Raw genomic sequence first — 127,893 nt, 5'->3', positions numbered from 1 at the left:
TTTGATCTCCAGCATGGAGGACTGCAATGTTCCTCAGAAAAGATGCTTATCAACCATTTAATGATGCTGCTGCTGCAACTCCGGGGCAAAAAAACCCTTCAAGATTCTTATTCTGAACAAAAGAAAAGATTATCAGGTCTGTGCTGACTTTAGGCAAACAATGATAAAAAGATTTTAAAGTAATAATATACACCACTCCAACAATGACAGACCAGTGAGATGATGTGGGTCTAGAAAAGGATTTGGGGACACAGTTTGTCAAAATTCTATATTCAGGTTAGCTTTCTTTGAGGCAAAAAAAAAAAAGGAAATTACTTACAGTTTCAGTATGTATTTTTTTATATATTCCTACAGCACGTCATTTTGTGCTTTGTAAACCAGAACTTTAGTTTTTCAGTGTCTTTTTAGTGTATGTGTTAGTCTATGCTAGCCAGGCTGGGAGGCTGACACCACCTCGGGTCTTCCAAGGTGGAAGAGGGTTTTAAAACATCTTAGCCTTAAAAGTGGCCTTCTGGTAGGAATCAAAGGAAAGAAACCCTTTGTTACTCAAAGTGCTGTTTAGGGGGGTAGGCAGATTGTTAAAACTGCTTAAGAAGCAGAACCACAAGCGAGTCATAAATCTTAACAAGCTGTCAGAATTGCACAAAACGAAGGGTTTACTCCATTTACGGTTTACTGCTATTTTTTTGGTCCCCGTCTGTGAAATTAGGGGACTTCCTCACGTATGGGCTCTGGGAGAACTGCAGCTCACCTTAACTTTTCTATACACTTATCTTTACTAGTTTAGAATTAGTCATATTCTGGGCATAGGTTGAATTTCCCAGTGGCATACAGCTCCCACTGGTTTCGTCCAAGCGATTTGTGAAAAATTGACCAATTAAGCCCTGTTGTAGGATACGTCAGGGTACTGACGCTCCAGCGCCAGGAATTAAAAACAGCTCTTTCATCTGAGCACAGCGCTGATCACCGAGGGGTACCCGCGGTAGCAAACCGGCGGGTAAGGCAAGGGATGCAGGGGAAATTTTACTTCATGAGTGTTAATGCCATATTCGACAAACTCTTTAGGGTGTACAACTACAGGAAGGATGAACCATGTGCCAAGTTTAACCCTCTGTTGTATTCATTGCCCAATATTCTTGCTTCCTTCTTATTTGAAACCACTGTTACTGAGGTTTTAGGTCCAATAGTTACACGCTGTAATTTCTCATCGCTTAAGACTTGCAGTAAAGGTACTCAAGACTAAGCAAAAAAACCCCAAAACCCCAAACCACCGCACCCCCAAAGCAGTCCAAGCATTCAATAATGTGCAAAATAAGCGATTTAGAAGTGTTTGAGCAATGAAAATGTCCTCCGGGGATGTGAAGCGGATAAGACCTCAACAACAGTGTGCCTGAGATTCAGTTTTAGAGCCCCTGTGTGCACAGCCAGAAATGCATACCAGAAAGAAGGTTCAGAATAAGACTTTACATTTAAAAAATAATAATAATAATAAAAAAAAAAGGGATATTTAAACCCCGCTCCCTCCATGCCATAGCTGTAGAAGAGGGACACATCAGTTTAAAACTAAAAAGGGAAAAAGCTTCATAAGTCTTTCAGGTCTTTATTTGAACTAATACATTTGGGAATAAATGAAGACTGAGAGAAACAGAAGCGTTCACCTGGGCTATACTTACTAGGTAACTCTCCCGGGATGAGGCTTATCTGTCATCTACAACAAAGTAACACTTTTGCTGTTAATGAAGACAGCCCCTAGCTCAGAAAGTAAAGGCAGTTAAAAGCAAAAAAGCAATTTTTATACATTACATCAACAAACCAGGGACAAGGAGTTTGCCAGTTCTGAGGTCAGCTCAGTTGCGGGTTTCGCAGGGCGACTTCGCCGGCTCAGCCTCTCCCTGCGGGTCCCCCCCATCCCCCTCCCCGCTTTGTGAAACCTGATCACCGGCCAAAAAAAGAACTTAAAAGCCAAGACAGAAGTAAAATTCTGGCTTATCTAAGCAGCTCTCCCGTTGTTCAGTTATATTACAAACTTACAGTCTAAGGTGACTACCAGCTAGCCCTTTAAACACTGCGGAACTATAAAAAGGGTTAATTCTTAACACACATACATACAAAACAAGTTATGCAATGCCTTTTTTTTTTTTTTTTTTTTTTTTTAAAGACCGGTTACAGTGTTAGTTTTCCCACATACAGTGGTGACTAATAACACAAGCATTAGTATTTTTCTGACAAAAAAATAAGATAAATGCTTATACTTCATGGGTATGAAAATATAGTGTGCCACACTGGATTTCATAAAACGTTTAAAGTCATCCAGAAACAAACCGCTTTGCTCTATTGTAAGGCAAGATGCTTTTTCTAAAGCCAACCCATCTATTTTGCATTAATACATCCGCTAGGACTAGCGCAGGAGCCCCAGTTTTGCAGGCATTTAAATATTTAGTTGCATGTTCCACTTGAAAACCAAAAAAAAAAACCAAAACCAACCCACACATGCTTAACTGTAGTCTGAGCGTAGAATATTAGCAGTTTTGCTGGCTTCAGCGAAATGACCCGTCACCTTACGTTAAGCATGTAAAACTTGGCAGGATGGGGGTGAGAGAAAAAGACAGCTGGCCCTGTACCACCGTAAAAAAAAAAAAAAAAAAAAAAGTGCAAGTCTGGATGGATAATACAATTCCTCAAAATATATACTCAGATTCAACTCTATTACTTAACAGTCAAATTTACCATAGTCTGAGAAACATGCGTACAGTTTTTACTATTTGAGCAGCTTGCACTTGACTGGCGAGGACTAATATCCACTGGAGAGGAAAATCTGTATTGAATTAACCATGTGCTAGAATACGGAATGTGGTGATGACCTCAGTAACGCTATCAGCCCTTCCTTTGCATATCTAAATTCAGCAAGGTAAGGGTGGGCCAAATATAGCTCTAGCGGGTGGCAGGCTGTCTGCTGCAGTCAAGTGATCTGATGTATTAATTTAGCAGGGAATATATTGGCACCCCTTCTTCTATTCTTCCAGTGCGAGACTTCGGATAAGGCTGCCAAAAAGTGACTTTAAGTTGTCATCCCATTCTGAAAAATGGGCTTTGACCCCTGAGAGTCCGGGCTGGAGGGCTCTCCAGGAGATTTCAAACCTTATCTTTGAGGCATTCTTAGCTACCCTTAGCATGCATAATGCCTACAGCTAAGCGACCATCAGAAAAATCAATTTTAACTGGGAAAGAATAAAGATATATATAACATTACTTAAAGGGAAGAAAAAGCCCCCAGACAAGCTTCATGCTGTGGATTTGTATCCACTTACACCCTTTGGCTATAGCGTAACGAATTAATTCTTGAGTAAGTAAGTAGCAGAGCTTGAGGGGGAAACAAAACACAAATTTTCAACCTACTACCAAAGTCGGTTGGAATTACAAAGGCAGGGAGAGGCGGCTTTAGCAGTTAGTGACGAGCAGCTGCAGAGAAGCAAGCTTAGAACAAAATTCAGTTAAACCTAAGATCGTATTTTCAAATACGACGTTGTTACTGCACTGATGAACTTGTAGTTTTTAGGCCAACGTTTGTCATGTTACTGGGTCGAACCATACATACATACAAAGAATTTTATTTGCACTTCTGAAGAGCTGGAGACTGCACACCTATAAACCGTGGCGGAGGAGGCTTGCTCCAACCTCTCCAGCACAGATTTATGCTCCTACAGGGTCTGGGGATCTTTTTTTTTTTTTATTTTCCCTCCCCTGCTCTTTGGAAAAAAACCTTCAAATTATCTACCCAGAGACAAAGGTATTTCATAATCAACCCACCTTAACAGTGTCAAATGGGTGTCCTACCAGCACTCCGGCAGCTCCTGAAACAAAACAAATGCCGTGGTTATGCCTCATCATTTTCTCCCTGGGTCTGTGGCTCCAGCAGCCCGAGCACCAGCCCGAGGTGTGAGTGCAGAGCCTTACTGGGAGGCAGCTACAGAGCATCCTCTCCAGTCAGAAGGTAAGGGAGCTACGGTTGGGTCCTTCAGGCCAGCACTGGGTGCCTTTATGCTCCCGTCGGGCTTCTGAGCCCCAGCTGGGGGTCGAGGCGTGTGACCATACTGCGTGTCATGTCATACAGGACGTTTGGCAGTCATTCCTGGCCTCAGCCCAAGGCAAGTCCAGTGGACAGAAACTGAGGATTTCCTCTGAAGCAAAATATTGCGGCCTTCCAGTATCTAAAGGGGGCCTACAGGAGAGCTGGGGAGGGACTTTTTACTAGGGCAGGTAGCGATAGGATCAGGGGGAACAGCTTTAAACTGGAAGAGGGCAGGTTCAGATTAAACATTAGGAAGAAGTTTTCACTGTGAGGGTGGCGAGGCACTGGCACAGGTTGCCCAGAGAGGTTGTGGAGGCCCCATCCCTGGAGGTGTTCAAGGCCAGGCTGGACGTGGCCTTGGGCAACCTGGTCTAGTGGGGGTTGGAACTCGATGATCTTTAAGGTCCTTTCCAACCTAAACGATTCTATGATTCTATGATTTCATGGATGTGCCACACTGGAGGCAGAGAAAACCTGGATGCTGCTCTCAAGGCAGGAGAAAATTCCTGCTCTCTGCCCACAGCCTTCCGAGATGTGATGGTAGCACCTGCAGAAGGACCATGCATTACCAGAAACCTTTGCTTTATTCTAGTGTCTAAGGACTTTTGAGAAGTTCCATGCAGGCCTGTTAGTTATAATAATCTGAACACACACATTTTGCACCGAAAGACACAAGTACTGGCTGAAGCAAGGGATCCTCTAGCTCCCTACTCCTGTGACTAGGACTAGAACTGGAAGTTCAATCCTTTTATGACCACTGCCAGCAAGAACTACCAGTGCTTCAGTGCACCCTCCCACAGTTGCAGGAAGAGAATATCTCTCCCTGAGAAGATGTAGCAGAAACATGGGGCCGCTCTAGGATGTTCAAGGCCGGCACAGCGGCAAGACAGTCCAAGTGACAAAAATATATAAAGACTATAGTAAATACTTAAAGGGAGGGTGCCAGGGGGATGGGAACCGTCTTTTTTCAGTGATGCCCGGTGATAGGACAAGAGGTAACGGGCACGAACTTGAGCATAGGAAGTTCCGTCTAAACAGGAGGAGGAACTTCTTTACTTTGAGGGCAGCAGAGCACTGGCACAGGCTGCCCAGAGCGGTGGTGGAGTCTCCCACTCCGGAGACATCCAGATGCCATCCTGCGCAACCTGCTGTAGGTGACCCTGCTCTGGCAGGGGGGTTGGACTAGGTGATCTCCAGAGGTCCCTTCCAACCCTGACCATTCTGTGATTCAGTGAAAAATAGCGATGTGCACTGTGTTCAGCGAGAAAAGCCCAGCGGCACCGCTGCCCGTGCGGGCTGCCTGGCAGGCAGGGGTCACTGGGATGAAGCCAGAGAAAAGCTGGAAAAAAAAATAATAATAAAATAAAATAATAAAAAAACGTCTTTGCCAGGTTGGCAGGGAGAACAGCAAACGCAAATAACTGAAAAGACGCGAGAATAAACCTCCCGAGCACAATTTAACGAGGGCTAAAAATAGAAGAGGGAAGGCCGTAAGCAGATGCACGGGGAAGAGCGCGGCGAGCGGCGCCGTTCTCCCCTCCCTCTCCGCGTTCACTCTCTCCGCTATAAATATTCGCAGCCGGGGGGGGGTCCCCGGGCCCGTTCCTGCCCCTCTGCTCACCCCGAGGGCGCCCCCCCCCCCCCCCCCTCCCCCGGAGCGAACCCCGCCGCTGCCGCGCCGCCGCGGGGAGGGACGCCCCGCACCTCCCCCCCCCCCCCCCGCCGCTAATTGCCACTGGGAAATCCCCGACACCTTCCGCCGCTCCGCACCGCCGCTGTCCCCAACACCACCCCCATTCCCCCCCCTCCCCGCCCCCCCGGCCCGGGCTCGGCCCCCACCTGCAACGCGGCGGCCGCTCTCATCGCCCCCCCCCTCCCCTTCCCCCCGCGCCTAAAGCAATTCTCCGCTCCCCCCCAAAAAAGCGCCGCGCCCTCCCCTCCCCCCTCCTTTTCCCCCTCCCCCCTTTTTCCGCTTTTTTCCCCCAATGTTGTTTTTACCCCCTTTTCCCCTCCCCCCCTTTTTTCCGCTTTTTTTTATTTTCTGTTTTTCCCCCTTTCATTTCCCTTTTCTTTGCATCTTTTTTTTTCCCCTTTTTCCTCCCGATTTTCCTTTCCCCATTCCCCCCCCCCCCTTTTTTTTTTTTTTTTTTTTTTTTTTTTTTTTTTTTTGCACCCCCCCCAGGCTCCTCACCGCCGACGCATCCCGCCAGGAAATCCAGAGCCATGCTGGCACCCTCCGTCCCCGGCGGGGCCCGGCCCTTGCGCGATGCCGCTCCGCGCACTACCGCCGCCCGCCGCGCCGCCCGCCCTTTCTACCGCTCCCCCCCCCCCCGCCGGAGAAGGGCCGGGCCGCGCCTCCGAAGGGGCGGGCAACGGGGACAACTCCCCCCCATCGCCCGCAGCCACTGGTAGCCGCGTCGGGGCGGCTCCGGGCAAAGGGCGGGACGGGGATGGGACTACCGGGGATGGCGGGGGGGGGATGGGGACAAGACACTGGAGCCGCGTAAGGACCCCCCCCCAAATCCATCCTTTTTTTTTTTTTTTTTTTTTTTTTTTTTTTTACAGCTACATTTGGAGGATTAACCAGAAAGAAATTTTGGAGGCTGGGGAGGTGGTGTCTGGGGGGGGGAAAGGGGGGTCAGAGCATCCCTCCTGCGGAGCACCAGTAGCCCCAGAGTGGTTTGGGGGACTCAGGGAGGCTGCCCGGGGGCATCTGGCTCTCTGGGTGAGGGGTGTCCCCCTCCAGGCACTGGTGGTTGGAAAGCCGGTGGGGCTGATGCAGTGAGGACTTTGGAGGGGTTGTCTCCTTTTAACAGGCGTGAAATGCCTGGAGCACCTCTCCTATGAGGACAGGCTGAGAGAGTTGGGGTTGTTCAGCCTGGGGAAGAGAAGATCCTGGTGACATCTTATAACCCCTTCCCGTACCTGAATGGGGCTTGTAAAGATGGAGAGAGACATTTACCAGGGCCTGTAGTGATGGAACAAGGGGTAACCATTTAAACTAGAGGGTCGGTTTGGACTAGATACAAGGAAGACATTCTTTATGATAAGAGTGATGAGATACTGGCACAGGCTGCCCAGAGAAGCTGTGGATACCCCATCCCTGGAAGTGTTCAAGACCAGGCTGGATGGGGTGTTGGGCAACCTGGTCTAGTGAAAGATGTCCCTGCCCATGGCAGGGGGCATCGACTAGGTGATCTTTAAAGATCCCTTCCAACCTAAACCGTTCTGTGATTCTACAGCCAGACTCCCCCTCCCAGTGTTGTCCCCAAAAGGTGAGGAAGGGATGCACCAGCAGATACGGGCTCTGTGCTAACTGCTGTCCCCATGGCTCAGCTGCAAGCGCGGGGATGAGACCCTACCTCTGATGGTCAGGTCCCCAAATCAGTAGCCTGCTGCCCATGGGGGCCTTGGCAGAGCCCTGGCTCTTCACCTTATGCATTGCTGCTGTGCTTCGTGCTGCAGAAGAGGCTTCTCCCCTCCCCACAGGCTTTTCTTGTTTTGTATTAACTCTGCTTTCCCACTAAGGTTACCTGGCTTCAAGGTGCCCTGATGCCAGACACTAATTGGGGAACTCGAGCTGTTGACAGTTTCAGAAGGTCGCCCTGCTTAAGCTGCTTGTTATTTCTGCGGGCAGTGTCTGAGGAAGGGGAATGCCAGTGGCCTAGAACAATAAGTTGCCTCTTTGAGCTCTGTTGAGAGTAACATGATCTCCTCTGGGCCTGCAAAGTCAGCTTTCCAGAGAGTAAGTTCCAGAAGCAGAATGGAAAAGAAGCTGCATTTTTTTTTCTTTTTTTTTTTTTTATGTTTTCTTTTTTTTAATTGCTTTCCATGGTATGGCAGAGTTTTTCTAGGTGTGGCAGTTCGATACAAAGCTGGTAAAATCTTGCAGTGGAAGAGCATATTAAAAATCAAGCCAGGTTTTACCTTCCGCATAAAGAAAACGGAAACGAACAAAGACAAGGAGGCTTCCAAGGAGGTCTGAAACTACTACTTAGAGAACAAATCCTGAGAACCTGGACCATCCAGGTCCAAGGACCATCCTTGGACCATCGTTACAATTAATAAGCAGCTAAGGTGGAAATGCAAAGCATTCAATGAATCCCTGACCTTTCCTATATCTTCTTCCAATCTTCAGGACACTCATTGGGGTTCCTTCTCATCTCTAGACACTGTGAAATCCAGTCAAGCCCCCTGGTGTCTCCAGGATGCTTTGGTTTTCCTGATGCACATACCGGTCCCACCTGGGGAGAAGCAGTTGGGATAAGAAAGCAGGTAGGTGGGCTGACCTGCCCTTTGCCACAACAGTGATGGCTTTGGGAGCTGCCCATCCTGCTGTATCACACACCGTTCCACCTCCTGACGGGGACCTTAGACCTTGCCAAACCCGTACACCTGCAGCCAGTCCTTGAAACCAGACAGGAGGCCCTGACCAGTCCTTTTTCCTTAAACATTTACTCCAAGTAGAGGTGGAAGTGGCTTTCTGCGAGTCTTGTGTGCTCTGGCATGTGCAGGAGGAACTGCAATCATGTGCACAGCTCTGGAGGTGAAAGTCCAGATGTTACATGCATCTGTCTTCCAGCAGAAGCCTTGGAAGGATCAGCTTGGCTTAAAACATTCCTGGCCAAAGTATTTTTAATCTGTTACTCAAACCCTCTGATCTCCCAGGCAATCTGCCTCAGAGGAATTGCCTTCTCCACCAGAAGTGTTTTGTAATTTTAATGTTTGTCCACAGTGGACAGGGAAAACAATTTATTACCTCTCTCTTTGCGGGCACCTTTTAGGTTATCTGAAGACAGTTTCAAATCTTAGTCTTCTGTTCTCTGAATAACACTGATTATTATCTTTTGATCTCTGATTCTTCTTACCCCGCTTCCTTCCGCCTCTCTGGAGTTCTTGAACTGACGCCTAAGGCCTGGCTGAGTGAGCGATGGGAGATTACCTTGGGTGTTTGCAGGCAGCGCTCTGGTTCATATGTCTGAGGATGAGGTCAGATATAGCCAAGAGTCCTTTCATGACATAATATAATGTGACATACCATGACATTGTTGGCTTACGGGCAGCCTGTGACGCGTGATGCGCCCCAGACCCTTTTCAGGAGACGGGCTGCGTGCCACAACGTTCCCTACCTTGTACTTGCCATTGCTTTCTGCATAGTTATTCCTGACTGTCCGTGCTAAATTGCTTTTTCCAGATTGTTTTTCCAGTTTGTCAAGATGTCTCGAAGTCTAATCTTGCTGTCGATGTTTGGGCAGCCCCTCCCAGGTTGCCGCAATCTCCGAAGGCCTCTCTTGTTCCTGCATGCTTGAGCTGCTCCTAATAAGCTGTATTCGGTGCGTGTTTTACTCAACGCTACTGAACCCCACGGCAGCAGGAGCATACTTCAAAGAGGGCTGGGGGACGCCTGACAAATGAGCCCAGAGAACATCAAGGACTCGGCGGTATAAGGCCTGAGATGTCGAGGGTTGGCTCACTAAGGAACGAGAGTGGCTTTGGTCCCACCGGGGAGTTTCCCCTTTGTTCATCTTTTCTTGCTTGGGGTTTTGTTTTGTTTTCGGTTCAAGTTACGGTTGGGAGGCAACGTTGTGTGAGTGTAGAGGAGTTTGTTAAGTGCGTACGTGGGGGGTACAGGGAGTCAATATAGGCGTTTATATTTGTGTGTGGCTTCCACAGGAGCTTTGTGATAAAGGGAAGGGAGTCGTACAGCTCTTACAATTCGGTAGTATTAATTAGGCCAGACATTTTGCCTGTTGATCCAGGGCCTTATGTGTGCGGTACAGATACGGTTTCGGAGAGGAGAGCTAACCCGACACTCAAGGAAACCCAGATTTAATGGCTCTCCTCTTCACTCAGGCTGTTTTTCTAGACAGTTCAGAAAGCTACATCTGATCTTGCGTCCGCTTTGTTGATGTGTGATGCCTCCGGCTCAGAGCGTGACTCAGGCGTCTGTTGGGAGCTCTTGTGCCCGTCAGGTTCCGTAGATTCAGCTCAGCTGTGACCGCCTTTCCTTTTATTCCACTGAGGCAGATCCAAACACAACTCACAGCTGGCTGGGATGCATCGGCCGGGATGCGCACAGCTGGAGCGAGGGGCTGTGCTTTCCCTGCTTTCTTCTTCTTTGGGAGCATTTAGCTTCCCTGCTGGATGGTGACATGTGGGCTCATCAAATAGAGAAAGCAGAAAAGAAAGAGCTGATGGTGGCTTGGGAAGTATATAGGACCTACCAGCATGTAGAGCAGCAAAGCTGCCACGTCTCAGAGAAACTGTTAAAGTCATATTTTAATGTCATCCTTCAAAGACCCCTTTCCCTTTGTCCCGTTGCCTTTTAGGTCTGAGTGGTGGCAGTTCAGGCGGAAGAGGCTTTGCAGGTGATGATGGAGGGGTGAGATTGGAGAGAAGGCTCCCCTTCTCGTGGCAAGTGACTCTGTTGGCCGCCTGCTGCTCTTGATGGCACCCAGGGATGATCTGGGACAAGGTGAGCCCGAATGGAAACCCAGGAAAGGGAACTGGGAGAGTACGGAGGGGAAAGAGAATAAGGAGGAGAGTAAAGCAGCAGCAGAGCAGAATTAACTCTGCAGGTAAACGAAACACAAAGAGAAACAGCAAAAGCAGAGTGAAGTAGGAAAGGAACAGAAATGTGGAGTGTTGGCAAACTTGTAGAAATGCGGTGGCAACAGCATGCAATAAAATACACATTGTTGACTCAGGTGTTTCAAAACCTTTCTGTTTGCTTGTGAATTTGGCATCGACAATTGGCTGTGTCCCAGTAGACATGTCCCACTAGAATGTGGAAGGTGGTAGATGGGGGGTCTCCCCTTTGGTCCCCAGAGCTTCGCTGGGGTGTGGCCAGCCCTGGGACTACCTGGGACTACCTGGCAGGAGAATTTCCTTTCATACAGCCTTCTGCCCTCAGCCCTGTCCTTATCTCCTAAGGTAATGCACTGCTGCATCGCCACAACTTTGGTACTCGTCACGTCACCCTGAAAAAAGCATCAGTTTTTCTTTTTATTTTGAGCCGGGACTGGATTTTGAGCTTCTCAAAGCACCTACCTGGGCTCCCCAAATGACTCTTCAAAGACTCTTCGGAGCAGCAGGTTTCTCTCTGTGCCCTGTTTATGGTGTGAACCTAGGTGGCATTTAGACCATGTGGATGCAGCTGCATGAATGTTACATTTACACCAGCAAAATGCTTGCAAGGAAGACCTTGCGTTTTCCAGAGTCTGCAGTCCGGCACAGGGAGGCTTGAAGATCAGTTAATGCTTCACCAAGCGGCTGACCGCATAAAGCAGCAAAAAATAAGTCCAAATGGTAAAATGAGAGAAATATTGGGACACAATGTTAAGTACATAAGAAGAACTTAGAAGCTGAGCTGCTCTGTGGAAACAGCCAGTGTTTGAAATAGAGTCTTCTCCAGGTGAATTCACCGAGTCCCTTTGTGTGGATTCGAGTCCATTTTCTTTGTCTTCCTAAACACTGTTGTATTTGTTGCCCCACTTGTTGTAGTCATTGCCCCACTCAATGTTATGTTATTGAGTCAGGTCATGAGGATACTCCAGACCCTCAGGATGCAGCTGTCTTTGAAGACAGAGCAGCTAAGGCGTTATTCACAGGAGACTGGATGCCTTTATTATCCATTAACTTTATGACCTTGGGTGGCTTTAGGGTATTCTCTGATGTCATTATCCCACTGGCTTCAAAGGTACTGTATATCAAATGTTGAAACTTCTGAGCCTGATAAAATCCCTTGATAAGGCTGGTGTTTCGAAGCACGAGATGTAACCGATGCATTTGTACAAGAGTCAAGTGCTGTTGAAACAGAGCTGCTTTGCCTGAAGAGCTGGTGATGGGCAGGGGCTTTGTGATCCCCCAAAACGTCCTGGTCAGGATCCCAGGATGTGAGATCCCCCTTCTATTGCCTTGGAAATCATGAACCCGGCTGATGAACAACCATCTTAGCTAACATCTGCAGCGTTGAGCTTGAGAGCGGCAGCGACGGAGAGGTGCTGCAGGAAGGGAGTGGCTTAGTATGCTGCAAACTGCAAAATGCCCTGAAAAGTTTGGTATAGCTCCAACTTTCCGTGCTTTATCCCGGTAAAGTGGAAACATTTTGATTACTGGGCGCACACATCTTCTGGAAATCCCGACCCTCACCGTTTTAAGCAGAAGTGGCCAAGTTCTGACACGCACCTTCTGTTCTTTGTCTCAGCCTCAGCTCCACGTGTATTGTGAATGCAGAGGGGCGTTTCAGTTGGAGTATTGATTTTAAATATACTGGCTTGTTGGAAAAGGCAAGAGGAAGAAGCATAACCTGCACTTACAACAGTCAACATCGTTTATGATCACTCTGAGGAAGAGTTCACAGTCAGTTGTCTTGTGCTTCGTTTGAAGTAGAAATCCATATCCAACCCCTGCTCCGGGCACTTCCCTGGAAGCAGACGAGAAATGAACAGAGTGAAAAATGGGAAAAAGCTGCCTACAGGCATTATTCCGCAGTCCTTTCCATGGGATTACCTTGAATTTCAAAGATCATATATACTTTGAGTTCTGTTAACTGAACTGCTGGGTCTTTTCCTCTTCTGTCGTGTTTGTTTTAAGCAGTCAGCAAGTAGGCGGGAGAGGGCAGACCTACAAAAACACACACCACCCCCGCCCCCCATTGGGTCTTTTCTTCGCTCTTCATAGGTCCCGTCTTTATTCTCTGTCCTGTGCTGGTACCGTGATGGCTAAGACATAATAATTATTTTATTATGTATATTTGGGGAAGGAGCTGAGTCCAATGTACTTGAAATATTATGAGGACTATGTCCTCTTATGTTTGCTGCAGGTGGAGTGTGTTTCTTTGCTGTTGGCCTCCCTTGGAGAAGACCAGACGACTTTGTGTGTGCATGCAGTCGGCCATATGGAGATCAGGTCTCCAGCAGAACCCAGTTGCTAAGCTATTTGGCAGCGCAGTTTTAGGATGCCAGAGAGCACGAAGAGGCACGCTGAGATAAGAGGGTGGGCACTGAGTCCAGATTCCTGAATTATGAATTATCTATCAGCCAAGCAGCTTTACCCATCTCTCCCTCTGCGTATTACTCAGTGACTCAACAAATACATTTGTGACTGGTGACAGTGAGCAAAAACTGTTGGGAAATCGTTCAGAAAAGGAAGATAAACACTCAGTAGTTGGTGTCTTTATAGCATTTTCCAGTCTGGATTTAGAGACAATATAACCTAATCCTCGGGCCATTTCTGTGAAGTAAAAATGTGCAGTTATACCCATCTCATAGATAAGGAAACTGATAGAAGTGATTTGTCCTAGGGGAACGGGAGGCAGAGCTAGGAGGAGAACCTCCTCTGCCTGCCTCCTGTCTTTGTTTTTAAGCCACCCTGTTCTTACAAGAACATTTCTGTGAGGCAAATGATTTTTCACTGCCAACAGCTTTACAAATATACTTTCAACACCGTGTACTTGAAATCCTCTGGCACGGTTTGTATCCACATGCAAAGCCAACGGGGGGGAGACCAGGTCTCCGGCAGAATCTAAATGCTAAGTTATTCAACAGCATAGACACAGTATGGTGCACCAATCGGTAATGAATAAGAAGAGATGATAGCCAAAAAAAAGCGGGAATAAGTTGTGAGGCAATGCCACTAAGGTTTATGTACAGACATATTTTTAATATCTTGGCCTGTCTTCAAGGCAGCTTCCTGCTGGATCATATGTGGGCTTCCAGCTGTCACGTGGAATATGTTTGTTGTTGCATTAGTCATACAGAAAAGGCAACCATTTCTCGGAAACTGAAAGAACAGGCTTAGCAGAATGACTAATGCGCCTCTGCAGAAAGTTCCCAAGTACTCTGCGAGATGGGCGCTCATACAGCTCCTGAACTAACTCCAGGGAAAAGACAAGAATGATAAGCGAGGCTGTGAACTTCATACAATATTCAGAGACCGGTACCGTTAGTGCTGGTGTCTGGGTATTCTTCCCTAATGCTGGAGGTGCTACTGGAAAAGCTATGGAAACTTCTGGCTTAGACCTCAATTTTTTCTTCAGCTCAAGCCCATGGAAAAGGTCGGGTTGATAATGAAGGCACGGAATTGAACGTTTGCTGCTGAAATGGGTGTGTATTTCTACTAGGACGGTGTACACTGCTTACAAAGATTTACTGCAGAGGTCCCTGAATCAGTATTGACCAAGCTAGAGTGGGTATCAGTAGCCCTTTGGCCCCAACAATATGGAGATCTTCACTGGAATTAAATTTGCTTTGTAGCAGAATTTTTAAGGGAGATGCTTTGGTTTTTTTCTTGAATGCATTAATTAATTCAGTGTAGTTTCACTTATTTTCCACTCCTGCAAGACAAAAAGATCTCAAATTCTTTTGTATATATCCCCTCTAAACATAAGCTAGTAACAATGCTGGTATTTTGAAAAAGTTCTTTTTTCTGAACTCACTGGTGCCAGGTTTGCCAGTTAAGTATCTTTATAACAATCTTTCCCACGTGATTTTAGCAGCTGGTATCAAAGTCCTAAATAATGCTTTATGGCTCTAGAGCTGAGTTCCCTTCCAAATTTCCAAGTAGCTCTGAGGTTGTTAAATCACATCAAGTCGGATAGTTCCAAAGGGAGGACAGACTGACGGCTAGCCAGAATGATGTAGCATCTCATGCATTTTTCACTGGTGTACAGCAGAGATCTGAGGGAGACACACTTTGAGAATATTGGAGAAAAAGATACAGAGCTATAGACTCTGGAGAAGGCGCTGATATTGCAACAGCATCATCAGTGGCTTTGGGGCTTGTTCCTACCACGACAGCTATGCTGACAAGGTTGGGGGTTGTACATTGATATGATCATGACGAATAAAGAGTACATTATTGCGTGATGGGGAACAGGAGGCCGAGAAGGTGAGTGCCTCCCTCTGCTCCTGCCTCTCCAAGCCTGCTGCCAGGTCACTGGCTACATCTTCTGTTCATTAAACTGCAGAAAATGTGCGAGAGTTTGGGGAGAGGCTTACAGCTCAATTGGAAAGTCAATAACAGTCCTGACATCCCCTCCCTCCATCCCGGCCAGGAGTGCTTCCACAGTGCTAGCGGTGTCGGCTGGCACCAAATCCTGTGCAGGAGTTGACTGAGGTGGTGCACTGTCACATTTCTTCTTTCTCATTGTAAAGATTAGGGTTTGGGGGGAAGAGTTACATAGCACTTAAAAAAAAAAAAGAACCACGAGAGCAATGCCATTTTTCATATATATGTATAATTTCACATGGGTGTTTGTGTAGGGTGGGTGCTAACGTTGTTACTTCCACCTTTTCCCAGGATTTACTCCTGAACAGAGACTTGTGGCTCTCTGAGAAGCGCCTGAATCCTTGCAGCAATCCTGGTTTCGTGGCAGGGGACATACAGCACACCGATGGCGCTAATGAGATTAGGTATAGGGGGATTGAGTGACTTGCCCAAAGCTAGAAAATCTGTGTCACTTCTTAAATTACTGCAATCGTCTTCAGTCCTCTTGGGAATGTGTTATTTTCCTTTCCCTTGGAAGTGCATGTAGAAACATTACGACCTTATATCAGCTTTCCAGAGGTGAAATCACTGATCCCTTCTACCTGGCTAAAAGCGAAGCAGTTGCCAATGCTCAGAGTGGTTTCCTTACCCGCTTTGTTTGTTTTGCTGTGAAATACCTGCTGCGAATGTTTGAGTCCTTGAAATTGTTGGGTTTGGTTTTTTTTTTTTCCCTTTTTTTTTTTTTTTTTTTTTCATTGGTAACTGAGGTAAAGGACAATGAGACACTTTTTGATTCGAAAATCTGTAACGCAGCTGGAGCCAGGAGGTTCCACCCCCCTTTCCACCCACCGCCACGGCAGCCAAGCGCCGGGCTCTGCCAGCTCAGGATTGCCGCTGTCACGCTTTCCCGTTCCGCAATGTGCAAACAGCCCGGTGACGTAGCGGGGTCACGCTGTTTGAACAGCCTCTTCAGTCAAGGATTTTTTCTAACGTGAATTGGACGGAGAGATAACGGGTATGCATATCGAGTGCGACATCGCATCGTGCGAGGGGAACAGCGAACGCAGCGCGCCACGGCAGGAAACGAGGCGGGAACATTTTCTCGGCAAGTCTGGCTCCATGAGCTCGCAGGTGGCTGCAGAGGCGAAAGAGGAGAGGCTTTGCAGGATGGGTGGAGTTGGTCATGTCCTGGGAGCGACCTGTGGAAGGAGAGGGGTAAAGGGATGCCCCCGCTTTTTAGTCTCACCTAAAAGTTGTTACTTAACATTGATTACCTACCTACGGTCTCCCTCTCCACCTTTCCCTTTGCTCCATAGACTTGTGCCAGTCCTCTCACCCCGCTGCCGCTTTATCTGTGGAGCAGTTCCCTCTGCCCGGGTGGGCAGACAGACATCTCCTCCTGTGAAGCAAATGGAGTGTTTCATCCATCACACCCTGTGCAGAATCAAGGCCTTCCTCGCTTTTCTATCACTTATCTCCATAATTTCCTGCAGATTGCTTCATATCATCAGGTCTGTCTTTTCATCAGACAGCACCTTCCACGCTCTGCTTTCTCACAGTCCCCGGTGAAATTCACCCATTTTGAACAAATCGCTCTTAAACCATTTGCAACTGGAGAAAAGGACTTGTGAGTTATTTCTAGTAGTCCTATCCCCTGTGGAGGCTCAAAGCGTGCGTTTCGCGTGCCGTTTGCTCGGGCATGCTTTGAGAAGACCACCTGGGTTGAGACCAGGCACTTTCGCTCATCCCTGCATAGCCGTGGACTGTGGCATTTCTTTGCAAGCTGGACTAGCAGTGATCTGGGTCGGTCCTCGGACATTGTGTCAACGGGTGACGGGAACGACTCGTATTTGATCTTGAAGTTCTTACTGATAATTCAAGATTTCTTCAGGCTGGATTTTTTGGGGTGTATCTGTTGACCTGTGGCACTGAAGAGCTGCATGCTGGGAAGTGTTTCTAAAGTGGCCGGTGGCTGAGAGCTGGGGTATCTCCAAAACCTGGGGAAGGGGGGATGAAGGAGGAAGCTCCTTCAGCAGGGCGTGAGGGACAGTGAGACCTCAGGGACTCTACGTCTCTAGGATGATTCGTGGTAAGGGAGGCTGAATCACTGCCTTGAGGCTCGCTCTCTTTCGGGGGGAGTTGGTCTGTACCGCTCGGGCCCTGCCAGCAAGTAACAGCAAACGCAGGTTTGATTTCTCAGACGGGGTTTCCTTCATGCTGAATTACACCTTCCTCTGTACTTGCCGGCGTGCGAACGCTTCAACACTTGCCCAGGGCTCCTCTTCCAGAAGGCTCTGCCCTCGTCGTCGTCGCATGGTGGCCGGGCTGAGCAGGTCACACACAGCTGACAAGCGTGGCAGTGGATGCTGTTGGCCTCTCAGTCCTGGCCAGACACCGGGAACGAAGGACTGGAGACTACAGTAGCGGCAACTGCGTTTGCCGGGGGCTCGTGTTACCCTGCTAAGCCCCCGTCGAGGCAAATGTCCCCGCAGCAGCTGTGAGCGTGCATTCCTCTGGAGCCGGCTGCCCCCCGCGACATCTTCATGGGACAAGGTGAAACGCCTCCAGCCCCAAAATATTCTTCTTTCAGATGGCCGCCTTCTGAACGGCCTCTGTTTGCAGAGCAATTCCAGTCAAGTGGAAAACGTGACTTATCCTGGTATACCTCATCGAAGTGACTGAAACCATTATCAGAAGGTTATCAAAATGCTTGGACCCGGAGTCAGCTTTGTGCTATATAAAACAAACTAACATTTTGATCGAAGCCCTGGTGTGAATGAAGGTCAAAATAATAAAAAAGGGTTATTTTTTTGCTGCAAAAGGAAGGTTTTGGGATTGGTGGTTGGTTTCTTTTTTACAATCTCAGAAGGTTTCATGAGGAACATTCTCTTCGAGCTGTTCAGCTCAGCTAAAGAAGGCAGAAATTTTGCTTGGTCTCATGATATTTCATCAGAAATACTTATTAGCCCCGACACTTTAGTCAGCCAGTGTGACATGTCTCTATTTTCTTGCTGATATTGCAGCAGTCACTGCAATACCTAGAAAAATCGCCACCACAGGACTGCCCCGGCCACCTGATGGGAGGGAACGCATGGCGACACTTTCATATTGGGAATATAACGAATTTCTTCACTTTGCCTGGAAGCAGCTCCCAGAAAAGCAGTATTAAACAGTGGTGCCTAAATGACGGCCCCGAAGGTGGCGGTGACTGCTGCAGCGTGGGCTCAGCAGGTTGCCCCATCTTGGTAGGTTACCCCATCCCGGCAGGAACCAGGAGGCCGTAGGCTCCCGGGCTGCCCCTCCACAGGGGACTGTGTCCTTGTCCCCACGTGTCACTGAGGTGCAGGTCCCACACCCGGTCCCGCTGCTGGAGGGGGCCCGCAAGGACAGCAGCCGGGAATGGCTGGTGGGAGAAGTGGGAACAGCACCTTTCCCCACACTTGGCACGTACGGGCTGTTGATGAACCGTTAATAACTCCTGTATGGTCACTGGGTGTAACACGGAAGGGCTACTGAATAACCCAGTGGGTTTTAGCGGCTGCATTGCAATCTCTCTAGGTAATCTTTTACTTCTGGTTTTAAGTTTTTGCTGTCCTTGCATGATGTTACACCGGAATAAACTGTTCTCTCCAGGGCAGAAAGTGTTTGGGGAAGGACGTGTAAGAAATGATAGGAAGCGAGTTGCTAAAAATCCTTTCACTTTCAGTTCCCAGAACCTCTGAGCCCTCACACTGAGCTGCGCTGTACGTCGCTGACTCATCAGCCCATCGAAAATATGCATTTCAGGGAGAAACAGGTTTTTCTGAAATGTGCGGGAGACAGCACTGGGGACTAAGGTCCTCAGCTCCACTGGCCAGGGGCAGCAGCCGTGAAATTTTCTTTTCCCTTTGCTGCCAACATGCCTTGGCTCTGACCCGGGGAAACCTCTTCAAGAGGAGTACAATTCAGGTCACGACTTGGCAAGCCCTTCACTACATCAGGACTTCGGTTTCCAGGTTCATTCCAGGCAAAATTTAACCTCTCCCGCGTAGACGTGGCAGTCCTCCGGTAGGGGGCTGTTGTGCAAAAATAGGCAATATGGCATTTTCTTGAGCTCTTGGTTCTCCTTGACCAGCAGGTCTCTCTCTGTGCTTTTCTCTTTCCCCCACTGAGATCACCACCCTGTGCTGGGTGTTGATTAGGAAGAAAATATTAGGTGGTGGACCAGTTTTCCGGCAAAATCCATCTCCTGTCTCCCCTGTGGGGCAAAACACTGGAATATGGCCAATGCTGATTCCCGCTCCACCACTGAACTCAGCAAGGAGCTGACATTGGAAAGGAGGTTGGGATGCTGAGCAAGAAGTGAAGAAGCCGAGGTCCTCCAAGGGCTGGGAAAACTACCCCGTGGTCTGACAGGGAAGCAAATGCTTTGCATGTGGTTGGATTTATTTATGGGCTTCACCACGTGTATATACAATGAGCAGATAATAATCTGTGGGGATCTGGGTAGAGGTTTAGGGTCATCTGTGTGTGTTAGGAAAGCCAAGGAAAATTCCTTGGGAAGGGCACAGGGAATTTTTCCTTGATGGGAAGAGGGTCTGCTCCGTCGGAAGGAGGAAGGGTGGGCTGGGATGGGGGGAGGAGGTGCCTCATACACAGCCACCCGTGCCACTTCTCTGCAGCGCAGGGCAAGGGTGACCTCTGGCAAACCAGCGTGCAAGGCTGTCTTCTGGGGTTAACGGGTATAACGGGGAATGGCCCCGTCACAGCCAGCGTTACCCTGCAAGGCACCACCCCTTGTGATTTTCCAAGCAGAGGGGCACTGGGAACAGCGGCTCTGGCGCAGCGTTGCAGGGCTTCACGGGATTACTTATTCACTGTGTTCCTGGAACAGCTCCAGGCTGCCCGTCTCTGCCTCCGGTGTACAAATTCATCAAGTATCCACAAGGCTCACAATCCCCAGAGGCAAGAGAAGACAGTAGGAAGGTGTTTCATATTGCGAATCACACTGTCTCCGAAGGACCTGCGGGGCTCTGGAAAGACGGAACCGGTATCCTCCCTTCTTCTACCTCTCTAACGCTTAATCAGGGTAATTAAGGCGGCAGACTCGGTCTGGATGGATTTCATTGCCGGGGCCATTGGAGGTAAATACGTAAAGTAGTGGTTGTCAATGAAAGCAGATCTCTTGTGTTTCCTTCTTGTTCAGCCAGCGGGCAGGTCCCAACGGTACTGCTGAGAGTCTTCCGACGGGGGCTGCTCCTTAAAAGTGCGTTCTTCTTTATTAAGCGGAAAATGTCATCAGAGCCGGCTCACGGAGGCACTGGAGAGGCAGCGCTGTAATTTGGTCAGCTGAGGTCATTGCCCTGCCATCTCCTCCTGCCTAATTGCAGCGGGACTGGGCAAAACTCTGATAGGAAGAGACAAAGCGGAATATGTTGCGTGCGGATACGAACTGGCGAGTGATGCCCGGACGGCAAAACCTCACGTGTCTGGTGCCTGGGGGTCCTGGCAGGCTGTCGGGGTGGTGGCTCTGGGGGGCTGGGGACAGGGTTTGTGGGACGGGAGGGGTGGAGGCATGGCTGAATGATTCAGGTCTGAATGAATGCCCTTTGCCTTATCTGAGGTTAAGATGTATTTGCAGCCGTGATGGTAGTTTCAGCGCAGGCGTGCTACGCCGCAGGCTTTGATCTGGCAGAAAGTAGGTTAGCCGGATATAAAAAAAGCAAAAGGGGAAAAGCGTGATTTCGTTCTAGATGTTTTTAGAGTGCGCGCTGCTCAAACCCAGCTTTGTTTTAAACAACAAATTGCAGCCACCGGTCCCATTTCTTTTCTGAAATCTTGTCAGATTTAGTGGAGTATCAAAAACCAAGACAAAAGCCTCGAGGTCGCTGCTGCCAGAAAGGCCAGGTAAACCTGAACCCGCCAGACGGCTGAGATGCCCAGCCCAAGCCTGCGTGTCAGATCTCACTTTGAGATCTGCTGAAATTTGGCAGTTTCCCTCACCGGGAGCAGCCCGTGGTCCTGGTGCAGATGTGCATTCCCTGGGAAGGACCACGATGAGTTTTACCCTGCAGCCCCTTATTGCTCATCACCCAAAATGTGCAAGAGGGGCAAGGTTTGGTGTTTCAGCAGCATCCAGCCCTGGAGGTACCTGTTGATCGGGGTTTGGCCTTCCCCTGAGTGCTGGGGGACCCTGCTCAGGAAGGACCTTTCATGGGAGAGAGGGATATAACCAACCCCTCCATGACAGCTTGCCTTTCTCCTCCTCTTTCCTTGCTGACTTTAAAGTACTCAGCGGAGATGGTAGCCCTGCGCTGAGGCTGGCCATGGGATGTCCATCCCTGGGAGGAGTCATTAAACCTCCTCTGAGACATCCCGTTAATGACTGGGCTCAGCTCAGCTCAGCAGGGCAGCGACCGTTGCGTTTGCTGCTCGGGCTCCTTTGCTTTTGTTGGCGCAGTTGTAGTTGAGCCACTTTAAGGATAAACTTCTTGCACAAGGGAATGCGGATAGTTGAAAGCACAGTTTCAGAGTGGCCATTCACCTCAGCATTCTGCCCCCGCTCCTGTGTGAGGCCATGATTTGGGTGAAGTCTCCCTGTCTGGGCACCAGCATCACGCTCAGCGAGCATCTCCCATGGGTGCCCTGGGAACGGGCTCAGCCTGGGAGGATGCAGGCTGGGGAGCTCCGGTTGGGATCAGAAATGTCTTTGGTTGTTTTAACATACTTCACTGACCTCGGGGTGTCAGGGAGCAAGATTTTTCCATTCTGTCAGCTGTGTCCAGCTTGGGGCTTTTCTAAGAGGGGTAATGCACTTTTCCCCGGCAGACAGGGGCGTTTTCTGGCACACTGTTCCCTGCAAGGAGCTTCCACATAGACATGCACAGGGTACCGGGGCAGGGCTTCAGGGCTGCGGACAGCTTTCCTGTGAGAACTGGGATGGTTTCGGTGCTGAGCTTGTTTCACGGCTTGTGTTTGTTACAGCTGAAGCAGTCTTCACGTTCTCAAGGAGGCTACAAACCCAGCTGAGTGCATCAAACAACTCAAGAGGCGACACGGATAATAACAGAGTTTGTGTTCAGTGAATTGCATTCTTGTGACCTTGATCTGTTTTCGGAGTGTTTTGGAGAAAGCATGGCTTTCTGAAAAGCATGGCTCTGAAAAACAGCAGAGATGCTGCCCTCTTGAATCCCATGTAATGATCCAGCCTGGCCCAGGCACCCGTGCGAGTATTGCGCGTCTCGTCTGAGCTATTGCTTCTGTGGCCATGGGACAAGCTCAGCATCTTCCGCCCAGGAAACAGTGACCTGCTGTGACTCCAGATGGAACGAAAGTGAGAGAAACATGCTTAAGACGTGGAAACTTTCAATAACCACCAAATGGGGCTGGATGTCCTCGAAAGCAACTCATCTATAAGGAAGTTCACCCCGGCCAATAAAGCTGAGCAGGAGGTTGTAGTAGAGACCTCCTGAGGTTCCTTCCAACTTGAATTTCCCTGTGATCCCATGTGTGTTTTCTAGCCCTGCTACGGCAGCAGCCTGGGCCACAGCAGGGGATGGGGATTGACGATTGGGGCTGTTGATAACTGGGGGATGACTTGACTCTTATGCCAGGTGTAAAGATTTGGGAAGGGGAAGCTGAGGTTCACCTAGTGGTGGGAGAGCAGCAGGGTCTGCAGCATGCCCAGGCCTCTCCACATCTTACCGCAAGGTTACACACCAGTCACATGCGGTCCAAGGTTAGATAAAATAGTCCACTTACGGCGGGAACATGCTGTCTCCTTGTCCTTATGGCTAAAGCAGCTCCTGCTGGCCACTGCCAGGGTCACGTTACTGGATGGAGTTCAGCTTGTTTAGGATGTGGGGCGCTTCTTATGTTCCCAGCTCTTCACAAAGTAAAGGTCTTTGGAAGTTGTTGTCTGCCCATCCAGTGCATGGACCACGATTCCTGCTTCTCCCTGGGTCTCTCAGCCAGGGGTTTGTCACCAGCTTGGAGCTGTTGCAGCCTGGTGGGCTCTGTATGGCCGCCGCTTGCTCTGTGCTAATTACCGTTGCAGTGGCCACCCTGCCAGGCTCCCTCCTCATTTGAATCGCCTGGTCGGAGTGACCTGACTCGTGAAGAGACTGCGAGTAATCCAGTTTTGGCCCTGCACTCTGTGTGTGTGTGTGTGTAGGGGATGCCGTAACCTCTGCGCAACACCTGAGAACATCTCAGATAAAAGTAGGCATGAAAAACGGCTGACTGCAACCCAATGAAGATCATTCACCTGGTTTTGCCATTGATTTTCACCAGAGCTGGCGCAGTGTTACTCAGCGGGAGTCCCACAGCATCCCTCTCCCGTATGCGCGCTATACATTGCTGGCCTTGTTCGATTCTGCTGTGCAAACAGGGCATGTGTGGGTCGTGCTATCTTTGTCCCAGGCTATTTATATTGCGTGACATTGTGCAGAGCCCATCTTCCTCAGCCTTTGATGGACTTGGCTGAGCTCCTCAGCTCTGACAACTTAACTGCTTTGAGTGCTTTGGCTCTTAAAGAGCACAGTTCACGGCAGGCTGTGGCTGTTCGGAGGTTTGGGGTGGGAGCAGTGAAAAATTTATGCTTATGGTCTCCTCCCAAGTGGAGACATTTGGTCCTTGCTGGACCCAAGGTGCGCAGGAGCCCTTAGGACTGAGAAGCAATGGGAAATAGGCTGGTTCGGGGCAAACCTGCTTTATTTTGTGTATATGTTGCTTCTGTCTCTGCATCTTCATGTGTGAACAGGGCAATTTCTCTGGAAGGGAGGCACCTCTTGCCGAACACTGACCCAAATCGGCCTTGGTACCTGACGTGCGTGAGACAGGGCTCCTACCTTCCTGAGCTGGTGGACCAAGCCAGGGCTTAGCTGTGCAAGGCACGTGTGCCCCCGAACCACCAGTGTCTGCTCAGCCCGCCCCCGCTGCCTCTGAGGCTCAGGAAACCTGAAACTGGTATGATGCCAAATCCTCCCGTCTGGGACAGGTTCTTGGGCCAGGGGACCGCGCCTCGGAGGTCAGCACAGCCACGCTGACGTTGACTTATGTGCTACTCTTCCCCGGCTGGCAGGGTCAGTGTTTGCAGTCTGCCGCTGGCCGGTGGCTGGGAATCTGGGACAGTACAGGTGGCCCCGGGTGACTTTTTGAGTTGCCGCTCTGCTCCGACCAGAGGCATTGCTCCTTTGAGCTGTATTACTCTGTCTGTGTGTTCCCCCGTAGCTGTCTCTCTTCCAGCCTGATCTCGTTTTAGTTTTGAAATACAGAAGGTGGCGTCTTGGCCCATTTGTCGTCTTCATTGCTATTCATCTGGTGGCAGATTTGATAGAGATTTTTGCAGAAAAAACCTCATTTTTCTACAAGCAAGATGCTGTTGCTTATTTTCTTCTGAGGAATGCACCTCGGGATTGTCTCCTGGTGACTCACACCAGCAGCTGCTGCTTTTTTCCAAAATGTAGTAGAGCTTTCCAGAGCTCCCAAGCAGCCACGTAACCACAGACGAACATGCCTAGTGAAATGCCCACAGTGATTAATACATTTTTAAGTATCTTTTTTTTTTGCTAAAGAAGGACTCAATGAGAGGCAGTTTGCAACTCATGAGCCACCAGACATATGCTGATGTCTATTTCTGCCTGGCTTCTGAAGGGTTCATCCAGCTTTTGTATGTACTTGATCTCTGCCTAAATAACTCACATGGATACAGCTCCGTTGTCCCCCTAGCCTCATTTCCTCTCGGATGACTTGGCAGTTGATGTCCTGGGAGGAAGTTAGCTGGTCAGCCCCTTCATCATCTGGTGTATCTGCCAACAGATGTTGGTGCTGGTCTCTTCTCACAGGTAATTAATGACAGAACAAGAGGGAATGGCTTCAAGCTCCAACAGGGTAGGTTTAGACTGAACTTTAGGAAAGAATTTTTCAGAGAAAGAGTGGTCGGGCATTGGAATAGACTGCCCAGGGAGGTGGTCGAGTCACCATCCCTGGATGTGTTTAAGAGACATTTAGATGTGGTGTTGGGGGATATGGTGTAGGGGAGAACTTTGTAGAGTAGGGTAGATGGTTGGACTCGATGATCCCAAGGGTCTCTTCCAACCTAGACAATTCTATGATTCTATGATTCGAACAGATGCATTTAGATCAGCGCTGAGAAATGCAGCGAGGTAAGGGCAGGGACGGTGGGTGGCTGTGACCAAGAGAAGCCCATGTTGGAGCTCTTTTGCTCTCCTGGTCTGCCATTAAGGCAGTAACTTTGTCTCACGGGATTAATACGTTTCCAACTCCAGCGGCAATTTTAAGGTCTTGCAATGAGCCTGGGTGTCAGTGGAGGATTGAAATCCCCGGCGCTAATCCCATGCTGCCCCTTCAATCCTGTGGAGCCCCCGGCGGCGGGGGGCAGGGGGGTCTCACCGCAGAGCAGCGCGGCCGGTTGTGCGGCGCCCCGGCCTCACGCCGTCCTGCCGGGGCTGCAGCAGCCCTGGCTTTTGCTCCTTGATCGGCTTTTGCAGCGGTGTTCGGTGCACGTAGGAGATGCACTTCAGAAGCTTAGTCCAGCTTGGTGCGGTGGATCCTAATGCCCCATGGATTCCTCAGCCGGGGCTTTAGATGTGCTTTGTAAGGTGCTGCCGGGACATAGAATCGTGGAATTATCTAGGTTGGAAGGGACCTTTAAAATCACTGAGTCCAACCATTAACCTGATACTACCAAAGCCACCACTAAGCCATGTTCCTCAGCACCACATCTACCCGTCTTTTAAATACCTCCAGAGATGGCGATTCCACTGCTTCCCTGGGCAGCCTGTTCCAATGCTTGATAACCCTTTCCATGAAGAAATTTTTCCTAATATCCAATCTAAACCTCCTCTGGCGCAACTTGAGACTGTTTCCTCTTGTCCTATCGCTTGTTACTTGGGAGAAGAGACCAACCCTCCCCCCACTCCTCAATACAACCTCCTTTCAGGTACTTGTAGATAGCGATAAGGTCTCCCCTGAGGCTCCTTTTCTCGGGTCCTTGGTGTGCAGGAGGCAGCAGCAAGTACCTCTCCTGTCTGCCAGAAGGAAGACAGATTGCTGAGAACCTGTAATGCCTGAGGACCAGCCCTCTTTTGTAGATATCTTTGTGACCGCTGCTTTTATTCCTTAGTGTTTCCAAGTCAAGCGTGGAGAACCAAAAATTGCTCCAGAGACCCTTCATGTGAGCGGGGACGCTTTGCACCTCAGTCAGGGGTGCTGGGTCATAGTCCAACGATGTGTTACTGCTTAACCTGAGAGGGGGAACAGAGACGGTCCGATATTGTACAGGTCATCCCTTCAACCTTCCTGCAGCAGTGCTTTCTGTGTTTCCCCCAGTCTGGCTTGCACCGTGGTGTTATTCCTCCTCGTAAGTATCCTGTGGCACTCGAATTCCTCAGCAGAGCACGCCGTGGTCAGGCAGAGAAATCTGCACATTTTGCTCTGTCATTCTTGGCTCGAATGACATCCCTGAGGCTCGGGAGAGGTCTGGTGCCGAGCACGGCAGGGCTCCGAAGCTGCATTTTTCTGCTGTTCCCCTAACGCCTTCCTGCGATGGGGGAAAACGGTCTGTCGTGACATGTGCTGTTAACCATCTCCAATACACTCTCTGTTTCAGGTGGTCTGAGCACAGCAGTGGGGTACCCGCTGGACACAGTGAAGGTATCTGTTGGAGCTTTATTTCTTGACTACAGACTGAAAACAAATGGGCCCTTCTGCATTCCCCCTCCTTTTTAGAAAACTAGTCCCATGACAATGCTGTCATTTCTGTTACATCAACATATTTCACTTTATTTGGTTGTGTTGTTTTTTTTTCTCTTTTTTTTTAAAAAAAAAGTAACTTTTCTGGCAATGCTATTTTATGGATAATTATCTGGTTTGCTGCTATGACACCTGTTGATTTTTTATTTTTATTTATCTTAACCTGATATCTGCATTTCAAAGTTGTCCCTGTATTCCTAGGTGAGAATTCAGACCGAGAGGCATTACAACGGGATTTGGCACTGCATTCAGGAAACATACAGGACAGAAAAAGTAGGTACCACTCATCAGAATTGCTGATACCGGCTACGGACCGCTCGTTCCAGAGAAGCAGAGCTGTCTCTGTCGGTCTGGGGAGGACGGGCAGCCGTGTGTTGGGAGAAGGGTCAGGATGAAATTTAGCTTTGCTGACGAGCTGTAAGATCTTACAGTAAGTTTTGGCTCAGCCGTGTACGGCCAGTGTTTTTGGGCAGAAGCTTTCCCACGCCATTCCCTCTTGAAAGCGTTCTTTTCTTTCTCTTCCCCACTAGGTTTGGGGATTTTACAAAGGTGCGTCTGCATCAGTCCTCGCAGTATCGGTGATTTCTTCCGTTTCCTTTGGCGCGTACAAGAACTTCCTTTGTACCATCTGCAAGCTGCGATACGGGGCCGCAGAGGCGAAGCCCTCCAAGCTGGATGTTTCTCTTGCCGGAGGTGCTGCCGGTGCTGCCCGGGTGGGTAAACAGCCGAAAGGGAAAGGACAACGAGAGATCTGGTTCATAAACATAGGAGGGTGGAAATGCAGTGAATGTTTTCTGGCTGGGGAGCCTGCGACAAGCCCGGTGGGTTTGCTTTCACAGGGAGGGTGTCACGCTCTGCCCACGCCACCCCCCTCGCTGGGCGGCTCCATCCTGGTTTAGAGCACCAAAACACTTAAGGACACGCTCTTAACAACGACCTTGGCAGCAAATGCAGAAAAGGGACGAAAACCAACCTGGGCGGCAAACTTTCCGAGTGGCTCTGACGGTGTGTTTATGGGAGAGAGACGTAACTCAAAATAGTCAGGACCCCAAACTCACTGGGGCGCCACTGAGAGAAGTGGTGCTGCCTGGCGAACGCGCGTGATCCCAGGACCGGGAGGTGAGCGAGGCTGAATCCGAGAGCCCTTTCCCAGAAGCAGGTGGATTTCTGCGAGCGCCCGCAGGCGCTGCGAACGGGGCAGAGCTCACCCCGGCGCCCCGATGACGTGCTGGGCAGAAGTACGTGCTCGGTCACAGGCAATCCTCTTACGGAGCAGTCCAGATGGTCGGGTTTCTAGGTGTTTCCTAGCAGGCAGCGACTCTACTTAACGCAGGCTAATTTTTTTTAAAGTCTTTAGCGCAGGCAGAGGGGAGAGGGCTGGAACTTGCCGGCTTCAGGCAGTATTATTGCCTGAAAAGGTGGGAGATGAGGGATTTGATCAGGATCTGCCTGATCAAAACACTCTTTAAGCGTGCAGGGTTAAAATACCGTCCTCTGATGTTACAGGTTGTGTTGATGACCCCCAGTGAAGTGGCTAAAGTTCGCATGCAGACTCAGAGGAACCCGCATCCTTCCACCGCATCTCCCCAGCCTCTCTCCAAGCCGAAGTACCGGGGGGCTCTGCACTGTCTGAAGGTGATCGCCAAGGAGGAAGGTCTTGGGGGTCTCTACAAGGGCTGCTCTGCATTACTTTGCAGGGATTGCGCTTCTTCTGCAATATACTTCCTTACCTATTCTGCTCTGTGCGACTGGCTCACACCAGCTGGGAAAAATAAACCAGGTAGGAATCAGAGGGCGTCTGGCATTACCTGCGAAAGCGGCTTATTTAGTGCCACGCTGAGGGACGTCAGGCTCTCGGCAAACATCACCCGCTACCTATAAAGCCTCCCCCGGCTCTGGCCCTCGCGCAGGGTCGCTGTGTGTTTGCTTCCCGGCGCCACGGGGCCATCTGTGCCCTCCCGGCGTTGGCGGCGGCAGCCTGCGAGTGAGGGCTTCGCCCGCACCACCCTGTCCCGCAGCAGCCACTCCTCTCCCTGCGGGATGGGGGTTTACGGTGCCCGGAGCGCGGGCGTGAAATCCTCTGGGTGCAGAAATAGGATGGGTAACTAGGAAATGAAACGTGGACCAACCTCCCAGGAGCCCTCAGGATCAGTCCAGAGCTGGAAAATAAAGCCCAGGTGCAGAACAGAAAGACGCTCAAGTTTCCTGGTTGTGGTTTGGCTCCAAAAAACAGCTATCCGCTTCGAGAAAAGATCAAACCGGTGGCGTTCAGCAAAGGGCATCTTCCTGAGAGTTATAAAAACAAGCAGACGCAGCTGAAGAGGGGGTGGGTGCTCTCAGGCTGCGTCACATCATGGCGCGGTGTTGAAATAGATGCTGCCCCTGCACGAGCCGGTACGATGGATGCAAAAATGAGTATGCTGTGAAATCGGCTTGTGTGAGATCACCGGAAACTCACAATTGCAAGAGCTGCGCAAAACAACTGCTGAAAAACGCGAAACTTAACCGAGTCGGTTCCCAAATTGCCAGCGCAAGGCTCGCGTTAACGGCTCCTCCCTTCGCTCCCGCAGGTTTCCTCGTTGTGCTGCTTTCTGGTGGTTTCGCTGGAGTCCTGGCCTGGGGTTTAGCGACTCCCATGGATGTCATCAAGTCCCGGATGCAAACAGACGAATCGGACCAGCACAAGTACAAAGGCCTCGTCCACTGTGCTCGGGAAAGCGTGCGGAAGGAGGGGGCAAAAGTGCTTTTCAAAGGACTGGGTTTAAACTGCCTTCGCGCCTTTCCTGTCAACATGGTGGTGTTTGTAACCTACGAAGCTGTCCTGAGATTTACAGATCATTATACAAACAAAAAATAGCTTGTGCCAATCAGTTCAGAGGTGTATTTTGTTTAGTTATTTTTTTTTTTTTTATATTGTTTTATTTTGTAACACGACATCTGCAACCAACGGCTGAACGCCACGTCCTTTGATGGCCAGCTGGGACGCACGGACACTTCAGCACAAAGCTGGACGACCGACGGCTTTGTTTTATTCTTATAGGATTACAAACTCATCCGGGAGTCTCGGACTGGTGTACAACCTCCCTTTTATCTCATCAGTGTATTTAGACTGTAGCCGCTGCTTAGGCCCTTGGAAGAGTTGCAAATATTTATGTTCTGGAAAGCTGCTTAGTCTGAGCAGAGTTTTGGGTAAAGGGTTAATTTTGGATTCCGCTGGCACAGAAAATGATCTTCGCAACCAAGGCAAGAGCTGGGGGAAACTTGTGAACGATTTACCACCACCCAGCGTGTGCCCTTTACACGTGATGCTGTTTCGCGTTCACCAGCTCACCCTTTTGTGCTTCAGGCTGCAACTTTTCCCTCCCCGCTGTAATTTAGCCCAGGTACTCTGCAATTACATCCCTTTGGCAGCAGCTGCAATATCAATCTCCTTGCTTTCTTCCCCGTCGTTATTTAATGAGTGGCAGCCACGGTCTGTTTACGTAATCGCTCTAATGGCCTCATTGAAAGTGAAACCAGGCACGGGTTCCCATGAGCCATGTGATTTTCTCCCTGAGCCCTACAGCATCCGCCGACGGGTGCCGCGGCTCTCCGGAGCTTGGCACAGCTTCGGGGGCAATCTGTTCTCCTCCTGGAAGGAGGGTAAGAATGGACGCAAAACCTCTTTGCCGTGTACTAGTGGGGTTAGGCGAGTTAAAGGAGAACTGCGACGTTGTAGAGTATAATTAAGATTTAGAACTTTTAAAAAGCGCATACTCTTCTGCCTTTAAACTATGCTGTTGGGAGCAGCCAAATAGTTTTGGTTTGTTTGTTTTTTTTGTTGTTGTTGTCAAAGGTACACTTTGAAAGACGCTCTGACTTTCCCAGCAATTATTTCTTTTTCACAAGGGTATGAAGTTTCATCAACACGTGAGTTGAAAAAAAAAACCCCAACCACCACACTATTGCTTCAGAAGGAAAAGCCCTAAACCCAGAAATCCTTTAATTTGCTCATCCTGCCTCATACGCAGCATAAATGTTTTCTGTCTGTCTTGTAATCCCTGGATGATGACAGCTGGAGCGGACTGGATCCAGCCCCTGTCAGATTCTGCTGAAAGTGCCTTTATTGGAGGGAAAGAGGAAGACTACATTTTTAAAGGAGTTCTCCTATTGAGGGCTGATGCCCTTCTGGTCCGCAGCCACTTTCACTAGTTGATAGCACGGCCTTGACTACACTGACAGTAATTTTGCAGCAGACAGGACTCGTCGGCTACTCTGGCCATATAAAAAAGGGTCTCGTAGCAGAACGACAAGTTTAAAAATTTCAGGTGCTGCTAGAAAAAAATAAAGGGGACTTCTTCCACTCCAGACAGAGACCAGTAAAAAGCTCCAGAACTGTCCTCCTGAAATCTAAGCCTCCAACTGGCTTTTTAAACACATTGGCAGCCATGCTACCAAATAATCATCGTAATTCTTCTCTCAAGAGTCTACCCAGCCCTTGCAGCTGATCCGAGAGCAAGGTGCTCTCAGGTCCTGCTCTCAGGTGCCTGAGTATGTCACCTTAAAGGGGAGTGAAATGAAAGACCCAACACTGAACCGGACCCCCTCCCAAAGCACTCCCGCAACCCACCACCCCCAGTGACATCTTGGGGCATCAGCACCAAACTTCCTTTAGTCAGAAAGTCCTTAGAAGCGATGATTTAATTAAGCCCTCAGGATTTGGAATTCCTCTCAAAATAGCTCCTAAGAGTCTACTACCCTCACCTCTTCCTACGAGGGACGCGTTTGACTGAGCGCTGTCCCACCTGGGTAGCGATCTATCCCGGCTCTGCCCGGATGTTTGCTGGAACGAAACTCCTTCACGCTGTATTATTCTCAGCCGACTTTCTTCTAAGGCATTACAGCCTCTGAGCAGAGAAAGTCATGAAAATGCCTGCAAATCAGACTAAACAACCATTTTGTTGTCAGGCAGTGTTGATACCATCCATGGTCAGCCCATGGTTCGAAAAGAAAGTAGCTCAGTTTTCCCAACGGGCTTACGCATTCTGATGACTGAAAATGTCCCCTCCCGTGGGCGTAACTGAAATACAGCTGGTTTCAAGGAACAGGAATTACAGATGAATTGTGAAAATGAGGGGCTGAGAACTGTAAGCCTCCGGGTATTCAGCACCATATAAAAACAGGTTCTCGTGGGGCCTGAACAAACGCTACACCAGAGGTAGGTTGTGTCTTCGGGCAGCTTGTTTCGGGAAGGCGACTGCTTTGCAATCCATCCTGTTCACAAGCCTTTACTGGAAAAAAAATATACACAGAGTGTATGGGTGATAACCTGCCCTAGAGCAAGAACTCCTGGCTAACTCACACTGGTACAAACCACCAACAGGTACAGGAATTGGCTGCCTAAGTGCTGCAAACACAGGCGCATAAATACGAACCGATTTTTGTTTAACGACATGACACAGTGTACATATTATGTACTCCACGAACACCAAGCTGGGTGTTTGGCTTCTGGATTTCAGAACCTGACTGCTTTAATTTCTGATCTCTTTGCATCACCTCGACCTTCAGTTACTCTGATAATCCCAGAACTACTTATTCTGATAAATGAGCTAGCTGAAGGCCAGCTCGCAGAACGAAGACACCACATTTGCTGTGCTGATATAGATGATTTCTTTCAGTAACAAAATTGGTGGCCTTGAAAAAAGCCCAAAATTTTCCTTAGAAGGCACATTCTACTTCATCTTTTCCTGTTGCTGAGGATTCCCGCTTTCCCTGACAATGGTTATGAATACCCAGGTAGGTTCCAGCACGCCACTGGTGACTGTGGAAGAGCCATGTGAAGGCATTCAGGGTCTGTGCTTTTCAGACAACAGCAATTGTGGACTATCATAATGCCACTTAAGTACCAGTCTTCACGCCAAACCTACTGACGTGTCATTGTAAACGGGTCACATTGACCTTCCCCTACTTCTGAGCCGGCGGCTGCGTGCAGGGAAATCCAGTCTTGCTGGCGACCAGTGAATCTTTGGAATACTGACCCTTATAAGCTTGCTCCGGGAGCAATCTGAAGTCCACCTGGTAGGACTGGATAGAGGGGGTTATAAGGCACCCTAATTCACTACTTGAAAGGCACGAGACATAAAACAAGCACCAGCTCCACCAGATGACTAAATTAACACCTAAAAGGGAAGGAAGAGAGGTCAAAAATAGAATAAGTGTAAATTAAGCCTTTTGAATATAAATAAAAAAAAAGAATAGAATCGAAGAAGTTTGATACATACTTTTATCTACATTTTTATTACAATGAAATGAACAAAATACAAACAAATTGAGGAAAATGTAATGAACATTGCCAGAGAATATTCTTAGACGTTTCACACATGCTTTTGAAGACTGCCTTGCTTTGCCTTTTAAATATCTCTGCGACATGAATTGTAATTACAACAGATTTAGGAATTTGCCAAGACTCTTGTGAGAAACTCTGCAATTTCAGAAGCGTGTTAGGAAGAATCCAACAGAGTACTTGAGTAAGGTGCTTGCTTAGTAAACAAATACTAAATGATTTTGCTATCACTTTCCTTTCTAGAAACTTCAAAACAGATTTTAATTGCTGGATTATAAAATGAATCCATATACTTAGTTGGAATAGAACACGCTACTGTTTCTCCTACAGCTTATTTCCCTTTCCTGAATAAATGAAACAAATCCTGCAGCACAGATCTGTATATAATATTTTAAAGAAGAAATTTGCGCTATGAGTTTGAAAAGCCCTTTAAAAAGTCAATTTAAGTCTTATCTTTTATGCATAGCTTAAAGATGACAAAGAGCGGACTGCAGGAACAGGAAAGTCATCATTAAAGTCTACAGTAACCAAGAATTAGTTTACTTCCTACTGGATTTAAGAAGCTATTTTTCATCTCTAAGAATCGCTCCACCACTTCTTAAAAACCAAACCAAACCAAACCTTCTCTACTGATTGTTAAACGCTTGTTAGCACTGAGATACTACACCTGTGGGTTATAGAGAGACAGTCGCTGGTAAACATTTACTTTAATACATTAAAGTCAATGGCATTAGATTAGTGATGCCAGCTCACGTAAACTGTAAAGAAAAAGAGAAAAGCTAAGCACCGCTGTTTTCAGCACAAATTTGAAAGGCATGCAACAGGACTAAACTTGCCTTGCACTTCAGTCTTTCCTCGGTTCCTTGCACAAACATAAACTAACAGGGGCACTCCATACACAACCCAGCACACCGGCATTTCCAGCTCGGAAAGGCAAGGCCACCGCCGGAGAGGACGTGCGCGCTGTGTTACAGAACTGCTGCTGGCGGGAAGGCAGCGGCACCAACAGCTCGGCACGTTCTCATGTCCTAACAGGCTGATCCAAGGTCTACTGAAGTCAGGGAGAAGTCTCACCCTTGAAACTTCTCCCTCAACCCAAGTGTAATCAGCTAACTTCAAAGGTTTACAGTCAGATTAAGAGAGTGCTTTTTTGATTTTTAATTTTTTTTTTTTTTTAAAGAATGCTACAGTCGATACATGACCACTAGGCCCCACAGTACAAAACCTGTTAAAGTTTAAATCTTTCGCATCTCATTCAAGTGCCTTCCTTATATTTGTTAATGATTTGCAAATACCACACATCAATACCCACCGGTGTTATCATCAAAGGTATATTTGTTTGTGGTAGGTAAGACTATGTCTGGGCTAGCAACTTTCTATTCTGTATAAATACAAGACAGATCTAACAGTTTGCATTCAGCACCGTACACATTAAAACAAATTAGCTAATAACAAATTCGCTAATAATTTGAATTTTTCTTCCATAAATCATAGCAGAGACACTGAACTTCTTTTTAAGAAAGGAGGTAATTAAATATTACACGAGGTATTTTAATAAAGTATACTTTCTCACTGGAATACATCTTAAAATAAGTACCCCTAGTTTAAATGACTTGGTGCAGTAAAACAGAACCGACAGTATCCTTGCGTCCAGCAGCGACTTCATTTTCACAGCGTGACTTAACATTTTACAACTAGAAACTAAAATTTGCATTTCTATACTATCTTCCACCTGAGAATATGAAGGAACTTTATAGCCTTGTGATAACCTCCTCTGTCCGGAGGCGGTCAGACCAGGTAAATAGCTGCAGAAACAAAAGTGCGGTGAGATTTCTGCGACTTGCCCCAGGTCAAAGAGGAAGACGATAGCAAAACCAGCCCGATATTCTTTCTCCCGTGTTCAGCTCACAGATCTCCATTCTTTCTGTGTTGACCCCAGGGCTGAGGCACTGTGCAATCTACTTTGTAACATTCCCTATCTTTTTGTGTGAAGAATGTTCCCAGTAGCCCAAAAGGAAATGCAGTCTAGTAAACCAAGGTACACAGGACAAAAACGGAGCTAGTTGTTAGTTTGAGATATGACCTCTTACCAACATATCTGAAACAATTTACAAGTTAGGCTTTATCATCAAAATGGAAGTTTTATTTATATTTTCAACATGAAATACAATAAAATACAGTGTTGTGCTGACAGACATGCTTTTCTGCAAGACTGGGCAATTCTGTCTTGTATATTCTGATTTTAAATAGATACGAGTCCTGTTTTAAACTTTTCCTGTACTCTGATGTTCATGGCAATTAACTCATTAAAAGCAGTATTTTTAAAGCACCGATTGCAGGCTGTACATAATTAGGGAGTGATGACATACAACAGAAGACAACAATTACTCAGTTTTGGTTTATCAAGTGGTAAGTTACATATGCATTTCTTCAAAATTCAAAAGCCAGCTTCCGTGGAGTCATGAATTGCTTCACCATTTCATCTGTAACCTGCTTCCGTCTCTCTTGATGAGCTGCTATCAAGGGCTGCAACGTTTCAATAAGAACCTTCTTCAGCTCCCCCGTGAGCAATTCCCCACTTGTGTATGCCTGTCAAGAAAGTGTTGATTGCTAAATATGGTGCTATATGGAAAAAGACTCAGTGACGAGCATTTCATTCAAAGCCTGGCCCTAGCGAATACAGATTTGGATGTCTTAAAAATCAGCCCACGCCTTAGAAGATCATGTGGTATCACTCTGAAAAATGTAACTTCCAAAATTGCTTGCTGCCTCTTAAAAGATGAAGGCAGCTGGGCAATTTCGTATGTGACAAGTTACAGGGACTGAATAAGCTACGTTCACACGAATTTAACTGGGAAATCCTGTAATTATTTGCAGGAAACTGCAAATTTTTCTCCCCAGAACCCCAGTTCAAATAAACAGTCACCCCGGGTTTTGCAACAAAAGCTACAAATTCTCATATTTTTCTCTAATTGCATTTGTTTGGGATTTGATGTGATTAAAGACAGCCAAAATCTGTGCTCATACTAGAAGTCATATTCACAGTTGGTAATTCACAGTGTGTATGGGGATTAGTAGCTATCCAACACTGCTCTTGGTGGGAAAGAGTAGAAGGTTGGAGAAGAGGTTGTAACTGTTCCCAGCAGGGGAAAGCTGATAAACCAGTGTGGCACAGGTACTATCAAATACAGACACTGCCTTCCAAAGACCGCATACTGCCTAGTATTGATGATGGTCATATATCGAAGGAAGTGAAATGTCACACTACCACCCCCAGGGACAGAAGTCTGCCAGACAGGCTTAACGAAAAGGCAACATATATAAAGGAGTTTTGGCTTGGGATCAGTGAATCAGTTCCTAATATTTCTTGTGATGATAAGAAAAACCAAAAAAACAGCAAGCTTTTGACATAAGCTTTTGCAGTTTTGCAGAGCATTTAGGTACCTTGCACACAGGGAACAGGCAGCGCATATTATACAATTAAAAACAACACTAATCCTAAGGTGGACTTATTTGAAAAGATACCGTCCTACGGTATTGGAGGTCCTTAGGAAAACACTAGGGAAATTATCATCATCATCATCATCATCATTATTTAAAGAAGATACAGAATGACCTGTGAGACAGAAGTCTTAATATTGAAACTTGTAAGGGATGGAGAATGCAAGAATAGCAACACACGTTCCTGGAGAAGGTTCATAGGAGGATTAGTTACAGCTTTGTCCTCACAGTGAGGAATGAATAATATTATCTTCAACGTGGCTACTTACCTGCTTCAGTTGTTCAAGCCTGTCATCATCTTCTAGGAAGAAAGTCAGGTACATAAAAGACACGTCAACGTCACAGTTACCTCCGTACTTCCTGTGCTCTTCAATAGTATCTCTGCCTCCCGAGAAGGCATGTTTGTTAATCTGAAACAACATAATGATTTTATGGTATAATTTCTACTAAATTCTGGATTACTAAATTCTGGATTACTATGTTGTAAACAGAGGTGTATCGTGATTCTCCAAATTCTATATTAAGGACTAGCTGAAGGGTGAGCGGGGCAAGTTAATGCAGAGCCTCAGCACTGAAGCAGGGAAGCAAAAAGAGGTCATTAGAAGCCAGCAGGGAAGAATGGCTATACACATACTCCCCAGACTGTATAACCAGAGCAAAAATGAAGCAAAATTTAAAAATAATCCACCCAAGATTCAGTCAAAAAAGGTTTAGGTCCCTTTTGCTGAAGCTGTTGTCTGTTGGATAGAATTTGTGCTTACGGGAAATGTACTTCATGTAAGAAAAAAAAATGAGATATTCACTCCATCAAGAAATTACTTTTGAAAGATATGAAGAAGGCATGGAGAATTTTGAAGAAATACTGGAGAACAAACTAGTCTCTTCCTCTTTCAGGGAAAAGGAAAAGAAGAGAAACCAGAGTTAAAGATTACAAAACTGGCTAGAATAGCTAAAATAAGACAAATGCCCGGTTGTTCAGTCTAAAAATGGAATACGCACTGAGTCTCCCCCCCTGCTCTTTTTAAGCACAGCATCCTGTGGGAAGATGAACTGCACTGCTGAACAGATCTACCTGCTAGTCCCATTCCCAGTAAATTCAGAAGCCACCGACCTATTTTAAAAATTTACACAGGTAGAATGCTCAGAGGATGCTAACCTTCCTACAAATTCAAAGTAAATAAATTTCCAGGAAAAAAAAATAATCTTTCTCAACCATAAGCTGAGGTTTCATATCTTTTCAGATAACATCATCAACCAGCCAAGAGACACATGTGCATATGAAGCAAATTTTATTTTTTTTTTAGTTCTGGTACCTAGGAACTGCTATATATTTACAATGTTGGAACATTCTTATTATCCGTATGACTGTCTAGTGCTTTTTTGAATCTTTCTAACCACCATGTTACAGATGATGTCTTGTGGCAACAAATTACATACAAAAATGATGCACTGACGAATATCTTTAGAAGATAAACTGCCATCTGTCACATTACATCTATTCTTACATTGTAGGACAGCCTGAATGGCTGTCTCAGTAACTGCAAAACTAAGGTTTTACATATTGTTTTGCACTTCCCCTTACCTGTCTCCTTACTAGATTTTGAAAGTCTTTGTATGAAACTTTCTCTATGATGTCCCTCATCCCTACAGTTTGCCTTCTTACTGAGGTGAGAGGGATTAAATACAATATGCCAGGTGAAGGCACATTACTGTTTTATACAAAATGTTTCCTATATTACTCTCAAATTTATTTTTCACATATTCTGCCACCTACTCACTGACTGAGGGTTACAATGCAATCTATAGCGATGCACTGGTATTTTCCCTGAATTAGTACAGACTTAGAATCTAAATAACAGTTTCTAGGAAAACAAGTAAATAATTGAGTTGTAATTTGGTACTGATAGGTGAAATAAGAATAGTTTATTATAACGTTGCCATTCACCTCCTTGGATTTCCCAGAAGCTTCCCAGCCTTTCCCAGAAGCTTCCCAGCCTTTCCCAGTATCTAGTAACTTTTCATCTTTTATTACCTGTAAGTTTTGAACCTCCTTACTGAGCAATGTACTAGTGATCTGAAAAATGCTGTAAGCAGTAATTTTTTTTTTTTTTTTTCTGCAGCAGTGGCACTCTCTTTTTAACCTTCATCCATCACCGGAAGTCACCTTTCCTACTCTAATTTTTTATTTATTGGCTATAATAATATTTGGTCTTTCACTTAAGCTATATTTCCATAAAGACTACTTTCTGATGGGCTTAATAAGCTGAAATAAATCTCAGTTTGTCCTCCATTACTCAATACTTTATATTATGTTCAGAATTTTCTCTTTATAACTTTATTTGCCAAGTAGCTAGAATTATTTTGTTATTTTTCCAACTAGTTCAAAGATAGCAGAAATAGGACTTATTAATCAGTCATAAGGCTTCTTTGATCTCTTTGCAGATTACTAGCTACTTGCCAAGAAAAAATGGAAGAATATTACCAGTATTACCACTAATCATGTATCTTCTATTCTGAAATTATAAGCTTCTTTAAAAAGCAACCGTGTAACTGTGCAAGAAAATTAGAATTATTATAATTCAAGCACATGAAGAATTCAAATTCTTCAGAACGTAAGGGAATTATTCCAAGGCCACCCAGCAGAAACAACACATACATCTTTTTTCTTGTTTTGACAGATACTTATTTCATGTCTGGTTATCATGCCTATAAATCCTGTTCCAAAGACTGATTCTTATTTTTTTTAAATACCAGAACACAGGTGAACTTTTGCTAAACTAAATCATCCCACACTGAGTAAGAGGGACTTTCCTTTGAGCTATAAAGGGCACTAGGAATACACTCAGATAGGAGAAAATACTCCTTCTAAAACTTAGGTGAAATTCAACACAATATTTACTCATGAATTGGAGGGAGGAGTGCATGGCAGCAGCAGATCCCCAAGCAGCAGGAAAAGTCTGACCTGTGTTGTAACCAACACTGCGACGCTTGGTGCTCCCAGCATGGAGAGGCAGTCAAGAGAAAGAGCTGTTTATTTGATTTACATCATGGGCTGCCAGATTTCAAAACTATGGCAACATAATATTTATTTTTAGAGCATGAGCCTCCACAGCTTTTATTCCTACACCATTACTCTGCAGATATCAGACAAACGAACACAATGTTTTGCACATTATTCTAGCTAATGTTTGTACTGTTAGACAAGTTGGCAAGGCAAAAGACTTGATAGTCTAGCTAAATTTGCATAACTTGGTCAATTGCTGAAGATCCTTTGCAATGAAGTGTATGGAAAAAAGGATGCAGATATGTCCAAAGAAAACGTTAAAAAATTGCCATTGTAACTGTGAGGACCACCACTCTTTGTTAAAAAGCTTTGTGCTCTCAAGTTTTGCACGTCCTTACCTTTGTCTTGATTTGTTTCGGTGTATCAGTGAGGAAGATGGAAGAGTTTGGGTCACTAGCACTCATTTTTGTCTGTGCTCCTTGCAGGGCTGGGAAGAAGACTGAGTGCAGTAAGGCTGGTTTAGGCTGTCCGATTCTAGGTGCTACATCTCGGGTCATTCTAAAATAAGGATCCTAGAACAAGCATCAACAAAAGCACAGAATAAAGTTGAAAAATGTGATTTAAAAGCTAATTAGTGCTGAATCGTTCATACCTTAACAGGTGGTCTCAAGAAAAAAAAAAAAAAAAACCAACACAAAAACCCCGAAACAAACCACAAAATGTTCTAGAACCTACTTCCAATACAGTTCATCCAGAGGAACAAACAAACAAAATGCCTTTTCTATTTCCATAGTTTTGCTGTACACCCCGATTCCATCCATTAATAGGCATATTTACAAAGATTTCAAATAGTTGTGAAAACTATGCTTAGTACGCCTGGAGATGGATGCAGATGGAGATGGATGCCCTTCCCAAAGCATTTAACAACCAGCACAGAATCTGAATTAAGTCAGTGGTCCAGCTGGCAGTGCTGTGCTGCTGATCTGATTTAAACCAACTGTGATAATATTACTACATAATATTGTGGCTGATGAACATAATTACATCATGTTCCAGTGACTCCCTGTGACTAAAATAGCGAAAGATTCTGACAGTGCAGAATTTGATTCCTAGAAACAATACTTATTTAAAGTAATGATGCTACCAGTGTCATTTGTAGCCAATGTTCTTCCATCCTCTCTATATAGATCTGAATTATGAAGGTTCTGTAGCCTTTCTGGCAAACTTCTTCAATGCTTTTTTATTCTTAGTGATAGAAGGTTTTTCCCTATGGTTCAACGTAAATCTCTTGTGCTGCAAGTGAAGCTCATTCCATCTTGTCCTAGTTACCATGGAGATGGCCAGAAGTTTCTTCCTATCCCCATCTCAGGATAGTTTTGCATAGATTTTACTGCCTTTGCTTTCATAGGGGCCAGCTCACTACGAACTGGGTTGAGATCAAGACAGATCCAAGACTGGCAAGAATGAGTAATGCATGAATACATGATTGCTGGGTTAAGCCTTCATCTTTGTCAGGACAGTGCACAACACCCTTTTATCTCTTCCAGCTTCTTCCCAAGAAAGATGCTTGTGGGAATGTTTTACAGATGTTTCGATACACCACCATGAAGTTTGAATGGTACATTACAAAAACAAATCCATGAAAACCAAATAAAGTAATATGATTTTCTTACCTGATCGATAGCACACGGGATCAGACACTGAATGTTCTCCTTGCCATTGAAGATCTGTGGAAACGATGAACTGAAGGATGGAGCAGCCTGAATAGCAGGAAAGCTGATCTTTCCTAGAAAACAACATGTTTGTAAAAGCTGAGAAGCCAATATAAGCAATGATAAATAGAACTCTTTGAAATACACAAAATGCACAAGTGAATCACTCAGATTCTCAGCTGAAGACCAACATCTATCTTTATCAAGCAGTGTTGCCCTATCTGACAAAACTTTTTCATCTTTACCTTCTATGATGTCAAAAACCCCTCAATAACACAGAAACTAATGAAAAAAGGCAGGCTGTGATCACAAAGGTTCTGGAAAAGGTTCATCAGTGCATACTCTCTTCATCATCGAACTACCTACCCTTCCCAGAAATACAATTGACTATATCATCACTCTGAGCTGATCAGTTTTTTTCTCTTTGCGAGAGAATGACTATAGACCTACTTATCAGGCAAGTTCCCCTCCAAGATCTTAGAATGATCACTATATGCATGCTGTACTTGGGAAGCATCTCAGATGTGCCTAGTTTTCTTTTTTAATCACATAGTGACAAACCTGCTACCCAGATCAAAATCCTCTCAGAACAGAAAGCAAATAGCAGATTTTTCCAAACATGTAATGAAGTCATTATCACAATACCAACTTTTATTAGAGCACTGTTAAGACTGAAGTAGAAATCTGTTCTGCGTTTACAGTGAAGGCTGAAAAGCTGTCACTGGCCCAATTACTGGTCAAAGAATGATGTTAGTGCTCAGGAACACCAAGGTTTTAAAGACATCTTTGACAGAATTTTTTTTTGGCTAATGTGATAGAAACCTGCAATCACAGTGAAGTAAACAGAAGACAGAGTTACCCAGCACCTTTATAATTAGGCTTTTGAGTGCCTCTTAACTTTTTCATATATGTATATGTGTTTGTGTATTAATATAACTGTTTCTGAGGGGAAAAGCTTCTATATAATTTTGGCATGGAAATTTCTAGGAGGCATAATTAACCATAGTTGCAATCACTATATTAAAAAAAAATTAAAAAAATTTCCATATCCTGGGCACTTCAATGTTGGTGTTTTGCACTTCGCTGTTACTAAGGCCACAACCAATACACATCATGCTAGAAATTCCACTGTAAAGTGTTTCCTATACTGAAGGAACCTCAATAACACCATTTCACAATCAGCCTAGAAACATGGATCTTCTTGCTTTTCTTATCCGTTTCCTGAGTGGCAGATACTAATCTCTTTAAATAATTACTTAAATAGTGCCACAGAAAGTGAAAGCAAGCATCACTTGAGTAACTCGTACTATTTCCTACCAATGCAATCACTGTCTGTAAAGCCAAAGATTCCTTTCACTTGGTTAAATGTAACATGCTTCTGAACTTTGACGATGTTTCTGTAGAAGCCGGTACTTGTCCTGTGAAAAAGGAAGTGGAAAAATAAAAAGAGAAGTTAGGAGCAGAAAAGTGTGAGTAGAAACTTTCACTCCAAAAGCTGAGACTATCAAAAAACCTGCAGGATTAAATCTCACTGTTTCGGTCTTTGTGGCCCATTGAGAAGGTAATTAGAGAATTATTTACAAACAAGAATTTTATGCCTTGAAAGTTTAATTTATTCTTCCCTCCACCCAACATTTACTGCAAACATTTTTTGTCACAATTAACTGTCAAGACCCAGAAATATTTTGATTTGGAAATGGTGCAAAAATGCCTCACATAGCCTGAAGTTTACTTATCCTTATGCTTCTCTGTGAACTCAAGTAACCTGAATGGATCATGTCTTCTATGTTGCTTGGTATCCCCAGTGTGTATCTCACACAGGACACTGTGGTTCACCAAAGGAATGGTAGCTCAAGTCCTCCAAATTCTCATTTTCTACAGGCAACGTTCCCTGGTTGGACTTTCTCTGGCACCAAATACAGCAGTAGCATTTCCAAATCAAAAATAGCTCAGCAACTTACTCCTTTTTTGCCCTTGTTCAGCCACAGGGCAGATCTGTGTTAATGCAACTTTTCTAAGGCAGGAAAGTCATGGAAGTGAAAGGAGGAAAAACTGCTTTGTAGGCTCCACATTCTGGGGGCCCTACATTTTGCAGTTTGTCTCTAAAACATATATTGTCTCACCCAAGACTTTATGAAAGCTCATCACCCCACACGGAAAACAAAACCCACAACTTCAGTTCTGAACTCTGCCATAAAACGTTTTGCTTCTGAGAAGGCAGTTCCAATAGCAGTTTATTTTTCTTCAATCTTCTTTAAACTTTATTCAAAATTCAAACAATAATGTCTCAAGCTGTATTATTAAATTAATTGACTACAACAAGTTGCTGAAATGCCTTTTGTTAATGACGATGAAGTATAAACACAACTCAAAAGGTTTTGATACCATCTTCAACAAATCAATCTGGAGATTTCTTGGTGGTTTAGGTACTTTTAGAATGTAGCTGGTTTAATAGATTTTTGATAATTTAAATTTAAGCGTTGCCCCCACAAGTATTTGTTCATATGTTATACGGAAGAATGATAATAGTATATACATAAAATGTAAGACAGCAGAAAAATTACTGAGTTGTAAAACCTCTCTTGAAGCTCTCAAATTCAGACACATTTATTAAAACACTGCTGGCTGTCAAAGCTGGAGTGAAAATACAGACACTGTTTATTCATAACAATGCCCTAAAGAAATTCACACTTACCCCAAATAATCTAAATCAGAAAATATAAAGGTTTTATTGATGTCAAAACCACATGCAATGATATCTTTTGCATTTTCTCTAGCATACTCATATGCCTTCTCAGTTGTCAGGTCCTTCCAAAGGTATTTCTCATCATCAGTTAACTGTATAACTAAGGGAACATCAAATACTTCTTGCAGCCACCTAATAAAAGCAGAAAAATTTTATCTCAAAGTAAGTTAAAATGAAGACGTAAGTCATGCAGCTAAAATATTTTTATACATTCAAACAAAAATATATAAAGAAGTCTGCTTCTCTTTTCTTTGTATGCATATGCAGTTACACTTCTGTGAAGAGAATAGATTATAATGACAATTTACCTTGAAAAAAGACTCACACTTAGTGTTTCCTGTACATGTGACAGTGGTCACAATTTGCAATGGAAACAGAATTCAAAGAGACTTTTAGCTTTTTGAGCCCAACGTCTCTTTGTTCTGCTGCTGCAGGCACTGTATTATAGAGTAACTGTACTGAGTCTCATCACAAACTTATTTTTAAGAAGAACAAAAGTTCTAAGGAGTCCCATAGGGCTAAGAGTGCAAAGAAGAGGGCTTTATGGTGATGCAAGAATTATGATCATTTTAGTGAAAAGGTAAGATTGCGTTAAGTTCTTTAATATTCACCTCACAAACAGAACTCCTTGCAATGTATCGTTTTGGCAGGTCCATAAACCAGGCTTAACATTTCCTTAGAAAAAAAATGTTTTGATTAATACAAATGGCAGAAATAACTTACTTCGTGAATATAAATGGGATAAGATGACCAACATGCATTGCCTGAGAGGACGGTCCTCTGCCTGTATAAAGGTAAAAGGACTTCTTATTTTCATAAGCATCAAGGATTTGGTCCATATCTCTAAAGATAAAACAGAGAAAACATGATGCAACTCTTTAGGAAGAAACATCTACAGCAAAAAGCTTCTATTCAAAATTTGAGAGTTTTTAAAGCCAAATGTATTTATAAATAAAATACAGTATGTTAAGTGTCCTAGAAACAAAAACGTTTTGTTTGTTCATTTTTCTAATTTAAGTGTCTCCTTCAGCCTCCATGAAAAAGCTCAAAGAAAAATTAAATTATAAATTATTTTTAAATTTAATATTTAAATTAAAATAAAAAAATGTAAAACTTTTGAAACTGCTTAATTGGATAATAATTTCTAGGGCCCAATAAAACAGAGCTGCAAATCATTTCCCAAACAGGTTCATACAACCAGCTTGGAATGGTGTCTGGTGGAGGGTATGCCCTCAATCACGCTCAGGCACTTACTTGAAATGTGCTAGCTGCCATAGTCCAAAAGCCCATGCATGCTCACAATTAAACAGTGTAGATGACTGGCAGGCTGCTGGTTAAGATTATTGCCTGAGCCTTTTTTACGAAACAATACAGATGCATAGGTCCACAGGCCACGTGGACCCTTATTGAAATCAGCAGTGACACCATACGTGCCCTGGAGCTCTCTGCTAGGCAAATTGCTTTGTCTGGCTGCTAACGTAGAGTCAAAACGGAACCTGTACAAAGCAAAGACTCTGGATATATTTCTTCAGTTTGGGATTAGTGAGGATGCATCAGGAACTGATGCAACCAAGGGTTTCAAATGTTGCCAGGGGAAACCTGCAGTAATTGCTATTTCAAATGATACAGCTGGTTTACCTTGGTATAAAAGAACACGGTCTTTTGCTAGCCATACGTTTCTCCCAATAATGCTCACAGAAAGTCTACCTAATAGGACTTTTGTGAATTTTAAAACAAGAAAAACTCACCTGTGAGAAAAAAAGATTCCTCTACGCAGAAAGCGGTGAGGTTTTTGCCCAATAGCTCTTTCTATTCGATTGATCAGATCAGTGTCAATTTTACTGCTGCCAAACCGAACTATAATCATTAAATGCAAAAAAAAAAAAAAATAAAATAAGCATAGCATAGCTACAACAGATCTTGGATTACCAAGAACATACCAACGCAGCCTAGATTAAAAAGGACATTAAAAAGGACTCCTTGACTGGAGTCCCAGCAATGGCCTCTGATACTAACTGTATGCTAGGAGACCCACTCTACGCACCATCTGTAGTATTGTTCCATCTGTGACTGATTATAACTGCAGTTGCCTTATAGCAGAAGTATTGCTATTCAGAACAAAACACATTCCAAAGAAACGTATTTAGGTCAATAACTTGGCCTCTATAAGTCACAGGATAAAAACGGCTGCGAGGCTCTGAATGCTCCTCTTTTGATGTCTAAATTTTCCACCCTCAGATCACACGGTTTTTCACTTTCCAACCCCAAACACTCTTCTGCAAACTTAGTTCTTCTTTTATATGGATATGATTACAGACACTGCTCCCCTCAAGAGGCTTGAAAAGGTAGTGCATAATACTCTTCACAGCAATCAAGTACGACTTATTACTTGGTGGTTTAGGAAACCAACTGATTAATAAAACAACATTTTCAGATGCAGTCATTCAAAAAGGGTTTTGACAGAGTGAAATAGCAGTACTTTTTCCTACTCCAAATAAAACTGAAGTGGGGAAGTCTTAATTCTTCAGCAAAGCTTCCTATGCTCCAATCCCGATTCTTGGACCCTAATAAGCAGGTCAATGCTCCATGATTTGGACTTGATCGAAAAAATCTGGACAAGAATCTACTCTTTGCTACTATTCTGCTCCATTCAACATTAGAGCAACTTGCACTATTAATTCTATATAATCATAAAATAGTTTGGGTTGGAAGTGACCTTTAAATGTCATCTAGTCCAAACCCCCCTGCAATAAGCACGGACATCTTCAACTACATCGGGTTGCTCAGAGCCCTGTCCAACTTCACCTTGAATGTTTCCAGGGATGGGGCATCTACCACCTCTCTGGGCAACCCGTGCCAGTGTTTCAACATCTCATTGTAAAAAATTTCTTCCTTATATCTAGTCTAAATCTTCCCTCTGAGTTTAAAGCCATTATCCCTTGTCCTATTGCAACAGGCCCTGCTAAAAAGTTTGTCCCCATCTTTCCTGTAGGACCCCTTTAGGTACTGGAAGACTGCAAGAAGGTCTCCCTCGGAGCCTTCTCTTCTCCATGCTGAACAACCCCAACTCTCTCAGCCTGTCTTCATAGAAGAGGTACTCCAGCCCTCTGATCATCTTCATGGCCCTCCTCTGCACTCGCTCCAACAGGTCCGTGTCCTTCTTATGTTGGGGTCCCCAGTGCTTGAAGCAGTACTCCAGGTGGGGTCTCAGGAGAGTGGAGTAGAGGGGCAGAATCCCTTCCCTTGACCTGCTGGCCACACTTCTGATGCAGCTCAGGATACGGTTGGCATTCTGGGCTGCTAGCACACATTGCCAGCTCATGCCCAACTTCTCATCCACCAGTAGCTCCAAGTCCTTCTTGGCAGGGCTGCTCTCAATCCCTTCATCCCCCAGCCTGTATTGACACTAGGGGTTGCCCTGACCCGGGTACCCTGTACTTGGCCCTGTTGAACCTCATGAAGTTCACATGGGCCCACTTCTCCAGTCTGCCCAGGTCCCTCTGGGTGGCATCCCCTCCCTCAGTTGTGTCAACTGCACCACTCAGCTTGGGGTCTGCACCATCATCCAATGGGAAACAAGTTCCTGCTTACAACTGTTCATTCATTCCAGGTGAACCAAGCAGGATATCATAAAAGGGAAGAACTGGGCCCCAGGCACTGACCCATTAAAATAAACATCACTAAAAAAGACAAATGCTGGTACATGATTCAGCAATCACTACTTTAATCTGTATGTTTTCTGAGCATTACTGCATCTGCTTGTCCTAAGCAAACGTTAATTACTGAATTAATTTCTTCATAGCAAATAAAATGCATTACAAAATGGCAAAGTAATCATAATCTGAATGAATGCTAAAAAGAGATCAAATGAACAGAAAATGTTTGATTCAGCAGAACAATAGCAACTGCTAAGAGGGTAATCTTACAGAAACAGAAAACATGAGAATGCCCCAGACTAATTGAGGCTAGCCACCCTAGAAATATTTGTATGCTGTCATAGAAAGTGATTAAAAGCTCTCTGATATATAGAACACCTCACTGGAAATACCTAAATATTTTATTAAACATTCACAGACTGCACAGATCCATTTTCTTTGTCCATCTTCATCTTTCCTGTTAAAAAATCGGATAATTTTTCCCTACCTATTTCCTCTTATTCGGACGTTCAAAACATTTTAGGCTCTCTATCCACAAAGAATCTGCCTTCCTAAACAGCTTCTGACAAGGACACAGTCTCCACTCCTTAACGAGCTTTTAAAAATTCCTAGGATGCTTTTGATCTCTAGTGTTCCAGCTTTTACCAAAAGACAGCTTTCAACTCGCTGTACGTAAGAAGTCCTGAGAGCTGCCATTTTCAAAAGTGTATTTGCGTTGGCTGAAATTTTATTGTGTACTTTTCCTCTTTGCCACTGCCGTGTTATATTTGCATATAGAAAACTAATAACCTACTATTTGTTATGCAGTAACTTTACTGACCAGGTCAGTCTCAATAATCTTTGAACGGTCACAGCAACTAGGAGATGTTCCTGGGGGCTGGAAGAAAACAAATGCCACTGCTACCTTGAAGAAGTGCAAGGAGAAGGAACCATGAGACTACAGGCTGCCCTGCCTCACTTCACTCTGGGCACGTGATGGAGCAAATATTCCTGGAAACCATTCCCAAACATTATTAAAGACATTAAGGTGACTGAGAGTAGTCAGCATGGAATTATGAATGGGAAATCATGCCAGACCAACATAGCAGCCTTCTATGATTATATGATGAGCCTAGTAGATGAGGCGAGAACAGTGGATATTGTTTATCTCAACTTTAGTAAGGCTTTTGACACCGTCTCCCATCTCATTCTCATAGATAACTGAGGAAGCCTGGACTAGATAAGTGGACAGTAAGGTGAACTTAAAACTGGCTGAACTGCCAAGCTCAAAGGGTTGTGACAAGCAGCAGGAAGTCTAGCTGGAGCTGAACATTATTTGTGTACCCCAGGGGGGTGATACTGGGGCCAACCTCTTCATTAATGATGTGTGTGATGGGACAGAGTACACGCTTAGTAAGTTCGAAGATGAAACAATACTGGGAGGGGTAGCTGATAACAATAGATTGTTGTGTTGCCATTTAGAGGGACCTCAGCAGGCTGGAGAAATGGGCTGACAAGAATCTCATGAAGTTGAACACAAGGGAATGCAAAGTCCTGCATCTGGGGAGGAACAACTCCGTACGCTGGTACAGGCAGGGGGGCAACTGGCTGGAAAGCAGCTTGGTAGAGAAGGACCTTGGGGTCCTAGGGTCCTGGTAGACAAGGAATTGAACATAAACCAGCAATGCATTCCGTGGAAGGTCAACAGCCTTATGAGCTGCATAAGGAACAGCACTGCCAGAAGGCTGAGGGAGGTGATCCTTGCTTGTACTCATCTGGAGCATTAGGTCCAGTACTGGGCTCCAGTGTAAGAAGGACATGACATACTAAAGTGAATCCAGCAAAGGACCATGAAGATGAAGGGCTTAGATCATCTGTCATACAAGAAGAGGTTGAGAGAGCTGGGATTGCTGAGCTTGGGGAAGAGGAGGCTCAGGAGGGATATTATCAATGCGCATAAATAGCCGATTAGGGGAAGTGGGGGGGGAGTAAAGAAAACAGCACCAGACTTTTCTCAGTGATGCCCAGTGAAGGGACAAGAGGCAACAGGCACAATTTGAAATACAGGAAATTCCATTTATACATAAGAAAAACCTTCATATTGTGCGCATGGTCAAATATCAGAACAGGTTCTTCAGGGAGGTCATGGGATCTCCACCCCTGGAGATAATAAAAATCCTACTGGACAACATCCGGAGCAACCTGCTCTAGTTGACCCTGCTTTGAGTAGGGGGGTTGATTAGATGATCTCCAAAGATTCTCACCTACTTCAACCATTTTGTATCACTTGCAATGTTCAGCTCACTGAAGTATCAGAATGGTTAGCCTACAAAGCTCTTGCTCATTCATCCCTCTGCTCCTTGCTTGTGGTCAAACCAAAAAAAATTCTCTAGGGATGTTCATGTCTAGTACTTAGCGAACAGAACCTTGCTTCCCAGAATATCTTCAAGCTGTTTTGTTGTGTAACCATGCACTTAAGTGCATGCCTAGGACAATCATTTGAGAAGAATATCCCTTTCAATTACATAGTACTTTTGGCACTTTAATTTATTCTATGTTTGAGTAAACACACACTGGCAACTTCCTCTGGTACAACTAGTATATAAACAGATTATAGACGGCACAAAAATTTCCTCTAGTGTAAGAGCTATCAGATGTCAAGTTTTTGGATAATACTTTTTATTATTATTTTTAAAAGAGGAAGGAAGAGGAGAAAGTTTATCAATAACAGGCAGCAACTTTTTCACTTCCTGAAGGGGCTAGCTAGTATTCTTCTCTGAAAAATTTCCAACACATCACTTAGAACAAGCAAATTGACTCATCCACCAAATTCCCCAATCTGGTAGCACTGTGAATAAGCAAAAACCCTTCAGACTAACCCACCACCGCAGGGTAGATCAAAAGGTCATACATATACACACACATACACAGTTACTGGAAAAAGGGACATTGCTGTTAGGCTTTAGCATGGCTTTAGAAAATTGATTTATAGTGAAGTCATGCTAGTTTCTCTTGGAAAGCCCTTGAGATGGTGCCAACACAAATATTGTACCCTTCCCACTTTTCTACAAGACTTTGAATCCCCCCCCAAAGAAAACAAAAGACTTTCTCCATACCTCCTACACAAGCAACAACATGATGAGAGATCTTGTCCATTTCTAGATTCTAACAGTTATCTTTCCTCCTTCTCCTCCACCAACATATCTCTTTCTTTGCACACTTCTGCCTTTCCAACATTTTCTTTCTCCTATTACCTTCTGCAGATGAAGCCAATACGCACGTACATTTAACACGATTATACAATAACATCACACTGAATTAAAAGAATGCTGATGCTAGCAACTGACCTCCCAAAAGCAAATATATGGCTACTGATACATAAGGGTATATGCTCTATTGTGAGAAACAAGCTGCTAAGCAGACACCAGCAATGTACAACTGCTAGAGAATTTTCACTGAGGTACTAAATATGAAGATTGACAATAGTTTAAAAAAGCAATATTAGTAAAAAATAATTAACGGTCCTCATCTGTTTCTAGGTAAGACTCAAACACTATAAAAAGTGGATTGTAAAACAGACAAGGAAAATAAGCCCTGTTTCTTAAATTACAAAACTTTGCAAGTTTTGTAACATCCCTGTCTAAAATACTTTCCATTACATGCATATTTTTTGAATAAATTTCATTTTTTTAACCCAGCCTGTACTTGGCTGTTTGATAGTGTGTCTTGTGAAGGAGACATTATACTTACAGATTTCTGCATTGATTTTGTATCACCCCTGCTCTCCCTAATTTGGAAGTCGAGGCAGAAGTGGAGAGACGGTATGAGGAATACTACAGCCTGGTCAGAATGCTGTAGGCTCTAGCTGTTCTGCATCACAGCTACAGAAGACGCAGATACTCAATCACACTCATGTCTTCATTAACATAATTCTAATAACAGCTCTTATGCCAAAAAACAAACTGTAAGTAAAGCTTTTATCTTAAACTGAAAAGTTATTTGCAAAGTATTTAAGTCTTCCATAGGAGATCCCTGCCTGGGTCATTTTCAATTCCTACAGCAAATTCTTTAGATATGTGAATGCTGATTAGACATAAATTAAATAATATCTGTGATGGTTTTGATCAGGATTTGTTATGATCCCTTGCTGGTGTTGTGGTCATTAGGATCACTTGACATAAATTTCTTAGTAGCAGTGAAGAAAGGGTTATACCTATGAGTTTGTCATAATCCACGCCTTTAGCATTGGATGTCTGCACAGTCCAGGGGTCCACAAAATCCTCATCCTCTTCTTTAGTTGTACCATTGTTTATTAATACAAGATCTCTTGGAGGCAGGCCTGCCTGATAATCTTGCCCTGTTGTTGTTTTATATGACAGTTTTAATGACAATAGCATCCTCACTGCTGCATCAATTTCATCCTGAATAAGGAAAAAAAAAAAGCTGTCTGACTTTGACTTGACTTAAGATAGACAATTACATTGATGTCCCAACCCTTCAAAATCCTGCATCCATGCTTTGACTAGAATTGCATTATTCATAAACTCTAAACCTTTATTTACATGTTTGCAGCACCACTACCAAAGGTAAAAGAAAAACAAATAGCAGGTGACCGTTTCCCAACTGGCCGAATTCAGAGCATCATCACTGCCAAGATATTTAAAGCACTTTTCAATTTCTTCCTGAGGAAAAAAAAAAAAAAGCTTGCCTCCTTTTCAGAAGTATAACAAGCTTAACATTTCAAGCACAAATTCCTAAGATCGATAAATATAATATAAATTATTATCTAATTTACTTTACAATGCTTTTAGTGGCTCACTTTAAAATAATTTATTCATTACAATTCATTGACAGACTTGAAGACAAACTAGACCAAAAAGTTCTTTACACCTTTCATTGTCATGACCTTTTTAAGACAAAGGTATTGCAACATCTCATGCAAGCACTAAATAGATCAACACTTTATTTGACTCCCAGTTTTCAAGGCTTGCTCCCACAGACAATACACTAAGAGAGCCCATATTAAAACTGAGCTCTTTTTGCCAACATCGTGATGACAGAATAGGGAACTTGAAATTAATGGCAAATTACAAAATTACTCAAGGGACATTAAGCAGGGACTGTCAGTACAGTTACAGGAAGACGTATTTGCTGATGTGTATAATAATGCAAGGAGAGAGACATTTTAACAAAGATAAATCCACGGCAGAAGACAAGTGATACGAATTTCACTTGAAAACCAAATACCTTGGATCGCATAATGTATCATGGCAACCAGCTGAAGCAGACCTCTAGGCCTACAACTCTCTGTTCTTACTTCAGGAGCAACAACTTTGCTCTTGCTAATGACTACCTTGCTCCAGGTATGTCCACAGTTCACAAAATGGACATAAACATCTTTTGAGAAAATTTTTTTCTTACTGCAATACAAAATAGAGCTCAGGACAATCACATTCTTCAGCGCTATTAAAGACAGACCGAACTTGAAAAATGAGGGGTTCAAAACATGAAACGGAAATACCTTTGGTGCTTTTCCTGCTTTCAGCGCTCTGACTTTCTCTCCTTGTTCAGTTACTCTTTCAAACAGCTGAAGCGGACTCAGAGATTTCAAATCACAGTTCGGACTATCAGCCATTTTGCCAGACTGCAAAAGGTCTGTTTATTTACGATTCAACTAAATTTAACGTCTTCCAATTCTTCGGCTTGTAGATTCAAAACAGCAGCAACAAGGAGAACTGTAGGGCAAAAAACAGTGTGTTTTATTCTTTTGTGTATATCTTTAAGATTAGATGAAGAGAATAAGAATATAAAAACTGACCTCATACCTAATTCTATTCAGATCAGATTGATAAAAGCGGAGACATTAACACAGTGAGCTGCAGTTTCATACAGAAATGGACTGAGACTGACAAGAGTACCAAATAAATTTAGAGATCGCTATTCCTGTTGTTTGTCTACGTATCTCATTTAACACTAGAACACCTTTTCAAAGTCAAACTCCTGACAAAAGTAAAAGTAATTAAATATATGAACGATTCAGAGCATCTCAGAACAGTTCGTAGAGGTTATCTGATTTCCGATTAGTTAGCTTTTATACTACTTGATACCCTGTCAAATTCTGAATGATAATGAGCTTTTTATAACTATCATATGGAATTTTGTCTTAATATATGTAATATAGTATTTCAGCTCAAAGAAAGACACACAAGAGAAAAACTTAGTCATCTTCTTTCCTGCTTTGCTCCAGAGGTTACAAAACATACTGATGATGAGCAAGAAATGCCACTTTCTAAAGAACAATCAATCTTTGGGTAAGCAATAGGTTGTAAATTTAAGGAACTATTTGTGACTCAGCAGTATGTAGGAATAATAAACCTAGGAGATGGCTGGCAATGATGAGATGGCCGGGAATAATAACACAGCAGTCTTATGTCCAACATATACCTTGATCACTGGAGCTTCCTAGCACAGAGCACACCCATTCTATGACAAATGGGCTTCTCTCCCAGGGTAACATCTATATTGTATATAGAGTTATATTGTATATGTTGTATATATTAACAATAACATTATTTAAAAGTTCCTTAGCAATCTGTTTGTTTTTTTTTTTTTTTAAATTAATAATAATCAAGACTTAGGAAAACTACAACTGCATAGTGTACAGTACATTGACAGTACAGAAAGTTAAATAATGCTGTTAAAATGCTAAGTAAGCATACAGTTTTTGTTACCAAATGCATTAAAATCAGTAAGGTTATTTTCACTCTACATCAGAAGTATGTTGATCTTTGTCCCATTAGTTATAGTCTAAAATGTGTTATAAAGAATCTCTGCTGTACTTATTTTTAATGAATACACTGAATATCATTTTGTAGTTTCCAACGCAGGAAAGCTCCTGTCCCATAAAGGTGGCACAGCAATTCATGCTACCCCAGCAATTTCTTCCTCTAATTTTTCTAAAATTACCTGATAAATTCTCTTCAGATACTCTCTGATCTAAAAATAATTTTACTGATGTCTGAGAAGTCTGGTGAATCTGTTATCAGCCTGCCATGAGTGAAAACTCATTTCAACTGCAAAGGCAGAATTCCTTATTTTAAGAAATCCTTATTTTCAAAAATTATTCATGCTCAGCAGCTCTCTGTACAAAATGACAAGATCTTTAGAAGTACATATGCTCTGAATCAGTTTTTTTTTTTTTGTAAAAATTCAAACACTGTGCTGTTTAAATATGCAGAACTGAGGATAAATAAGCATTAACATGATACGGGAAGAGAGTTTTAAAACCATTATGGTCCTGGTTATAGTGAGCTTGCCATATTTGCTTAGAAAAAAGGAAGTGTTAAAAAGGGGTAAGGAGGACACTGTCTGTCGGAAAAACAACATTGTAAATGAAACTGCAACTATGTCAAATGAATCCATTTGGGATGAACATGCCACAGTAACAAGGTACACAGAGAAGCACGTAGAGAATTACAAAAGAATTTCATAAAACCTGAGGCTGTTAAAATGAGTTAACAGTGCAGGTCCTAATGACAAAACTGAACTGAGGGAAAAGTAAATTTTCTGTGAAAACTATCATTGCAATTTGCCCAGGGTTGTAAAGTGCTGCCTCATAATCTGATGTGGTTGATTTATGCAATCACCCAAGCTATTGCACAGCTTTTTCATTTGAGGAAAGTGATGTCATCTTAATCATAAAGTGATGCTTATTTTACATGCACTGTATTCAGATGTGATAGTGACAAATGCAATGCACGTTGAAAGAGTAAATTAACTTCATACCACATTGCAAGCAGCGGTACGTTGGAAACACAGCATTCACCCTAAGCATTTTCTGTCATGCTCTACTCATGTCCATGAAGGAAGAACTCTGTGCCCATGTAAAGTCCTACTGACTTGCAAAGGACTATGTCTCTCTGGAGAGACCCCACCGTGTATTACTGATCCACTGCTATGCGTGGAGCACAAATAGATTAAGTTTACAAGATACAGATGTAAGTGCAGGGAATCATGAAAGCTGTTAATAAAAAACATGTTCATTTGGCTCCCTTTTCCCAGAATTAAGAAAGAAGAAACTAAAGCTTATAATAGTTGCATTAGCTGTTCAGCACTGTTTCAAAGCCTTCTACAAAATAATCAGCCCAATCACGACCTTGGTTATATTTATATAGTGTATATTTAAACTGCCGCTGTAAAAAGCCTTCACCTGCCCAGAAAACTTTAGGAGGTTGCTTTGGTAACTTGCTGGTTACCAAAATGTATCTATCACTAAAGTTTTGTTTGTCACACAGCTGCAATATTCCCAGATTTCAGCTTTGGTTCAATACCCTGAGAAAGCTGAGAGTGTATACAGCCACTTGCTAATTGAATGTATTTAGTCTGTTAACACTGATACCATACTTAGATTACCTAACTGACTAAAAAAATATGACTGACTAACGTATTATCAGTAATACTTTGGTTTTTAATCTAATCTCAATCCCTTCAAGCTTGATTATTTGCAGTTTGACAGTGTTATTTTAAAGAGGTAATTTGAAGTATATCATATAGTTCTCTGATGTATTCCTACAATTTACTTACATCCTTTTGTTTAGATACTAGTGTTTTCGTCTTTTTCATGGCCACAACATATTTTAACTGGAAAAGAAAATCTATATCATGGAATCACGGAGTTTTCAGAGTTGGAAGGGACCTCTAGAGATCATCTAGTCCAACTCCCCTGCCAAAGCAGGATTGCCCAGAGCACATTACTCAGGACTGCATCCAGGTTGGTCTTGAAAATCTCCAGAGAAGGGGACTCCACAACCTCCCTGGGCAGCCTGTTCCAGTGCTCTGTCACCTGAACCGTAAAGATGTTTTTCCATGTATTTGAACGGAACTTCCCATGTTCTAACTTGTGCCCATTGCCCCTCGTCCTGTCACTGGGAACCATTGAAAAGAGCCTGGCTCCATCCTCCTTCAACCCACCCTTTAGATACTTGTACGCCATAATAAGGTCTCCCCTCAGCCTTCTCTTCTCCAGGCTAAAGAGTCCCAGCTCTCTCAGCCTTTCCTCATAAGGGAGATGCTCCAAGCCCTTAATCATCTTAGTTGCCCTTCGCTGGACTCACTCCAGCAGTTCCCTGTCCCTCTTGAACTGGGGAGCCCAAAACTGGACACAGTATTCCAGTTGTGGCCTCACCAGTGCAGAGTAGAGGGGGAGAATGACCTCCCTCGACCTACTGGCCACACTCTTCCCTATGCAGCCCAGGATTCCATTGGCCTTTTTGGCAACAAGGGCACATTGCTGGCTCATGGATAATTTACTGTCTACTAGGACCCCCAGATCCTTCTCCTCAGAGTTACTTCCCAGCAGGTCCACCCGTAACCTCTACTGGTGCCTAGCATTCTTCCCCCCCAGGTGCAGGACCTTGCACTTGCTTTTGTTGAACCTCATTAGGTTCTTCTCTGCCCAGCTCTCCAGCCTGTCCAGGTCACGCTGGATGGCAGCATGGCCACCCCACCCAGTTTGGTATCATCAGCAAACTTGCTGAGGATACACTCTGTCCCCTCATCCAGGTCATTAATGAATATATTAAACAAAATTGGACCGAGTATTGACCCCTGGGGGACACCACTGGTTACAGGCCTCCAACTAGACTCTGTGCCGCTGATCACAACCCTCTGAGTTCTGTCCCACAGCCAACTCTCAATCCACCTCATTGTCACCTCATCTAGCCCATACTTCCTCAGCTTCCTAATGAGGATGTCATGGGAGACAGTGTCAAAAGCCTTGCCAAAGTCAAGGCAGATGACATCTACGACTCTCCCCTCATCCAGCCAACCAGTTATAACATCACAGAAAGCTATCAGATTGGTCAAGCATGATTTACCCTTGGTAAATCCATGTTGACCACTTCCAATAACTTCCTGTTCCTCAGCGTGTTTGGAGATGACTTGTTTGGATATGGTAAATTCCTATTAGAAAATGTTTATGAATATTAACACATCCTCTTTCTGTAGGAATATGCCAGTTATATTTACTTGCTTCAAATTTTACAAAACAGAAAAAGGTAAACAAGAATTATTCTTTGGTGTAGAACAAATTGCGATTTGGTGTTCTAACTTAATTCCTGAACATACATTCTTACTGATAGATCGCCTCCGTTCAGAAAGGCTGAAATATCACAGCTGAAACTGAGTAAACATACTGGAGAGCGATAAAATAGAAAGCTTCTTTAAAAAGTTTGGACTATTATGGATTTAAGCTGAGCAAAGAATCCCAAATGAAGGTGCATTTTCATTAAGAAGTAGCAAAAGTAATCTTGTCACTGCAACAAGAGATGAGGATATTATGATTATAGAATGCAAAAGATATTGACTGCTACCTAAAACTTATCTCTATTTATTTCGGTACTGTCCTTATTTGCTGGTAGAATTCAAGCCAGGAATTCAATAATATGGAACACAGGTCTTTATATTTTGAAATTCATAAATGTAATTGTGAACCATTTAAAAGAAACATCTGGATATCCTGCATTTCATCAGGACATTTTTTCTTGCTTTCTTATTGATGTCATGAAAACTAACAGTCTCAGGCACATTAGATACCATAGGCAAACAGATTTGGAGGAAAAAATGATACACGGGAACTTGAGAATAGACTACCAGGACATTTAGGACCAGAGTCTAAGATGAACTTAAAAGTCTTAGTTTCACGGTGTGAACCTGAAAACCACGAATTGTGTGCCTTTTCTATCTATGCAATGCATGGTAAGTTGTAACAGGTACTGCTTTTGTGACTGTTTCAGAATATTAAATCATCATGCGACCAAGCTCAAAAGTGATCCTCGACATTGGTATCAGAAAACAACTGTATTCTCCTCTCTTTCCAGTTGGATGGCAATCACAGATCTAAGATCATTTTCACTGTTTGCTATCTGATTTGCTAAGTTAGAGACCTGAGAATCGAAGAAGATTTTTGAAAAGAAACTCTTTTCGCATGATGTTAAAAAGAGCTCTTTTATGACAAACGTTGCATCAAGGTACATCATGACTTCCAGACAACAGTAATACAGAAGTCCCCCCAAAATTTTCATGAACTAATGAAAGAACGTGATTTTAAGTCTGACAGCACTTACTGTTTTGCATCCTGGAAATAAAACAAAAAAATGAAAAGTGAAATTAAAGCAGGTAGCGTGCACATAGATGTCATGTGAAACAAGCCTTGAGAAGGAATCCAACACAGGCTGCATTTCGTAGTAGACCTACCTTCCCAGTCATGGTAATCACCAATTTACGTATGAAAACACAATTAAAGTGTGCAAGATGATTCCCTGAGATGATAATATGACCACTCAACCACTCTCCCCTGAAGAAAGTCCAATATGAATCTTTACTATACGACAGCGGTTAAGAGCTTCGCTCTTGTGCGGGAACGGTTATGCAGAGAACTAACGAGCAAGGTGACATTTCCAACGCCGGAGCCCTCCACGCTCCCCGGCCACCGGCCTGCCCGGCCCGGCAAAGGTACCCAACAGCTCTGCCCTCCCCGGCCTGGGCCGCCTGTCCCAGCGGCCTGGACTCCCACCACCACCTCCACCGTTGCCCAGGGAAAAGGGGCTTTCTCTCCCGACGCCTTGGCGATACAGCGGAGGAAGAAAATCCCTCAAGAGCATCTACGTCTGGCAAAGGAGGGAAGAAGAGGACCCCCCACACCCACCACGGGGGCAGCAATAACCGCCCGACCAGCCCCTCTCCTGCCCACTAGGGTCTCCCACCGAGGTCCCATCCCCAGACCGGCCCTCACCCGCTCGCCGAGGCCCTGCCTTGCCTTGCCCAGCCCGACCCGGCTCACCTCAGCTCTCCTCAGCACTCCCCTGTCCCTGCCATTGCATCACCCCCCCAACCTGCACGGCGCTTGCGCCTCCCGGCTGGGAAACACACCCCCCCGGAACCATTTTTTCTCCCCGTCCTCCCTCCACATACAGCGACCAGCCCAACCAAGAACCCTCCACATCTCCTGCAGAGGTGGGAGAAGGGCTCCAGCGCGCCCAGCCAGCCGCGGCCTGACCCCTTCCCTTCACAACACGCGGTGCCTGCGGGAAGGGGGTGACACACGGAACAGTTTGAGGGGATTCCCTGTTTCCACTCGGCGCGCTTTTAACGCCGCGGGCCGGCCGCTGAGTTCCGGTTTCGGCTACCGGCGCAGTGGAGCGGAGCGGAGCAGGTATCTGCGGGACGTGGAAGGGGGAAGGGCTCTGGTGCCGGGGTGGGAAAGCCGCGAGGGCGGCGGTTACGCCAGCAGTCGCCTCGGCGCCCGGGAGTTGGGGCAGAGTGCCCGTGTGGGAAGCGGCAACGGCTGTGGTGCCGGGGTGAGGAAACGGCCTCGCTGCCCAGCTGCCCCCGTCCCCCCGGGAGCGCCCTCGGCCCCCGTGTGGTACCGGCGTGGGCACCTGCGGTCCCTTAGCGGGCCTGTGGTGGTCAGCGTGTGGAACGTAAGGTTGTTGGCTTTAATGGGAGCGGATAAATCACTGGTGTGAAAAGGAGGGGAAAACAGAAGTTGTGCGAGTTTCCCTGATGGCTTAGTGGATTAACCCCATCCACTTATGTATCTTCATTTATAGCTTTCAGCCAGAGGCTAGCTTCTTACTTTATTTGTTCTTTGAACATGATGCGTTTTGGCTGGGGCCTGTTTTCAGCACTGCAATACAAATAGTAACTTGTCGCAATTGTTGAAGTGCGGGCCTTTAAAGTTACTGTTTATTTTATAAGAGGCTTCAGCTTGCTGCTAAAAGGTTCAACTTACTGTTTTTTGAAGTGGATTGTTAGTCAAGTTTTCCTGAAACACTACCTATTTTTTTTCTTGATACTGTTTAAGTGAAATGCTGTTTTAATAAATGAAGCTGTGTTATTAAAAAAAGAATTGGTCCTTGCTCTTAGTTGCTGACCCTTACAGCTGTCATAAACTTCAGATAAAGAAAAAATGTCCTCTAGAGGGAGATCTTGACGCTTTTATGTGCTAAAACGTTAGTCACTTTGTTCCAGTTAAACGTCTCAATTGCTTGTCTTGGAAAGGATCTGTTATGATGAACATGTAGGTCTTAATAGGAAGCCGTCTTCTGTGTCTGTGCTTGGAAATTTCATTACAGAATACAGACCATAGCCTGTAATGTAGGTTAAATAAAACATGCTTGTTTTAATTGAAATAGTTCTAATTCTGAAGTTAAATGAGTAATCTTTACAAGTTTTAGTGTAGTACTCCTGCAGTAGTATTTGTAGGACCTACATTTGTGGTATTAATTCTGCAAGTGCTTACCATAGATACCAACCTTCATACAGCATTCTCGATTTAATCAAGATGCTTTTGAGGGCAGTTTCTTCACTGACCTAAACCAAGAATTTCAGCAGCTGATCTGCAAGTGTTGTGGGTTAAATCACTTCAGCATGATGAGTGCTAACAGCTGGGCAAGGAAAAAAAGCAGAAATAAAATGTTCCATTTAATCAGTCATAACAATTGAAGGATAGCAGTACTTTTTTGGCTGTAAACAGCAGAGGCTGAAAGATCATATTTGCAGGCATGTCAATTGTTTGAATGCAGTTAACCCTGTATTCCACATACTCTGTCCAAATTTTTGGAAGAAGCAGGGTGGGATTGGTGTGGTGGCGAGTTATTCACCATGTTACATACACAGTCTCAGCATGAGATTTCTTTCTCACAGACACTTTGAAAAAGCTTATTCCATAGTAAACAAGGCGTCTGTGCTCTTGCTTTTCTGTAAGTAATTGTAAACAGTGAATTCGGTGTAGCTTCTAGCATAAGCTGGTTCTGTAATACTAAAGGCTCTGTGGAACTTGCTCTGGGGATATAGATGGAAAATTTCCTCATACTGCAAGGCTGCTGAATGAGTCAAAAATGTATTTACTTTTTAGTTGCCGGTTGAACCCCTTCATACTTTTTTCGAGTCATCTGTACCATTAAGAAATAGATTGACTCCAAAATAGTTGTAGTATTTGTATTATAAATGTACATACCAAAACAACGCATAGTTAATTACCTTCGCGCGCGCGCGCGTGTGTGTGTGTGTATGTGCTACTGCAAGTAAAGTTAGAGTGATTTGCAGTACTTATGTTTCAAGTTTGTTTTCCTTTTCATACTCATTTTCATTGTTTTGTGGTATGCAAATGCAGCTCTGCAATGCATTAAAAATGTATGCAAAGTGCTTGGAGGCAAATGGTGTTGTATAATTGAATGTGCAGATGTTTTGTAATAGAGGAATAAATTCCATTAATAAACAGTAATAAAAATGATGTTTTTTTTGTTAAGAAAAGCATATATATATCCTGAAGTTAATCCAATTGTAGGGTCTGTAATAAATTGTGCTCTGAATAATCAATTCTTTATTGTAGATCATCATTTTGGAGGATTCCAGCACTAAGAATTTTGGAGTCTGCGGTGTCTAGCCATAATGAGTTCATCACTGGTTGCTTATGATGACTCAGACTCTGAGGCAGAAACTGAAAAAAATGAAGTCCCCAATACTTCTAGCAGACAAACAAGCCTTCCAAGTTCTTCTGTGAATTGTGTTCAGTACTTTGCACCTGGTAGTTTGGGCACAAAATCTACATATGAAATGCAGCCTACTGAGATCACTGACAGTTCTGGCACAGGCACTGTTTGTGAAGATCCCCCTGAGCCTTATGCACAGAACAATAGCGCTGATTTGACATCTCCTTATTGTAGGAGAGCATACTCTGGCCACGCTGTATTAGCTATGTCCTACAAAAACTATGAACAGACATTGAGCTCTTCAACACACTCTGGAAATGGCTTTTCCCAGAAGAGAATACATAAAGACAGTACTACTAACCTAAAAGGAATTAGACCCTATATCCCTAAAAGATTTCGTCAAGAAAATTTCAGCATGCCTGAAAAAAAGGAATCTGATCAGAGAGAGAGCTCGGATTGTGATGTTAAGCTAGGCATATCGGGACAGCAGACTTTGAGAAAGATCTCTGAATTAATTAAGCCATATTTGGGATCCAAATATAAATTAACTGAAGTCCCCAAAAGCTTAATATTTCACGTGTCTAAACACAGCGGCCCTGTTAATGAAATCCAGTGGTGTCCTGTACGAGAACAAAGTCACATGCTTCTCTCGGCTTCTATGGATAAAACAGTCAAGGTAATGTAAAGCAAGATTCTTTGTGGACCAATCATCAAACTTAAAAATACTGTATTGAATAATGATCTTCTGGGAGTAACGTCCTTGCTTGTATGTTTTTAACAGTTCCAAAGTATTCAGAATTCAAGGAGATGCTTTGCAGTACAAGTCCCTTTTATGAACTTGCAGACTAATCTTTCATTGTAATTACAGTGAGTGTCATTATTTTGGAATGTGGTTTGGTTTTTTTTTTGTTAGACACTTCAGTGTTTAGATCTTAAGAAGTTAGATTTCTACTAGGTCATTTCTTGCAATCTATATTAATGTTAGGTTTTTGTTATTTCCCACTTTTTAATGTCACAATGGCCATAAGAACTATGGTCTGGATACAGATTCTGCCTTAAGTCATTAAACAACTGACTGCCAACAGTGGAATAGTATTTGGAGGAACTTTACCTTTCTGACAGGCCGATGTGACTACTGCTGGAGGAGGTATATCGGGTCAGGTGGATTTTTTTTTCATCTGAACTAGTATGGCAGGTCCTGCATCCCAGAAAGTTATCCTGTCATGATCTAAGGAGTCTCCCCGCTTTAAGTTTGTTTCAATAGTTAGAGTGTTTTCATTCTAGCTTTATTGAATTTGGCTTCAGTTCTTTGATAATTCAGTCAGTTCAATGAGTCTACTTTTATTTTAACAATGTGTAATAAAAATATTTTAGTTGTATCCTTTCCCAGATAAAAGGCTAATGCCACCTCTGGGTTAAAAGAATAGTCTCCCAAAGTGCGTTTACACAGCAACAGAGTTTTGATCAGAGCACACAGAAAGTGTCCTTTCTGGGGGAAGGCATGCTTTATTGTATCTAACATTTATTTAACATAGCAGGTACAATTATTTTAAAACTTGGTTCTAAAATTTAGGACTTTAAGTAAACCTTACTAAGCAAAGAGGCAAGAAGAACACCCTTTGTATTGGCATACTCCTAAAACCAAAGGAGATGAGGAAACTTTAAAACTGAATTTGAATTTTGATGTCATGTAGGAAAAAAATTCTTAAATTAAAAATAAACAAATCTCAATTTTAATATAAGTCTTTTGCTGTTTAATTTGTAGTGGAGAAATGAGTTTCATTTAGTTTGGCTTTTGTAGGATTTTTCGTATCTTAGAATTTCGTTTTTTCTTTCCTTTCCTCTTTCCCCAGTTTTGCCATGGGGCCCTGTGAGATATGTGCTAATTTTGCATCTCTGAAGCAGTGATGCTCTTGAATCTTGGACAGAGTTTTTGCTTTTTTCTTCTTAATTTCTATTAAAGCACTGGTGCTTACAGAAGAGAAAACTCTGGATCTATAGCATGCATAAAATATACTCCTCTCAATTGCATATCTTTTATTCTCAAGTTATAACAACTTCACTGGTTCTGTCGTCAGCATAACCTATCACACCATCAAAGTCTGAATACTTTGAACTGTGGGTAATTTCTCCTACATCTTCTTTCCAAAGTTTTTTTACATCTTTGTCTTAAAGATTAAATGGAGGATAAATGTACCTTTGTTTTTATTTGCAAGTGTTCTTTAATATATTGGATAAATTAAATCTTGGCTGCCACTTGAAGAACAGACTTAGAAGGAAAAGACCAAGATATGCAAAAAGTGCTGATGGATGGTTTTGGTAAGCAGCAATTTAAATTTGGATTGTACACAACTATATGCACCTCTGACTTCAATATGTCTGAATGTGACTTTTCCCCTTTAAACTGTCACACCATATGCTTAATGTTTGTTTACTATCTCAGAGCCTCATTTTCCTGATGAATGAAACTATGGATGTGTTAAATTTGGTAAAAAAATCTGAAATCAAAGCTGTTATTGCAATATAAAATTATTAAAAAATGGAAATAATAGCCTGTCTTGTTTTCTAAGCAGAAAGAAGGATTACTTTTTTTCTAAAGCAGTGTTACCACCCCTGATTAGAAGCAGTCTTTAACAGTAAAGCTGGTTTTTTTTTTTTTAATAGAAATTGAATTGCTTTAAGTGCCCCAAACCATGGAAATTCAATGTAAATAGAGTATGTTAATGTTGGCAACACTTCAGAGCATGCGATTCTAAAACATTAATAAAGTAATAATGTCACTGTCAAAGTATATTAAAACACAATTCCATATTTTGGAGAGTTTTCTGTAGAGAAATACTTATGAATGCTTCTTAGTGTTGTTTCACATGGTGAAATCGAAGCCCGTAAGCAATATAAGCAGTAGCATCTCTGAAGTCTGCACCTTCACACAAGTACCTCTCAGGCCAGTAGAGGGCACGGTTAGATCAATTATTGACTTGGTGGTACAAAACTGATTTCGCTAACTTTCTAGGGTCAGGAGCCCATAAATCTCTAATGACTATGACAGCAGTAGTTTATCTTCTGGGGATTTTTTGGCTGTCTGCCATTGCCTGAAGTTCTCTGTTTTCTGATGTAAGCATAAAACAACTGATTGAAAATGCAGATGTAAATGCTGTATTTTTTTTTCGATCCTGTACCTTCCCACAGCTTACCTTTTTTTATTGTTTTCTTCCCCAAACACCTGCTTGGATTTGTTAGTTTAAATCCAGGCAATGGATTTAAATGGAAGCGTGTTTTCTTTCCCTTTAATGGGAATATGCAGACACTGAGGATGTTTGCACTATTTACTTTGAACATCTGATTCAGGTAAAACTCAAAGCACAGTTAGGAGCCCAAAATCCCTGTATGATCAGAGAGAGTAGGCAATCCAGAGCTTCAAAACTCTGTACTTTCGGTTAGTCATGTCAGTGACTGTACCTGAATATTTTTATGTGTAAATATCTTGGATTCAGTCCTTACCTTCAGCCTCTGCATTAAGACATTTATCTTTTGAAGAGTCCAATATTAGTGGAGATTTCTCAGAATTGAGATTTCTGGCTAAGCAGGTCTGACTGACTGTGGTAGTTCAAATTGTGCTTAAATCAAAAGATTTATAGTTGCATACAATTTTTGTAGTATTTAGCCAAACAGTTTTGCATCTTTTATCTGTTCTTATGTGCTTAAATATTTTCTTCTTAAATTTTTCATCACAAACTAAGATTTTCCCTTTCTGGGAAAGGATTTTGGTCTTTTTTTGGCATGGAGAAGGAAGAAATACTTGGCTTAGTTATCTTAATTTAGTGATCTTAATTTATTTGTTCCCATCTAAATTACTGTGACTAAATAGTCCATATCGCACAGGGATATATCTAAAATGTTTATATAGAACTGATTATGTGGTTTCTTTTTAAGTGTGTGTATGTATCCTGTTTAAAACAGGGGAAAGGAACAGCTTTCCATTTATGTTCTCCCAGATTAACCAACGTGCACTTTACCATCTTCTTTATGAATCTGTGTAAGTTGTATTAAAACGTTTGCAAAAAATGATTTGATGTTTTCAGTTTGTGTTGACTGAAGAATAGCCTAGTGTCAGGAAAGATCATCTGAAGTGGTTTGTATAAAGATCTTGCGTATTTAGGAAGCAATGCACTGTTCCAGAGGATTTTATATTTTTCATTAAAAGTATTTGGTCTTAATTTTTTGTGTATGGCTGCATTTTAAAAAAACCCGAACAGTTATCAAGTGGTACTATTGAAAAAGAATCAGTTATCAGCTCAGGGGTGTAATTTCTCTAGACTAACGCTTCTACCAGCAGATGGGCTCCTCAGCATCTGACAAAGGGATTGGAACTAAACTGTTCCTTTAAAGACTGGAATATTTTAATGTTTGCCTCCATGTTGTATATTGAATAACCACAATTAAAAGTTTATGCATGTGTTTCTAAGCATATAGGAAAACTTCACAGAGACGTAAGAGTAAGATAGAACCTCATATGGGAAGTAATACGTATTGCAGATTAATTACCCACAGTTCTTCAAATCAGGAGCATTGATAGAAGAATGTTTCATGCTAAATTTTAAATTTGTAAGGAATGAAAAAAACCCACTAAACTTAGATTTCAGCTTTGGCAAGTCTTTTACCCTCTATTTTCTTGGGATTTTGAGCCTCTTCTTTGGAAGGAGAAGCTGATAGTACTTCCAGCGTAGGTAGCTGGAGAATGGGGGAGGAAACCTAATTCATGTTGGGGACAGTGCTGTTGGGAGCCTTTACGGTGGCAGGGTTCTTCCTCACTATTACATTCTAACTGTATTGTCATTGGCTTATGTTCCTAGTTGAAATATGTATTTTAAAGATTGTGAAGCATGATTGAACTGATTAAATGTTTTCTTTGGATAATGCTTACTCTCTGCCTTCTATTTGAATAGCTGCTGTAAATGAAATTTAGGCTACTACTGCCATTTTTGGTTTTGCCTACTTAAACACCGAATTTGTGATTTTAATTCTTGTCTAGTATTTTTTGCATAAATTTTGAGACTCAGCACTGTTATTAAAGCTGCCTAGTTTCCATAGTGTGGATATTCAGCACTTTCTGAGCATCAGACCTTGTTTAGGTATTTCTGGTTTAGAACCCCAAGAATCCAGAATCACAGGTTACTATTGAACACAGCTGTTAACTTTTTATCTACCCTGCTACCTAGTGTAATCTCTTGAAAGACATGTTTACCAATTGCAGAAACCACAATACTACATTCACATTGTTAGCGTCTTATTTGGAAGACGTTATAATTGCATAGAGCCACACAGATGTAAACTTTTTCGCTAGTTACATATGCTGGACTTAGCTTTTTAACAATTGTTCATACCTTCAAGCCTCCCATACCATTATTCTGTATTTCCTATTTTGTCTTAAAATTAACTCAAGGTAACATCATTCTATAATCATATGTAAACTTTTAATTCCATGTTCCTGGTTTTCTATTTAGAACATCACAGCAGGTATTCTCTTTGTTGCAAAGTATTTCTTAATTTTCAGCACTTTCACCCTCCATTGATGAACAGGGTCAAGAAAAAGTACTGTGGTTCTTTGATATGCAAAATATGTATTAATAACACTTTGATGGGATGACTTGTGTTGTAACATATTGTTAGAAGTTTTTCTTATGCGTTTTGTTCCCTACTTGCCTTGTTGAACTCTATCTTCATTTAGTCACAGCTGAATCTATACAAGGAAAGTTAAAGTTTTTAAAATCCATTTAATAATGTCAGCCTGTTGAACAGAGGTGTTGCCTACTTCTCCTGGTTAAGAACACAAGAACAGCCATACTGGTTCAGACCAAGGCTTTGTCCAGTCCTGTGCTCAGTCTCTAGTCGGGTCCATAAGTAGAGAAACAGAACAAGTCCAAGGTTTATAGTGCCTTTATGTCCTCATCTGACCTCTGCTTGTTTTCAAGTCAGGATTTCCGAACTCCAAAGCAGTTAATCTTTGTAACTTGCTACCTCAAGAGATTTCTTCCAGATACTTCTCCAATCTTATCAGACTCTCTTGTGATCATTATATCTAGAGTGGTCTATTACTCATACTGGTCAAATGTAATGTACAAATTTTGCTTCCTGAAGTGTATCAAGTACTTCAAGAAATACTATTTTTATTCATATTTTCAAAACCTTTTATTCTTTTGTGGTAGTATGTTTGGCAGGAGAAAGATAGCATAATAGTATATTCCAGGAATTTGTTAGTCTTGATCCTGTTGCATCACTTTCAGTCCGATACAACATGATCGCCTCCGTTCATCCATATCATGTGGTAACAATACAGGTTTCCTAGATACTGCCTCAGAGTAACAAAACATTTCTGTTTTCAACCATGCTGCACACCATTCACTTGAAATAGGCAGTGTTTCTTGTTCTGTCACATGCATGTCTCTTTACGAAGGAATGAATTTAAGCTGCTGGCATATTTCCTATAAATTCACGCATAGCTGTCAGATGGCTATAGCACTGTCACTGCTGGGCTGGATTCACTGTTCGCTAAGCAGTATTAGGTATCGTACTGCCAGTACCCTTAGTATTGCAATTCTTAAATTAATTTTTAAAATCTAATTGTGGCAATGCTCCTTTAACTGTAGCTGATGTGTAAGATGAGAATTTGGGGAGTCATCCTGTTTAATACATATATTCCACTTTAATTGAAACATCTTAAAAAAGATCTCTCTGATGTTGGTACACTTTTAATACTGTATTTTAAAAGTAACAAGAAGTTCTCCCCATTATCTTGGAAGTGGCAAAGAAACGTGCGTATTCTGGAGATTGTGTGCTGCTTACCTAGATGTGTGAAAAAAGCATTGTAATTTTCTTGTTGAAGAGACTGTTGTTGAAGAAGCTACTAAATAGGCTATTGTGAAATACTGAAGCTGACTTTTCTTTATGATGCCTTGTTCTGACCTTCTTCCCTTGTCTATTTAGAACCACGTGTATTTTTTCCAAGACTTCAAGCTTGCTGATTATGAAGATGGAAGTATACTTAATATTTGAGATATGCATAGTAATACTAGTTTCCTGAGTACTGGCAGGGCTTCTTTGTATACCTTGATCTTTGTCTAACAAAATTATTTCATACACTTCAATGAGAAGTATTCTCCATAATGCTTATTTTGTAAGAAAAGGAATGTCATGCAGGAAGGAATGTGCTTGACCATCAATGAAAGCTTCTGGCTGTCCTTATGCCTCGGTGATAATACAGGTCAGGATGTAATAGCCAGCTCTCACTCAATTGTTCTGCAAAAACCATTAACACAAGTCAGCAATGAACAGTTCATGAAGGTGATGGATTTTGGTCTCTTCATCACAAAGGTATGTGTGCGTAAGGGTTGTTCCACACTTGGTATGTGAATACCTAGATACATTTAGAGATCACTGTTACATAGAGATGTATTTTTTTTTTTTTAATTATTTTCTTGTTTCCAGCAATGCTGTTGTCAAGGAAACAGAAATCCTTGTAATGCCTTTGTTCACTTTCTCAGAAACCACAGCTGGAGATGACTTGTATAGTTTTTATTATGTTCTTAGTAGTTGACACACTCTTGTGCCTCAAAGGATTTTTTTCAAAGGAGTATGTTTCTTTGAGTATAAATAGCACCATCCTGATCTCTACACTGTTTGATAGGCCATTGTTTTCTTTACTACTTCACTAACAAGAACTAAATTCAGTGCTACTTTGGATTAGAATTTATTTTAACACTTGTTTGAAAATTGACATTTAAAAAAATAAAAGGGGTGTGTGTGGCAAAACTGTGGTGAACCTCAGCTTCTGGGTTAGGTTTTCAGTTCTGTAAGGGGGTTTATTTTTCTTTACACTTGGAAACGTTTCCTGCATTAGGATCTCCTTAAAGAATACTAGAGTAGTACCCCAAGTGGTCTTGCAAAGCATTTTTGACTGCTTTATGGCCACGTTAGAAGATGTGGCTACGGGGGAGAAAATGGATATTTCATGGCACAGCTAATATGCTTGTGTTTCCCCCCCAAATTGGGAATTATTTAAAGAAAAATACAAAATAGAAAGTCAGAAAATAAAGTTCTTCCGAGAGCAGTAGAGTTAATGGTCTGGCTGCATCTTGAGGCTGGCTGGCTGTAGATCCTCTTGAATTTATCTTTCCTTCGGGGCTTCTGTAGTGTCTTTCCCTTTTATTCAGCTGCTTAACTTGATTAAATCTTGAGAGGAAAATACTGAGACCTTTGTGAAATCTGGTTGACATTGACCAATAGGTGCAAAGTGGTGTGATGCACAGGATGGGCATGGCTGTTTTGACAGTGTTGTTTCACAAACCTTTCTTTCTGTGGCCATCCAAAAGGATGGAGGGTAACTTTTGGACATCCTTAACAATGTTGTGGAAGAAAGGATTCTGTTTCCTCGTGTTACCTAAAAAGTCTTGCTTGCTTGTGTCATTACTTAAAGAAATATCAAGAATATTGTTTATCTGACTTTGTTCTTAGAAACCCCCCTGTCCCGAATGGCTGAGTTCTGCACTTCCTTTCTACTGAGAACTCTTCCAGCTGTTTACTAAGTGTCCCTTAAGTAGCCTGCAGCAAAGAAAGAAGCAACCCTGTCCTCCCCTCACAGCATAGCCAGCCTACTAGGGAAGAAAAAAATAAGGGCTAGGGATGTCAATAAAGTAGTGTCTCTAAGGAGGCTTAACTGATAATGTCATAAATGAAGCCCTCCAATTATGCATAGGATCTCTGTGCGCAGCTGCTGTGGAGTTGAACATCAGAATGTCACCTGAGATGGGAGAAATGTATGGTGGTGTTATCCCCCTCCTGGATGCTTCAGTAAGATTACTCATGAAAAGGTCAAGATTTTGGTGCTTGGAAAAAATGGAGCTAGAGTAATTTAAGTTCTGAAGTTCCTGTCATATATTATGGGAGTATCTCAATTTATTTAACAATTGAGAAACTCTGAATATTTTTGCTGTTTAAAAATATAAATAGCACCAGACTAACTTTGCTTCTTTTTTAGAAATCTAACTTTATCGATGCATCTCACATACTGCTATATATTTTAAAAAAAAATCTAACAAAGCTACAAGGCATCTTATGACTTTGATTCCTTACCTCTCTTGGTCTGTCGATGTTGTCAAGGAAACAAATTTTTGAGAAGCTTTGCTCTACTTTTTCAGGTTCTGTAGAGAGATTACTTGTGTGGGATTTATCCAGCATCAGGAGTAGAAACAATTTGCCTGAAGTCTCTATTCTCTTCAGTATGTTCATGTCCTTGCTTCTTTTTTTTTTTTAAGCAGATTTTATTTTTAGCATGTGTGAAATAGCCTCATCTTTAAGGTCATAATATCAGTGAATGTACCAAAGATTGCTGACATTTGACCTTTAGATGAAGCCTGCTAGAAAGAACTTTAATCACATTTTGCTATGTATTTATGCTATAAAGACAACTGTTAGTTATAGATTCCTTTTAACTTAAAGTGGAAAGAAACATTAATAAACCCCTTGTTCTTTAGAGAAGTTGCTTTACTTCTATGGAACTAATGACTTACCATCCTTTCTCATACATATCATGTTTCATTGCAGTAATCCTCTCCTTCAAAGAAAAAGGGTTTTGTGGCCAGTCTGGAACTGTGTTTGATTTGTCTTCCAGTACGTACGTATGTGCTGGCTGACTGGCTGGTTAGGGTACGATGACTGAGCTTTACCTTCAGCGTGCTTATGGAGGCTTATTTATTTACTTATTTAAATTTAAATGAAATTGCTGATTATCTTCTGGGACGCATCTAAAAATGTAGTTATAGGAACTTCTACCTTTTCTCAAATGTTTCAGTTGGTTACCGGATTACAGACACTGGGCATGACAGATAGTAAAGACTGCGTTTGCTTGTGTTGTGCATGTGCCAACTGGGTAACACCTCACTCTCTCAAGTCAGCTTTTAGAATTTGTCCTGTTCTCTAGTCATCTTGTCTTTTTCCAGATTAGACTTTCCCCATTAAAAGAATTGTTCTCATGCTGAACATTGTGACTAGTGGCTGGAATTGTATATTGTTAGATACTGAGGAAGGGACACAGCTAGTTCTGGATGGAAAGGATGGCTGTTAGGGATGCAGGTGGTTAGGGATGACAGACTCATTATAAACATGTTAAAGCTAGCACTATGTTAACAATACAAAAGAAATGAAAATTAATTAGGTAGTTCAATCTTACTCTGCTTGCTAGTATTGAAATAGTACTAGTTATGAATGTCCTCATTGCTAGCAAAACACATAGTTGCTTGACATAATTAATAGTTTATTTTCATAATTAAATACCTAGTTCTGCTCATGTTTAAAACTGGGTTATGTCACTGACATCAGTGGGTTTATGATTTCATCTATATTCTTGTAGGATTTTTCTTTTCTTTTTTTTTTCCAGTTACTAACATTCTTAATAGCCTTGGGAATAATGAACAATTTATTTTTTTAGTTGGAAGAATGAAAAGCGGTAAAGAAAATGTTACTTGCCTAGGCTTACTGATAAATGAATGCAAGATTCATTAAAGCTCAGGTTTTCGGGTAGTTGTTCTAAATCCCTAACTGTATGTTGCCCCTCATAGATATTACTTCAAATCAGTGTACTTCTTAATATAAGAAAGCCACCTGGTTAATATTGGGATGGGGACAGAATTTGCCTGTAAATTTGGATCAGGTTGTATCTTACAGATAGAAATTTGTCCTGAAGCATAGCGGTTTACCATTATTTTTAGAGCTGTGGTAGCAATGTGTTCTCCGTGCTATTGCACCAACGCTGCCAGCTGTGTACCTGCTCACAGCATACCCAGCTGTGTTGTGCTGTAGAACATCCGCCACGGGTCTGATGGTTGGGTTGGTGGAGCTTGTCCGTAGCCATTGTCCCTGCTGTGGCAAGTTCTCCTGGTGGATAATGGGCAAGAATGAGACAGTGTAAATGGCTCCTTTTAGTTTGTTGTGTTTGTGCTTATTTGTTTTATTGACTGTATTAACAGAAGAGATGGTTATCTGATTTTATATATGTATGTATATCAATATAAAGCTGTAAAGCACATGAGTGGCCTTAGTGGATTTGCAATTTCGTATTAAAGAAATATGATATTGGGTATATTTTGAATTTTGATAGCCACTGTTTAACTGAAGCTTAAGGGAACAAACCCAAACGTCTTAAAAGGGTTTTCTCACTCCTGTGTTCAGAAATAAGCTGTAGGTCAACAGCAAATAGGTACACAGTGTTTCAGAAGCTGAAACAGTTGCTAAGACTGCAGATATATTCTGAATAGAACAGTGTTTGTTACTCTAGTAGTGGATGTTCCAAATCTATGGGATACGTTTTTGTGAACATATCTATCTAGTCCTTAGTTACCTGTAGAAATTGAGGACAATTGAGACAATTTGCCTCCGAAATGCTGTAAATCTGAAATCGAGGTGTTTAACACTTAGGAGGAATCCCCACTTTTAATAGAGCGTAAACGTATGTGACTTGGGGAAGTGATTGATGCTAATGAATATGATACATAGAGGTGAAGGGAAAATCAGATTATTTAATAAATGGCTATAGTAATTTAGCTAATTATCTCCTGGGGAGTTGTAATACATTTGAAGTTCTTCTCCTTTGCCTGCTGGTAAGATATTGATTACTTAAGCGTTCTTTGGGCATGAATACTAACTAGTAGTAACCGCTACTGTGATTGTGCTTTTAGGTGGTCTGAACACGTTTATATCATTCTTAACACACTACTGTTACACTGTGAAGTCAATGAGAAACTGCCAAATTTACTCCATGTTATTCTTCTCCCATACAGGTTCAGCAGTAGAAAATTTAGGTTTTCTTAAAGTAATTCTTAATAGCTACCTGTCATTGTATATTGGTTTCTCTTGACTTGCTTGAATATGCGTGTCAAACTGTTCTGCTTTAACCATGTCATCCCAAATATGCCTAATACTGTGTATGAAGTAGATAATTTACCTGAAGTAAATTTTTGTGCGTTCTTTTTCTCAAGCCAAAACTTTAGTATATGTACTATACAATCAGGGTGGAGATTTAAGTATCTTTGCCATACTTTGCTTCGCCTTCTGCTAAAATAATTCTAATTTTTCGTATCGTACAGCAAGCCGTAGCTTAAATCACTAACTGATTTATGAGTATATTGTAACTTCTTTTCATTTCTTCATTTTCCAGGAACTTACCATTTGAGGTGCATCCACAGGGTGAGCCATATTACAGTGATTAGTCACAAAACACTTAAAGGTTAACTGTAAAATAGGTAGGAATTCTTCCCTTTATTTTGGCGTGTGTGGGAAGTTATTTCTCTTGCACTGTCTGCCCAGCATGAATGTACAATTGCTATCTTGTAGGTACAAAAAAAACTAGTCACGGTCCTAACTTTTAGCTGCCTGAAAATATGATCTGTCTGAGCATCTTCCTTGGAGTCAATGGTTTATGGAGAATTTGCAATTTGCCTCAGGCATGATTATCCCAGAATCTTTCTGCACAATAAAGAACACATGACATTAAAAGATGGTAATCGATGGCAGAAGCACTTTGCTGTTGAGGATAGAGTTGCTGATAAACAATGATTTTGTATGTCCTTTACTGTATATATGTATGTTTATTTAAAAATTGCCTTTTTTGTGAGCTTTGATTGTAATGTAGAGGTTGCCTGTCTTCAGAGTGAAAAATAACTTTTTTTTTTTTTATAGGTGGTTCTCTTTTTTTCTTTTTTTTTTTTTCTTCACTTGTCAGCTTGCATTATTATTCAGCATTTGGTAAGCATACCTCTTTTGCAAATAGTGGGAATTAGCTCAAAAAAGATTGATTGGTGTAGATGACTAAAATACCGGGTGAAGTCTCTGATCGTATGAATCTTACTGTTTGGCCTGATTTGCCTCAGCTATTCTTGTAACTCTTATTTGATATTTTGGCTGAGGATTTCAGATGTTTTGTTTGGCTTCCCTAATACATAGAATCACAGAATCCTGGAATGATTTAGGTTGGAAGGGACCTTAAACATCATCTAGTTCCAACCCCCTGCCATGGGCAGGGACACCTTCCACTAGACCAGGCTGCTCAAAACCCTGTTCAACCTGGCCTTGAACATTTCCAGGGATGGAGCATCCAGAGCTGCTCTGGGCAACCTGTTGTGGTGCCTCAGCACCCTCACAGTAAAGAATTTCTTCCTGATCTCTAATCTAAATCTCCCATCTTCCAGTTTGAAGCTATTCCCCCTCGTCTTATCACTACATGCCCTTGTAAAAAGTCCCTCTCCAGCTTTTGAGGCTGTTAAATTCTAGGTTTCTTTAGTACGAATCTCTGCACTAATTCTTAATACTTAATTTGGATTTTAAAATGTTTCAAGGAAAAATAGTGTGCGTAATCTACATGTTGGTGGGTTATGATGTATATGGTCTAATACCATGATAGTGGCTCTGTAGAGCAGAGGAATTCCATTGAAAAACATATTTTAAAATGTTGCTTTCCTCTTAATTTGCTGTAAATTCAGTGATGAGCATCAGAAACATACACATTTATTCCTCTGAAATGTCAAAAGGCATTCTCTTCTCCTATTTCTGCAGAAATAGGAGAACAATACTAACAGCATAGTTTTGCTGCTTAGTTATTCCTTCTATACCCTGGTTGTGTTGTTCCAAAAAGCAGTACCACTTGGAGCGTGCCCAGCTGCTCTGAGGGGGTTAAAATCTGCAAGAGCTTTGAGAACCCGGTCCATAGCAGTTGGCCTTCAATTAATGCCTCTTTGGCGGACCTGGCTTGTGTTAGGGCTGACCTTTGCCATTTGGTAAAGTTAGTGTAATATAACCCCCCCCCCTCCATTTTATTCTGCTGACTGCTTTACATGGGAACAGAATTAGCACTCATGAAACTTTCCAAGAGTGACTATTACTGAATTTTGACTGTAAGAAAGTGTTTCAACAGTATTTTTGGTGTTCTTGCACAGAATAAAGAGAGGGACAAGAAAGATCTATACTAAATTTGACTCCTCCGCTGTATTTCTGATTTTGGATAAGCCTGAGTAGGTTGTGTTTGTGTGTTGTTGTGTGTGTTTTTTTTTTTTTCCCCCGAAACATGCCTTGAGCGCTTGTTGGAGAACTACAGTTGTGATTTTATTGACTAGTTTGCTTGAAGATCACTTTTATCTGAACTTGTCTTGAGTAGGAGTGCAGAAACATGGTCTCAGTTCTCACTGTTGTTCATCTCTAGAGACTTTACATTTTTTTTTCTTGCTTTCTCAGTCCATTTACAGCTTAAAGAAACGGATACTGGGAAAGGTAGGTAGCATGTAGATCTCTTGAGGAGGTTCTGCCCAAAGTTGGAATTGAGAATCTGAGATGTCTGTGCTCTTTGGGGTCAGGTACTGTCCTTTCGCTGATGAGAAAAGGACCAATGCTTTCTCGGAGGATGACATTCTCCCGAGCGGAGTCCAGCTGGCTGCTGTTATAAGCTGGGTACAGACTTGGGGGTTAATGACCTGCAGCGTGGAGTGCCTCGTACCCTTTTCCATTCTCTTGGCAGTCGGCATTGCCAGTGCTTGCGATGCACCTTTGAAGCAGCCCACTAAATGTGCACCTATGCACCTAGGCAGCAGCAGGAACTGTCTTTCAGACAAGGTCGGGAGTTTCTTAGCACTACACACATTTTCAGTACGTTTGGTATTTCTTTTTTAAGAAAGGTTTCACCTACTTTTCTCTCCAAACATAATTCTTGACAAAACTCAGGAGAGGCTCTTCAGGTATAGAATAAAACTGCTAGTTAAACTGGGTTGAGAGATACAGACCAGTAGGACATGCTTATAACATACTTATTCACACTGTTGTTTTGACTGGTTAAAAATCCTCTTTGTCAAATAATTGGAGAGCAATAGAGTAAACTTAATCTATTGTACCTTAGAATGGTGCCTAAATGTTTCTTCTCCATCTTGGAGCACATTATTCATTAAGCTCTTTTCTACTGGAAAGAGGCTTTTTTACTCTTAAAAGAATAAAGGATAAAATACCAAGGCATGACTGTTTTGACACCCTGTTCTTGGGGTCAGTTTTTCCCTATTTTCAGGGTTTATTTCTCCAAGAAGCCTTGATCAAGACCAAGATCAGTGTTAATAATCAAAGCCTCCTTCCTTCTCTGAAGACAGTAATGGTTATAACCCTTTTCCCCAACAGAATCATGTCAATGCATTTTCTGATTTTTCACATTTTTGCATTATACGTTGTATTTCATCCCTGTAGTTTTGTTGAATTTTTCTTTTTGTAATGAATTTGACTTAGCTGTAAACAAGAGGGAAGAAGGTATACAAAGTAATGTGGATAGTATCTTTAGTATGGAAAACCTCACTACCATCACCTCGTAGTGATGATGAGTACTTTCAAACAAGCATCCCTCTTGTCAGTCTTGTGATCTTGAGTTCAGTTAAGGAAGCTCAGTCATTTTTGGTTTTGTTTCCATCTGATGGTGTGAGGAATTTATTTTTAACTGTCTCTTCTGAGAAAAACAATCAGAATTAGTGTGGGTTTTTTTTCCTCAGCTTTTGCCTGGAGAGTTTCTCAACAAAAGCCATGTACTTGCATTTGAACACATATCCCTATATTAGCAGGTAAGCAAAGGTATCCAATTTTCCTGAGCAACAAAATACTTGATTACAGGTCTAATGATAGTTTAAGAGGTGTTTTCAGATGTGCTGAAATCAAGGACTTGAAGCAGATGAACTTAATTATCTTTGTGAATATTCACAATCACATTATGTGCTTTAAATGTCACACTTGGAAATAGTGCCTCATTGCTAGTTAATTAACAATAATTACTCAAGGTAGTACTTATGTTTCTAGAATTTCTTACCCACTGTGAAAAATGTACTTTGCTTCTAAAGGTTTAGCAGTATAAAAAACAGATTTTACTTAACTCATTCTTAAAGTGTTACTGTTGCTTAGACCCTCTGTACGTTTTACGTCTAGCGTTGCTGTGTGGAGAATCGGTTATTCCATTCCATTTGCTCCGCTACATCTGGGCAGTGTTTTTAACACCCGAACCATGCCATGTATAATATTTTTGTACTTTTAAAAACAGCATGTGGTGGATTTTTTTTTTATTTTTTTTGGAGCAGAATAAGAAGAGAGAAGCAGTAGCAAACTAGACTGGCAGTCTAGATCCATCATGAGGTGCTACAAAGGTGTGTTGACATCTTCAGCTAAAGAAATATGGCTTATAATACCAGAAGGTTTTTTTTCAGTCATAGCACCTATGCTCAGTTTGTCTTTCTCTCTGTAAGAATGGCTCTTCTTTACAAAGAGCATTATACAACCCAAGATAGCTTACACTGCAACCAAAAAAACCCCTCAGAGATCCTGTAAAATCCTCCCTGTGTTCTAGTTTCCAGCTTCCTCCTTCCATCTTTTTTCTCTGCCTTTCATGTAGAAACTTAATTGAAATGTCAAAGGATTTCCTTCAAGTTTTTCCTGTAGAAAATAGATCTTTCTTCAACAATGATAGACCTCCTTGTTTGCAGCAGCACACTTTCATGTGCTTTACTATAGGGGTGTGTATATATATTAAATTTTTTTATATATATAAAAAAGAGCTTTAACAGAAAACCTCTATTGTCAATTAGTCATACTTATGGACTGGTTATTCTCTTTGCCTGTACAGTTCGTTCACCTGTGTGAATGAGGTGTCCATTGAAATCCTGGTAATAATGTATTATTATATATGTATGATTATGTCATAATCCTATTTTTCTGTAAAGTGCATTAAATGCTTTACAATAAAGTTTTTAATTTGTGACAGCACTTACAACATGGTAAACAGATGTTTGAATTCTCAAACATCAATTTAAAGCTAATTCGGAGAACAGCAAGAAAAGCTACTAAATTTTAGAAACAGTCATGAAGATTAATTAAACTAATTATCTGTGCTTTGTGTAGTGGGAGTGGAAATAACTGCAGGTATGTGAAGGCATAACCAAGGAAGTGATGAATATTGTTTGGAGTGGTAAAAGCATTTTAGTGATGACAACACAGATGGAGAAGCAGCTGAGTGGCAGGAAGCCAAAAGAATAACATGAATGTGATTGTGGAATGGTCTTCAATGTGTTATGTGAAAATAGTGTTGGAAGTGGTAAGTCTCCTTGGGGACACTTCCCAATAGGAATTTTTCCAGTTGTAGAATGACTTGGAGAAAACAAGCTTTTCACAACTACCAGGTTTTGATTTTGAAGTATTTGGAGAACATCACAGACCCATTCTATCTGAATGGTAATGTTCTGAATGTCAAAAAGCTTTCACCCATGTGTCTGCTATGTCAAATGGGTTGAAGCAAAATAACACTTTGCTTCATTTTTTTTTTTTCTGCCATTATACATGAAGGACTCCCTTCTTTGTAAGGACTGATGAGAAATGTGCTTTTGCGTATCTCGGTACAGAGCCTGGTTTATATGCAGCTGCTGACATTCTGATTGTTTATTTTAGAAATTGTTCATTTTTATGTGCTTAAATAGGAATTAAATACTCCTGAAAAATAGCTTAAAACTGGTCTCTAATCTCCTTAAATTCTGGTCAAGATGTAGAAACCTGTAATGCTACTTGATTTTTTTTTTTTTTTTTCAAGTAACCGAAACCCAAAATATTTACATTAATGTTTCGTTTTTAAATTATTCATTCACTGATAGTGAAGTCAATGCAATGAAATACTTCCAGTAGCGAAGTAACGCTTCCTCTAGGTGTATCATAGAGCAGTTGGAAATGCTGAATCAAATTCTACTTGATGAGCGGTTGTATTGCAGTAGTGCCAAGGAGTCGAGCAGCCTGGGACATGTGGTGGAAGTTAGTTTGGGTTTCCGTGCGTGTTTCAGTGCTGCCAGCTTGGGTGCTAGAAGCTGCAGAGCAGGGTTGGGTGTGATGCCCTCATGAGCTAGGTAGTTATTCCTCTGGGGTGAGGTTAACAGTGGGATGTCTCATGGTACCGCTACACTGATGTGATGATCGTGTAGGTTGGCACTGCATGACTGTAGTCAGAGGCAGCCCGTACTTATAGAATAAAATTATTATGTGTTTTTGCTTGCTAAAATGAAGTGTGTTCATCAGGCTTTAGACAAAGTGTGTTGGAGGGGCAGTGGTGTGTAATCTTACAAATATCTAAATATTACACTTGCTTATATAGTTAAAAATAACTTGCCTGGCATTTACATAAGACCCAAGTAATGTTTGTAAATATCCGTATGTTTGTATCTGCTCCTTGATAACTCTACATTGCCATTGCTTCGTGGTTTCATGTCAACGTCCAAATAGGAGAAAGCTTGTTTTTAACCTGGTTCTAGATTTTTAGTATGCAGTATTATTTTCACTTCCCGTTTCAAAGTTATGCTCTTTTACCAACTGTAAAATGAAAGTTGGTAATGCTGTCTCCATAATATGAGAAAACCACAATAATTATGCAAGCCTTTTACTCGTTTTTGTAATTATTACTATAGAGTAATATAGTAGATACTTTCTAACTTGTGGGTGAAAGCATCTATAAATACCCAGAATTGTACATTTTTATAGCAGGACTTCTCACTTGAGCTGTACTCTAAATTAAAAAAAAATTACATATGGAAAATAGCTTTGAAACATTTGAACTACAGTAATAATAATTCCTCTTTAAGGAATAGCTTCTTGTACCTTAAATTGCTGTCGTTTTTCTTACCATATGGTATCCACGTAAAGTAAATACACAATCTTCAGATGCTTATCAGTATTAAGAAAAAAAGAATTGTGTGTTTTTAAAATTAATATTGAGGTTATGTTTAGTGTTGTTGAATCTATTATTAAACTAAACAGCTCCCTAAGGTATTAATAAAGAAAAGGCTATTTACCAAAGTCTTCTGGAGCACGTGGAAGAAATAGCTAGCCATTCTTCCAAGGTTATTTTTCAAATCTTAAAATTTGATGCAAACTGTTCTGCTTTGTATTGATGAAAAATATAGTCAGAGATCTGTTGTTCAACTATCAGGTTGGCTAGATCCCTGTACTACATTGTAGGAATGTAAGCAAACATAGAAAACCCTCTCTGCTTTTGCAGAGTTTGCAAATTACCTACCAATGCCCTTTGGGATAAAGGCCTTCATTAAATCATTGTCAGTAACTTACTGCTGGGTTGACTTATGTAATAGGTTGTTCTTCAACATTTCACAGGAGAGAGATTAAATGTTATAAAGTATGAAGTACAGAAACTCCGTAGGGCAATCTAAATGATGTTATAGGAACCAAACTGTATTACAAAAAGGAATATTAAACATATTTGCAATCTTCTGTTATTTGTTGTATGAATACCAGGCCCCTTTCTGTCTAATGGATTGCATAGATATGCAAAGGAGAAATAACAAAAGCTAATCAGTTTTGTTTTATGTAAAGCTGTTAATATGTAGATACTTGAGTTCCCTCAAAAAAAAATAATATCTGAGTATTCTAATGATGCATGTTGACGTTGTGTAAATTGCTCGGAGAAGAGGAGCTGCTGTAATCACTTCACTTGAAAAGTGAATATACTTAAAAAGAAAATAGGATGACACAGCCGATGTTGCACATCTGCGCTAAAATTACTGTGAATTAGTTAAGTCTCAGTTAACCTGAGACAGTTGGTGTAAAGCTGATGGGGGCTTTACCAATGGGGAAAACAAACTAGAACTGAACCCCCCTCTTTAGTGCAGAGACACACGGATGTGAAGAGCAGGAATCGATGCCCTGGCCCCAGCATGCTGGAGATAAATGTGAAAGTGAAATATTTTTCTCTGTAATATGAGGGAAGCTGGCAGGGAAGGCAAGACTTGTATCGGTCACAGTAAGCTCCTCGGTGTGCTTACCAGCTCTGCAGCTGTGCAGTGCCCCACCAGCGGGCCAAGGAATAGTTATGGTGATGGCTGTACTGGGTGAAGAAAACTGAGTTATGGTGCATGTTTGGAGGGTGTTTTTAAAAAAAAAAAAAAAAAAAAAAAAGGCAAGTTGTTTTACAGCTGGCTTGTTTCCTATCTAGTCACTACAGAGCGGAATTGTCTCTACTGCATTTAAATGTCAGGAAAATGCTGAGGGAATACCTTTTGCGTGCACTGCTGCACACATTAAAGAAAACCTAAGCTCTGCGGAAGGTAGCCATCCCCATCTGTGGTACAAACTGTCAGCTTTGAGTCAGCAGATCTTATAGGAGGCACTGAATATCCCGGGAGCCAAATGCAGACCTTTGAGAAATCCTGAGGTCTTTGGGGCATCTGCCTCCTACGCTTCCAAATACTGGAGACACTCCTTGTGAGTGGCCAAGAAATGCAAACATCCTTAATGTAATAATCACTTGTGTCTCACCATGTGATTCATTCTGTGATGCTCTTCTAACTGTAATTTTCAGACTTCATTCTGGATCAAGTCTGCTTTCAGCCATGCAGTGGAGACCCACCCCAGCAGGAATTCCTGCAGCAGAGAGATTTGGACTTTGTGCTGATCTCCCTAAGAGGAATCATCAGTGAGGATTATGGAAGGCAGCTTTGTGCTTAGAGCTGTTGTCTGGAGGCTCTTTAATTTACATAGGAAGTACACACTGCCAGTTCACGTGCAATAATTCAATGTGTGTGTTAGAAGCTATAATGTTCTCAGCGTACATCCCAGCTTGTTCCAGGGGAAGCGGGAGACCAAACGTACCCAGAGACCTTTGTCACTGGGACCGTAAACTTCCTGTATGTTTTACCCATTACTTTCCCCAGTTCTTCAAGATACGTAAAAATCATAATAGCTCAGTAACGGTACAAAAAATTGTTATAAACCAGGATGTTTTCCACAAGAAAAATAAGAAAGATTCTCAGTCTGGGTGACCCTGGTATAACTTGAACAAGTGGAGGCTCCTATAGCGTACACCCATCCTGCTAGATAATGTCTGGGGAAAAATCTTGAAAAGACCTCAACCAAAGTTTATCCCTGTAGCCTTCAGGCTAGGTGTATTCTTCAGAGCAGTTTAAAAGTATGCAGTATCATTTTAAGTAAGGTATCAAAATAAATTACCTTTTTTGGTGCTCTGGCCAAAATGATTCTAGAAAAAAGCCAGCTGAGGTACCCCTGCTACAACTGCGGTGTAGTCTTTTATCCTCAGTGTCACTTAAATAATCAATCTGCTTGCTGTATTTCTGAAACTGTATTCCACTCTGGGAAATGAAAAAAATCTGCTCTCACTTCAAGACCTTTACTGCAAGAACTTAATCAAACGGTGGGCTTGCAGCCATCTTTTCTCTTCACCCCAGTTTCTGAGCTCCTGCAGAGTAAGGCTATTTCTGCGGAAAGGAATCAAGCTGTTAAAGTTGCTCAGCTGCCAGAGGTGGCTCTGATATTTCTTCCTCTGAAGGTAAAAATCACTCCAGCTTGTTTCTAATTGTGTAATACAGCTTCAGTAAAATGCTACTACAAGCTGTGCTGGGCAGTCCTGGATTAATTATTCGTCTGGATATTAAAATACGTAGCCAAAATCAATTATCTTCAAATCCATGATAACATGGATCCTACAACTTAATATATCTTCAACTTCTTGCAGTTCCCAGTGTGTCTAGATTAGTAGAGTTTTCAGAGGTTGCAGCTTCCCTGCCTTTTAGGGAGAGAAGCGAGTGCTGTGAGTTATGTGACCAAGTCCCTTGCCTTCGCTTGAGGTCTTGCTTGAGGTACTGCTGAATTTGTGCTGAATCCAGCAGTGGAGTTGCGTACCGCAAAGGATGCTGAACTGGGCTGAGGAGCTGGCAGCTCCGTCCAAGGGCACTTGCTGCCAGCTGCACTGCTGTGCCACAAGTGTCTTGCTGGCCTTTGAAGGGCTCTTAGCCAACAAGGCTATATTTAGAGTGGTCTGACATCAATGAAAAGGAAAGTATTTTCCCAAATCTTGGGCAAGGGGAAAGAACGCTACTCTTACCTCTAGTGCGTCTCCATTCTTTTGGTATCTCTCCTTTTTAAGAACAAAGAAGAACTGGGAAAACTCTAGGTGTCTGCCAAAATAAAAGTCAAAAGATCTCCAAATACACTGATCCTTGATGTTGTTACATGAAGAATTTATGGTGCAAATGGCTGCAGTTTTCTAGCGTCTTTTAAAATCATGCATGTGATATAAAACATTCTAACAAACAAATATGTGCTTTTGCAGAAGGAATCAATGTGTTTTGAAAGTATATCAGTGTAATTTCCCCTGAAGTTCTTAAATGAGCAGGCAAGATGAAATGGTTTCAGGAGAATTTTGTTAATCGTGGTGTTTTGGCTTCAAGGAAGGAAACTACAACTGTGAGGATTGCACTTGGCAATGTAGAAAAAAAATACATAAAAGTAATGAAAATAAGCATGTCAGTTTTCTGTCAACTTTAATGCCGTACAGAAAGGTAACCAATAAAAAATGCTAGCAACTGCACAATGATTGTGTTTTGAACAGATTTATACTATAGCTTCTAACCAACATACGAATTAAAGCTCTAATGCATATTACCAGGAACTAAGCTGCTTTTTTGCACCACTCTGTGTACCTGCCCACCTTGATTATAGTTTAAATAGATGGTAAAATTTGGTAGTTCTCTGGTTGTTCAACATGTCTCCTCAGTTTTTAGTTTATATACCCTACGGGACAGCAGTCGTTCCTGTAAAGAGATTCAGATGATGTCTGAGGAACATTGAGTTGTGTTAGTGTTTCTCTTTGTTGCCCACTTCCCTGGAAGTATTTTTAAAAAGCAAAATCATCTTACTGAGCTTATTTTAGTATTTTTTTATTTTAGCAGGGGTGGAACCTGTGCTGCTAGTACTGCTCATTAAACAAGTAAGGTATATAGCTCCTACTGTACTTAATTTGTCATTTTTTTAAATGTGCCTTGTATTCCACTGTGATACTAAAAATAAATGCATGTTTGAAACTTGTAGCCCTCAGCTCTGTTTAAAAAACAAACTTCTCTGCCACACGTGCTGCACATGAGTAAACGTTGTGCCCCTAAAACAGAAAGCGTGGTCCCGTATCTTAATTAGGTGTTCACTGGAAATGCTACAAAACAATGAACTGAAGTCAGATAGTTCATGATTGTGTTATGAAACCCATTTAAAAAAAAAAAAAAACAAAACCAAACACCCAAAACCCCCTCAAACAAGGAATTTCTGATTGGTTTTATTTTCAAGTGAATATGGGAGTACTCCATTATTTAAAAATGCCCTGAAGTTTCATTTTAAAAACATGTCTTTTAAAAAGACTACTTCAAATTTAAAAGCCTTTTGTTTAAATAGTCATCAAAGATGTTAAGAATTAAAGCAGATCTTGATCCTTAGAGTATTATGACACTTAAAGAAATAGAATGCTGCTTTATGTTGCCCTTTACTGTGGTATTTAACATCAGGCGTGTGCAACGCATTATGGGATACTCTTTCATTCGTAGAATCTAGATGTGTCTCTATGCTATTTTATAATACTGTTGTCACTATTCAAACTCAATTGATTTTAAGTGGATAAGTGCTTCTACTTATTCCAGGTCCTGCTTAAACAGTGTGTGTGTATAGATGTTTAGTACTTTGAAACATGTATTTTTGCATTGGCTGGGGAAAATATTTTTATGTCTAAATGGTGTAGAATAGTTTATTCCTCAAGGAAGATGCGGTGGTTTGAAGTCTCACCCCCCTCCTGCCTTCAGCCTGTAATTATCAGAGCTGAAAAATCAACTGCTGTTGAAGTTAATCAATTTTCATTTGTTTTGGGTGAGAGGTTCAAAGATGAAGTACCTTTGTAACAAATGATAGGCCAAAGCTTGCATAGTAGCGCTCATAGTTCAATAACGTAATGATACTCTAAAAATACCATTTAATAGGTAGCAGTAATGTCTTAAGCCTGTGATTACTGGATCCTTGGGAACTTCTTACTTCTAAGGGATCCATAAAAAGTGATTAAGAAAAGCACGTTTACTGCACAGTCGGTGTAAGGCAGTTGTGTAGTCTGTGTCCCCACTGGGGGTGGTTTCTTTCTGTTCTGGAAACTGAAACAGATTGAAACCCACTTTAGTATTGTATTTTTTGGAGATGCTGTTGATTATCGCCACTTAATAGCACGTTCTCTAACAGTACCCTTTTAAAACCATATTTAGGAACAAGATGTCTGGTTATTGTTCCCCTGAACCTCTCTCCTGAGCGGTGCCTGTGCCCAATTCTACCCCGCTTGTCTGCAGGAAGAGGTGTCTGGTCCGTGTTCAGCCCCAAATCACTCCTGTTGTGATGGGGCTGTGGTGGTGGGTGGAGAGTGGACGCTGCGGTAGAAGCATCGCCTGTGCGGTGGTGTCGCAGCACGCTGAGGCCCAGAGAGCTCTCTGACAAGCCTCTTGTCTTTGAAACCATTCCTCAGTCACTTCGCTGTGGCACAGCCACATCGGAATAACTGCTAGATTAGCCTTGTAAGCGCATCTGAAGTAACCTAAACTTTTTGCAGGGATGACTTAATCCAATTTTGAGGGAAACGATCTTTCTGGTGGAAACTGAAGCAAAGGTTAGAGGATTTCTAGACTGAAAAGAGAAGCTGCCTTCAGTGCCTAAGGATGCAGTATTACTATGCATTTAATGAATGTAAAAGTCATTTTGCAATATTTTTGCAGGCCCAAATGCTTATCGGGTGGTCATAAATATATTGTCTAATTGTTCTTAACTGCATACTTATGCAGTATATGTATGAAACTGCTAATTGCTTAATCAGAAATGTATAGGGGTGTTAATATTCCCTCAGTTAGGAGGGTAAGTTATAACATTGAGAGATTAAAATCCAAACTTTCAAACTCAATCAAAAGCTTCAAGTTTATTAACCCCCTACCCTCAACTTCCATTGGTATTAATGACTCTTGTAAGTGCGAACACATCTGGAAATTGGACCACTTAGATCTTAATTCTTACATAAGCAAGCAGAAGGTTAGCCAATTTAAAAATTGCAAATTAAAGAGCCAAAATGAGGATGATGTAGTTATTTTGAATTAGAATACCATTTTTTGGTGAGAATTGCATTTCTTTCTTTAAAATGATGGTATGACTTGTAATGAAGTAGCTTTTCTCATGAAGTTAAACATTATAATGATCTTTTAATGGCACCTTAATGGCCTCTCTGAGGACTTGCACTGAAATAATTTTACCTTCTCATAATTGCACTTCATAATGGACTATACCAGCATAATTTAAGGTCTCCTTAATTTTTTCATTGATTTGTTAAATTTAACAAACCTTCTAAGTTACTATTCTGTTAAATATAAGAAGTATTAGATTTTTTTATTATTGTATTAGGTGTATCTTCCACACCTAAATATTTTGTCTCTCAGCAGTAATAAAGTAGTAACTGATTTTCACAAAATTTTATCTATATGGCCAAAATAACAATAATGTGTATATTGAATTGATTTGCCTTCCAAGAGGAGAATTTCTCATGATACACTCTTTAATTCATGTGTATGTGTGACTCAGAAGCTAGGTGTCATGAAGAAGTAGATTATTACATATCCAGTGCTTATGTTATTCTGTGCGCATAGCCTGAAAGAAAGCGCCTGTTCAGCTTTTGTTATTTTTGTGAAGCCCAGGTGTTGAATGGAAGTAGTTCACTATAAATGTGGCATGACTTCAGCTCAACAGGCATAGCGACAGATATGCTGTAATAAAAAGAAAATTTTACAATGAGTTGCTGTGTCATGAAAGCACTCAAATATAACTGCTATTCAATAACTCTGAAACCTTTAACTGCGTTTTCATGTAAATGGCCTCGCAGGCCAAGGGTGCACCCTGAGCTTGTTCATACTTTCAGTTTTATTTCGGTTCTTGTCACCAAGATGTTAACTTTAAGTAAGCATCCTTTATAAACGAATTCTAATCTGTAACTTCAGCTTATAAAGACAGCAGGGCCTATTTCTGAATAATTATGTAATATGCTAGCATTTATTTATTTTAATCGAGGGTTTAAATATGTTATTAGTATTCTGTTATTTCCTTGCGACATCAACTCATGTGTCACTTGTCAACGTTTAGCAACATTTCATCTGGACCTGAAATGTGTGTGTATGTGCTATATCCAAACAACTGAAGGTGAAGACCTCCCTCCGAGAGGGTTGTGAAACACTGGGGGATTGAGCTTATTTGCGCAGAGACTGTATCTAATTACCAGGGGAAGAATATTGGAAGTCACCAAATGGAAATAATATCTTGTCCCAGCTATCCATCTTGTCTGACTTTCTGTAATTCCAGACATGAATACCATCCAAGAAATAGAAATTCACTTCTGTCAATGCTTTCTTTACTTTTTCAATTTCTGAATCAAGGGGATGGAAAAAAGGTTATTTGCAGTTTAGTATGACCTGAGAAAAGTATAGCACTTGTGGTAAAATTTTAGCTTTTGATACAATGGCAATATATAATTTACAAGTTCTTTAATAGAAATGTTTATATCAGTCTTGTTCAGTCTGTTACCCTTACCGTTTTTTTTTATAATTTACATCTTAAGAGTTCTGTTTGCCAGTTTTGACTTGAAAGGCTCCCATGGAGGCTACATTAATTATTTATATCGGCAAAACCCCAGGCAATTTGTATACTTTAAAACTCTGTGTTCAGTTTTGAGTGGCTGATTAGATTTTCCTTGCACTGATGATACCAAACTGGGTGGGGTGGCTGACACCCCAGAGGGCCGTGCTGCCATCCAGCGTGACCTGGACAGGCTGGAGAGCTGGGCAGAGAAGAACCTAATGAGGTTCAAGAAGAGCAAGTGCAAGGTCCTGCACCTGGGGAGGAAGAATGCTAGGCACCAGTATAGGTTAGGGGCGGACCTGCTGAGAAGTAGCTCTGAGGAGAAGGATCTGGGGGTTGTGGTAGACAGTAAATTGTCCATGAGCCAGCAAAGAGATTGGAGCATCTCCCTTATGAGGAAAGGCTGAGAGCGCTGGGACTCTTTAGCCTGGAGAAGAGAAGGCTGAGGGGAGACCTTATTATGGCGTACAAGTATCTAAAGGGTGGGTTGAAGGAGGATGGAGCCAGGCTCTTTTCAATGGTTCCCAGTGACAGGACGAGGGGCAATGGGCACAAGTTAGAACACAGGAAGTTCCATTCAAATACACGGAAACACTTCTTTACGGTGAGGGTGATGGAGCACTGGCACAGGCTGCCCAGGGAGGCTGTGGAGTCCCCTTCTCTGGAGGTTTTCAAGACCCGCCTGGATGCAGTCCTGAGTAATGTGCTCTGGGCAATCCTGCTTTAGCAGGAGAGTTGGACTAGATGATCTCTAGAGGTCCCTTCCAACTCTGAAAACTCCGTGATTCCGTGATACTAGTTAACTTTCGAAGTATGGAATCATTAGGTGTATTTCCAAGAGTGAATGGCCAAAAACCAAGCTTAGGTTAAGTTTAGTAGCTCTCATTATTAAAACTTCACTAAGAACACGCCCTTATTTTATATAATCAGGTGGATAGCTCTTGCCATACTGGCGTGGGGTTTTTGTTTTCTTTTTACAGAATTAGATTTTACTTCTCGTCTCTCCCTTTGCCAGCTGAAAATGTCAATGTTTTATCTTACTCTATTAGTGTTTTCTTAAAACATTTCTTATAGGATGCTGGCAGCTCAAAGTACACTTTTGATTAGGTTTTTATTTTCCTGTTAATGGCAAAACCACCCGAATGAAGCTTTGCAATTAACAATTACGGAGCCTTCCTTGGGGAAAGGGCTGCTGAGTTTCTGTGGGAGGGAAGATTAAAATAAAACACACCAAATAATTGGTAATGTATTTCATAGGCATGCTTAGTATGTTAGTGCTGCCTTCTGAAGCTAAACGTAGTGCTTGTACTTAGCTCAGCCTTTGGATTCACCAGGACTAAAGCTTGTTGCCATATTTGCAAATCAGTTTTCGTATCACCAACTAGTTTCTAGTAGTACTGCTTCTGCCTGAATAAAGCCCCCTACAAAATAAGAGCTATCTTATGTTCTAATGTACTGTTCTATTTTTTTTAAAGAGAAGATTTTCCACCTTATCGGCTTAATAAATGTACTTGAAACATTTTATTATTAAAAATTCTGGTGGGAAAAAAAAATGAAATGAGACCTTATGCTAACAGTCTCAGCTAATTGAATTTATTATATTTTGCTACTTTCCATTCTCCTTGTTTCTACAGTAGTGAAGATAGTCTAGTAATAAACTATCCAAATACAAACTCTTATTGAGGTATTAAAGCAATAATAAAGTTGGCTTTTTTTGGTCAGTCACTAGTACTGTGCTTTGGATTAGTAAGATAATAGTGTTTTGAGTTACGTCTGCTGCAAGAAGGAAGCTAGTGGCAATCTGTAAGTGCTTGCTCAAACGACAGCATTCGTATATAATTCTTACACTGTGTCTAGATTAGGAAGATGGATGTCATTTAAAATATGTTCCCTAGCACACTTTCCAACATTCCTGGAGCAAGTGTTCAACACATCTGAAAATGTGTTAGTTTTATCTAGCTTTACAGAATCCCGCTGAAAAACTCCTTTTTGGGACACTTGATTTACAAATCAAGCTGGTATGCCCAAAATGTCATTAATGATAGTCTGTATAACAATATGAATATCTATTTCCATCCTTCATAACTGTATGAAAATAACTTTATTAAGACTTACAGGTAGACCTTAGCTCGTAGTTATTCCTGGGCCTTAGCTCTTAGTTTTTACACAGTTTAACTACATATTTAGACAAAAAAGTGCCAAGACAGTGATCCATTTTGTGATTCTTCTTTCAACAAATTATACCTTCTACTAAAACTGTAGTATTTAGCTCACTACTTTAAGAAGATGCTAATTGAAACAACAGTGAAGTATTCTAAATCTTCCTGTAGTTACTGTAGGAATTTATCCATACTGCATTATGTGCCCATTCAAGATCAGATTTTTTTTCAGTCACGCAGTGGCTTGGAGAGGCTTAGGCACACCTACCAACTCTAATGCTTGGCTATTTATTACTTGGTAGCTATTTGTTGCTGTTTTCCTTTTTTTTTTTTTTTTGTTTTTTTTTTTTTTTCTTGCCTCAATTCTATGAACAAAAGAATGTACTTGTGTGTGACTTCTTATCCTTACTGCTGTTAGTTAGGGATGCCCAAGGGGCACTTTCGACTCTTGCAATCCTGCCCAAAGCTGCACCTCATCCAAGTGGGGAATCTGAAGAAGCAGGAGTAGCAGATACCTTTTTGTAATTTTTCTGTGGGACTACTGCTGCCCTCTGGCCTATTGACTTGAAAGAACCTTTTAAACTACCTGAGCCTGCTTTGCAAACTAGAAAAGACATGGTTTTCTGTAGATAGTGTGCGGCTTCGTTCTTTGCTGTATTTATTAGAAATTACAGTATTTAGATAGTTATGAGATCAGAAAAGCAGTATGGTTCAGGGAGTACTATTCTCTTGAATCTATGCATGTTAGCAGATATGACATGTTCAAATTTCAGAGACTAATTCAGTTATGCAGTTAAAAAAAAGAAAAAAAAAATCAGTTTGTTTTCTTCTTGAGACACACCAGGGAGCAATGTTATTCCAAAAAGGGAAAGGAGAGGGTCACGCCTCTTCAGCTTCACAAGTCTGAGCATGCTTTGGAGGGGAGCAGCATATGTTCTAGTCAAAGCATAGTAATTCTTCATTCTTCCTGTAACTCAGTACTGTCCCACATTATCCCTGAACAGGGCTGTTTCTTAAATGCCATCTTTGTTTTTAGGTTAATTGAGAAGTTGGAAACTCTTTCTTTCTGTCGTTCATGTAATAGGAACCATCGACAGAGGAAGTTGGTAATTACAGAAGAATGGCACAATGTAGTTAAATTGAGGGGGAAGAGTTCTGTTCCTTTAGTATGGATGTTATGTTGACATTAACTTGAATCAATCTTTTAAAAAAAAATTTAATTTTGTTATGCATGCTCCAGAAATTAATTTCTTGTTTAGTATTCTTGATTGGCTCTGCTGTAGTTCCTTTATGCATGCAAATTCAACATGCATACAACTTAATTCCTGATACTTGCTTCCAACCTCTAATTCATCGCAATTGAATCATTGTTCTTGGGTTCACTGTGCAATTAGTGACTGTCTGTTTGAATAGATGCACCTTTCTCTTTCTAAAAGTAAGGCTGCTATATTTTCTTTTCTGCAATCTAATTTGCTTGGAGGCAAGTGCATTATAGATAATCATAGAATAACAATGGAAGAGATGTGCTCAATTCCTAATTTAATAGTCTTTGTATGCTACGTGAGTTCACACATTACTTTGGTTACTCTGCTTGTGTTGCTGTGATTTTTTTTTTTTTTATTTTTATTTTTTTTCTAGGAATGAATGCCTAGTTTGGATGGTCAGTAAGAGAAAAGCCTTCATTCTGTGCCCTATGAGCTGGTTGATAGCCTAGCAGACCCCTGAACATACTTCTGTGGCTGCTATTTACTTGACTATCAAATGCTTACCTTCTGTTTTCTTTTGTGACCCCCAAAGAGTTTTTATTATCTTCAACCTGAAGTACTTTACTTTCAGGGGCTGTTTTGCTGAAAGCTTTCAGTCAGAAAATAGGATCTGGAAACATATCACCTATAATAAATCTCATCTGTTATATTGTTTAGTTGCTTACATGATTTGTGAACTTTTGATCTTGAGGGTAAGGAGGTCTGGTTATATTGCCTAAAATGATGGTTACAGTATTTTCACAACGTTCCTAAGCTATACAGGAGAGAAAAGCAACTTCTAAAGCCTTTATTTCCAAATATTATGAAGAATGTGAAAGAGCAATCGAATTACAACATGCCTCAGAGAAAGTAAAAAGAAAATTGCTTTTGTAAAGAAATCTCTAGTACAATTTTGTCACTTGGCTGTTTGTACCTGCCATTTTGGCCCCATATATTAATCCTAGCAGATAACTATGTAATCACCATACTTTCTATAATACGAGAGGAAATGAAATGAAAGCAGTTGATGGAAAAGAAATGGGAACGCAATGTTATAAATAGTGTAGTACAGAGAGTAAGAACTAGTAGTGAAATATGAACCAGCTTGACACATTAAAGCCAATTTTAATAAAATTGGAAAAAATGCAATTAAAGTGTTCATGATACCTTAATGCCAGAAAGGCATTGAAGAAAATGTTTGAAAAGAACTAGCTGATTTCAAAGCTTTCAGTCTTGAATGTTTATTTCTTTCAAATATTGGAGAATTCATTAGTTTATAATTGTAGATTTAGGGGAGATAATACAGTAATATGCACCTTTTTCCTAATGACAGTGGCATATTTCATTCTTTTCGGGATTCTTTGTAAAGGGAAAGGATGAACTGATTACTGTTTATAACATAAAATATTGCTTGAATGTGTGGCAGTGAGCAGTATTTTCAGAGTAGCAGGCAGAAATTGTGTGCTTTTAACTTTTAACTGAGCAATTAAAATCACATCTGACATCCCAAGATAAAAGAACAACCTCGGGTTTAATGAGAATTTAGTATTTAATCTAAAAATAATACTGAGTGCCTGTAAGATCCGAGTTTTGAAGTTAAGCAACAACACTTAAAACAGTCGATCTCTTGGTAAAAATAATTGAATATAAATCTGTCCTCCTTTCAGACAGATGTGTGATAGTATCTAGTCCTATAATACTTGATACACATGTTTAAATGCCTTTGAAGGAACATATATATCTCAGCCTGTGTATTTTTTTTATTGAACTGTTCCCCATGCCCGAGTAATTTATTATGTACTAAATACGTAAGCCTCTATTCTATGTAGACCTATGAATTATTTTATAAACCTTTAAAATAAAGGTATTTATTATTTGGTATGCTTACAGATAGCAGCCTTTGGTGTTTAAAATACAACCTTCTAAGTAATTCTAAGACACTTATTTTCTTAAAAATGCTTACTTTGAAATTAAAACTGTAGCTGTTACAACTGTCACTTTTTAAATCGCAGTGTTGTGACCTTTGCCTTCAGCCTCAGGCTGTTCTTGGATACAAATCCCTTTTCTGACCTCATAAGTAGATGCCTTTCAGAAGAATGAGTTTGGGATCCTATTCTATAAGAGTCTGCAATTCATTTTCTGTTTTGGCAGAGGAGGCATGATCAACAACTTCACTCACTTGAAATGGGAAGCTTTCAATGATCCTAATTCCTAGGGGACTCTCTTGTCCCCTGGTTTGTACAAGGCCTTGAAAAAACTTTCTTTTGAGGCTGAAGTCCGGTGGCTATATTGTAACCTAGTTCTATATTCCTTGCAGAATTGCCATGCTCTAAACCAGGTGATTAGTGCCTGTTAGTTTATTATTTACCTTGGTAATTTAGAGAACATGTTTCTGGGTTCAGGCATCATATTAGATGCTCTTTGGGGATACGGGTTATTTCATCAACTCTGCTGGTGACACCTATGCTTATGTTTCAGGCTTATTGTTCCATCCTAGTTTGAGCCAGCATATCCAGCATGTGGGAAAAACGAAGAAAGGCAGACTAGAAAACAGTAGTTTCCACAAAAGTTATTCTTGAACCACTTGACTATCTCAGTTGAAAGAAAAACCCTGAAATGCCTTTCATCCTGGAGAATCTTTTCATCTGGTGTCTGAGTGTTTGGCAGAGAGACAAACTCACAGGCAAAGGACTCATCCATTTGCAACCCACTTCCTCCATTTTTTAACAACAGCAGCTCCCTGTAGAGAGTGAGTACCAGTTGCTGAGTAGATGTTCATCTATACAGCTTTGGATGGAGTATGCTGGTACTCGCCCTCTAGCCACATTTCCAATGTGGCAGTAGAAATGCCATACCACAGGAATGGGAAACTACCCAAGAGACTCTCTAAGAAAATACAGACTTGATGGTGGCTTTGTGATGATGCTTGGAAGAGATTTGAAGCATCTTTCCTTGGTAATGAAATACAGAAGATTCTCCATTTCTGGGCGTAACAATGTTAACATCTCTATCGCTTCTAGAGACAGAACAGTGTTTGTAACTTGGGACAGACACATTCTGTTACAACTGAGCATTCACAGCTGCCACCTTTTCATAATTTCTTATTTGTACAGAAGATGCATAGCTTGTTATTTAATTGCCTTGTTCTGGGTTCTGCACACCCGTTTCTGTTTCTCAATATGCAATGGCTCACCTTTATATGACTTTCTGTGGGCATCACTACATCTTTAGGTGATTGCTGAAGAGCTAACTGCAAATATCAAATACCACTTCTTGCAAATAGCAAGTAGAACTTCCCTTTTCCTCTGGAAGATGAATATTGAAACTTCAAACTCTGAAACTGTTCTGAGGATGCACGTCACAGTATCCTCCTCGCTGCAGGGCACACGATAATGTATCAAAATTGCACAGAGCTAATTTCACCAGACATGGGACTTGAAGGAATATCCCAGGCAGGTCATATGGAACCGTGCCTAGGATTGAATGCACCTGGATGAAGCTTGCAGAGTGTTGCCAATGCACAGCAGGAAAGGGTCTGCCATCCTCTTCTACTGCTTTGTTTGACTTCTCTGTCCATTAAGCTGTGAAGCCACAGCAGAAGCGGCACCTCTCAGCATTATTTAAAAGTGCTTTTGGGCGCTCCAGTGAACGTGCGTTGGACTGTATCTTGATGGAGGTCTGTCCAACCTCTTCTGTCTGAACTAGCTGCTTGTACTGGGCATACCGTGCGGTAGCAGGGGCTGCAGCGTTCCCCTGCATGGGAGGAGGTCGTGAGCTGCTGTGTGCTGCTACAGCTGGTTCCAGCTCTCTCTGAAATGGAGGAAAACAACCCACTGTGGGCCAGAACGTCAGAAAACCGTGTGGTGCCTCTGCTCATGCATATTGAAGAAAAGGAGCAGCTGCTGAGGGCAGGGACACAAGGACACACATGAGGAAACGTGAGGATGTGTGTGAGGACAGAAGGTGACGGGAGGAGATAGGGGAAGAGACGTACATCTGGAGAGAAGCAGCAGGGAAGTAGAAAGAGCAAAGAGCAGGGGATGAAGAGAGTAAGGTGCAAGGAGAGGCAACAAGAAATCTCTAGGCCCTGCGATGGACGTTGTCTTGCCGAAGGGGAAATGACGGAGCATAAGGCCCAGCGAAAACAGGGGGAGCTGGGGTAGGAATCACAGAATCCTAGAATGATTTAGGTTGGAAAGGACCTTGAAGATCATCTAGTTCTGACACCCCTGCCATGGGCAGAGACACCTCTCACTAGACCAGGTTGCTCAAAGCCCCATCCAGCCTGGCCTTGAACACCTTGAATAAGGGAGGAGAAGTGCTGGGCTGAGGTGGGGCCTGGGGAGGGAAGGTGCTCCCCTAAGGCTATATAAGGCTATAACTCTTGCTCTTTTTTTTTTCCTCAATACTTGAAGCTGTAATTAAAAGCTTACACTAATTGGCAATAAGTGAATTTCCTCAGTCGAGACTGCCTTGCCCATGCGGCTCTAATTCCAGAAGGCATTGCAGCACTGCCATGACCTGAGTAGAAAGAGCTGATGGAAAGCCTAACAGTGGAGAGAAACGAGGCATTCAGTAACTTGTCCCTTGTGCATGGTCAGTGCGTGGTCTCATCCACCAGAGCTGATCCTTTGTTCTGTTTCACATAATGGAGGGAAATGTGCAGCTTTAGAGGTGCGCTTTTTCCATTTATACAGCTTTTTTTTAATCAAGCGGGAACTCAGAAGTGCTGTTGAACTTGCTTTACTTCATCCTTCTTGTGAAAATTGAGTTTTCATACTTAATCACTAAAACATGACAGGAAAATATCTGAAGCATGTACCACCTGTTTTTCCTTTCATCTCGATTCATTCATTAGCTTCCTCGTATTAAAAGCCCTCCAAGACACAATTAACCCTTTTTTAATACTGTGAAGCTTGAAATGTTCATTAAAACTCATTAAAGCAGAGAAACTTACTTTCAAAAGCAGTTTAATATTAACATTTTCCTGATTTCTTTTCTTGTGGATAGGGTAGAATACTTAGGGTATGGCCATCACGGTTCCAGTCTTAACTGACTATTCAAGTAATTAATTATAATTGGTTGCTTTACATTGTAGAACTGTGCTCTGTGCTAGAAGATACTTTGATGAAATAATTTTCTATAATGGAATGTTGTCTTCTGAGAATGGACTATATAATAATGATATTGTCAGTGAGTCTTTTTTGTCCAGTAAGAAGAACATACCAGAAGTCTTGCTTTTTTCTCCCCTTTACATTCTCCTGTATTGTGAATTGTGCTGTTGCTACAAGAAAGCAAACATCTACTTATGTTTTCTGATTTACTGAATTGTTTTTGTTTTTAATATCCTTTAAAAGGCACAAATGTGCAGTCAATTTTATTTTGGTATTTTAGTGCTTTTGTGTCAACATCTGTGCAGGGTGAATTTGGTCTCACTTTAAAAGAAGTAATTTTTTTGTATTCTGTTAATTGCCTGGTCTGTTTCCAGCATCGTATAAACAATCTTAGAATTGAGAAATGGATTAGAATGGACAAAATTCAGAATAACCTTCTAAGCTCGTAGGCAGTGGTGAGTGCACTATAGTTCATAGTGCAGGCTTTCATCCTTCAAGTTTTTGCAGGGTGAAAATGACTAATCGCAAAGAGAAGTACCATGAAGTAAAATGGTTAAAGGAATAAACTGCCTTGGGTTTACTGAAACTGCAATAAAACTATCGTGAAGCACTGTCAAAGTGTTGATTTATTTGTCCTACTAATATTAGAAGTAATAAAATATAGGATTTACTGGTATGGTTATAGCTTTTGGTATCCATTTTATTATACAGCTCAACATGTATTATATTGTATCACACAATCATAAGGTATTTTATAATCTAGCTTTTACTGAAGCAGAATATTCATAAGGAAAATAATTTTGATATTTATCCTTCTGGCTCAGAAGTGAGCATACTCGATCTTTCTATGGGTCATTTGTTGCTAAACTTCTAATTTTATCTTATAGCTGACAAAAAGAGCACCATGGAAAGGATGTGCTTTTGATTATTGTGAACTATATTTGGTAACTGAAATTATAATTTAGACTTGTTCTGCCTTTATCTTTAAAAATTACTTTAAAAATATGAGCAGGACTATTTATATTCTAAAAATATTAGGTGTTGTATAGTTAAAAAACCCTGGATAACTAGTAGAATAAGATTTTCAGAAGTGCTCATCATCAACCTAATTCTGTCCAGAAGAAACTAAAAAATGAGAGGACTTAGGCCAGTCCTTAGAGATCTCCGTGTAGATGCATGATGTTATTCTAATCTGCCACCTCAGTGAAAATTAAAAACTGAGTGACAAATATGATAATAGCCTATCTATAGGTACATATGAAAGATGTAATCTGCTAGGATTCCTCTTACTTGATGGAAAGCAAGATATGATAGAGACAAAAATTTGGAAGAAAAAAGGTTTGAAGGGAAAATGTTTTTGGATACATCCCTTCACAGAGGGAGGACAGCATTACGAATGAGAAAGTATAAGATGAATTGCCATTGAGAGCAATGTAGGCATTTCAAGAAATACAAGTCATGCACATGTATTACTGATTTGTGCCTTGTTAATTAAATGCCCTAATTCTAATCAACCTTGCAGTTATTTCAAACAGGCTTTTACAGCTTAGCAGATACAACTTTGGAATGCAAAGCTTTCTCAACCATGATGATTTGCTGTAGCTACTCATGAATACTTTGCAAAAAAATATTGTGATTCTTTACAAAATGGTTCCTATCCTTCTTTTTAAGGTATGGGATGCTGTAGATACAGGCCGCTGTTTAAAAACGTATTCCTGTCACTCCTGTGCTGTCCGAGCTGCCCGGTGGTCATCTTGTGGAAGAAGGATCCTCAGTGGGGGCTTTGATTCCATGCTGCATTTAACTGATGTAGAAACAGGTAAAGATCACATAAGGGTGCATTATAGCCCTGTCTTTATTGAGTATAGATAACTTTGGATCTCATTAGCCTTATTCTTTCTTCTGAAAATATAGATAAAATCTATAGATCAAAGTTAGAATTCTTGAAACATGTCCTCACTAAAAAAAAAACTATCTTGGCAATTAAGGGTACTTGGAGATATTTAAGAAAACTGACATATCTGTAACTTCATGATCGCATATAATTTCTGTTGTCAGATACTGCACAGATGAACAGAATGAAACATATATTTTTTTATGCTCTGTTGTGATCATTCATTAAAGCATTTGAATACACTTATATATGGTTAAATTAACCATAGGCTTGTTCCTCATTCTCACTAGGGTTAGTTTTAAGTTTGTGCTTAAAGTTAATTAGGTGACTTTCATTTTTTTTGAACAGGACCTTTATTAGGAGTATGGAAACTTAAATTCTGATATGAAACCTTGTGTTTGATGCTCTGATGCAGTTGTGAATTTGGTTTGGGATTTGATTGTTGTGACCGTAACAACTAGTTTCCTGGATGCTGTCTCTCTTTATGTCTCCTTCACAAACTAAAGTTTATCAGCTGTATTTCTTCTCTCCTTTGTATATGTTATCAGCATTCATACAGCAGCACTCATTGGGGCTGTACATAATAGGGCACCTCTGTGTATGGGTAAATGATTAGGCCTAAAATAGTACCTTTTCAACCGAAGAGATGGAATTTTATTTTTTTCCACTTAATTTATTTTTAAATGTTTAACTCCTGCAAAGGTGCAGTATTTTTTTGTAAGACTACAAAAGAAACCCTTACAAAAATTACAAGAAGTTCTTGCCTGCTAGGGTATTCTCTTACATAAAAGTATGAAGTACATTGTATGTGAATATCTGGAGAGCAGAAATCCTATTCAGATGAACTGGGAAAGTGGCCAGGAAATTTGTGAATATTGTTCACATGAAAAGAAGATTCTTTTCCATGCTCTAAGAACTTATTTTTCTCAACATTTGTCATACCAGAAGTATTTAAATTCAATGATGGCTGGAAGGGAGCTGTTGTAGTTTGGGAATATAAAACATTTGATACAGTTACGGAATATTGATGTTTCAAGAATATTCAGGTTTTGTAATGGGGAAAAGAGCTTTATATATCTCATGTAGTAGTAGTACATAAGGTTAATATACCAAGTCGTTAATTTTGTCAGATAACTTGTCTTTTTTATTTTCAGTCTCGTTGCAGCAACCTTCTCATTTCTAGTCTCATATATAACTGAATCTTACTAATCCAAGGGAATTTAATTTTGACTGTAGTGCTTACAAATTCTAAACAGAATGGGTACTGCTGTTAATGGGATTTATAGGAGTAGAATAGGTTTTAAGTGCCCGAGTCATTGGAAGGGACTATTCTGGGGAAAAACTCGTTTTATAAAATCATAGAATAAATTTCAAAGACATGTAATTTTAATCGTACACAATTATTTCTAACATCTCTTTAACTTAAATATCCAGTAATGGGAGAGTAGTGTGGGTTAAGTTGATTGTAATGGTTCATTTGAAAGAAGCTATTTCTAGTGTTTTATGCAATGACAACAGTAAAAAATTTATTTACCAAGTTTCAAAACGTCTAAGGTTATAAATGGTTCTTTGCTTACTGACTTGTGAGTTATGTAGTATTTCTAACTACTTAAATAAACTGTATGTGTAATGCAAAATGAATGCTTATAATCCTTGAATAAAACAGATATTCATTATTGCCTTATTTCAAGGACGCAGGATTCCTTGTAACTCCTGTGAACTGCAGTTGTAATGTTGGTGTTTGGACCTGACTTTCAGTGATACGCACCTCATTTGAGTATGAGTATGATATGAATGATTGGCATTTTATTCTGTTTTCCTACACATGCAGGCCCGTTTCTGATTTCCTTCCCTGTTGTAAAGTTACTTATTTTTTTCATGCATTTCAGTCAATTCTTCTCAGAGAAACAGGGCAAGCAGTTTGCCTCTGGAATCCAAATCAATTTGATATAAAAAGCCTCATTTCCATTTGAAAAACACTAAGGCAGCTATAAGATTTTGATTTACATTAGTTCACTGAATCGTTCATTCCTCCTCACTCTTCATCAGTGCTGAGATGATTTCTTCTTTGATTAACTTCAGATAGATGTTAGAACTGTTCCTTCACAGAGGACTTTTAGATACTTTTTTGGACTTCAGTCTTAATTACTTCCCATTGCTAGGCTGAACTAACTACCAGTGTGTTGAAATGCAATACATGCATGCTGGTGGGATTTTATAAATAATAATACTGTCTTTAAGGCTCTATGCTCTTGTCTCTTGTGTATGTTCTACTGGTTCAACATTTTTCTAGTCATGTTTGCTAAAGTCTAGTCTTTCTCGTCTTTGTTTTCAGTATAGATTTTAAATATTACATCTGTGTTATAAAAATTGCTGCGTGTCCTTCACCAAAAGAAACCTAACAGTCTGAAGAGAATTACTTTTAAAAGTTTAGGAAAGGTTGCAAATAAGCTTAGTACATGTGTGGTATTGAGCTGCTTAGTTGGTGGGTTTTTTTGTCATTTTGGGTTATTTTTCTGTTAGGAACATAGTTTGTGCTCTATTAAAGAATCTTGTAACTAGATGTCATCAAACCCAGAACAAACAGTTAGGTATAGTAAAATTTTGATTTAAAGGAATATGGCAACATCGTTGTAACAAGCAGAATAAATTCTCCAGGAGATTTTGTTTCTAAGCTTGACCTTAAGTTTCGGTATCCCTTGTCCTATGATACTGCATTTTCTGGAGTGATTTCCTTTTTTTTTTTTTTTTTTTTTTAATCTTCGTGATCTGAACAACATAATAATAGAAACAAATACTGAAATCTAATGTGATTAATGAATCACAAATCTAATGTGATTAATGAATCACAAAGCAGATTTTTTCTTGTTGGCGTAGAAATCCTGATGGCAAGGGTAGAAGACACATCCATGAAATCTTATCCTGCAGTTTTACACCATCAAACCTTATCCTTTTGTCAAGTGTATTACTGAAAGTTCTAATATATAAGAAGATCTAAGATGCTGCAAGCAGGAAAAATGAGCTGATAGGACCCTCATGAAGTGCAGTAAACACAAATGCGAAGTCTTGCATCTGAAATTGATTAATCGTGTGCAACAGAACAGGCTCGTGCCTTTTTTGGGGTCCTATTTTATAGACATTATTTCTTTATAAAAATAAAGCTTTTTGAAGAGTTTCACAAATGTGATGATAATGCAGCAGTCTGAACCAGTGAGAAAAAAATCTCACTTGGTTACATGTTGTTCATCTCTACTAACACCACACTCTCAGTCATTTTCTACTAGTGATAGTTCAGACACTTTGTTATTTATAGAGTAGTAAGTAGTGCTGTATTCAAAAAGCACTCAAAAAAAAAAAAAAAAAAGCTTTTAAAACAGCTCTAGGTCAAGTACATTTGACATTTAACTTCTGTTATGTCCAGATGCGATGGAGATGCTCTACCAACTTTAGAAGGGTAATTGTATTTTTAAAATTTATTTATAGCTATTTTATTTTTGGAATATATGTTTTATTCATCAGTGGTTTTTTCATTAGTCACAAATGAATTGGTACAATAGCACAGGCAGAACATTGGCTGGGTTGGTACTATTTGCATATTGTAGATACTTTTCATTTCTTTAATATTATGACAGAGGGAATGTTCCAAGAAATTTTGGCACATTTCCTGCATTGCCAAATGCTGCAGTTGCATTTCAGTTCACGGACTGAGCTTAATTTCAAATATAACTTCCTCAGATTTATAATGGTGAACTGAGATTCCCCGCTATTTCGCTAGTTTTATCAGTATCACGACTAGGATATTGAAATTAAACTGTTGGTTTTGAAGCAAAGATTATATTTTATGTAAGATGGTCACAAAAATCTGTTTGTTTGTTTTTTAACTAATTTTATTTTACATTATTTTGGGAGTTTCTTAATGGAACAATTTTTACCTCCAAGAGGATTTTCCAAATTTGCTTTTCTATATTTTATTTTATATTATAATTTGGTAGTCCTACAGATATAACATTATTATTTTTAATGTAATTCCATTTATTCACACAGGAGTTTTAGTCCTCATACATAAACATCGGCACAGGAGAGCTGTGACTTTCTTCTGTTATTCCTTCCCTTTTCCCCCAGTAATATGTAGACAGTGTGGTGTTTGAATATGCATGAAGGCTTTTTTATGACACCTCAGAAAAAAGCCCAGTTGATTGATTTTTCTTTTTTTTTAAATTTATTTCTTTGGGATGCATACAGGCATCCTTGATGTGAGGTCTCAAGCTTCCCCCCAAAATTCAGGAGTTTCAAGTAATATGTTGAACATAGTTTAGTGGTCGCTCTCCAGCTAGGAGGTAACAGCACTTTACTTTTTATAGTCACTAATGTAATGACCTTGCAATAAGAATAGAGAAAAATGTTTATTTTGGGGACATTTTCAAGGGTAAAAGATGAAATAACTTAGTATTTCAAGCACTTTTACATGCCAGAAACTTGTGACTATGTAGGGGAAAAAATTAGGAAACGTATCGTCAGTATAACTTTTAGTTCTTGGGAAGATAATAAAGCAATTTGTAATCATGCCAAGATAAAATGGATAAATAACAGCTAATAGCAGTTTGTTAAGAACAATTTATGTCTGATCTATCTAGTTTTCTTCTCGCTATTCTGCGTGACAGAGATTGCGACTGTAATAAGATTTTTTTTTTTCTAGTATATTGTCTTATGTCTTTTTGTAAATATGGTAGGGAAATCCATTCTGCTTAGCAAGACTACTCTCATGTCCTTGTAAGTCTTAGGCTTCACTTTTCTGTACAGATTAGCGTAAGGAAGTGTATTAGATTATGCAAGTAGAGGTGTGAACCTGAGGGCCACTAAACACAGTTACAGAAGCATCCTGTGCCCAGTAACTGTGCTGATGTTCTGTGAAGAATTCACCATGTTAAATAGCCTTTAAAATATCTGATTTCATAGTTGAGCAGTTTCACAGTAGGCTGCAGCATAAAGAAGCAGAAACATATGTTCAAGATGTTTTTAAAGATTTTTTTTTTTCATACTGTGTATATTACTGGTGAGCCTTTAATGAATGAGGAATTGAATTAAAGCACTTTCAGAATATAAAACGCACTGCAAAGATGTAGTAGATATTGTTACTGAAATTGTGAAAATTAAAGATTGAGAGAAACACTTGTTTTTTCTTTGCAATAACAACCTCTCATAGAGGAAAATGATATGTGGTATGGGTTTTCCCTCAATTAGCCAAATAGATTTTCAGAAGATGTAATTTTCTACAGCCTATGAGTTGGTTGGATCTTTGTTATGCTGCCTTTAGGAACTAAAATACAATAAGTATGTACACATTAGAGGTGTATACAAGGTTGCTGATTTACCCCCATTGTACTCTATTATGGATAAGGGAGTCTTCTGCTCAAAGGATATCATTTGCAATATATAAAATAAGGCCTGAAAGGTTGAATGTGTTTAATGTTAATAAACTGAGTAACTGTAGACAAAATTATACAGAACTGTAACTACTGACTGCCGGAAAGGTGAAGCAGGATCTTCAGCAAACACCGAAGCTGGATTTCCCGAGCATAGGGCTGAGTTCCATCGCAGCATGGCTACAGCGTGGGAAGCAGCAAATTCTGCTCATAGTAGTAAAACACACTAAATAAAGTTTGTACAGAAGGGGCCTAAGAGTTGAAGTCATTGTTTTAATGTATTGAATTGCATGAGCTATTTTGCCCCACTTCATCTTCCATAGTGATCTGTTTCTCTCTCAGGTGGGTATTTGTCCTTAAGTTTCTGTTTTTTCTGGTGACAGAGGTTTCACAGTTGTGCAGAAAATGTGCCTCAGCTCTTCAGCCCTGTAGTCCTGATACCTAAAAGGGAAGAGTTTAGGGGATTTCTTCATACAAATGTTAGGAAGGTTCATTTTCCTGCGTTCGGGCATGTTTGTATGGCAAGCAGTCCCATTTAGATTCTGTGTATTGTGCATAAATTTCAGGTCTGGTTTCCGTGGTGCACTATTGTGATCCTCTGCTTTTGAGTATGTTGTTTGCTGCTTCTTTGCTCCCATGCTCTTCTTTTCCCCATTCCAGCCTTTTTCTCATTTTCTGTCATGGGGCAGTAGAATGAAATTTGTGTATGCATCTAAGAACGCCAGAATCATCAGAACACTGTTTACTGAGCTTCCAAAAAGAGACATTTGATTCAATTTCACCTGGGGGAGTGAGAGAATGAGAGAGAGTTGTATTTCAAAGCATTAATTGGAGACCCTGAGCTTTTAAGATTAATGTATTCTGATTGCTTCTCAGACCAGTCAAAAAGCTAGCATGGTTAATATCTGCATCAAACAGGTTAAAATAGGAAAAAGAAGGGGTTAAAGAGTACAGAGGTGAACGAGATGCTCAACTTGTTTGCATTAATTTTTTTTTTTAGTATTACACTGTAAAGTAGAATTCATAGAATTACACTGTAATGATCTGAGTGCTATGAGAGCTTCTGGATAAACACCAGACTCTAGAAAACAAGAAAATGGAAAACAGGGAGATGAAGTAGGGCATTAGAGAATTTTCGTTTCTGGAGAAAATATCGAGCAAATGATTGAATTACTTGGAAGTAGCTGGGGATGAGATTGAAAGATGGACAAAGTAATAACAAATTATGTTAAATCAATCTTCTATCTGTGGAAAAGGTAACAGATCTGGTAGTTAGTAGATTAAATGCATCTTAAATTTAGTGCATATCTTTTTTGATTATGTCTTACCTGGCTTTCTCATGTCTTAGGCTAGAGCATTTGTAGAGAGCGCAATGGCAAGAAAAATGTATGCGTTATAGAAGGAACTGTTTTCAGAAGTCTTGTGGAGGTAAAACCAAGTCTCAATAACATCAGTTAAACAATTAACATTTTTTGGAAGGTTAGATGGTGAGTTCCACTGCATCGCTTATGTATATATCTAATGTCATTTAGACAATACACTTTATGGAGAACTATGACCACCTTGATGCGTCCTTTTTGAAGCTGCTTGACAGGCTGCAGTTTTGCTAATTTCTGGCTGCAGTACCATTAAAAACTTGTTGATTGTACTTACGGAGTGTTTATTAAACTAGGTACTAGTAAGAACCAAATTCCTTGGGAGAACCGTGCTATTAAACTGACTAGTTAGCCTCCATGGGGAAATTCAGTATTTTTCTCAAGTGCTGTGTATGCGAGTAAGATGCATGTGTATGTGAATTTTCTAAAGCCTGCAAAAGATTCCTGCTAGTGGTGTGCATGAGACCAATATTTGTTGCTCCTGTAACTGATGATTTTAATACTTTCTTCCTTTCCTACAGAGTCTTTTCTTTTCCTTCTGTAGCTGCTGGGGTTCTGAAAGCTCCCATGGTGAGAGAAGGTCACTGTTGCATATAACTTGCAGGGAGGGCTTCTGCTGCCCTTGTGACTTTTTTTTTCTGGGGAAGGAACTTGTGGACTACATTAAATCTTTCACTCAGTAGTGACAGAGAGGCCCTTTAGATCTTGCATGAGTAATTAGTGGAGAAACCATTAAAAGGAGAATGAAAAACACCTACAAAACCCTGTTTTCAAATAGAACAACATTCACTTCTCCCTTATGCTCCCTGCAATCTATTTTCCCTGACCCTGCTAGCTTGAAGAACACGTGATGAAGTAAAATCTCTTTTCTTTTCTTTTCTTGAAAACAATTGAATAAATAATTTGACAAGTCAGCCTCTTGACTGTGTAAGTTCAGTTCAGCAGATGAGGAAAATGGAACTGACAATAAAATCAAATAAATTGGCTCCAAATCTTAAAATAAGCATAAAAAAATCTATAGAGTTTATAGAGTCTTTTTCTGAATTATTTACCTCACAGTAAGTATTTACACTCATTGCTAATGTTTTTAGCTCAAGGTATTTTCAGTTGTTTAAGGAGGTCTGTCTTAAGACAACTCTCACTTGCTAAAAATGTGGATTAATGAATATTTTAAGAAGCTTTTGTCATAGTATTTTAAGGGTTCTTTTTGACTTCTGCAGTGCCTTCTTCACTGTGGCTTAAAGCAGTAACTTTGTTTAATGTGGATCTTTATATGTAATATGTAGAATATAAAGCAGAGTTGAAATTGTGAAACCAAGTAAATGTATCTTAGTCCATGCTGCTCTTCCAAAAATGGTATTTCAGTGAATATACATTAATATCGTGAATTTGTTAGGATGAAAGGAAGCAGCGGACTGTGGAAAAGTCGTGTAAATTAACCTAGCTGAACTCTGTTGCCTGTGAAAGTGTCGACAATTCAGTTGCTACTAACCACAGGATCCTGCGGAGATTAGTGTACACAATTAACTGTTGGGAACGGTGTATCCATGGGAACAGCTATTGCTTTCATATTGCCTTCATGGTATGCAAATTATTTCCTACTTTCAAGAAGTTTCGCTCCTACCCTCACAGAAAGATAAGTAAACAACTCAAGAGCTGTAGTAGTATAGTTTGTGGTATTTCTGTACATATAATATTTCGTTCTTGTTATTTTTATCCCACGGAAAGAAAGACTTTGGCTTCTCTGTAGGGAAACATTCAGTCATTAGGTCTGTAGATTTAATCCTGCCTGATAACTGAACTGGGACCTCGTTGGAGCTCCTCTTAGTGTGGGGAAACCACTTGGTCTCTCCTCCCAGTAGGAAGTAGTCGGTAGTGTCGAGGCCCATGAGCAGGAGCAATTTCACATGGATAGAAATGAGTGAGTTCAGTCTTGTATTTTCAGTGCATCAGAGTATCCCCAGATACTTGAAATGTGTTAATATAAACATATTCACCTTTGACAGCCTTGATATTTTTGAAACTGGGTTGAAATGGATAACACATTTCATTTTCTGCTCAAATTCTAATCTCCACTTCTCACTTTATTTTAGGGAAACAGATAGTTAGCAGCAAAAATGAATTTAGGATCAGCGTGCTGAAGTTTCATCCTACAGAGTCAAATATTTTCATTTGCGGAGGGTTCAGCCCGGAAGTTAAAGCTTGGGATATAAGGACTTCTAAGGTAATGTAAATCTTTTTTCTCTTTCTCTTTTAAGATATTTCCCAGGTTGGATATGCTGTGCATTACTAAGCTGCTAGACGTACTGGTCTTTTGATAAAATGTTATTCTGAAGTATTTTGCATTTGTCATTGATTGTGGTGCCATTTGTCCATATGTACCTCTGTAATGGTTTTGAAGCACGTAGAGGAACATTGTACACAAAAAATACGGGTTTTTTTTGGTTTATGTAAAAATGAGTAGCATATAATTGAATTAAATAAAGCCAATATCTCACTCCTGGGTTGTGAAAAAGGCAGTTATGTACTAGGAAGCGGTACAGCGAACTTGCCCTTCAAGCTGTTAGGTGTGGGTCAGGATGAGTGTGCCTGTACCTTTTGTGTAGAAGCCTGGAGTAACTTTTGCATTCATGAAAGGGACAGAGAGGCATGTCCAGCCTCCTGAACTATGCAGAGTGGCATGCGCCCAGCTGCCCTTCAGAGCCCAGGTAAGACCAGAGCTGTACTCTTCCAGTGGAAGCATAAGGTAAGGGGACATCCTCATGCACAGAACAGCTCGAAGAGCAGCAGTGACTGTAAAGTGAGTAGTTCTTTGTTTTCCTTTGAATTTCTGTGTGGGTAGATCCTACTCATATTGTAGTTAGCCATCTGTTTGCTCTTGAGGGTGACAGAAGGGATCTGAAAAAGATAAGATGGCTTATCCAAACTCTGTCTCTGGCTTTGGTGCAGTAAGAATAATAGGTAAGAGATGTAGGCAGGTGCATTTCAGGTATGCGGGCTCTAGCAGGAGAGCTCTGAAATAGTTATGGGAGTCACTCTATTAAGGAAACACAGTATTATTGTGCAATTAACAATCTGATTCCTGTGCTGCAGTTGTTCCTTTGGATTTGTCAGTGATGTTTGAGAAAAGGCTTTAATTGTGTAGGATCTATACCGCAGGCTTCCCACACATGAATAAGTTTGTACAAGAAAAACATTACTAAGTGCTTATCAAGACTTCCAAGTCTGAGGCTAGTCTGAAGATAAATTTACTGTGATTTTCAAAGTTACAACGTCAGTGTGAAAATCTTTGTAAAAAGTCTGATGGGATTTATTTCATCCATCACATTTGTATGATGGCCAGTTTTCTTTGATAAGGATATGAAGAGATACTCAAAGCACAATTCTATGAAGTAAGATTATTCTAGTCTTAGATTGCAAAAATTGTAAGTACTTATGATAAAGAATACCTGTGTAACTTTTTTAAAAGTTATGAGATTTTCATAGTAACTGTTCCCTCCCCCCCTGCCTTGCACTGGTATACAGTACTCTGGTGTTGTCAATAAGTGATTTTGGTATACTGTCTTTAGCATGGGCAACTTAATAGAACATGAAAATACGTATTACACAAATAGGAAATAGTAGCAGTTCAAAGGGTGTTTGTTCCAGATGATCAGAGGTTACTCTGTAAATTTACTGTAGAACAAGAACATTATTTTTTTTCTGGCAGGGTGCTGGAGAAGAAAGACTTGAGAAGTCTTTTCTCCTGAACAGCAGGGTCAGTGGTTTCATACCATGCCAATGAAGTAGGGAATACAATTGTTCTCTCTTGAGATTCTCATAACAGTAGACCTTAATTGTGGGGAGGAGGTGCAGTCTGTAATTGAACACTTAGCTGTCCTTTTTAACATAGAGAAGACCATGGTGGGCTGAACTTCTGTTGATAAGTACTTCAGGAACTGAATAGGTACTGAATGGTTTGACATTCTTGGAAAGTCTTCTTAGTGAAACTGTTCCTGAAAAGCAGCAGTAGACTGAAAACGTGTCCACTAATGAACAGTGTTGCTCAATAGGGAGAATGGAAGTAGAGAAGTGTAGAACATAGTTTACATGAGGCATTGTTGCAGTGAGGAGCAGACAAATGTGTTGAGATGGAGGTTTCAGTACAAGGTGGAAAGATAAGGGGCAACGTGCAATTTTTGAGGTGTTGGTCTTTGTAAAAGGTATTGTAAGAACGTAAAGGAGCAAACCAATGCTGATAAACTAGACTTTAATAGCTCACCCATTCATATATTCTGTAATTCTGATAAAACTACCAGTGGTCTGGCTTGAGATGATCTTCTGGTATATTTAATTCTAGTAACTTTTGTGTAAACTCTGTCTGGCAAAATCCCAGAGGAAAACTGCAGTTTTCAGTACTTTACCACTGCACAGTTATAAGAAACAATAGTTATGTTTGAGATCACCTTTGCGTAGGTGGGGATGATGTATAAGCTGCATGTGTGTCTGCATGCAGAGCCAGTAGCGAACAGTTTAGGTGACAACATCTATGATTCGTTTCCAGAGGACAAACAGACACCGTAAAAGCTGTTTGTGTCTATGTAGAAGTGACACATGAACACTTAACATTTTATTAATTTGACTGTACATTCACTCTAAAACAGCCCTCATGTTTTCTACTAATTAGGAAGTATATTAGCTTTATGAGATTCAAACAGTATTTTATTGTGTCTTTATGCTTTACTACTGTGGTTTTTTGCGTCCTTGCTTACTGGTCTGGGTATGGTGCCTTTTTCAAATGGCTACAATGGGGTATTTGTCTTTCCTTGGGCCATCCCCTGTCTACTTTTAATAGTGTTGCTGAGTAGAGGGTACTCGTGATTGTTACCTTACGAATTTTTTTCTTTTTGACTGAGAGTGTTGCTGTTGCGTGCAACACTGCATGCTGTGACATCCTTTGATCCCATCTTATGATGTGATTTCTCAAAAGGCAGTGTGTTCTGCAGCCAGGATGCTATATACAGCAAAAATGCAACGAGCAGAATAATGCGTTTTTATCTCAAAGACTAACCATACACTCATTTTGCGATGCTGAAGCTCCAGCCTTGGAACCTGCCTGAAAGAGCTGTTGATCAGTGAGAAATGCACACAGCGGTTGTCTCTGTACCTGCGGGTCACTCCAGTGCTTAGAAAGATTGTGGTAACTCTATTTTGGTAAGCTGATGCTAATGAAGAGATAAGGAAAACGCCCCACCGTATTACAAGGAAATCGTTTACTTTCCAGGAGAATAAATAAGTGAATGAATGTGTATTCTGACGGGTAAAATAGGAAAAGTTTTAGGCTTGGTAAAACAAAAACCCCAGCCTGTTTCTTTTGTACAGATTCTGTACTGGGTTCTCTCTGGAAGTTTTTAGAAGCTGTTGCCTGCTTTGTTCATTAGGAAACAATTATATTCATGTAGAACTTCATCAGTTGGAAAACTAGCCAATTAAGTAGCACGTGAGGAATATTAATTTTAATAACGAGCAGTGTCTAATCACCTTAGAAATTGGAAGGCTTGGGTTTAGCCTGGTAACAGATATTGATCCATTTTTTTTTTGTTGTTGTTTTTTTGACACCCTTGCTCATTTGAGAACCATAATTTTGTATGTACTGTGATTGTCTAAAGCAGCAGTGTGGTTTAGTCTCTTACTCTGAAACACTTACAAAAGGGGGAGAGAGTTTCTATTATCCTTTGACATCCCCCCCATTTGAGGTAGCTGTAGCTCAGTAATGGGTCTAGACTGTTAGACACCTACATTTGTATTGGTTTTAAAATTTGAGGAACTGTGTGTGTATACTGAGTAAAAGTGGAAGGTTATAGCTGAGTGGCGAAAATGGGAAAAATACCGAAATCTGATTTGATTGCTTATGTCTTCTTGCAGAATGGTATGTATCACCTATGCATCATTACTGAAAATAGTGTAGTTACATTTCAAACTCTCAGCCATAGAATGGTATGTTGGTTAGGCATGAATCATCAATGTCATCAGTATCTCATGTCTGCCTCTCCCTAGTTTGGGGGATTTCAATGGATTCTTCAAGTGTTCCTGCTTTCAGCTTATATTGTTACCTTTATTCACAAGATAAAACAAGCATGCTTTCAGTCTCTTCCATCTGACACAGCTATGGCCGTATTCCAGATTGGATAGTGTCCTGGCTGATATTTTGACATTTATACTTTTCTAACAAGTGCCATTTGCTCTTTACTGAAATAGATGTCTGAGGTCTCTTGCCACTTTGTTTCAGTTCTGATGCGAACAACCTTAATATCTTTCAAGTGCTTTTATGCTAATTCATTGCAAGATTTTCCTGTTTTGCCTGTTTTTTCAAGTGTATTAACCTGCCATTCAACTTGGAATGATGTGTGGGTGAACTAATGATTCTTTTTGTTCCCATCATCATACTCCTGATAGCCTTTTCAGGCTTTGCAGCATATTTTGTCAATAGAGTGAGCACCCTAAACCAAGAGCTTGAATCTTGTTACTCATTGCACATTGAAAACTCAATATCAGCATTCACTGGTAATTCCAATTTCAGAGGTCATTCGTTGGGATGTAATCCTGTACTTTAATGGGCTATCTGCTTGCACATCTGAAATTTAACTATGTGAGGCAAAATGATAAATAGATATCGGGAAACGAAGGAATTTTTGGTGGATATACAGAGCAAAGCATCACGGGGACAGAGAATGAGTAATAACAAAAATATTGTCCAAATGCACATGCATATGCAGTGGTTGAAATGGGCTGTTTGATGCCAGTGTGCCACATTAGTGCTTTCTGGTGATGGAAAATAACATAGAATAGCTGATAGTGGTATTTATCCAAATTAGTACTTCTGAAATCTCGCTTTCATTTTGATGGGCAACTAGTTTTTAACAGGAGCATAAATTTATGAGCATAAATTACTAATATTAATTTATGTATCAAATGTGGTATAAAAAATAGATTTCTAAGTCCCAGAGAAAATGTATGAAGATAGGTTTGAGGCAGCCTTTCAGCTAAAACATTAAGAAATGTACAGTAGGCTATTGATCAGAAAGGCAGATTTAAAAAAAAGAGGAGGAATGTTGAAAGACACTTATTGCTATCCCTGTTGAGCAAATAGGCAAAATGAATTCAAATGCATCATTGGGTATTGAGCAAGATAAAGAATGAAAGAACAATATGGGAGTTAATCTTCAAGATAAAGCTAAGCAATATACTTCAGAGAAATGAATGGCTGGAACAGCTTGTTAACTGCTCAGTGAAATGTAAAGTATACAGGCATCTCAAAATTACAGGGACAAGTAATCAAAGCCTGAAAAAAAAAAAAAGGCAGTTGAATAGTATGTAGAGATTTATTACAGTGGTATTTCCTTCTGTTTGTGTTAAACCCAGTTTTGTCTCTCCGGCGAAGAGATTATTCTGGAGATCTTATATTGCTGTATAACAGATTGATTAAATTTATGAAACGTTTGGAGAATGTTTATAGAGACTTTATGAAAAGACCAGAAAACTTGGAAGTGAGCTGCTATGTTTAAAAAAAAAATAAAAAAAAATCTCTGCAGTGTTGACTTGAGGAGAGAGCATCATATTGAACAGCCCCCATGGGATCTTTGGACCTCAGAGCTGAACCTAAAAAAACCCTGTAAAATGCCCTGTAAAAAGAATTGTGCAATAACACTGAGACCTTAAAGTAGTTATGTATTTTTAGAAGTATTTCCTTTCTCTAAGCTGTGGAAGAATTTCTTACGGTGTTCAGTTGAATTACACAGTCACTCTCTCTTTTGGCTGATCTACATTAGCTTTCAGACAGGAGACAACGTATGTTCCAACCACTTATTCTACCTGAAATTTTAATATTCCTTGAAATACCAAAGAGAACAAAGTATTGGGACTTGTCTCCTTTAGCTCAGCAATGAGGACTTTATTGTCTTCACAAAAGAAAATATGACTACAACTAATTTTTTTTTCTTTTTAATTTGGATTTCTGAGCTTCCACAGTTGTAATATCAGAACAAGACTACAGCTGTAACTGTCTTGTACTGATAATACTTTCAAAGGAGATAAAGTTCCTTATATCATGAATGAATTTTCAGACTGAATTGAAAAGATTTATTTACACGTGTCAGCAAGGTTTGCATAGTGTAAAGCAGGGATGCTATTAACTGCTGAAAGGACATACAGCACTCAAGAACTTGCATCTGAATGTATTAATTTAAATTTTCTAAATGTATACTTATAATTATTTCTGAATTTTGCATATTTTACCTTTTATTTACATTCTGCTTTGATGAAACTTTTAATGTTTTGTAAGCATTCAGGAACTGGTTCTTTATCATGTGCATACAGAAATACAAGGAACTCTAAAGGTAGGGAGATCTCTAACATTTTTTGGACTCTGTTAAGAATAGAGGAATAATTTATTCAGCTGTTGGATGTACTCTGGTTTTGATGTCTTGTCTATTGATGTTCATGTGTTCTGTCTCATAAACCACTGAGGCCCACTGGAGCTTTGCCAAGAGCTATCTGTTGTGGCTGTCAGAACAGCGTGTCCTGACAAAGCACCACGCAGTAATCTGGAGTGGAAGGTGACAGGGCTGTGGCTCCGATCTTTAAGCAATACTTGAAGTTCTTAGACCTCCATAAATCCAAATCCACTGCTTACGTTAAAGAGAGGAAGGGCCTTGAGCAGTGGAGACCCAGTAGTATGACCTGACACAGCCATAGAACAGACATTGAAGGAAAGATTATTTAAAGATACAGGAGCAAGTGAAATAATGATTTAAAAAATAGCTATAAGGAGTTAAGGAAAGGTAGATTGTTTGAAGCTTACTTGATGTCACTCTATGATTTCTTTGTGGGACTTTGATAGAGCAATTAGAGAAGTTGGAGAAAGCATAGACTAACCTAAGTATTGTAAAATGAGAAAACTAACAAGAGGGGAGATCTCAAAAAAAGAAACTGACTGGGAGGAATTTAGTGAAGTGCTGCAGGAATGGCTCCAAATGAAGACAACATTTAATATTTTATTTTTGAAAAATGTTTGTTACAGAAAGTAGTGTGCTAGCACAATCAATAATAATAATAATAATAAAGACTAGAATACCATGCAGGAAAAATAGCAATGACTTATCAGAAATGGGATGAGTAGAAATGAATGCAAAGGTCCAGCTTTTGGGGCTTAAAACCGTTTTGTCAGGACATGAGAAAGATTTCAAAAAAGTTGACTCCAAAGTCATTCTGTTGGAATAATAGGAAAAATTTAAGGAAAACTTAAAATCTACATTTTACATACAATACCTCGATTTCAAAACCAGGAATTTTAAGCTATTGAACAATTTCACTAGAAAAATGGTAGAGGCAGTCATTTTGAGCTTTTAAAATTAGTCTAGAAATGCACTGCAGAATTTTTGTTATTAACAGAGGCCAAGGCAAAGTAACAGGGTTGGTTTTTTTCCTATCTTGATTTATTATTCTGGATAGAACATTGTTTAGGTACAAAATTGCAAATGTCATCTATAGCTTTATGCTTAAAAAGAAAAAATGAAAGAGATGCTCTGTATGTTGTTGAGCTATTTCTCCATACTTGAGTTTATAAAGAAATAAGGCTAAGTCATTAAAGCACAGTTAAAAATGAGTATATTTAGAGTGCAAGTGCAATGCATTTGTTTCCTTGGAAACATTCTATTGCAATTTCTTTCAGATGAGATGCAGTCATTTTAAGTAGCATGTATTTAGGAGACCTAATGAATTTGTCTCTGGATAGCATATAAATATGAAAAAAGGCTGTAGAAATTGGTGAAGCTACTTGCACTTCTGGTTTCTATAGAAACAGCCAATGCATTGTCATGTACTGGTGGTATGAGGAAGAACAATGTAATTAAAATAAGATTATTTATTCAGCGCTTTGGAAAACTAAAGTTATTCTTCTGACACTATCAGAGAAATCCTTACGGAATCTATGGACAAAAAGTTCAGAGAAATATGGTGAGGGTACAGTTGTACTTGCATAATGGCATTTGTTTTTAAATATTAGCATTCAGCGGTCCTTTCTAAGTGTGAAGGCACTTCTTATGTAGCTGTAACACATACGTGAGCAGTCCTGCTGTGTTTATTTGGAAACCGCACATGGTGGTATCGCAGATGAGAATCGTAGACCTGTCTGTGCATAAAATATCTCCGGGAGTAATTGCTCCTGGAGAGACTGAAATTGGCCAAGAACAAAACATGCCTCCTTCTGCTGCCTGAGCATTTGAATGAGAAGCTGTTGGGGAATAGTGGTTCTGTTTTCAGCCGATTTCTAGACAAATTTCAGACCCCCAACAGCAACCAGCATGCACTTAAAGAAAACGAGTATGAAAGCACAGCAAACTTCTTTATCACTCTTCCCAGCAATGGTTACACAGGCCTTTCTAACTTGCAGTTTGGGGACTTCCTGCACCAAAGGTAGCGTCTTTGTCTTTCATGGCTCTCATTGGGTTTTCACGCTGTGGAGTTGGTTGTTCTTGAATTTTTTTTTTTTTTTTTTTTTTTTTTTTTTTTTTTTTACACCTGCAACATCCTGTAGTAAGGAATTAATCAACTTAAATATGCCTTGTGTGAAGAAGCATCTCTCTCTCTCTCTGTGTTTTGAAGATGCCTTCTGCTAGTGTGGAGTCTAAATTCTTATAACGGAAGAAACCATTCATGTTCTCCGTGCTGCTTGGACTTCATTCCCAATTCTTTCAAATGCCTGTGGTAGTTTCATTTCTGGACTGAAGAGTCCTTGAGTATTGCTCCTCATAGAAAAGCCATTCTGTATCTCAATGTTCCTTGTTTGTTTTCTGTGTACAGATTTCCCTTTTGTCCTATTTGAGATGGGGAGATAACTTTAAACAAAAAATCTGATGGGAAAATATTTTTTTCTTTCTAATAAATGGTTTATGACTTCTATCACAAGATTCTTGTCCCTTCTCAAGCAATCTGAAACTGACTTTAAAAAAAAAGTGTGTACGTTGTTCATACCTAAAGTTTTATAAGTCAACACTGGATTAAGCTCAACCACTTACTCATTTTAATCAGTGTCCCTTTTCTTTTAGTTATTCTCAGGACCCCTCGATAATCCTGAGCTGTATCTGAAAAAAGATCAGTTACAAACAGGAAAAAACTTAAATAGAAAAGCAGAATAATTTTTTTCAATAACATAAAGAGAAATACACCAGTCATGTTAAAATACTTTAAAAGAACATAAAACTGTAGCATGCTTGATCTTCCTGTCTATGATATTGTCAAGTGTTTTGATTAAAACTGCCATTATAGCTTTCAGATGGAGATCAGAGACATAAATTGGATTTGTCATTTGGTTGTGGCTTTGTTGTGAACATGTAGCTAAAAAGCAAATAGGTGTCATCTGCCTCAACACCTTACCTTATATAATAGATCAAGACAAATGGCTTGCACTGCAGTAGATAAAAATGCTTCTCTTTTGTGCAAAATAAGCTTTCTTTTAAGTTGAAATGCACTTTTTATTACTAATATAGGTGTAGAACTGTTTCATGGGTGAAACTTGAATCAGTTCCCCATTGCATTAATTACCCAACATGCCAGTAGCAAGAGGCAGGTTCATGCCAAAGCACTCAATCAAAAAGGTAGGAGAAGAAGTGGAAGAGAAAAACCTGGCCATTTTACAGGTTGGCAACCATGGCACTGGCTGATAAAGGGATTTTTTCCGTGACCATCCAGATTGCCTGTAGTCCTATTAGATTTGTTTTGAGACCTTATCTCCTATGCTCAGGGCAAAGACTATAAAAGCACCTTTCTTTCTCATCGCTTGCATAAAGCTTGAGCGGATTTTAGGAAAGTGCATTGCACATTGGTTACAGGTGACCAGCACAGAGCTGGGGCGAGCAGCGGCTTTTGAATTGCTTGTGTGGAGGCTTTGAGCTTTCTTGACAAACAAAATACCAGGCATTGCGTGTGCTTTCTGCAGAGAAGTACTATATAACGTCCGTCTGAAAGACGTACCTTGAATTCCGCATCATAGCATGCTTTTCAGATCACCAGAACCGTAAGAATCTGTTTGAAACTGATTTAATTTGCCTAATTTACCTTTCTTGTCAAATGCCTGCAGCGGTGAACTCTTTATTATTTGTTGAGAAGCTTTATTATTATGTTGGATTGTGTTGACACCAGAAACGATTATACCTTCCTTTGAAATTATTTCTTTTATGTCCAGAAAACGCTTAGATTGAAGAAGTGGACTGTGGTTTTCCAATGCTTATGGGTGATAAATCTTCAAATAGAAAAAGAGCAAAAGCTGTTATTAACAAACTAAAGCCAGCAGGGTAGGGAAACTGGTGCTTTCCCTAAGCAAGTTCCTCAGGCATGTCATGAATTAATTGTCTAAGGTAGAACAAAGCAGGTTTAATTATGAGTACTTTTCTGAGCAGGGGTGTTGCAATTAGTTATTTTTGAAAGCTATCTTTATAGGGGAATTTAAATACTATGTATATCAAGTTCCCAGCTGCTATTCAAAGTGTTAATTTATTGTTCTCTGAGTCAGTTCTTACTATGTGATTTGAAGATTAAGCAGCATAGTTTTTCTGAGGTGCGTATCAAACATATAGAAGATGGTCTTTTGTATTAATTCTTATAAAGACAGTTTCCTGTTGCGGAGCTAAGATACACAGGTAATTTGGTTAGATATCCTATTAAATAACAGACAAACAAGTCTAATGATTAGCAGTGAAAAATGTTTAAATGGATAGTGGCAGTTTATGTAAGAGCCCAACAGATTTCAGCAAAAATTAAAAGTAGATTCACATTGCCAACTTCACAGTCTCTTCTTTTCCTTACTGAGAGATGTCTGTTGCTCCAAAACTGTGTTAAAAACAAGTCCCAAATGTAAACCCTAACCCCTTATCAGTGCTGGACAGGGTATATGTATGGATACATACCTATACATTTCACAAGGATTTTTTAGAAGCTGAGTATATCTGAGTTTGTTTCCTTTTTAAAATACGACAATATTTCAGAATCACTGCCTTGAGTCACCATTTGGGAATTTATTATCTTTTATCGCTCTATATTGTTCTTCTTCATTTCCTAGCAGCAAATGGCCTTTATTGCTGCCTCTCTGTCCCCGTTTCTACGCATTTGTGCTTCTCCGCTCTCTGATCTTCCCGACTCTCCGTCTGGGACTTGTCACTTCTGTGAAGGTGCCTGCTGCTAAGTAGCTGCCTCCTTCAGTCTGTCGGGGTGGTAGAGCCTTTTGTGTCCCCTCCTCTCAATTTAACTTTATTTCAGTTCTCCTGCAGTTCCTACAGGTCTCAAGTTTCCGTATGGTTTTCCATTTCTCGTTCCAGGCAGCTATTATAAATTAGGTATATATTGTGGGGTTTTTTAGGGTTGGTTTTGGTTGTTGGGTTTTTTTTCCTACAAAATAGCTTAATTTTCTACTTTACTAATGAACTATGGGCTTCCTTTTATAACTCTGTGAGGAAATAGCTATGCATGGTGATTTCTCCATAGACAAAGCAGAGGCTATAAATATGCAAATATCACTTTTGGCTTTACAAAGTTTAATTGCTTTGTATATTATGCAGATTCCTAGGCTGAAAAATCTGACTAGAGCAAGTAACGCGTTTGTATCTTCACTGTCTTAAAACTGCTGGCAGATTGCTGAAAAGTGTGCCAGTTTTTTGAGTCTGCAGGTTTGCATCTTGTTGATGTTCTTACAGGGTGTGGAGGGTGCTTGCATGACTGAGGTTCTTCGCTGAATGCAAACATCGTGTTTCTAAACTGTACGTTTCGCAGAGCTTGTGAGAATCAATGGGAGCAGCTGCTGCTGCCGTCCTTCTACACACTGAGATCACAGGAAGCAGAGCTGGAAGGGACCTCAGGAGATCATCTGGTATATCTCTACCCTAAAGCAGGATCAGCTACTTCTGATCGTTTCCAAACAGGCATAGATTTTTGAGCTTGAGGCAAGAAATCAAGAAGTTCTCATGTTGTGTTTGATATTCGAAATTATTTTTTTATTGGTTAAAGTATAAAACGGAGGTATAATCCAGTAAAATGATTAAAAAAAAAAAAAAAAGTATGTGCTTACAGTAGCCGTAAAAGCTCTAGGCCCTGAACTTAGTGGTCATGTACTGTGTTAGGGGTACAAGACGGGCACTGAAATGCCTCACGAAGTTGGGAACTGGTTCAGTATAATACTTCAAGCACTCTCTCTGCTGCTTAGTTGGTATTTCAGGTGAGGTTAGAAGAAGAACTAACCTCTGGACACCTTGTTGGAAGGGCAGGCTGCTATGTGTTTGCTATCATGGAGAGAGAGGTTTCGATATTAATAACTAGGAGTCTTCAAGTGTCCTAGTTTTAAGGATCACCATATTCAGAGAGATGGGTTGCTTTGATCTGGCCACTTGCCTTGAAGTTTCTCTTCACTGGAGGCAAATCAGAGGAAAAGAAAGCAAAGGTATTGATTTGCAAAATTCAAAGTAGACAACATAGATACAGAATTTCATGAAGAAAGGTGGAAAAAAGGAAATTCAAATTATTCATATATTCCTTAGAATAGTTCAAAATCTCTCTTACTTTTAAGATCCAACTCACAGGCTGTTAAAATATTCAGAATCCTGTAGCTGAGGACGCATTTCTGCATGAATCCAACCCACTTTGGTATAAGTCCTGAAAGAGGATCTAGATTTGGGAACTCTGGTGTGTTTGATTTGGGAAGAAGATCTGGGAACTTTAGTATTTCCTTTTACATCACAAACTTCTTTAGAGATTATTCATATGCATTAATTACATGTTGGAAACTAGTGGATGAGACACATTATTTACTCTTGAGCCCGGACCTGCTTTGAAGTACTGATGATTCTTTCTTTCCCTGCTGCCCTGTGCTTTCAGCAGAGTGGCAGAAAAAAACCCTTCTGTTTCAGCAGAAGCAGCAGAGACCGCCTCTTGCCAGGATGGTCAGTAGGCAGATGAGGTGGGAGGTGTAGGATTGAATCCCTGGAGACAAAGGCAGGATCCTGGCTGTGTCCTTAAAGCACTGAACTGTTTGATGGCAATGCTCCTGTCACCTCCGTCCCTCACTCTCTGGCAGCACTTTAAAAGAGCAAACTCTGCTTGGGGTTCTTCATTTGGGAGAGAGTGTCAGAATGAGTCCTTAATGGGATTGAGGTGTCTTCTGCAGGGGGAATGGGGCACCCTTCTGCTGTGTGTGTCCGCGTTGGCTTCATAGGCGGTTTCTGACTGAGCGTGCAAGCTTCACTCCCTTGCTGTACGGTCCTGACAGCGGGGTCTCACCGCTTGCAAATTAAGCAATGACACACGCAGCGTGGGACTGGGAGAGCCTTGAATCATGAAATTTACTCATCTCCAGTCATAAACAGTGATTTATAATTAAGTTGAGAATGATCAACAAGAATATTCACTTCCTGCCATGTCCTTTTCATACCTTTAAGTCCCAAATTCCCACTAACCTAATTACTTTCCTTTCCCTGGCTCTATAACTAGCTGAAGATTTGAGAACAAAAAGACCAAAAACTTACACTTCCAAAGTTTTCTGGAAGGAGGAAGGAGATCCTCAGAGTGCTCTGAGTTCATAAAATAGAAGGGAGTTTGTGTAGACCCAACTCCACAACATTGTGTTGTCTAAAGGTCTTTTCGGATCTAATTCAATGGGAATTTGTAACAGAGTCTTATGTATATATAAATAGAATATATAAACTCTACAAATTGATGCTTTCTTTTAAGTCACTTGTTTTTCCTGTGTGGACTCTTTACATATATTAACAAGCTGTTTAATACATTAGTACTTCAACATTTAAAAATTAGTTACCTTTTCACATTTTAAAATAATATATAATTTGTTGGAGGTAGTTATTAACACAAAGAGAAAACATAGGTTATTGTGTTCTTCTAACCTGTCAAAAAATAACAAGCTTTTTTGTCTATTAGGTGGTAAGAGTGTACAAGGCTGCAGTACAACAGACACTGGATATACTTTTTCTCCCTGAAGGAAGAGAATTTCTTACAAGCACAGATGCAGTAAGCCGGGACTCAGCTGATCGTACCATTATTGCATGGGACTTCCAAAGTGCTGCAAAAATCTCCAATCAGATTTTTCATGTAAGATTAATACCTAGTATTGTTTGGGTCATGATTTAGTATTTCATGCTTGTCAATGTTGTAAAAAAAAAAAAAAAAAAAAAACAAAAACAACAACAAAAAACCAACAAAAAAAACCACAAACAACAAAAAAAACCCAAACAAAACCAAACAAACCCCACAAAATAAAACCCAAAACTTTTGATTTTCTCTAAGATCATTGTGTGATGTATAAAATGCTCTCAATGTAAGGTGAAGGCTGGCTTTATTATTATATTTTAAAAGCGCTTACTTAGTCTTAAAAAATGACCTTGAAGACTGATAGGTCTCCTTATGTTAAAAATATTTACATTTCGGTGCTCATTCACTGACATCTGAGCTGTAGGCCACTGCAGTGCCATTCTAGCTTGCCGGTGGTGCATGGCAGTAGTTGCTATAGTGCTACATTTCTTTTCTCACACTTTTTCATCAGCTGCAATGAGGACTATTGACAAATTGAGTTTAATATTTGCATAGTAATAGCAACCTGGTACATGCATATAGATATTTAGTACAGCATAATCACAGAGGCAAAATTTACTTTTATCAGTGCAGGTGCAGTATTTCTCTCAGTAATCTATCCAGGCAAGATATTTAATGGACTAAATTGTCTAGAAAGGCTGACAGCTTCAAAGGAGATTACCAAGGAAGTTAATAGATAATTCCAACTCCCTGGGTGTTTTTTGAAAACCCAAGTCTAATATCCTATGTAATATAATATGATTGGATTGTATATAGATGCTTTTTGGCTGAAATGAACAGTTCCCTACCGACAAGGACATGTACTTGATGATCTCATGGGATTGTTTCATGTTTAATTTCCAGAGTTATGTCTTTGTCCAATATTGGATCTATCCACATCTTGGATAGGCAATAGGAGAAAAAAAAAAAAAAGACAAAAGCTGTGGATATATAAAGTACAGACCAGTCAGGTTCAGTATCAAGCAGTAAAAAACAAACAACTTTTTTCTCATTATGCATTGTGAAACAAACAAACAAAACCTCACAGCCTACCTTCTCACGACTTATAGTATTTCTGAAATGGACTGTTTTCCCCCTTTTCTGAATTATGAATAAACAAAACTTGGTGGTGATTTTGGAAACTCTGCTTCACTTTTCGGAATTTCGCCTCTGAACCCTTCAAGGTGGGAGAGAACCCCTGAGGTCTCCAAACAGATTAGATCCCAGCAGGACCTGATCTATTGTTTGTCTGCATTAGCGAATCATAGAATCGTTATGGTTGGGAGAGACCTTTAAGATCATCAAGCACAACCAGTAACATAGTACTGCCAAGTTACTACTAAACCGTGTTCCTCAGCACTATGTCTACCATCATTTAAATGCCTCCAGGGATGGTGACTCAACCACTTCCCTGGGCAGCCTGTTCCAACGTTTGATAACCCTTTCAGTGAAGAAATTTTTCCTAATATCCAATCCTAGTGCAACATGAGGCTGTTTCCTCCTGTCTTGTCTCTCCTTACTTGGGAAAAGAGACCAACCCCCACCTCACTACAATCTCCTTGCAGGTAGTTGTAGAGAGCAATAAGGTCTCCCCTCAGCCTCCTTTTCTCCAGGCTAAAAAACCCCAGTTCACTCAGCTGGTCATCATGAGGCTTGTGCTCCAGACCCCTCACCAGCTTCATTGCTCTCCTCTGCACTTGTTCCAGCACCTCAATGTCCCTCCTGTAGTGAGGGGCCCAAAACTGAACACAGTATTCAAGGTATGGCCTCACCACGGCCAAGTACAGGGGGATGGTCACTTCCTTGGTCCTGCTATTTCTGATACACACCAGGATGCTACTGGCTGCCTTGGACACCTGGGCACACTGCTGGCTTATATTCAGGAAAGGACCCTCAGGTCCTTTTCTGCCAGGCAGTTTTCTGGCCACTTTTCCCCAGGCCTGTAACGCTACATGGGGTGTTGTGACCCAAATGCAGGACCTGGCGCTTGGTCTTGTTGAACCAAAAGAAAATTTAAGAGCTCCAGAATAACCCGTTACTACAGTATACCCAGCATAACAGCACAGTGCTTCTGCGGATAGCATTGCGCTTTCTGATCCCTTGCTGTTAGACCTAGTTTCTCCCCGTAAGCATGCAGTGCTCTGCCGCGGGGCACACTGCCGAACCCTGTTTTGGTTTCTGTGCCCCATACCTTACAATACCCAGAACTTCCTTCCCAGTTCATCGTTTCCAAACCACGTAACAAAACCAGACTGATGTTCTTCCCACTCCACCACATAGCCCATGGTGTCCAGTGGTCACTGACAGCCTGGTAACCCTCACATGCAGACACATCCTACAGCCGAAGCTCTCTTAATTTGTATTCCTGGCATCAAAATTCAGCACTGTGTCTTTGGGTTAGGCTGAAACTAAAAAGCATTTGTACCTGATGGGAAGCTTGCAAAAGCATTTGATTTCTGATGCTGTCACTGTGCCGAGTTTTGAAAGTAATCTTAATTCAGTCTTAAATAGGAACACTAGTGTAAAGCCGAGTGTTAACTTTTGCAGATATTTATATAGCCAGCAGCAGTCTACATGGCAAATCCCTGTCATAAGTAACTTCCGACATAGTAGGCTAATAACGATCCCCCCCTCCCTTTTTTTTTCTTTTTTATACAAGTCAGGAGGGGAAAGGTAACCATTTAAATGGGGTGATTTCTATTCCTGTCAGTGTGGCGAGACCTGAGAGAACGGAGGATTTGAGAAGTGTACAAGTAGCACGGAAGTCATAGTATGGCTATGGAGGAAGGGATATGGGAAAAGAGGATTCACTTTCACATTCAAACTTCAGTTTTCCTTGGGCAGGAAGAAGATGATTGAGTACCATCAGGTAGTAGTCACCTTTCTGGAGTTGTTTTGCAGTATGACCATGGTTCAGAGGTAGATGGGATTTTGGTCAGTATCTAGGAAATCAGGATAGAGATTTGATTTGATATTTGTATTGGTGCAAGTCTTTCAGTACATCGTAATAAGTATCTTTATATAATGTATACTATAGAGATGACTTATGTATACCTTGCCTTTTATGGTCGTTCAAATATGTCAAAACATAAGCCGATTTATTTGAACAAATATTTTGTTTCGTACAACAAAACTTTCTTTAAAATTGTTTTCAGGAGCGTTACACTTGCCCAAGTCTGACTCTGCACCCAAAAGAGTCTGTGTTTGTTGCTCAGACGAACGGGAACTACATGGCTTTGTTTTCTGCCCAGCGACCTTACCGAATCAACAAAAAGAAAAGATACGAAGGACACAAGGTATTCTTCTTCACCGGGAAGCTAGTATCCAAGTCTAGAAGGAAGATAGACAGCAAAGTACCTGTGCTTTTTAATATGTAATAGTGTTTGATTATAAATTAGTGACAGACGTTAAGTGGCTTCATTTGCTTTCCTGTGTGCCAGTCTATTTTGAATCACATGCACTCTGAAGAAAATAGTTATTAGAAGACTTTATGAATACTTAATAGCTTGATTAAATAAGTTTGTTATAGCTGTGTCTTGATAAACACCTGGAGAAGTCCTTAGTGTATATTTATTTAAAGATACATTTTTTTTTTTGTACCATGTTCTTTTTCGGTATATCACAATGAAGTTTTCTAATCAGCATCAGGAGTTACACTGTTATTGATTTTCACAGGTGGAAGGATTTGCAGTGGGCTGTGAATTTTCTCCAGATGGAACACTTTTGGTGACAGGAAGTTCAGATGGCAAAGTGTTTTTCTACAACTATCATACTGCTAGGATTATTCGCACTTTGTCTGCACATAAAGAAGCTTGTGTGAGTGCAATATTTCACCCAGTCTTGCCATCACTCCTTGCAACATGTGATTGGGCTGGAGAAATCAAGATCTGGCAATAACAAGCAGAGTTACTTTTCGGGATGTCTGCTGTTAGTCTGTCAAAGGCATAGGGAATAAACCATGGTATGCAATGTGAAATTTTGTTGTGTTGTAAGCAGGAGAGACTGTTGTCTTTTCTTCTATGACGTTTAAGTGTATGCTTTCGTAATGCAGTTACGATGGTCTTGTGGTTAGCTGCTGAGCAAAGAAGGTCTTACTCTCTCCCTCGGCCCTGGTGACAAATTTCTGCCCCTTTTGTGTCAATCTTCTGGTGCTCATCTAGCCCCACCCTGGGTTTCGTAGCTAAACTTGCAGAAAAATATTGCTCGTTTTATGTAGCTTTTCATTGCAGCTTTCTTAAACCCGCTTTTCACTAGTTTAGCTCCCTGACCTGGTCACTGAAGGGTTAGACAGGCAATAGTGTAGTTCAAGGCACAACGGCTTCTACACGCAAGAAGGGGGAGGATCGCAGGGCAGGTGGGACTGCTGCTTTTGGAAATGGGTAGCTGTTACCAGCTAAGCTTATTGCAAAATGCCTTCTGAGAGTTCCAGGGAAAGGTGTGCCTTGAAGCTAATTTTTAAGTCAGTAAATTTGTGTTCTTGATGTTTCAATGCTTAAACTTGGGTTTTAAACCTGCCTTTATGACATATGTACATAAACAAAGCAAAACTACGTGTAAATATTTTTAATGAAAAAATAAACTTTTTTTTTTTGTACATGGTGTCTGTATTTCACTGTTTTACTCCTGTTATTCTTGATGAGTTAGTACTCAAGACTATAATGGAATTGATGTTTGGGGGGAAACCAATTAATATGCTACCCTAATTTATTGTGAACACACATGCGTTTCTCCATACCTCTTGAAGTCACTTATACACAGAAAATTGTCATCATGTTATTCAGTGCAGGGGATATTCTTTGACATTCAGACAGGACCTGGGCTGTTCTTAAGCAAACAGAAAATTAATTAGGCCATAAGTGTGTATTTACATATGTATAGATTTCTTGTAAATGTGTGTTAAATTTGCACTTGTATTGTTTGATTCTAGAAATTGTTATCCGTTTTATCGTGTGTGTGTGTATACATATATGTATGACTGAAAAAAATATGTCTATGCATCCCATAATCCATATGTATTCCCAGCCTTGACTCCATATATGTGCAGCCTTGCAGTGGGTGCTATAAGCTTGGCTTGTGCTTGGTCTGATTAGTATTTAAAGGTATTATAACACTCAGAGGATAATTGTGTTGAGTAAATTGCCTCTGTCATGGAATCCAGAACGTATAACAGCAACTTGTGCATGGAACATCTTTTTATTCTTGTGGTTTTTTTCTTATTGGCACAAATACAAGGGTTTTTTTCTCCATTTTTCACATACTCAGTTAAAACAGCTTTTTCAGAGAAAAATTTTCAGAACAGTCTTGCAAACGGCAGATTTTAATTAAGTAATGAGCAAAATGTACTCCATTGGTTTGTAGTCTGCATTCCTTATAGCTTGTAGTAAGAAATAAGGCTGTACCAAGACCGCCGATCCACAGTTATATTGTTTGAAGTAGTCCGGACCAAGATATTGTGGCTGCGTTGTTTTAATCGTCTTAATCACAGTTATGATGGGTTTTAACACAGGGCATTAAGCTTTAGCGAGCCATGCAACATAGTGGGAGTAACTTTTTTTTTTTTCTTAATTCCTTGCTTCCATGTTCAGCACTTAGCTGTTTGACAGCAGCCTGAGTTTGGCACTTCTCTTGACTGTCCCTCTAGCATACAAGCCAGCAGGACCCTTTAAATGGCAACCGGTTCAGTGATTTGATGAGTTACTCTTAATTCAAGCTGTGGGCTCTTCATAAATGTCAGGAGGAGTTCAGCTGAAAGTGAAGTAGTAGTTGCCTACCGTTGGGCAGGCGAATCACAGCTGCGTGGCATTTTCTGAGAGAGTGGCTCTG

The 127,893-nt window shown here is 40.9% G+C and overlaps 4 protein-coding genes across 4 annotated transcripts in view; 2 read left to right on the top strand and 2 right to left on the bottom strand.

The window, feature by feature from the left end:
• Positions 1-6,294, bottom strand: part of SLC25A29 (solute carrier family 25 member 29) — a gene marked incomplete at its 5' end in the record, with an annotated part of 10,478 nt that extends 4,184 nt beyond the window's left edge. The window contains 2 exons of the mRNA XM_082484769.1: positions 3,808-3,851; positions 6,261-6,294. Of these exons, the coding sequence (XP_082340895.1) occupies positions 3,808-3,851; positions 6,261-6,294 (78 nt within the window). The remainder of the gene's footprint in view (positions 1-3,807; positions 3,852-6,260) is intronic.
• Positions 6,295-26,912: 20,618 nt separating this feature from the next.
• On the top strand, positions 26,913-30,320 carry SLC25A47 (solute carrier family 25 member 47; the record flags this gene model as incomplete). The annotated part of the gene is made up of 5 exons (XM_082485784.1): positions 26,913-26,927; positions 27,014-27,085; positions 27,343-27,525; positions 28,319-28,592; positions 29,383-30,320. The coding sequence occupies 5 exons, from the start codon at positions 26,913-26,915 to the stop codon at positions 29,667-29,669; spliced, it is 831 nt and encodes a 276-aa protein (XP_082341910.1). The 3' UTR covers positions 29,670-30,320.
• A 3,622-nt stretch (positions 30,321-33,942) lies between these two features.
• WARS1 (tryptophanyl-tRNA synthetase 1) lies at positions 33,943-59,585 on the bottom strand. The gene is made up of 11 exons (XM_082485319.1): positions 59,572-59,585; positions 53,254-53,467; positions 51,946-52,153; positions 45,846-45,954; positions 44,821-44,940; positions 44,047-44,229; positions 42,669-42,769; positions 41,313-41,425; positions 40,038-40,211; positions 36,905-37,045; positions 33,943-35,723 (listed from the first exon to the last, which is right to left on the bottom strand). The coding sequence occupies exons 2-11, from the start codon at positions 53,365-53,367 to the stop codon at positions 35,565-35,567; spliced, it is 1,422 nt and encodes a 473-aa protein (XP_082341445.1). The 5' UTR covers positions 53,368-53,467; positions 59,572-59,585; the 3' UTR covers positions 33,943-35,564.
• A 343-nt stretch (positions 59,586-59,928) lies between these two features.
• Positions 59,929-126,245, top strand: WDR25 (WD repeat domain 25). Its single transcript, XM_082484768.1, has 7 exons — positions 59,929-59,943; positions 62,125-62,900; positions 98,945-99,092; positions 108,060-108,190; positions 121,921-122,091; positions 125,226-125,366; positions 125,746-126,245. The coding sequence occupies exons 2-7, from the start codon at positions 62,184-62,186 to the stop codon at positions 125,965-125,967; spliced, it is 1,530 nt and encodes a 509-aa protein (XP_082340894.1). The 5' UTR covers positions 59,929-59,943; positions 62,125-62,183; the 3' UTR covers positions 125,968-126,245.
• The last annotated feature ends 1,648 nt before the right edge of the window (positions 126,246-127,893 follow it).

Source organism: Vanellus vanellus (genome assembly GCF_965231255.1).
Source record: "Vanellus vanellus genome assembly, chromosome: 6".
Taxonomy (NCBI): Eukaryota; Metazoa; Chordata; class Aves; order Charadriiformes; family Charadriidae; genus Vanellus; species Vanellus vanellus.
This window is presented reverse-complemented; position numbering and strand designations above follow the sequence as displayed.

Bases quoted from the DNA above. Each gene is read 5' to 3' on its own strand.
- WDR25 (XM_082484768.1), top strand. From the start codon at position 62,184: ATGAGTTCATCACTGGTTGCTTATGATGACTCAGACTCTGAGGCAGAA. The intron at 62,901-98,944 runs GTAATGTAAAGC...CTTCTTTTTAAG, and splicing joins CTATGGATAAAACAGTCAAG to GTATGGGATGCTGTAGATAC. The intron at 99,093-108,059 runs GTAAAGATCACA...ACTTTATTTTAG, and splicing joins TTTAACTGATGTAGAAACAG to GGAAACAGATAGTTAGCAGC.
- WARS1 (XM_082485319.1), bottom strand. From the start codon at position 53,367: ATGGCTGATAGTCCGAACTGTGATTTGAAATCTCTGAGTCCGCTTCAG. The intron at 45,955-51,945 runs GTATAACCCTTT...TAATGATTATAG, and splicing joins GGATTATGACAAACTCATAG to TTCGGTTTGGCAGCAGTAAA. The intron at 40,212-41,312 runs GTAAGAAAATCA...TGCTTGTTCTAG, and splicing joins TCCCGTGTGCTATCGATCAG to GATCCTTATTTTAGAATGAC.